Source organism: Urocitellus parryii, chromosome 8 (genome assembly GCF_045843805.1).
Source record: "Urocitellus parryii isolate mUroPar1 chromosome 8, mUroPar1.hap1, whole genome shotgun sequence".
Taxonomy (NCBI): domain Eukaryota; kingdom Metazoa; phylum Chordata; class Mammalia; order Rodentia; family Sciuridae; genus Urocitellus; species Urocitellus parryii.
In genome coordinates, this window is record NC_135538.1 from 23,233,769 (window position 1) to 23,377,947 (window position 144,179).

At 33.6% G+C, this 144,179-nt stretch overlaps 3 protein-coding genes across 3 annotated transcripts; 1 reads left to right on the forward strand and 2 right to left on the reverse strand.

The window, feature by feature from the left end:
* Positions 1-1,341: 1,341 nt before the first annotated feature.
* Positions 1,342-81,652, reverse strand: Vta1 (vesicle trafficking 1). Its single transcript, XM_026397632.2, has 8 exons — positions 81,497-81,652; positions 59,733-59,827; positions 58,279-58,406; positions 57,529-57,604; positions 40,328-40,436; positions 22,264-22,443; positions 15,795-15,875; positions 1,342-5,284 (listed from the first exon to the last, which is right to left on the reverse strand). Exons 1-8 carry the CDS (start codon positions 81,606-81,608, stop codon positions 5,139-5,141), a joined length of 927 nt encoding a protein of 308 aa, XP_026253417.1. The 5' UTR covers positions 81,609-81,652; the 3' UTR covers positions 1,342-5,138.
* Positions 81,653-90,876: 9,224 nt separating this feature from the next.
* On the reverse strand, positions 90,877-92,586 carry Gje1 (gap junction protein epsilon 1). The gene is made up of 3 exons (XM_026397595.1): positions 92,548-92,586; positions 91,750-91,932; positions 90,877-91,272 (listed from the first exon to the last, which is right to left on the reverse strand). Exons 1-3 carry the CDS (start codon positions 92,584-92,586, stop codon positions 90,877-90,879), a joined length of 618 nt encoding a protein of 205 aa, XP_026253380.1.
* Positions 92,587-125,695: 33,109 nt separating this feature from the next.
* On the forward strand, positions 125,696-136,645 carry Nmbr (neuromedin B receptor). Its single transcript, XM_026397633.2, has 3 exons — positions 125,696-126,117; positions 133,077-133,425; positions 136,244-136,645. Exons 1-3 carry the CDS (start codon positions 125,696-125,698, stop codon positions 136,643-136,645), a joined length of 1,173 nt encoding a protein of 390 aa, XP_026253418.2.
* The last annotated feature ends 7,534 nt before the right edge of the window (positions 136,646-144,179 follow it).

Below are 144,179 nucleotides of genomic sequence, written 5' to 3' on the forward strand. Positions count from 1 at the left end.
TTGAACAAAAAAAAATTACAGATGCTATTTGCAATCTTCACAAAATGGAGAAATAACATCTTCAATGAAAAAAGGGTTGATGGGTCGTTTTCATACTATGCTATGAAGGAATCACCCCAAATGAAGAATATGAGAGGGAGTCCATATTTTTTAAATGATTAGTTTTATCCAGGATCTTAAGGACCCCAAGAATCCAGCATACTAGCCATATTTTCTAAATGTTCTATCAACTATTTTTTTTTCTATCAACTATTGAGATAAGTTTTAAAACTTACTTTTCTTTGCAACTGAATACAAGTTGACTATTTTTATCCACAGTGCTTAGGACTAGAAGTGTATCAAATTTTTGATTCTGGAGTATTTGCATAGACTTTACTGGCTGACCATTCTTTACTTAAAAATTAAACTACGACATGCTCCAAAGTCCGAAATGTTTTGGAGGATCATGTCAGTGTTCAAAACTTTTTTGACTTCTAACCATTTTGGATTTTCTACTACTACTGGATTTCTGGCCACTTTTAATTTTACGATTAGGGATGTTAGCTTTCATTTTATATACTTTGATAAGCACATACACCTCTGATTTTTGTCCCCTTAATTATCATTATGAAATTATTCTCCTTAATCCTAGGACATATTCTTTCCTCTAACATCATCTTCTTTATACTAGGTTTGAACTTAATGGTAATTTTGCATTTGCAGAAAATTCCCTGCTCAAAGAAACAGCAAATATTTTGTGTTCCTAGTCCTTGGTTTCCATTTTGTTCAATGGGATTTTCTGAATGAATTCTTGACATATTAACACAAGATGTTCAGGGGACATTAACTCACTGATTAGGAAGAATGTCAGGATTTAATCTTGAAAATATCACATAAGGAGTCTAGTTGAAATGAGAAGTGTTTCAAGGACCACAGACCTAATACCAAATTTTGTGTGCAGATGTCTTGAATATTATTCAGAGAGTTGAAGAATTTTAGATCTTCAAAGGATGTGAGAAATCTAATTCTGCTGACTTTGCTGTATTTGGGAAAACTAACAGAGGAGGATGGGTAGGGCTAATTTTCTTTATTTGATGGACAGTGCAGATTGCAATGATGAGGGAACCAGAACCCCAGTTTCCTAACTCTACATCACCCTGTGCCTCTGGCTTTTACAATCTTCACACCTTTTCAATTGCTTGTCTATGGACTTGCGGGAAGCAGAAAAAAATATAAATTGAGGGAGGAAAATCAAATGAGTTCATCTTCTCCAAACGTTCAGATCTTAATGGCAGTTTCTGTTAATTTTTAATGATTTGCCTATTCACCTGTAAAAGTAATCTTTTGGTTACAATTTCCTTGGACACAGTAATTATTTTCAGTTTCCAATGTGGTATGGATATTTTTTCTTTTATCACACAAAATTGTACTTGTTAAATAATTTTAATGGGTGGGATACATTATTATTTTTTGCCATAATGTTACATTGACTAAGAATATGTAGGCTGTCAGCAGAGGACGTATAGTGTCTAGGATGTTACAAGCACATATTCTAAGAATGTTCTGAGCACATCTGATTCACTATTACAATTCATGATTTCAAAAGATAAAGAACTATGTAAGTTAGACATCATTGAGACTTGTTAGGTGACATGACACTGTAATATTCCAATATTCTGATGGTCGCTATTTTGGATAACAGATTGACAACTGATTTTGATGTTTTTTTCAGTACTGGGGATTAAACCTGGTGCTTGAGTCTGTTAGGCAAGAGCTCTTCCATTAAGCTACATTTTCAGCCCAGATTTTAATTTCAGTACAATTCTTTCATCTATTCACCCATTAACTCCATTAGTTAGGGATACTTATTATGCACCAGGTTTTATATATTTGTATAAAGAGCTCTTACCATTAAAGAGCTTAACATCTTTTGGGGGAGATGAACAAGGAAATAACTAAAAACAAACATCATTGTTAATTTTGTATTGAAGTCCATATTCCAATCAGATCTTTTGAAGGTGAACGCTATCTAATTAGGAAAGGCAGTAATGTTATTTAAAAAACAAGAAGAAAGCACAAAAGCACATCTGAAAAACTTAGGGTTCCCTAGTGATGTGGGACACCCTCTCCAATATTATACATTGATCTACTGCAACAGTTACTTAAGTCCTGATTTTTATCTGCTGAACTCAAGTCCCTTTGATTTCAGGCCATAATCCAGTATGTTCCAAACATCAAGGGTCCAATTATATTGAAGTTCATACTCTGTGTTCCCTATCTAGCATCCACAATTAGAAGTTAGTGCTCAAACAATGGAAAAATCTAGCTGCTCTGCTCCCCACAAATACAAGGAACAGCCAACGATGCTGATAACGTGGGATTCACTCATAACACCTCACTGGTGATTAACTTATATGGATATGAATACTTTTAATAATCTGAACTAGGCAGTCTGAGCTTAGAAATAACTATTAGCAGTGTAACTTCAGGCAGATTGATTATCCTACCTGTGGCTCACTTTATTCACCTGTGAAATAGGGATGTAGGACATACCTTCCAGGTCTATGCTCTAGTTTTCACTGTCCATTAATGAAGTTTCCAAAGTGTCATCCTCAGAACTTTCTAGCAAGTTCCCACATCACTGGGAACTACTTCCTCTGGGGAATCTCTCCTCCCAGCTTCCCAATCTTCTTGATTTGGGAAGAGGTAACCCCCTCAAACATTAGGGACGATCAGACTTTAGGAATTAGCTAAAGTATCTGAAAACTCAAAAAGCTGGGTCCTATCCTGAAAATTTCTGATTGGGTAGGACTAGGCAGGGCCTGAGAATTATATTCCTAACACTCACCCTTTGAGAACCACTGGTCAAATACTATATATGGTATACCTCTATTGAATATGTCCATTTCCTCCCCATTAGAATGTATAAAGTCTATGAAGCAGAGATTGTATTTTTTTGTTTTGTTTTCTGCTATTTTTCTTGCAAGGAACAATACTAGGTAGATAGGAGCTGCTCAGTGCATACATGTTGAATGAACAAATGAAAACTGCTTATTCTAGTATAACATCAGAAAACATATCCTAATTTTATCATCAGATTTTATATGAAGAAAGAAAAATACAAAGTTAGAAAACATCATTACAGTCAGTCTCCTCATGCAAGAAAGCATTTGTAAGCCTTTGGCCACAAAGACAAGTGAAATTTCTAGATATTTAGGAAATAAATTATTATTAATAACTTATATTACATTACTATAGCATTAAAATGAACAATGATAAACACTTATGGAATGCTACCAGGTGCTAAGCACTTCATGTATTATTATTATAAAACTCTGAGGTGGCTAATGGTGTCATTTCCATTTTACAGAAAGGGACTCTGCTGCACCAAAGATCTGGCTACTCAGTGGACTTCATGCTTTCCATGATGTCTCCTCCTCTCCATGTGCTCTCCCCACTGGGAACCAACAAGGGTGTCAAATAGGGGGCAAGTTTGACCTTGTAGAGTGCAGACTTGTTAAGGTTTGAATTAAAATGTGTTTATATCTTTTAAAAAGGTCACCCTGACCAGTTTTTAATTGCAATGGTATCCTACACAACTAATATTAGAGTACTGGATTTCCAGATGCAAATGCTTAAGACTACAAATGTCTACATATCTTATGAAAAATCCGAGAACGTTTTTCCAGAGGTAAGGTTTTTGGGGAACTTTTTTTGGTGATTATTTAGAATAGTTCATTAAGTTTGAATATTTATTCTACCAACCCTGTACAAAGGCAAGCATCACATTTAGGCAGGAAAAAGCCGACAGATAATTATGAGTTAGTGATTTATTTTCTTTCAAATGGGCAGTTAGATTAGATGTTGGCAAACCTTTTCTTAAGGGGCTAGACAGTAAACATTTTAGGTTTGCAGGCTCCAAACTCTGTAGTTGTGGTGAGCAACCACAGATCAAAAAAATGAATAAGGATGGTTTTATTGCAATAAATTCTTAACACAACAATGTGAATAGCCCAGGGGCCACAGCTTGCTGACCCCTAAGTTAAAAGATTACGATCCAAGTAGCATAAATGAAATTGACCAGATAAATTTCTGGTAAATTTGTCAAATTCATTAAAATTTTTTTTTTCTTACTAAAGAAACATCTATATTCCTGTATCTAAATATAAATACTTAAAAAAAAAAACGAATCTACCACACAAATCAAAACAGACATTTGGCTTTGTAATAAGTTGAACTAGTTAAAAGAATCCTTGTATTTATTTTTTTCATAGCACAAATGTAGGAGGTGACATAGTAAGTCCATAATTCCTCACAAAATTATCAACTTAAAACCAAGAACCTAAAGTCCTATAATTTTCTGCATCATTCCATCCATACACTCTGTGGATTCCATCCCACAACAGCAGAGAACCTTAATTTAAAGCACCAAGTTTCCAGGCTACATTTACCCCCCGCCCCATTTTTTAATACATGCAGTCAAACTGCCTAAGAAACAAACACCAATTCACCTTACACTTCAATGCATCAGAGGAAGCATTTGGGAAACCAATTTTATTCTTTAAAAGTCATTCTACTTTTCAAACTTACATTTCCTTCCATGAAGTCTTAAATTTTTAACGTATTTATATCTAACATGAAAATAATTGAGTTTTTAATATAATCTCTTGGACTCATCTAATATTTTTAGATGTTCATATTTGTTTTATTAACCTTGAAGAGAACAAAAACAATCTCTAATCTAGAAATCTTTTTACTTTAAGTTAAATTTAGAATTTTATAGCAAAGAAATATGGTTTGTGTGTCCAAGTATAGACTTAAAAAAATACCCTTAATGTAAGTAAATTAGAAAAACTTATTCCCAATAAAATTTTACAAAGTATGTTTTCATTTTTGGAAGGATGAACCAGTTCAATGGGCATTTTGGGGACATTGATAACACCGACCCTAGGAACTCAAGACTTGTTTACTGGAATAAATGAAAACTGGCAGAGGCTGTTGCTGAGTGCTTCAATAGGAATTAGACACACACAGATTTCACTGTCATTTTAAATGGAATTGAAGTCTTTCTTAAAAGTGTGCTCCTGATAGGCTGAAGATAAAGTAATGGACTGGTAGTTCCTTATGCCAAAAATACACAGATCTGTCGTACAAAGGCTTCATTCTCTGCCTGTAGTCAGTAACTTGAGAGCCTTCTGGAGATTCTGTACAGCAGTGCTTACATCTTCATACTGCAAAGCACTGCCAGCATATTTGCAGTATTTCTGAGCTCTAGCAAAGTCCTCTGGAGTTAGACGGACGTCCCCTAGAAAAAAATAATAATTAAGATATTTATTAGATTATAGAAAGTGCTGTTAGGCATGTGCTTACATTCAAAATTAATGAACATATTTAAGGTTACATAAAAACATAAAGTTGTTTTCTTAAACTCAAGTGCATTTTGATCACTTTACTTCATTCTTTTCAATATTTTATTACTAATACAAACCACAGATATGGCAACATAGTTGTGAAAGATTTTCCTTCATGAGGTATTAAACTAGAATTCTTTATATTTTAGCAAATTAACTGCAAAAGTTACAGTTTGTGCAAAACAAGAAAAGTAGCTTTGGTGTTCATGCTAGAATTGCTGAGCCTTTCTCTTCATGGAACAATACACCCAGACTAAACTAGTCAACCCTCATTTGAACTAGAATATAAATATAACCCTCAATATAGAAAGGTGAATAATGTACTTTATATAAAAATTACATGTCACTTAACTTTTTCTTGCATGAAAATATCTTATGTTTTTGTACCATCTGTGGAAAAATTCTTAAGATTTCCAAAACTTTTTAACATTACTATAAACAATTAAAACATGAAAACAACCATTATAAATTCTTTCTCCAGAATTTATCCCTAGTAAGTTTTCTAGCTCCACATATATGATTAATATGTATAGAGCCCAACTAAATAATTTGGGGAAAATATTAATCTAAGATATGAATATACTTGCATGTATATTTCTAAAGACAGGGTAAATACCTGGCATTGTTTCTTATCATTTGAAATAAGCAACTTGTCATTTGAAATAAGGACTCTAAGGAGTACTGATTAGTTTTCTTAAACTCAAGTGCATTTTGATCACTTTACTTCATTCTTTTCAATATTTTATTACTAATACAAACCACAGATAGATTAGAGAGGGCTGGGGTCATAAGACCATGAAGAGCAGATGACATATTTCAATTCTGTTTATAAGGCTATATTTTTAAAGCAGAATAATTTTTTTAAAGCTGTTTTAAATTTTGCTGTAGATAGACATAAAATGAAACTCTTGACATTTCCTAGGTAAAGAGGTAGCAATGCCAGGTAAACTGATATCAAATTTTGATTAATATAATTATTGCTTTCTAAAATTTTCAAATAGTACTAACACAACGTATCTCAAGCTTTTATCTCAGTGCCAGATACCTGCAGGTACTCAGCTCGATAATTTTATTGAATGAGCACCAACAAGTTGTCTATACTTCTAGTATTTGTTGAATTATTATTAAAGATTGCATAAAATTTGGTCCTTTTATTGTGAATCACATATTACACATTCTAATTATAATGAAAATTATTTTTCTCCATAATTCTTTTAGTATTTTAGTGGACTTGGAATTTGTTTCCCATCAAATCTAAAAAAAAAAAAAAATCTGTCCTTCAGTTCTGTTTACAATTTAGTAAGCACACTTTAGTTTAATTATTTATTTTTCTTGAAAAACACCGATCAGATTCTTAATTATTCTTTTTCAAAATAATTAAGAGACTTTAGTCACTTGCATGTATACACCATGTAGGTAAGGCACTTTTGATAAACAGCTTCCCTTACTTAACACTACCCATTCGTGCTTTAATACTCTATCCTACCATCTTAGGGCAACCTTTAAAATATGCAGGGCCTATGTCCAAAATTTACTGGACCTGCTGGAAGAAAGCCCTAATGCTCAAACTAATGTTACTTTTACAGCATAGCTTTAGCACTGTTTTGCTGACATACTGCTTATTTATTAAAAAGATAAAATGCATAAATGTTACTATTACTATTTTAGTTCTTATAAACTTATCCACTAATAATAAACTATTTCAAAACACAAATATTACATTTTTCATGAAATAATTTAAATATTTTTAAAACATGAAATATTTTAACTGAAAAATATAGATGTATATATAAAGCTTATAAAAGGATAAAAAACTATGTAACTCATATAAAATACAATCATTTCACAATAATTAACTGTAGATATAAAAATGCTTTATAGTCAGAGATGTCAGACTTATTTTCAACAATTTAAAGAAATTAAAAGGCCTTATCAAAAACTTTAACTATTATCTAACACAACAGGCATTCTTTCATTTAAAAATAAATAAGTCATTAATAACAAAATACCTAAATTAAAAGTTTTAAATAGAATAAAAATAAAATCCATTTCCTAATTATGATTCTTATGAATTCTCATTATTTAAAAACTCAACAGAGAAAGCAGAAGGGAAACATATTTCAGGAAGAGAATAACTGTTCACTTTCAGTTTATCTGATTTTATATTCAAAACAAAACATAAACTTAATGTAACCAAATACAAGTTGTTTTTCCTACCATTCAAATTTATTAGAAGTTATAATAAGAACCAGGGAGGAAGGACAGAAAGTATAGGTACAATGAAAATTTAAATGATGTCAGGATTAGAAATATTGTCTAACACTTATATCTCTTTTAAAATGTGTGCTTCTAAGTTCCATTCAGGCCACAACCTCTCTTTACAGAAGATTTCTTCTCCCCTACAGAGGGCAGGACAATGATATGCAGAAGACAGCTATACTATCAAATTCTCTGCTGTAGTGGTGAAGATGGCCTGGGTCAGCACTGGATCAAAGACATTTTTTGGTGTAAAGAGAAACCTCTGTATGCTCAACTGACATAAATATCCATTTCCAAGGTTGATTTGTCTAATGTTAAGACAGAAGACAAAACAATTAATTCTAAAAATTTCCAAAATGGGTCTTTAAAAGCTTTCTAATGTATTTAGATAGTTCTTGAAATTGCTATGTCCAGGGCCTTGGATAATCTCATCCTAGTGTACTCTATTATTCTCTGACAGGGAGGACTGAAAGGGAACAATCTGACCTGCAGTTAATCTTAGAGGATGTAGGGAAAAATATACGTACACTTTTCAGATATAACTATCTACATAAATTGGAAAGTTTTTAAACAATCATTTAAGTAAGATTCAAAAGACTCAGAAGTTGTTATTCTTATCCTAGTGCCATATGGAGATCTACAAATAAAAAATAAAAAAGTAAATACTGTGCTTCATTCCAATTCTGTTCTCTTCTCCAGAATCAGCCACAAATGCATTACAAAAATATTTAATATACTTTGATACTGATATACACAAATATAGTAAAACAACACATTTTTATTAAAAGGTACTAAGCACTAAGGAGACAAATGTAGCAGAAACAGGAAGTACTAGAGTTGGTGGTGATGGTAGTTACCTTGATTATAAAACCTCTATTTTTAAAAAACCTTAGAGAGGAGTTTTAGGCTCACAGTCAAGTTGAGAGGAAGGGAGAGAGATTTCCCATAACACATGCATCACCTCTTCTATTATCATCACCCTGCAACTGTGTAGTGGTACTTTTCTTACAACTAATGAACTTCCACTGACACATCATCACCAAGAGTCTAATTAGGGTTCATTCTTGTTCTGTAATATTCTTTGTGTGAAAACAAATTATACTGACACATATCTATCATTATAGATAGTATTCATTCATTCACCATTATAGCTTTTCTGCTGTAAAATTCCTCTGTTCCCCACTCTGTTCATCCCTCCCTTCTTTCCTCCAACCCCTGACCAACTATTGATATTTTTACTCTCCACAGTTTTGCCTTTTCTAGAATGTCAGAGTGGAAATTACATAGTATAACAGTCTTTTCAGATTGGTTTCCTTCACTTAGTAATATGCATTTAAGTTTCCTCCATGTCTTTCAAAGGTCTGAAATTATTTCTTTTTAACAGTGAACAGAATCCTATCTGGATGGATGTATAGCTGACTACTCTATGTGCTATTCTGTTGCACTGATCTGTCTCTTCTTTTGGTAATACTACACTGTTATGACTACTGTAGATTTATACTATGTCTTGAAGTCAGGAAAGATCAGTCCTCCAACTTTGCTCTTCTCCTTCAATACTGTGTTGATTATTCTGTTTTTTTTTTTTTTGCCTCTCCAGATATATTTTATAGCCAGTTTGTTGATATGCACAAAATAACTTGTGGGATTTTGAGTGGGATAGCATGGAATCAACAAAAAGAACTGATATCTTAGGAACATTGAGTCTTCCTATCCCTGAATAACATGCAATATCTCTCCATTTATTTAGATTTTGATTTCTTTCATTAGTTTTGTAGTTTTCTAGGAATCTTATGTTTTATTAGATCTATACCTTAATATTGTTTTTTAACAGTGTTGATATACATAGTACCTTGTATAACTATTTGTATAAGCATAAATACAACGGTACTATGTTTAAATTTCAAATTACACTTGTTCTTTGCTGGTATATAAAAAGATTGTTGACTTCTGTCCATAAGTCTTATATTCTGCAACCCTGTTTTTTTTTTTTTTTTTTTAAAGAGAGACAGAGAGAGAGAGAGAGAGAGAGAGAGAGAGAGAGAGAATATTTCAATATTTATTTTTTAGTTTTCGGCGGACACAACATCTTTGTTTGTATGTGGTGCTGAGGACCGAACCCGGGCCACATGCACGCCAGGCGAGCGCGCTACCGCTTGAGCCACATCCCCAGCCCTGCAACCCTGTTTTAATAGCTCCATAGTTTTAGCTTCTGCATATAAGAGGAAACAAATGACATAATTTCATTCTTCTTTATGGCTGAATATAATTTCATTGTGTGTATATATATGTGCAGACACACACACACACACACACCATTTTCTTTATCCATTTGTCTACTGATAAACTGATGAGCACTTAGGCTGATTCCATAAATTGCTATTATGGATTGTGCTGCTATAAGCATTGGTATGCATGTATTACTAAAGTATGCTGATTTTAGATCTTTACAACACCAAGGAGTGGGATAGCTGGATCCTATTGCGGTTCCATTCTTATCTGTTGAGGAATCACTATACTGCTTTGCAAAGTAGTTGCACTAATTTGCAGTTTCACCAACAATGAATGTGTATTTTTTCCCCTACATCCTCACCAGAATTACTGCTATTTGTATGCTTGATGATTGCCATTCTGACTGGGTAAGATAAAATCTCAGTGTAGTTTTGATTTGCATCTCCCTGATTGTTAAGGATATTTTTCTTCATATTTGTTGACCATTTATATTTCTTCTTTTGTGAAATGTCTCTTTGGATCTTTTGTGAGTGGGTTATTAAGTTTTTTTGGTGTTAAGTTTTTTGAGTTCTTTATATATTCTGGTTATTAATCTCTTGTAGGCAGAGTATATAGCAAATTTTTTCTTCCATTCTGTATCTTTAATTTCCTTTTTTTCTAATGGTTTTAGCCAGGGCTTCCAGTATGATGTTGAATAGCCATGGTGAGAGGGGATATTCTTTCCTCCTTAGTGACGGTCATAGAGTTTTTAGTTTCTCGTCATTGAGTATGATGTTAACTGTAGGATTTTTGAAAATATTCTTAATCTAGTTGAGGAAAGTCCCCTTTATTCCTAATTTACTCATTTTTCATTCATGAATGGGTATGATATTTTGTCAAATGCTTTTTCTACACTTACTGATATGATCATGCGACTTTTCTTCTTTAGCCTATTAATGTGCTAGAGTATATTGACTGCTCTTCAAATGCTCAATTAGTCTCATATACCCAGAATAAATCCCACTTGGTTGTGGTTTATAACCTTTTTTTGATATTGTTGGATTCAACAAGATGACACACTATTGAGGTTTTCTGCATAGATATTGGTCTACAGTTTCGTTTTCTTGTAATGTCTTTATCTAGATTTGGTATTAGGATAATGTTGGTTTCAGAATGAGTTAGGAAGTATTCCTTTACTTCTCTCCTCTAAAAGAAATCATACCAAATGGTATAGTTTCTTTCTTAAATGTTTTATGGAACTTATTAGTGAGTTCCATCTGTACCTGGTACTTTCTATTTTGGAAGGTTATTAATTATTAATTCAGTTTCTTTATAGGTATAAACCTATTCAGATTATTTCTTCTTATGTAAGCTTGGTCAGACAGTTTATTTCAAAGATTTGGTTCATTTCATGTAGGACATCAAATTTGTGGTCATTGAGTTGTTTGGAGTATTTATTTATTATCCTTTTAATGTCCACAGGATCTGTAATAATGTCTTCTCTTTCTCTTGTGGCATGAATAGTTTGTGTCTTTTCTTTTTGCCTCTCTTTAGAGGCTTATTAATTTTACTGATTTTTCCCTAAAGAATTAGCTCTTGGTTATACATTTTCTTTACTGAGACTCTATTCCCAGTTTCATCAGTTTCTCTAATTTTTGATTACCAAGTACTAACTGTACATATTAATGGAAATCGGTGTGATATTTCAAAACATATGGTAGGTAATGGCCAAATCCAACCTCCCTTTGTCCACCCTACTCCGTCTCTAGTAATCACTATTCTATGTTGAGGTTTTGAATTTAATGTTCACATATGGGAGAGAAGATGCTTCTTTGTGGCCTGGCTTATTCATTTAACATAATACACCCCCATCCCTCCAGGTTTCATTCATTTTGTTACAAATAATAGGATTTCATTTTGGCTGATTTCTGGTTAAATAATTCCCAATTGTGTGTGTGATATAACATTTTCCTTAGCCATTCATCTACTGATGGGCACCTAGGCTGCTTCATATTTTAGCTATTGTAGACAGTGAGGCAATAAACAGTGTTCTATTACACTGAGGTATGTCTTTGGTATGCTGACTTCCTTGCCTTAAACTATATATCACAGAAATGGAAGTTATATCACCTGGTAATATCTATTTTAGTGTTTTAAGGAACCCTTATACTAGGGGTTCTTCATAACAGCTCTACTATTTTACATTCCTATCAACAGTGAGTAAAAGTTCCTTTCTCTCCATATCCTTGACAACATTTATTATTATTATTATTTATTTTTTAATAAAAGTCATTCTATCTGTGGTGAGATGATACCTCATTGTAGTTTTAATGTGCATTTCCCTGATGGCTAATGATACTGAGCATTTTTCCATATATGTTGGCCATTTGTATTTTTTCTTATGAGCAGTGTTTGTTCAGATCCTTTGTTCACTTCTTAATAGAATTACCTTTTTTGAGTTCCTTATATATTTTGTCTATGAGTACATTTTTGGATGAATAATTAAAAAACATTTTCTCCCATTCTCTAGGTTTTTTTCTTGACTCCATCAACCATTTCTTTTGCTGTACAGAAGCTTTTTTAGTTTGATGGGATTTCATTTGTCAATTTTTTCTTTTTTCAGTCCCGAAAAACTCACTGTCTATTAAAATGTCTTGAAGCATGTCTATATTTTCTTCTAGTAGTGTCATCAGAGTTGCACATCTAACACTAAGGTCTTTGATCCATTTTGAGTTATTTTCATACAGGGTGAGAGATGGGGTCAAGTTTCAATCTGTTATGTGGCTATCTAGTTTTCCCTCACCACTTATTAAAGAGGCAGGTTGTCCTTTCTACAATGTAAGTTTTTGGAAACTTTGTTGAGAATCAGTTGGCTGCAGATGCATGAATTTAATTCTGGAATCTCTATTCTGTTCCACTGATCTTTATTTCTGTTTTTTATGCCGGTACCATACTGTTACAGATACTTGGCTTTGGATTGTCTCTTGAAATTGGATAATGTAATGCTTCCAGCTTATTTTTTGTTCAAGATTGCTTGGGCTATATGGGCTCTTTTGTGCTTCCATATAAATTTTAGGATACATTTTTTTCTAGTTCTGTGAAGAATATCATTGCTATTTTGATAAGGATTACAATGAATCTGTAAATCACTTTGAGTAGTTATGGGCATTAAAAACAACACTAATTTTTCAATCCATAAACATAGGAGCTTCTCTATTTTTGGTATGTATTCATCAGTGTTTCATAATTTTCATTGTAGAGGTTTTTCACTCTGTTTAAATCTGAGGGGTATTTGCTTTTTTGGGGGAGGTAGTCATTATAAATGGAAATGCTTTCTTGCTATAGTGTTTATTATTTGTTTTCTTCTGCTTACTTTGGATTTACTCTTTTTCTAATAAACTAAGGTAGAATCTTAGATGACTGATTTTTAGCTTCTTCTTTTCTAGTATATGCATTCCTTCTAAGTACTCTCTTTTCAGGGTTCCCCAAATTTTGATATGTTGTATTTTCAAATTTCTCTTTGCATTTTGCCTTTGACTTGTGTTATTCTGAAGTATGTTTCTGAATCTCAAAGTATTTGAGATTTTTTGTAGCTATCATTCTATTATTGATTTCTAGTTTAATTCCAGTGAAGTCTGAGAGCAGAAACTTTTATGATTTATAATTTAAAAAATTATAAGGTATGTTTAATTTGTCTAGACTCTAATTTATCTGAAATCACCATTCTTTGTATATTCTACAGATTGTATACGTAGGAAGATACCTTTTTGTTTTCTTTTTTTCCTAAACAGGGTCATATTATATATAATGTTCTGCAATTTGCCTTTATTAGTCACTTGGTATATCTGGGCAATCTTTTTTTTCCCCCACAGGACAGTTGCTACTTCCCCAAGCCCTAACCCCCTTTTTAATAAATGTACAGTATTATGCAGTAGAGATAGACCAAAATTAATTTAACTATTTTTCTGTTAATGAGCATTTAGAATCATTTTTATTATTACTACAAACAATGCAGTAATAAATATTTTCATAAATACATGTGCCCATGTCTGAGTATTTCCTAATGAAACATTCCTATAAGTGAAATAGCTGAATAAAAAGGTTTATGCATTTGCAATTTTGATAGTGAAATATGCTACTGAATACCAATTTATACTCCCACCAATATGATGCAGGAGTCATTCCTCATACCTTCATTAACACTGTTGATTATCATTCTTTTAAAGTATCTTTGCATCGATTGATAAAAAAATGAACTCACCTCAAATTAGTAAGGTCCTGCATCTTTCATGAATTTATTGTACATTTGTAGTACGTGTTTATATTTTCACTCATTTTTTTTTTCTATTAAGTTTGACTTACTCATTTGTAGGAATGTTTTACATATGTTCTGGACATTATTTATTATTTAAGAATTATATATTTTCTCCTGGTCTATTAACTGCATTTTAATAATATAATGGTTGAAAGTGGATCTTTTCTTGTATGAAATTTGTTACTTTTCATCTTTCAAACCTGTTAGTCATAACTAAACGAGACACAAGAATTATGAGACAGGTAGCCCATTGTTTAAATGTTGCTTTACAATAGATATTCTTGTCACAATGATAAAACACTATCTTTACCATTAGTTTAATGTCCACACTATGTCACTTGATTTCCATTTTAGCTATTCTCTTTCACTGATCTATTTGTATATTTTTCTTTCTGCTATTTTCATATCACACTTTAGATTTAAAAAGTGGTGGGACTATAGAAAGAAACCTGGACACCAAGACTAACAAGAGGCATATAGTATTAATTGGGTAGGTTATTTTCTGTCTGCTAACAAGTATATATCTTCCACTATGCTCCTGAGTAATGTGCCAGTTTTTGACAGCTTCCTAATCTATTCCTTTTACCCAAACACTGTCATTCTTTTAAGAAACATATAAATGCTCTTAAAACAAGGACTTCCAGGATTTAAATTTACTGTAGCTCTTAATTTTAATTCCCATAATTCATTTGCTTTTGAAAAAAACGGGAACAAGTAGAATACATTTAAAATAACTCATACATTTAAACCTAAGTAAACAATATACTACATCTAAATGTATAGTAAACAAGAAAGTTCGTAGTATTGGACAACAAGATCACCGTATAAACATAGGTATATAGGTCTATAAAAATAGACTCTCCTCCCTCAATGACTGAAAGACATGTAGGCACAATGGCCAGTTCCAACTCATATAGGGAGCACATAAAAATAAAAGTCGCAAAATATATCTACATATATAATGTCAGAGAAAAATGAAACATTTTCTTAAAAAAATCTATCAAGATCTCCATTCTAGATAGAACAAGACTAAATCTCATCAGACACATGAAGAAAATAAACTTAGAATGAGAAAGTCCAACATAAACTCAAAATATGACTTGAGATAAAAATTGGGGAGAGTCAGAAAAGCAGGAAAGATTATAATCAACAAACCAATCACCCAGCCTTCAACCAACCAACCAACCAACCAAAATATCAACCAAAATAGTTAACCTCAAAGATTTCTGTTTTCAACAATAGTAATCTCCATTCTTTTCAGATAATCTAAAAACTCAGTGTAGATAATAAAGAACATAATCACAATACATAGTAATCTTAAACCAAACTAATTTAGCATAAACTTCTATGGTAGCTTTGTCTAGATGTTTCTGCCACTATACCCAGTAGTGTGTGAAAGAAAAAAGAACTTCAATGAAAGGGAACACCTTGGGAGTTGGGTATTTTTAATAATATGAAACAATCTTGGTTCTTGTGAGAAACTGCAAAGATATTTGTTTTGAATTATCTTGATGTTTGAATTTAAATATGAACACTTAAATATACGGTACTCGAAAGGTAATATTACAAAATAACACCCCCAAATGGGAAAGACAACATAGCTCAGAAAACAGCTGACTCACCCTGGGAAATTGTACTAAACAGTGCAGGATCAATGGCTGGAATAGTCTGTGGAGTAGGTTGGATAGTATTACTCGTTACACCTGCAAATCAGAAAATTACAAATAGGTATAAAGTATTACAGCTCTTAATTACATGTTAGAAAAAAAAAACTAGAAGATAATGGAAGAATTATATTACTTCATTTAAATATTTTCTTAAAACCTTTGTGCTTATTTGAGGTTAGAGGCTAGTAGAGAAAATATGCAGGAAAACTCAGTTTATTGGCCATATATTTCCTAATGTATATTTTGTTTGTCATGTGTGATTCTTCAACTTGCTTATCAATTGAAGCTTATCACAGACTCCCTTCCTATCTTTTAATTTCTTAGCCAATTAAATAGTTTGGAGACAAGGTGTGACATAATTATGACTGGTTTAACTTCACATGAGTCCCAATTCATCACTCTACATGAAACTACGAATTATACACTTCAAATTGTCCAGTTAACATTTTTTTTTCAAATATTTATTTTTAGTTGTAGTTGAACACAATACCTTTATTTTACTTATTTATTTTTACGTGGTGCTGAGGATCTAACCCAGGGCCCTGCACATGCTAGGCTAGCACTCTACCACTGAGCCACAACCCTAGGCCCAGTTAACCCGTTTTTAAGATAGTATTTTTATAGATCAAATAATTTTGTCTTCCTTTTAGAACCTGTCAAAATTATCACATTCAATGAATTACTAGTTCTAAGCCTAAAATATGTATTAGAATTGTAGATTATTATTTACCTAAAAAATTAACTCAGTGTTGAAATTCCCAAAAAAGGAAAAAAAAAAAAGACTTAAATGATTCAATCAGCAGAAAAAGCAAACAAAGAAAAGTTCATTCATTACTCCAAATCAATGAAGTCAACTAATCTCTCAAAATAAGATTCATTTGTTTCAAACTGAAATAGGTTACATTTAGATAGATTAAAGTGAAGTGAGAAATTGGTAGTAAGGGTAAAGTGGTAAAAATAGTGGGATAAGGAAGGGGTAACAAAGGAAAAAGCAGGAGATAAAGAGAAAAGTTTCTAGGAATACAAATATATGTTTTCTAGAATGCTGGTTTCATAAAGGCTGGTTCAAATTCTTCCTGGTATGTTTTGACTATGAAGGATCTTCTTATTCTAACCTATTGGGAAAAATAATTTAAATACAGACTATTTTACTTTGCTTGTTTTGTTTTAGGGCAAATTAGCGACATTTCTTAGACTTTGGAAGGATTAAACATCATAAGTCTGACTTTTTAACTGAAAACTGGGCTAATAAAAACTTTTTAAATGCAAAGGGGTATTGACAAAAGGCCAAGTAAAATTTTTAAATAGTACAAAAAATATATGTGTTAAAACCTACCTCTCATTTCTACTCCTAGACACATTAGGGCTATTACTAGTTTTGAGGGCATCTTTTCATATTTAGCCTAACCTATCAATACATATACTTTCGTTATTCTTTATTAAGAAATCTGTGTTCCTGCCTAAATAAAAAACCTCTAAACACACTCCTTTCTCTATGAAGACATTTTGCAAATGGCAGTATGTTGTGCTTACTATATCTATCCTTGAATTTTCTCCTTAATATGGCTTAGTAGTAAGTAAATCTTCCCGGTTCTTTTTTCTTTTTAATATTTTTAGTTGTAGATGAACACAATACCTTTATTTTATTTATTTATTTTTATGTGGTGCTGAGGATGAAACCCAGTGCCTCACACATGCTAGGCAAGTGCTCTACCACTGAGCTATACCCCCAGCCCTCTTCTCTGTTCTTTTTTAATGGCTATATAAGTGCTCCATTCTATGAATGGACCATAATTTATAAAGTAATTCTTTACTGACATTCAACTTGTTTCCAATGTTTGTTACTACAGATAATGCTATGGTGAATATTCTTATAAAACTCAAATATGTGTATGAATATGCAAAGAAAAATTTATAGAAGTGTTATTCTAAAGTCAGAAGACACAAATTTTAAATTGATCAATTCATGTCCCCCTCCTTGATTTTGTTTAGAGCTAACCAAATATATTAAACTATAAACACCAAACCTGCTTAACATTTAAAGGCATGTAAATATATGATATTAAGATAGGTTAGAATGTAGGATCTAAGAATCTTCAAAGATTAGTCAAGTCCAGTGCTCTGATGCAGCTATACTCAAAAAATGTATGTAGATAATAGTATATATTTTTCATATACATCTTTTAAAAAAGACAGTCTATATGTCAATACCATTTTTGGCTAAATAATTTGTATTTGTTCTTAAATTAAAATTCTCCAACTGCTTTTTGGAAAAGGTATATAATTTTGTTGGGCTCCTGCTCTAACCTTTTAACTTATTTGTGTAACTTCTATGTGATCAAGTAAAAAGGCACTATTAAGAACAAAACAGAACTCACAGGGAGAAAATTTTTAGTTATATTGTAAAATTTCATTTGAGCAATATTAAACAGTCTGCATGTTATGAAATAATGTCATTCAAGTAAGATTTCAACTGACAACACAGACCCCTTAACATGCCTCAGACAGCACAAAGATGCTACTTCTTGTTCATCTTGAAGCATAGAGGCCAGGCTTGTCCTCTTGGCAGCAATCATGAGCATGTTACCACTGGGCCTAGAGTAACTGGCTCAACAAAGCTTATAAATACCCGTGTAGTTATTAAAATGCTTTTTTGTTTATGTTGTTTGTTTATTTAATGAGATGCTCAAATCTAGTTATTTCTCCTTCTTTCTTGATTTGGACAGGTCTCATGTGACAATTTGCCACACGGTTGTAGCTCTCTAGATTGCAATATGTTGGAGTGATGTGACCCTAAAGCAGTCCTGGGGAAAGCAGAATTGGGTTGGAGATTTCCTCTATTCAACAATTTAATAAAAAAGAACTGTTGTGAAGTAACTTCTGATTAACTTTTAAGTAGATAGTTACATAGCATATTAGATGGGATCAATACATATTAAATATTGCAAGATTTGTAGGTATGCACTAAATTGCTTTACTGACAAAGCAGTGTGGGGATCTGAAAAGGGAGGCATGGCTGTTGGTTAGAAAATTAGATAAGATGATCCAAAAAATTCTAACTAAATAAAACCCCAAAAAAAGGAATTCAGAGAGGCAGAGAGAGAAAAAAAAAAAGTTAGCCTATGAGGAACAAAAGGTAAGAAAATAGGAAGATCAGATTAAGTTAAACCTCAGTGTAATCATGAAAATAGAACTGAGAGAAATGGGCAGGCTAGAATACCAAAAACACATCAAAGCCTCACAGAAAACAAACTCAGTACTTTTGACACCAGGACTACCACAACATAGTTCAACTTTTCTATGTATAAGGTGAGCTACACTTTCAATGAAAAGCTTAGCATTGATTAAAACATGTTCTATTAATTCATCTAATTACATATTCTACCAAGAGCTTCTATAGTATTTATAGACTGTAAGACGCATATGCTTCAAGTAAGAGGAAAAAAAGGAGTTTACAGTCTCCTACAATGTGATGTTTGTGAGTGGTTAAAGCAAAAAAGGTAAACACTTAGCTTTTTAAACAATCACTATCCATGTCCTCTTTACATCCCCTTTGCTTTTTTGTGGAAGAACTAAATATTGTAAATTAGTACACACTATTCTTTTCAGCTATCTTAAGGATTTCCCTCTGATAAAAGTGCATCCTGGACCTTTATATGAGAGAAAGTAAATCACCCTTAAAGTGAATAAGAGGGGAAACATCTGCTATATTTATAAACTAAAAATGTTATTCTGTTTTTTTTTTATTAGACAACTATAAACTGATTTTTAAAATGTTTCAAGTATAATAGAAAAAAAATATCTGGGGACTAGGAGGAGAGTTCCATATCTCAAACCAGCATTAAAGAAAACTGTAAGTTCACTTTACTATCAGAAAAGTAGGTTTGGATTTGACAGTATTTTAATTCTTTGGAGAAAGGGACACAGAAAGGAGGTCATAAAATCATAAAGTCATAGAGGTTTGGCTTCAAATTTCACTAATGTCACTGGGTATATTTTTTTTATTTTTATTTTTTAATTGTAGTTGAACATACTACCTTTATTTTATTTATTTTTATATGAGGCTGATGATGGAACCCAGGGCCTTGCATGTGCTAGGCGGGGGCTCTACTGCTGAGCCACAACCCCAGACTGTAGATTTGTTTTAAATGCAAAGTTTGCAAGAATTTATAAAGTAAGACAGAACTTTATCCTGTAAAAATTCAAAGGTTTTAAATTTTATTCTGTCCACTGAGGACCAAAAGACAGAGAAAGAAAGAGAGCGGGGTGGGGAGGTCATAAAGACCAATCCAAAATAAAAAACAGCTTATGCTGGAGTTAATCAGATCAGATTGAAGTGTCTACACTAGAAAATTTCCTATTATCACCTCCTAATTTCTATCTTTACAACATGAATATTCTAACAGACATTGTCTATTAGTTTGATCACATGAAACTACCAATATTTTGTCATTTTTGTTGCATAAGACTAGCAATTACATATAAAGCAACTTAATATAGACCTTCTACTAACAGTATGTTCTTTCTTTCACACTGAGTAAATCTGTAAGTACACCATATACATATGTGACTTTACTATAGTTCTGCCCTAAGATATATTGTCTAAAACAATATCCCTTGGATAATCTTTTTGTAAGTTTAATATCCTCCCCCCTAAATATGACACTTCTTTTGATTCATAAAATTATTTCTAATTCTCATTAATTTAGCATTAAATGCCCTGTGTCTTTGGCAAAGAAATAGGAAGGAAAGGGGGAAAAAAAGAAAGAAAGAAAGCCAGTTTGCTGATTGCTGAGTTTTGTGTTAGGCTTAATAGTAGTCAATTTTTTATACTTTTTCCCCTTTTAATAATTAAAATACCCATGAGAAATAAGTATTAATTTCACTGTAGAAAGAAGAAAAACCTAGGTTGAGGGAAGCTGAAAAATTGTTGAGTTGGTGTTTAGGAAGGGGTAGAAATTAATAACAAATACCATTTGACACAAAAATGCACCACATTCCTCTATAAGAAAGCTTGTTTGGGACTCTTAATTAGTGTTTAATTTTGAAGTACCTTTCAAAAGTATTCACAAAAGGCTACACTGAAGTAACTGGTTTTGCTTAATTATCCTACATTGGGAATACTGAATGTTTCTACAAGATAATAAAATATTTAAAACAAAGTTCCATAAAATTTTACTTACAAAATAAATTCAAATGGTTTTATTAATGTCATCATGCAGACCAATTAACACGGAAAAGTCAGGGTAAAATATGCCAAATGCTGACACAAAGAGATCAGGGATGTGATGATCAATTTCATTAATCAATTTAAAGACAAAAAGTCAGCAATATCTGTAGAAAATATAAGGCTGAAAATTTAAAATAGGAAGGAAAATATTTATTGTAATTGCTTCTACAACTGTTAAGATGAAAAACTTTTAAATGTTATTCAATTTGTGCAAAATCACCTGAATGAGCTGGATAAAACGGGGCTGAAAACTAACTCTATGAAGTGAAAATGTGGGACTGTAGATAAGTGGTAGAGCTCTTCCCTAGCATGTGTGAGGCATGGGGTTCGATTCTGAGCACCACATATTAATAAATAAAAACAAAGGTCCATCAACAATAAAAAAATATTAAAAAAGAAGGCTAACTCATTTTATTAAATATCCTGTAAATGTTATATAGTGTCATACCACAGATTATTGAGGCTGAGACAAATGAAAAAAATTAAGGATAATTCTTGGAAAAAAAATCAAAATTGAATGTAAGAATTAAGTAAGAACACACATAGTTTTTAATTTGCGATTAAGAATGGTACTTGTCAACAACACAAGTAAACTGGAATGTATATTCAGTTTTGTGAAAGTGTCTTCACTGACACTGACCCAATGCTGGATATCAGTATTTTCATAAAAACACCCACAGAATACTGATCTATTCAAAGATCATATATAGCTCTCCTGCTCTATTTTAAGGCCACACATTTATAATATTAAAAAAAAAATAGTAACCTGAACTCCCTTCTTTCAGCTATGATTTCACTGCTCCCAATCACTGATAATTTCCATATAGAGGGTAGAAGCAGGGTCCTAATCTTGCCATCACAGTGTGACCCTGACATCTCCTACAAGAATCCCCACTATTTTCAGTGCTATTCTTAAACAATGGTGGAAGAGAAAAAAAAAGGAGTCTAGAAAAACAGCAATACCCACAAAAAGTACAGAAACTACTCTTATTAATAGTAATCCACACATAGAAATATATGTCATTGCTCAAAAAAGTAGATTATAAAACATCAAAATTATGAAAATAATTTTCATGAGATCACACAAAACTTAAGTATCACAGAGTTTATGACTATCAGTATGAGGTTCAAATATGATGAATGCAGTTCTTCTTTCTGAAAGGAGAATTCGAAAGCTGAGTTCTGATTTCCTACCTGTGCTGTGAGGCACTTCTGCTGGAGTATTTGCTGGAGCATGTGCACCTGGAGGAATCTGTATTCCAGTATAGCCGCCTGAAGGCATGCTGGATGATGGGTCATAAGATGATGATGATGATGGCTGAGACGGCTGTGTGGGCAGGGAGGATGATCCAGCATCTTCATTTTCCTCAACATCTATTATGTAACACATATACCGTATTAAAGTAGGCAGTTTGAAATACAAATGCTGAATATTCTTATTTTACTATACACACAAGATAAAAGGAATCTTCATATGCAATTCTATTTAAGGCAATTGATAAGTAGGCTCTTTCTCTTGAAGTAATTACTGGAATTTCTTACAAAAATTAATTATCCCCAACAATATGATTATCACTTTTTTCAGTTTAACACTAATTTCATAAATTTTTACACATAGCATATTTTCTTTTTCTTTTTTAAAAAAAATATTTATTTTTTTAGTTATAGGTGGACACGATAACTTTGTTTTATTTTATGTGGTGCTGAGGATCAAACCCAGTGCCTCATGCATGCCAGGCAAGCGCTCTGCCTCTGAGCCACAACCCCAGTCCACATAATTTTCTTTAAAATAAACTTTCTTTAAAAACTTATGAAAGATCAAGGAAATTTTTGACAAAGAATGAGTTGAATTTATGCTATTCAACGTGAACTCTATTTTCTGAAAATTGCCTTTTACTCAGTACTTTGTATTAACTATTAAATAACTTATGTATGTTGTTCAAATTAAGTTAATAAAAACAAAGGAATATAATTTCACATTTTGTTATGTAGAAAGAAGTATGAGATACCTGGTTTTTAAGTTTTGAAATGTACATTTAAAAAATATATAGTATCATTAGCTGACTCTGAACACTAATCTGAGAAAATTAAATTTTGATAGTATATTTCAAGTGACAATTATATATCCTATCTGAAGAGCAGGTGCAAAGATTTTCTCCCATTCTGTAGGTTCTCTCTTCACACTCTTGATTGTTTCCTTTGTTTTGAGAAAGCTTTTTGGATTGATGCTATCACATTTATTGATTCTTGATTTTATTTCTTGTGCTTCAGGGATCTTCTTGAGGAAGTTGGTTCCTGAACCGACATGATGAAGAATGAGGTCTACTTCATCTTCTAGTAGGCTCAGGATCTCTGGCCTAATGCCTAGCTCCTTGATCCTCTTTGAGTTGAGTTTTGTGTAGGGTGGGAGATAAGGATTAAATGTCATTCTACTATATATGAATTTCCAGTATTCCCAGCACCACTTAAAAAACAAATAACCCAATCAAAAATGGGCAAAGGAACTGAACAGGCACTTCACAGAAGAAATATGAATGGTCAACAAATACATGAAAAAATGTCCAACATCTCTAGCAATTAGAGAAATGCAAATTAAAACTATACTCAGATTTCACTCCAGTCAGAATGGCAAATATCAAGAATACAAATAACAATATATGTTGGTGAGGATGTGGGTAAAAAGGTACACTCATACATTGCTGATGGCACTGCAAATTGGTGCAACAACTGTGGAAAGCAGTGTGGAGATTCCTCAGAAAACTTAGAATGTAACCACCATTTGACCCAGTTATCCCACTCTTCAGTATATATCCAAAAGAGTTAAAATCAGCATATTACAGTGACACAGCCACATCAAAATTTACAGCAGCTCAATTCACAATAGCTAAGCTATGGAATCACTCTGGTGTCCTTCAACAGATGAAGGGATAAAGAAGATGTGGTACATATACCAATGGAATGTTACTCAGTCATAAAAAAGAATGACTATGACTTTTGCTGGATCTGGAGACTGTCATGCTAAGTGAAATAAGTCAATCCCCCAAACCCAAAGCCGGAATGTTCTCTTTGATATGCAGATGCTAACACACAATAAGGAGTGGGGACAGGGAAGAATAGAAGTTCATTGGATTAGACAAAGGGGAATGAAGGGAAGGGAGGAGGGATAGGAATAGGAAAGAAAGAAGAATGAATCGGACTTAAATTTCATATGTTCAGATACGAATACATCACCAGTGAAACTCCACATCATGTACAACCACAAGACTGGGATTCTAATAAGTTATATTCCATGTATGTATAATATACCAAAATACACTCTACTGTCATGTATATCTAAAAAGAACAAATACAAATAAACTTCAAGAAGATACCTGCATACCCCTGAATTGTACATACACACTTAGGGAATACTCAAGGAATCCTTAAGAAAGCAACAACTTAAAGCTGAAAGTGGTAAAAAGTTTGAGTTAAGGCAAGTTAACTGTTAGAACAAGAAACAGGACTTTACAGAGGAAGATAACAAGCTGTAGAGAGGCTATAACATGCTATTAGCAATAGGAATTATTCGTATGTGGGAAGAAAGGACAATGTGAATAGAAATCAGAAGAAAAAATGTTTATAGAAAAAGACTTTGGATATAAAATTAGCATAAAAGAACATTAATAAGTTAACTATTATACATATGATTAAAGCCATAAAGAAAAACATGGCCAAAATGAATGGCAGAGGAATAACTCTCTAAGAGAAAAGAAACCTATAAGATGGGAATAAAAATAGATGAGACTAAGGAGACACATGGCAAAATAGGATGAAATCTAGCTGTAGCACTTACATCCATAGCTTCTCTGTGTGTGTGTTGGAGGAATTAAGTTAAAAAAAAAAAAGGGTGATGGACAGAATATAAATGAAGTCAGAGAATGTCAAGCCTGGATGAAGGGCATATAGGAATCTTTTATTCTGTTCAGACAACGTTTTGGTAAATTTTCATTGTATCAAAAATAAAGTTACCATATAAAAGGAGTTTATTTCAATTTTATATTTTTTATATCATCAATTTTATATAATGTCTATTCAAATGTCATGGCAAAAGGGTATACATTCTGCTGTCAAAAGTAAGTGTATTACTTGGTTTTTACCTAAATTAATTAAGTTACACTGTCTATTATTTTCTATTGGTTTTATTAGAAATTCAATTTTAGGATAACAGATTAGATTTTGGTTAAATATAAATACACTGTTAAGAGCTGAAAAATACAACAGAATATAATACTATACTGAGAAAATGGGAAAAAAAGATTTTTTTCTCATACAAATTGAGATTTAATAACTTACTCTTGTAGAGCCTTAAGCCATTTCTAAGCAGATACTGTAAGATGTTGTGATATTAACACCTGATTATGACACCAAGTCTGTTTTAAGTTAATAAGCTAAAAAAGTATACAGTGAAAAATATTCTCCTCTGTGCCTTTCAGGATTTCTGTAGACACAATTTTCTACTATCCAGAGGCTCCATGAAATTTGTATGACAACAAAGAATAGAAATTAAAACTTTGGGCTGGGGCTGTAGCTCAATGGCAAAGCACTTGCTTAGCATGTGTGAGGCACTGGGTTCAATCCTCAGTACCACATAAAAACTAACAAATAAAGGCATTCTGTCTGTCTACAACTACAAAAAAAAAAAAAAAGTTAAAAAAAGAAATTAAAACTTCTCCTTACACCAAGTTTTGGAAAACAAAACAAAAATTACCTACACTTAATAATCTACTTAGTGTGATAAAAGGACTACAAATAACTGTTTCAGAACAAAGGAGATCAAGACGATAACCAAAATGTAAAGGTTTAAGAAGCCAGTGATATGGGAAGAATACCTAAAAAAAAAAAAAAAAAAACTGATAACTCTGATATGCCTAAAATGACATGTGAAATCATCCTAAAAAAGCAAACAGATGTTTAATATAAGTATTTTCATGGTATATTTAAGAGTATAAGCATAACCATATAAAAAAGCTATCTTCCCAAATCAAATGTGATTACTACACATAAAGACCCAGTCCATCTTTGCTTCCATCTTCTTTTAAAATTTTTCTGTATTTTTTTATTGGTGCATTACAGTTGTACTTAATGGTGGGATCTGTTGTTATATATTTGTACATGCACATAATATAACAAAATAATTTGGCCAATATCATGCTTGGTTCTCCCTGGGAGATTCACATTGCACTTCTGCTTCACTTCTTGCTTTTGAGCTGAGAGCTTCAACTTCTACTTTTATCCCAACTCTTTCTTCAGAAATCTTTGGTAGAATAGCTAATTGCCAGTTGGAGCACTTCAAGTAGTAGTTACCTTAGCATCTCAATGTCTTTTTAAATAAAATCTCTCCAACCAAACCTACTCATCCTGTACTAGCCATTTCTTTGATGGAATTACCATGCCTCCAATCACCTAAGTTGGAAAAATATGAGTCATATGCCAATTTCGAATTAAACTGTCTTGAAGTGCTATTGATTATACTTCTCTATTTGCTCTCTGTATGCCCATGGCTGAGAACTTACACAGGCTGTTATTATCATTTGGATTACCAAAAGCCCTTGAATTTGTCTCATAATTAGAAGACCTCTCCTCCTCCAATTCATATACCCTCACATTCTGAATCTGCCTCCCTGCTTCTGTGGAAGTTCTTTTCAGATATAGCATCCCTCTCCACTTTTTAACCTGACTTTAGTTCAGTTAACTACTAAGACATTGTTCAGGCATAGTCTCTTACCAAATTAAAAATGCTGACTAATCTATCATCACTCCTCATGGGAATAGAAGCTCCTATAAGAAAAGGGTGTGTGGCATATTCATCTCTAGTATTTGGCTAATACAAAAAAAAATGACATTAAAAAGGAAAAAAAATTTCTTGAACAAAAGAAAGAAAAAATACATAAAAATTTTAAAAACAGAAGCACAAGTGTATGTCTTGGTAGGTAGAGGTCTGCATCATGTCTAAAGCACAAAAATCCTCCTCATAATGTTGATACTATCCTCTCAAGGGAAGATTAACAGTTATGCTGAATGACTGGCTGAAATTATTTCTTAAAAGTTCACGGAGAAGATAAATATGTGTAACTCTTCTTATTCTATGTCAAACTAGTTGAAGGAAAAAAAAATGCATGTGCTCATTTGGATTAAAAAAAGATCTGGGTTCCAACGATGGCTATATTAACTAGTTACTAGAACTTGGGCAAGTTATTTATTCTTTTTAAATACTTATTTCCCCAATAATAAGTAGGGATGATCAACCATGTCCCAAATTTAAGACGACTAACTTAGATAGTAAATGTTTAGCATTATGCCTAACATCAAGCAAGTACTCTATAAATCATATTATTGTAAGTTATAAAGATACCTTTTATGTTGAAAATATATTTTATAAAACTTACTACGCAGAAGTTCAGACGAAAGAGGTCATCAGATATCATTAGGATTTGTATAGGCAAAGAAAGAAAGAAAGGAAGGAAGGCGGAATAGTTTTCACTAAGGAGACAATGGTGCTTTCTGCTAACTACTATGGCTGTCATAACAAATTATATGCATGTTATGAAATGAACTGTGCACTTTCACTCAAATGGTGAAGCTCTGACCCCCTTGTGACTATATTTGGATATAGTCTTTAGGAGATAATTAAGATGAAATTAAATCATAAGAGCGAGGCCTTAGTCCCAAGGAACTGAGTCTTCATAAGAGGATACAGAGAATAAGATAGAGACATTTTTCTTTCTTTGCCATAGCAAGAAAATGGCCATCTACAAGTGAGGAAGGGATCAGAAATTTATTCTATTGGATCTTAATCTGGGAATTCTAGTCCCTGGAATCACAAGAAACAAATTATTATTATTTAAGCCAACCAGTCTATGGTATATTATAACAGAAGTTCAAATCAAGACAGTGAAAAGTAGGATGCTATTATAATAAGTAATTATAAATGTGATAGTAGCTTTGGAACTGGGTAATGGATAGTGGCTCTATTAGCTTTGAGGTCCACACTAAAAATAATGGATGTTAAAGGCAATTCCAGCTGGACCAGTGGTGCATACCTATAATCCAGTTACTTGGAAATCTGGCAGGAGAATCACAAGTTTCAGGCCAGCCTGGGCAACTTACTGAGATCATGTCTCAAAAAAAAAAAACAAAAAAAGGGGGGGGGGTTGGGGGGTGGCTGGGAATGTATGATGTAGCTTAGTGGATGTATGTTACCCAGTGGCAAAATAATGGCCCCTTGGAGATTTAAATCCCACGTTCCACACCAAAAAACAAAACAAAAAACCAAAATCACACAATTCTGGTAAGGTTTTAGATGGAAATGAAGAAGTGATCCTTCTTACATAGTGGCAAATATCTTGGCTAAATTGTATTCTAGTGATGAAACTGGATATTTGGCAGGGGAGATTTCTCAGCAAATACTGAAGGTGAAGCTTGGTTCTCCTTAGTACTTATAGTAAAATGTAGAGAGGGGGAAATTAAGAAGGATTTATTAGGCCAAGAGGAACCAGGAAATGGGAGACTTGGGGAAAATTCTTAGTTTATCCATACTGAAAAAATTAGAACGCTTGTTTTACAGAAAACACTATGGGTATGGCTGAAGAACCATTTAATAAAGAAACTAGGGTGCAACTGATGGAATTGATCAGCTGTCTAAGCAGAAGCCAGGAATAAAAATGGAATTTTAGCAGTAAAAACATTGTCAGGACTAAAGTGGATTGAGAGAGACAAAATGAAGGAAGGCTGTCATCCTTCTTAGATCACATAGAACCTAACCATAAACTGCTCAGTTGTAAATATGTGTTCTTCCTCTTTAAGGGTGGAGCTATCACCTCTATTTCAGTGTGCTAGATTGCTTCCATCCAGAGTCATAGGGACAGAGCCACTTGTCCTGGAGTCTTGTGGGCAAAACTTCAGGGATGATATTACCACACCAGTGGGTCCAGAGGGTAAAACACTGAATTAAAGAGGATTATTTCTAAGTTTAAAACCTTAATGGAATTTGCCTTTGCTAGGTTTTAGATTTGCTTAAGACCTGTCCCTTGTTTTTCTTTCTGATTTCTCTTTTTTGGAATGGGGATATCTATTCTATCGATGACTGTCCCACTACTGTCGTTTTTGGAAACATATAACTTGTTTGGATTCATAGGTACAAAGCTGGAGAATAATTCTGTCTTAGTATGAATTGTACCTAAAATCTCTGTCATTTATCTGATTCAGATTAACAGGTGAGACTGAGATGTTGGAATGAGTTAAGACTTGGGGCAAAGTAAAGAATTACTGTATTTTTCATGTGGTAAAGACATTCCAAGGACCAGAATGCTGCAGACTGAAGTGTGTCACCCCAAGTTTCATACAGTAAAGCCTGTCAACCCAATATTACTATCTGGAGAGAGTCTTCAGAACATATTAAAGTCAAAAGGGGACATAGATAGGGCCCTTATCTGACAGGACTGTGGCCTTATGAGAGGAAGAAGAATGCAAGAGGCTCTCTTTTTGGCATGGGGGGACACAGCAAGAACCATATGAAAGCCAAAAGAGAGTTCTTATCAGAAAGCTAATCCTGTTGGACCTTGGTCTTGGACTTTCTTGTCTCCAGAATGGTGAAAGTAAATTCCGTTTGTTTAAGTCATAAAGTCTGCAGGATTTTGTTATGGCAGCCCAAACACATTAATACAACAGAAGGTAGGTTTAGAAAATAAAGAAAGTGAAATATAGTGTTATCAGACAGTGGTGAATCTTGTTGATTAGCTAAGAATCTCAATTTTTTTCTTGTGGTAAACTAGAAGTAATATACATGAGGCCTGGTATGATACATACCTGATTATAGTCAGTATTAACATACAAAAGGAAGTATGTAAAACATTCTAAAATATTAATTGGAAAGTGAGAAAATTAGGACAATATACTTAAAATAATCAATTTCTACTGTAATGATGAATAACCCCAAAACTTAATTCAGAGTGGTCAGGACTCAGAACACTCAAGTTCTGGTTGCCTCCTTATGCTTTTATGATCTCAGGCAGGCCACACATGACGATACCCAATTTCTTCTGTAAAACAGGAATTATATGAATTAGATCTTAGGAATTTTTGAGGACATGAAATAAAATATGTTAAAAAATGATTTGCAAGTTTTATTGCACTGTAAGAATGTGAGGCATTTATTATATAAAATTACTAGAAGCAGCATTTTTTTAAAGGATATTTTTCTAGTTTTTTGGGTTTTTAAAAATTGTTTTAGTTGTTGATAGATGTTTATTTCATTTATTTATATGTGGTGCTGAGAATCAATCACATGCCAGCAAGGGCACTACTGTTGAGCCCCAGCCCCAGTCCCAGTGAAGAAGCATTTTGTATGAAAAATTACTTTAAAAATTAGGCAAAAACAGATGGTAAAATATACTTCATAAATAGACAGGAACAAATTAACTTGAAATGCTGTATGAAAGAGATGAACAGTAAAATAATTCACACTTAGTATTCATATGTAAAAGTATGATGTTTTTCACCATATTAAAATTCTTAATAATCTTTGAATAAACAAAACACAAAGATTTTCCTTAATTCCTATTTTAAAAAAATTCTTATAAGGTAATAATTTATATGTAGTGAAACTCATCCTTTATGGGTAGTCTTAAAAGCTTATACAGTGTATAAATACCACCACAGCTATAATACAGGATATTCCCATCATCCCCTAAGTTTCCCGTGCTCCTTTGTAGTAAATCAATCTCCTTCCCTATTCTCTGACTGCTCACTGATCTGATTCTAATCCTTATAGTATTGCCTTTTTCAGAACATTACATAAATGCAATCATATAATAGGTAGCTTATTGTGTTTGGCTTTTGAGATTTAGTCCACATTGTTGCGTACATATCTGTTCACTACCTTTAACTGTTTAGTATTTGAGTGCAAGGATATGCTACAATTTTTTGACTCATTAAAACTGACGACATCTGGATTACTTCTAGATTTTGATAATTACAGATAAAGTTATTATAAACATTTACATATAGGTCTCTGTGTGAAAATACATTTGAGTTACCCTTGGGCAGATAATTAGGAATGAGAATGCCAGGCCTATATGCTAAATATATGTTTAATTTTTTATGAACGTACCAAACTTTTCCCCTTTTTTAATGAGCAGTATATGGGAAATGCAGCTGTTCAGCATCCTTGTCAGTAATTCTATGAGTCTGTAAAACTTTAGCTCTAGGTTCCAGTAGGTGTGTTGGGAATCTTGTTAAATACTCAAGATAACTCATATTTTGCCAGTGGATACATACAACTCTGTACAAGTATGCACATTGTTATACTAAAGTGTAACTCAGGACTGAAAAATGGTAAGGACTATAAATATGAAGAAATTATTGAGATTGACTAAAAGAAGTAAAATACCACTTATTTTATCAGTGCACATTCATTTAGTGTGAATTGACTGAGGAAAAAAAAATTCCATGGCAACAGATTTGCATGAAAAATTAGTGCCAAAGAGCATCTTCAGGACCAGGGCAAGTTGGTTTCACAAAAGATTTCCAGGAAGCATTTACAGAGTAGAGAATTCAAAAGCTATTTAGTCTGTTCCAAAGCAGAGAAAAAAAACTAGAAATTTTCAAAATTTTATTTGAGAAGCATAATATCGACAACAAAAAGAAAACTGTAGACCAATTTTAGTTATAAATGCATTGCAAAATCCTCAATGATACAAGTGTAGGGAACTGAATCCATCAATAAAATTAAAACATCACAACCAAGTGGGATTTGCTGCATGGTGAAAACTCGTTTAACATTAGGCAATCTTTCAAAAATTCTCTATAATAACATAAAACATAAGGAGATGAATCATATTAGAGGCCAACTAGCCAGTGGCTGGTTGCCTGCTTTTGTAAAAAAGGTTTTAGTGGAACACAACCATACTAAGTTGTTTACATATTGTCTATGGCCGTCTTAATACAGTAGCAGTAGAGTCAAACAACTGTAACTGCTGAGAGCCACAGCCGAGTCTGTATGGCCCCTGACATTTTGCCAACAGTATTGATTGACAGGCAAGGCGTTAATATACGCCTCTGCCGCTACTTTTTGAGTTCTAGCGCTATTTTTGAGTTCTCGAGCTATTTTTAGTTCTCACGGGGATTCCCCGGGAGTTCCCATTGGTTGGTGAAGTGCAGGAGGAGGGATTTTCCGGAGAGATATTTCCGGCGGGGGGGTTCCTGCAGGAGCCTGGTGGCTTTCGGGAGGATTCCCCAGGAGCGTGTGTGAGGTTTTTTTCTTGCAATAAAAAAATAAAGTCTGTTCTTGCTTCAGTGGCTCGTGATTTGTGCCCAGCCAGACTGCGGCATTTGGAGGCCCGCACGGGGAACGTCTGAAGCTTCGGGGTAAGTGAAATTGCTTACCCCTAAGGGAAGGCAAGAGAATGGGTGACCATTTTAAAAAACAATATGTTCTTGCTTTGATTTGTTTTGGTTTTGTTTCAAGCTGCCTATCCCTAGAATTTTCTCAGGCAGACTGGGAAAAATGGTTGGCTCAAGGTTTGAAGTTGTTTGCCCCTGAGGAAGAGATAGAAATAGACCACAAATGCACATGTCCAGAAAATAGGAAAATTGATACAACGATTTTTTGTTCCATTTTTGTTTCATTCTGTTTCAGTTTTGTTTTGTGTTATCTTTTTGGGCTGCGTTATCTTTGTAACAGATTAGAAATTAGTAAAAAACAAACTGAAAGAGTGTTAAATAAATTGTTAGAGGTTCAAACCATGGAGAAAGACAATTTAGATCAAGCAAAAGAGAAGGTCTCTCAAGCTAGTCAGACAGAGGAAGAAAATTTAAAGGAAGAAAGCTTAGAGGAGAAACAGCTATCAGGGGGGAAGCAACAACAGGAGGCTGCTACTAACACCGATCTATCACCAGAGGGCGTAATTCAGCCAACAGCTCCACCTATGGAGATAGCTGAGTGGCCCTCAACCCCCTCAACCCCCGTAGTTGATAGATGGGATCCTGAGACAGGACCTCAAAGATTAGCATGCCCTGTACTTGAGCAGGCAGGAGGGCAGCGAATTCACCGTGTGTTAGAGTTCAAAACAGTGAAGCAATTAAAGGAGGCTGTAACAACCTATGGTCCTCATGCACCCTTCACTGTAAGCATGGTCGAATCCATTACTAACTTGGACATGACTCCAGCAGATTGGGCTAGCATGTGTAGATCTGTGCTAAATGGAGGACAATATTTGTTATGGAAGGTTGCCAATGAGGAATTTTGCAGGGAGACAGCTAGGCGAAATGCAGCAGCTGGTTACCCTCAAAGAAATCTAGATATGTTGTTAGGAAAAGGAACTTATGAGGGTCAACAGCAACAAATTGAATATGATCCTGGCGTATACGAACAAATTGCTGTACATGCAGTTAGGGCATGGAAAACTTTACAGGGGCATGGAGATTTACAAGGTCAATTATCTAAGGTAATACAAGGAACTAATGAACCTTATGCTGAATTTGTAGATAGGCTTATTCAAGCAGCTTCCAGAATTTTTGGGGATACAGAACAAGCAATGCCATTTATAAAACAACTGGCTTATGACCAAGCAAATTGTTGCTGCAGAGAGGTCATTAGACAATGGAGACATGAAGATTTAAACACATATATTAAATTATGTAGAGACATTAATGAACAAGGACAAGTCTTGGCAGCAGTACAACAGGCTTTAGATGCCAGGCCAAAAACATGCTACAATTGTGAACAAACAGGACATTTTAAAAGGAGTTGCCCCATAGGAGGAAGGTTTAACAAAGTTAGGTATCAAAGGAATAGAACACAGGATATTTGCCCACGATGCCGTACAGGGAGACACTGGGCTAATGAATGCCGTTCTCAAACCACCATAGAGGGTACTCCATTATCAAAAAATGGACAAGGACCAGGTGGTTACCCACGATATCGTGGAGAAAGGCATCAGGCTCCATTGCCAAAAAACGGACAGGGGGGCCCAATGCTCCGGGGCCCACGACCACAAATGTACGGGGCACTGGAGGAACCCAGAAAAACCATGGAGGAACCCAGCAACCCCATCAGGGTAGTACCCAGGACACATTATCCATCAGATCTCTCATCAGACGAACCAGAGGGAGCGCAGGGTTGGACATCTGCGCCTCCGCCAGAGCAGTACTAACTCCAGAGATGGGAGTTCAAATCATTCCCACAGGAGTAAAAGGACCTCTTCCCCAAGGAACAGTAGGCTTATTGTTAGGACGCAGTTCTTCTACACTAAAAGGACTTATGATAAGTCCCGGGGTAATTGATCCCGATTATGAAGGTGAAATAAAAATTATAGCTAGTTCTCCAAAGGGTATATCAGTAATTTCACCAGGAGATAGAATAGCACAGTTATTAATAATATCCAGCCTACATGATAAATTTTCCAGTAGTACTATGGAAAGAGGTTCCAGGGGTTTAGGCTCCACAGGTGTAGATTGGGCTATGCTGTCTTTGAATTTAGATTCTTGCCCAATGCTAAAACTAAATATTCAAGGACATGAATTTAATGGGCTACTGGATACAGGTGCAGACCTTAGCATCATATCTCGTCAAGAATGGCCAAAACATTGGCCATTACAACAAGCCACTCAAATGCTTCGAGGCCTAGGAGTGGCAACTAATCCCCATAGAAGTGCAATGGTCTTAGATTGGAAGGATCCTGAAGGATGTGAAGGAACTATATAGCCATATGTATTGGATCATCTTCCCGTAAATTTATGGGGACGAGATGTCTTAGATCAATTAGGTTTGACATTAACAAATAATATCAATCAAAATGCACCCACTATTATGGCTTGACAAGGTTTTAGGAAGGGAAAAAGATTAGAAAAACAAGAACAAGGTATAGCAGCACCAATACAAATAGATCAAAGAATAAATAGACATGGACTGGGTTTTCAGAAGGGGTCACTGAGGCAATAAAAATCACTTGGAAATCAGATAGACCGGTATGGGTTTCTCAGTGGCCCCTGACTAAAGAAAAGATACAAACAGCCCATGACCTGGTCAAACAACAATTAGCGGAGGGACATATACAACCTTCTGTATCTCCCTATAATACTCCCATTTTTGTCATTAAAAAGAAATCTGGTAAATGGAGATTATTACAAGATTTAAGAGCTATTAATAATGAGATGGTTATTATGGGACCTGCTCAATCAGGGATTCCCCAATTGTCTGCTTTACCAAAAACCTGGTATGTTTTAGCTATAGATATTAAAGATTGTTTCTTTTCAATTCCAATTCATCCTGAGGATAGTCCACATTTTGCATTTACTATCCCTGCACTGAATAATGAAGGTCCTGATCAGAGATATGAATGGAAAGTGCTCCCTCAAGGGATGGCTAACAGCCCAACTATGTGTCAAATTTATGTTAATAAAGCAATCCAGCCACTTAGAAATCAAAATCCTGAACTACAAATATTTCACTATATGGATGATGTATTGTTAGCACACAAAGATAAAAACACATTGCTGGAATGTTATGCCACACTTACAAATTTGTTAAAAAATTATAATCTAGAGATAGCAATAGATAAGGTACAATTAAATTTTCCAATTAATTATTTAGGAGTTCTATTATCCTCAACCATGGTCCGTCCACCAAAAATTCAAATACGAGTAGATCAACTCAGATCACTTAAAGACTTTCAAAAGTTATTAGGAGACATAAATTGGATAAGGCCTTATTTAGGCATACAAACAGGAGAGTTGGGACCTTTATTTGATATCCTAAAAGGTCCATCAGATCCAAATTCACCCCGCATATTAACTCCTGAAGCAAGAAAGGCATTAAAAATTATTGAAACATATATGGAAAATATGCATTTGGATAGAATTGATATAAGTTTGCCTTTATTATTTATTGTAATACCAACAAAAAATATTCCTACAGGAGTATTTTGGCAAGATGGTCCGTTATTGTGGATACATTTATCTTATTCTCCTAACACTATTCTTACTAGGTATCCTGAGGCTGTAGGACAATTAATACTCAAAGGAATAAAAGCAGCAAAGTGAGTGTTTGGAATTTCTCCCAATAAAATTATTACTCCATATACTATGGATCAAATTGATGAGTTAGCTAATGAGTTAAATACTTGGGCAATAATCATGTGTAAATCTAATGTTTCATTTGATAATCACTTACCATCTAATCCTTTGTTGTCTTTTTGGTCTAAGCATCCTGTAGTTTTTCCAAAAATGACAAGAAAAACCCCTATCATGAATGCTCCAAATATATTCACTGATGGGTCAAATAATGGTACAGCAGCAGTAGTTACCCCTGATCAAACTTTTACATTTTTAGTACCCAAACAATCAGCTCAAAAGGTAGAGCTTAATGCAGTTTTACAAGCTTTTGTGATGTTTAAAGATTCTGTATTTAATTTATTTTCTGATAGTCAGTATATAGTTAATGCTATAATATCCCTTGAAGAAGCTGGTAGGATTTCCCCTTCCTCTACTGTTTTCTCTTTGTTTTCCACTATACAAAGTCTAATCTGGGATAGAAAAGATCCATTCTTTATAGGACATATCAGGGCACATACAGGATTGCCTGGAGCCCTTAGTTTGGGCAATGATTTAGCAGATAAAACTACACATGATATACATATTTTTTCTACTGTAGAAGAAGCTACAAATTTTCATAAAAGGTTTCATGTTAATGCTAATACTTTACAAAAGCGTTTTAAAATAACTAAGGAACAAGCCAGGCATATAATAAAACAATGTCAAAATTGTGTGACCTTTTTACCACAAGTTAATCTTGGAGTCAATCCTAGAGGACTGATACCTAACCATATTTGGCAGATGGACGTCACACACTTGCCAGAATTTGGAAAATTAAAATATTTACATGTTACAGTTGATACTTCTTCCGGATTCTTGATGGGCTCTCTTCATGCCGGAGAAAAAACTAAAGATGTTATAGCTCATTGCTTACAAAATTTTGCCACTGTGGGTGTTCCTAAACAGTTAAAAACTGATAATGGTCCTGGTTACACTTCTAACTCTTTTAAACAATTTTGCTCATCTTTTGGTATTACTCATATAACAGGAATCCCATACAATCCACAGGGACAAGGCATAGTTGAAAGAGCTCATCAAACTATTAAAACGTACTTATTAAAGCAAAAAGAGGGAATTGGAAAGGGGTATATATCCCCCAAAGATAAACTTAAAATAACCCTTTTTACTCTAAACTTTCTAAATTTGGATTCATCAGGACTTAGTGCTGCGGAAAGACTTATGTATCCGAAAAATGTACATAAGCCTAAGGTACTTTGGAAAGATATTCTAACAGGACAATGGAAAGGTCCCGACCCAGTTATTGTCTGGAGTCGGGGTTCCGTTTGTGTGTTCCCACAGGGAGAACAGCAGCCGATTTGGATTCCAGAGAGGTTAACCAAAACAATTTCTACAGAAAAAGAAGATGATTTGACTGAAATCCATAACAGCTGATATCCAGAGCTCCAGCTTGGCTATTCTTACATCTGCGACAGTGATTAACCACGGTGCCTTTTTTCAATATCTATTTTATTATTGCATTTTTCCCACATCATAAAGTTCTGTTTTATTTTTTGAGCACAAACCTAGGTTAATGTTTTTCTGATCAGTTTTATTTTTTGACTGTTGAGTTTTTAAACATTGCAATGGAGGTTTCACCTAGGTAAAGCTACAAGGCCTTTACTATTGTCTTATATGTTGTATGTTATGTGCGCACACTTCTGTTTTGTGTTGTATGTCTGTATGTGTGTATGTCCATATATCTTATATGAGGAGCGCTCATGAATAAATGGATCCGAATTTTTTTTATTCACGTGATTTTAATGGTTTAATTTAGATTGGGTAAACAGCTGTTGAAAATTGTTTTAATATGTGAACAAATAAGGAGGTTAACAGATCTGTTTGTTTGCTTTCACCTTTCCTTCTCATTATATTTAATAATTCTGTTCAGGATAATGTAAATTGTTCAAAAAATTGTTTTCTTAATGCCTGTTGGAATGTTACATAATCTTTTTCCTAGCATCATTGCCAGAATTCCTATCTTCATCCCAGTGCCGGTGAAGACAAAGATAAAACCAAACTACAGCTTCTTCGGTAGCTATCACAACAAACTGTATAAACTGATGCATCAGTGAATAATAACTCAACAAGTAATGCCCAATCAAGGAGTAGATTTACTTTGGGAGGAAATGGACATATTGACAGATTCCTCTACTTTGAACTGCTTGCAGAACTTGCCTGGACTATGTATCACTTGTATGCATTATGAACTATCTGTTGGTGCAGTGAATTGTGGTAATGCTGGCATCTTTGCTGATGGTGTCACCGGTGGTACAATTTTTCAAAGGAGCCCTCAATTGGCTTGGTGTCATGGCATTTTTCATCCTCCTCCCTTCTACTAGTGATGGTCTAAAATTTGGGGGCCAACAGAGGTGAGGCAAAGAACCTCACCCCCCACACTGGCACCAAGGACAAATTTGGGGGCCAACAGAGGTGAGGAAAAGAACCTCACCCCCCCACTGGTGCAAAGGCCTATCCACAAGTATGGCTGTATGCTGGACCGGTAGTCAGTGACGGGTATGATCCGATTGCAGTGGTACCAACCTAAGACAGGAGGCTGACGCCTAGAGGTCAGTTCATCCGATGACGGGTAAGGACCATATGTTGAATTGGACTACCTAACAGGCACGGTCCCTAAGCCACATTACTTGTTGTTTAATTAAACAGAAGGGGGGAGATGCTGAGAGCCACAGCCGAGTCTGTATGGCCCCTGACATTTTGCCAACAGTATTGATTGACAGGCAAGGCGTTAATATCCGCCTCTGCCGCTACTTTTGAGTTCTAGCGCTATTTTTGAGTTCTCGCGCTATTTTTAGTTCTCACGGGGATTCCCTGGGAGTTCCCATTGGTTGGCGAAGTGCAGGAGGAGGGATTTCCTGGAGAGATATTTCCGGCGGGGGGTTCCTGCAGGAGCCTCGTGGCTTTCGGGAGGATTCCCCAGGAGTGTGTGTGAGGTTTTTTTCTTGCAGTAAAAAAATAAAGTCTGTTCTTGCTTCAGTGGCTCGTGATTTGTGCCCAGCCAGACTGCGGCATGTAACAAATCATAGTCCACAGTTTAAAATATTGTAACTGATCCTTTTTGAAAAATTTACTGACTCCTGCATTAGATCATTGTCACAGATGAAGATGTAACAAAACATAAGGAATCATTTGGAATTTTCTCAGTTTAGAGAACAGGATCGTTCTTTTGGGAATGGTCTATTACCTAGAGGTCTAATCAATTAAAAAAAGTGAAAAATGTTTTTCCTTTCTGTTCCATCATACATTATCTAAAAGGTCAAGTGAAATAAGACCTTCATTTTTTTTTCATAATTAAATTGTGTAAAACCCACTTACAATGTGATAAAATTTTGCTGTCTGTATAAAGTTAAAAAATGACCTCTATAAAGATACACAAAAAACTAAACCTAACGTTTACTTATTTGAATTTTGGTAGGACTTAGGAATATGGGGCATTGTGTGGGTAGAAGAAAGTTTCTTTGTACTTTTCACATACTCTGTAATTATTGAACCATGTATTACTTACCTACCATCCTCCCAAACTCCTGCATAATTCAAACATGTATACAAAAAATAATAATTAATTATTAATAATAATATTCTTTGTTGTCTGGAAACATTTTATAAATTATGAATGCACTGCTTTTCCTACACAGGAATAGAATTTGATTAAGATATAGGAGATAAGCTGGTGTGATGGTGGTACATCTGTAATCCCAGTGGCTCAGGAAGATTGCAAGTTCAAAGCCAAACCTCAGCAACTTAGCAAGGTTCTAAGCAAATAAGTGAGACCCTCTCTCAAAATATAAACAATGAAACAAAACAAAAAGGGTTGGGGTTGTGGCTCAGTAGTTAAGTACCCCTAATTCAATCCCTGGTACCAAAAAAAAAAAAAAAAAAAAAGGTGTAGGAGATACTTAAGTCATTATGTGCACATGTGAATACATATTATAGCAATTTGGCCTTAATCTCTTATTGTCCCCAAGTTTATGATTTTTATACTTGATTTTTAAGGATTTTGGACTTTATAAAAAAAATTAAAACTGTACCATTTCTTCCTAGAAATTTTGAATAATGTTCTGAAAAATATTATCTCACTAAATAATTTCACTTAGACTATATAAATACGTACCATTATCTTCTTCAATTCCAACAGGGCCCGCTTGAGGAGTCTCTCCATTCTTTAAACAATTATGGATATACGTTGCCTTCCACCTTGCATATTTTCTGTGTTTCACATTCTAAAAGAGAGTATTTTTATATTAATATTAGATAATGGCAAAAAAGTAAAAATATTAAGCATTTAAGATAGCCTATATTATATTTCTGAGATAAAACCTATTTTTATGTCGCACAGCTCTGAAGTGTCTGGTGATCACCCCACCCAGATGCTGATTCTATTAACCGTCTAGGGCTTGACAGACTCCATGTAAAGCTATCTTCATCAAAGAACATGCCCAGTTCTTCTATACAGTGTCACATTTCAGAAAAAGTCTGCAGGGAAAATATGAGAGTTTTCTTCTAGCAAAATTTGCAACTCTTATGCACAACAGAGAAAGACACTAAATGGAATTTTTAAGATTAAACATAAAATAGAATAACAAAAAATTAAATTATTTTCACTAAAAATCTGTGCAAATCTATGAAAACTAAGATGACACAGTTGTTAAAACATACATTAGACTGATAGCCAAGTAAACTAAACTTTTAACCTGTCATATGCTACCTAATACCTCTGAATCTCATTAACTCAATTCTAAGGGGAAAATAATGCCTCATTGTAGTATTGTGAGGTGAACTGAAAATTTCACTTGAGAACTTGCTAGCTGCCTCTTTCCTAAATTCCATACATTAATTCCTGTCTTCTTCCAAGTCTGACTGTATTTTGTTTCACTTTACCAACAATCTTACCAAAAGAAACATCCACATTTAAAGTCTTTGCTTTTTTACCTTTCTGTTCACTCAGTGGGAAGGGGTTTGCTTGCTTTCTTTTCTGTTTAGTTCATGTTTCCTTGTCAGAGAATTTTAATGTAATGGTGCATTTTAATGACAGGGAGTCCACGTGTGAGCAGCCTGTATGTCACTAAACTGCTCTTGCTAACGTCACCACCAAAAACCTACTTTACACTGGCAAATCTAATGGACATTTTCCAGGTTATCACCTAACCAAACCTATCAGCAGAATACTAGAATCTGGAACATTCCAATTGTTGAGAAATACTCTCTATTTTTGATTTTTTGACACTCTCTCCTGGGTTTTCTTTCTACTGTCTGTGTCTACTTAATGCTCTATCTAAACACCAAATAATCTGAAGTACCCTGTTGAAGCAGAGATTGCAAACTAGTGGTTCAGTCAATGCTGATTCTCACAGAATTTAAAGTATGAATTGCTTTCCATATACTAGGAAAATTATGGAAATCCACATTTCTCTTTTTTAAAAAATGGGAGTTCTAAAAACACTGAGCCTGCCTTACTTGGTAATAATTACCTGAACTGAACTGTAAGTACAGTTCTCTTCAGTTGATGTATGCTCATTTATACTCATTCATTCTGGTTCTCTCCCTGTTCCCCACCCCCTCCTTCCCTTAGTTCATTGTTGCTTATCATTAGCTGCCACCTATTATTTCATACTGGGCTGCCTTTATTCAGTACCTATCAGGTTTCTACAAGGTAAGAAAAAGGTACCCTCATATAGTCTATTTTCTTATCTCTCCACAATCATTCCCATGGCTTTAAGTACTATGGACATCTTTATCACACTCTTAAATGTCTGTACTTAGCCTGAATTTGCTTCTGGCAAATATCCAACTATGTGACATCTCCAATTGCATGTTCATATACAACTAAATTTAATTTGTCTAAACTTTTCTCTTGATTCTCTCCCAAACTCTCCTACTTGCAGGGAACTTCATTCTCTTAAGTGAGAAATATGTGAGTTATTCTTACCACGTTCATACCCACCCACCTAAACCTATATCCCCAGTTCCCTCACTTAATCCACTAGGGATTCAGTTGTTTTTGCTTTTGGAACATACCCTGAATTGCTCTTATTCCCACTTTCTCTGCATTATTCCCCTAATCTGACTCCTTACTTTCGCCCTACTCCTGCCCCCCATCTTCCTCACTCAGTACTCAGGCTGTGCCTTTATAAAATATAAATCCCTGTCTATCAATCTTCAATGGCTTTCCAATGCACTTAAGATAGAAAACAAACTTGTAACCTGGGCTACAGGAGTCTATTCTACATAGTTCTTAACTGTCCAGTCTACTCTAATGTGTATCCCATTCATTCAGTACCACCAGCCAGGAGGATACATTTTTTATCTGTGTACATGCCAAGGTCTACACCACCTCTTCTCCACCTGATTTCCTTTTTTTTCTCCACATGTCAATTCACTCCTATCACTCCTACTCAACTCACCCCTTATACATAAGATCAAATGTTACTTCTCAAAAATATTTCCCTGACCATCCCAACCTAAAAATACTTAGTAATTCTATATCTTTTCTATGACAATATTTATTACAATTCATAATTATATACTTAACTATATGTTTTTAGAGTATTCTCCCCACAAACACACACTTAACATATTTTAGAAAACAAACTCAAAAAAGGCATAGTTCACGTCTATTATTTATTACAAGCACTTGACCTTGGTTTCAGCACATAGTAGCTGTTAAACAAATATACACATTTCCAACATATAATAGTTTGATTTTAATGGAAGTTATTCTGTTCACTAAACATATTTATTACTTCTGTGTTAATGTAATAGATTATAATTTTTGTAGTACGTAATGGAATATTGGGATTAGAAAGTTCAATTAAGATTATTAATTTAAATGTATGAATTGCCAAGATCACTGTAATGTCATGTGTAGCTAATAAAAAAATAAAATTTAAAAAGAGATTATTATACAGTTAGATAGAATAATTTGAAATTTCTAGTGTTTGTTTTTGACCTACAGAATAGTATTATATGGTTCACATTTTTCTTCCATTTCATTCTTTGGGAGTAAAGAGTAGGTACACTGAAGCACTGAACTTTTTTATTCTTTAATTTTTCAAAATCCTGAACAACTGAATTCAAGTTCCACAAATGTTACATTATTTCAAATTTAAGATACTCCAGGTTTAGTTGTTCACTTGAATTCATTATTTGCAAACTGATTATTTTCCTTCTTTTGAAAGAAAAAATAAGATAGGCATAGTTCACTTCAAAATTTTTGTAGGCTCAATACATGTTTACTATTCTTAAGACCTTCAATTAGCAATATGGGAAATATAAAATAAATCAATATGTTATTTCTGTTTGTAGGGAGCTACCTTTTTTTGGATGCAGAATTAAAACGTTTTATCAAAGATTACTATATGATATAATTAAGTAGGAAATATTAAATTTGTTTCTTGCAGTAAATGCATGTTAAGAGTTGAGTAAAATATTAAAAAATTGGATATAAGTGATAAAGGAAACAATATTTTAGTTTGGCTTCCCAGGGTAAGCACGATGGGACAAAGTAGAAAGTAGTAGTCAGAATTCTCTGGGGAGAAGGAAAACCATGAGCAATGTCAGAAAGACAGAAATAAAGGAAATATTTCATTTGAAGATAAATCAATTTGCCATGGGTAGAAGATACATATTCAGGGCTGGTGGCATAAGTAAGATAAGTCCAAAACAAGACAAAGTTTTGAATTAATACCTTGATAGTACTTTACAGGTTATAAAGCATTTCTGTACATTTTATTCTTATTTGGTCCTCATAATAACCTTGAAATACAGGCTAATCATGTTTTAGTTCCATTAAGGCTTTGAGGCATTATAGGATTAGCTTAATATAAAGATACTTTAGCACCCAAGGCCCTCCATATTGTTGACACTGCTTCAGTCTTGGTTCCTGCTATTTCCATTAATTTCAGAAGGGATTGTTTATCATATGCCATCTTTTCCCACATTACCTTCCCTTATCTAACATGATTTCCTTTTCAACCCACAGTCTCTTTCTCAAGTTTCAACCCAAATATTCATTCCCAATCAACTTCCTGCTTTCCAGTAAGACAACATTTGTCATTTATTAAATCAGGCACTATGCTAAGTGTTGAGGATTACTAGGATCAATGAGTCAGGTATAACCATTAGAGTCCAATATGAAAGCCAGGAACTAACTGCCACGCCTAAATGTGATACCCATCTTATCTAAAGTTTGTTTTAGTCAGTCTTCCATTGCTATAACAAAATAACTAAGGTAATTAACTTATAAACAGAAAACTTTATTTTACTCCTTGGAGGCTCTACTCCATGACTGGTTCACCTGCTTGCTCTGGGCCTGTCTATGGTGAGACAGCACATAAGGATAGGAGTACACAGTAAAGCAAAACTATTCGCCTCACGGCTAGGCAGTGTGGGATAAGGAGGGACCAGGAATTCCACAATTCCCTTCAAGGGCAGGGTTCCAATTATATAAGTATCTCAAAAAGGCCCCACCTCCTAAGGGCTCTACTACCATCCTGAGGATCAAGCAATTAACACATGGACTTTTGGAGGTCTCTTATCCAAAACACAGCAGTCCCATAATAGTTCTTCATCTTTTGTCTCTTAGGGTTTTAAAAATCTCATCACTGTAGAGACAAGGAAATGCCATTAAAAAGTCAAATGATTTGCCCAAGGTTACAATAATTTAGTAGTCAAGCCAGACAATCCGGGACTTCCTTTGTAAGATATGCACTTAGCAATTCAGATGGACATACATGAAATAAGGGAAAAGGGGCTTTAACAGGTGTTTCAGCCAGCTTTTTTTTTTTTTTTTTACTGCCCAGACCAAAAGACCTGACAAGAATAATTAGAAGAGCTAAAGTTTATTTTGGAGCTCAGGGTTTCAGAGGTCTCAGTCCATAAAAGGTTGGTCCCAATCCTTGAGTCTCCAGTGAGGCAGAACATCATGACAGAAAAGTGTGATGGAAGAAAGTGACTCAAGGACATATCACTGAGAAGGGGGGGAGGAGGGATAAGAGAAAGGGAGAAAGAGCACATGTGCAAGTGATGTGCCAGGGACCAAAGGCACATCCCTAATGACCTACCTCCTCTAGCCACACTATCTGCTTTCAGTTATCACTCAGTTAATATCTATCAGGGGATTAATTTGCTGATCCTGTTAAGGCTCTCATAACTCAATCATTTCACTTCTAAATCTTCTTGCATTGTCTCACACATGAGCTTTTCGGGGACATCTCATATCTAAACTAACAAGTACTTAATATGTTAAAGTAGGATATATCTTGAAAGATAAAAAGAGCTTCACTTTGAAAGTATATGAGTACACCGTTTTGGATAAGAGTGGTCCTAAAAATAAGACAAATCTTTCCCAATCTTGAATGCTTTAATCCTTTCTGAAGATCTAAGAGGGAAAATTGTACAATAATGACTTTATAAAGTTGTCTTTTCACCTTAATAGTATATGAAGTTTAATAAAACATTAATAAGCTAGAAAGTGTTCATTTTAGTAAGCATAATTTAAAAAGCGTCCCCAAAGCAGATAAAGCAATAGTTTTATATTACAGTTTACAAAATACCTTCATTTGGACAAACAGGAGTGAATAATATTTAGCAGCAATTTCTGACAGTAGTAACTTCAAATTAATATACTTTAAAATACTGCTTTCTTTTAAAAAAAGAATGCTGGTATTGCAGAATATTTTATGAGAAAATTTTTAAGATGTCAATATTCTTGAAATCTGTTAACTCCTTTTAGTTGATTAGACATCCTTTTTGGGAAACAGAAGTTGCAAAAAAACCTTTTATGTTTGTCCCTGGCCTCTAAGTTTCTGTTTTGTAACTGGATAATGAGAACCACTGACAAATATAAATTTAAGCTACTAAAGTTGGTAGCAATATACAAAGTTTTCATTTAATCCTAATTCATCTGGTTGGACTTGATATTCCTAAGAATGACTGGTAGGAAAACACTAGCCATAGACTAGATCAGATGTTTTAAAACTCAGTACATTTAAGAATGACATGAGGATAAAATTAAGGCACATACATGAATGTACACACATTCACACACACACACACTCTATCCAAAAAATTCCGACCCAATCTATAAAAAAATTTAAGATAAAATAATCTTCAGTAGTATACCAATGAACCATCTTAAAAGAGAATGTTTTGTAAGAGCTACCTCCAATTCTCCTTTTTCGATTTTCTCTTGAATCCAGCCTAGTCAAGTTTTTATCCCTACCACTCAATACAACTGCTTTTGTCAAGGTGAGATTTCTTCTCTACTGCTAATCCAATGCTTAATGCCATGTTCCCCAGTCCTATCAATATGAAAAGCTGATCACTTTTACCTTGAACCTGGGGTTTCCTGGTTATCAAGGTCTTCTGGTTTTCCTTTTACCTTGTTAGAGTTCCTTCTGTCCTTTGTAAGGACCAAAGGCTGGGAGTGCCAGACTTCATTTCTTAGATTCTTAATCTTCTCCTCCTATACTTTATCTTAATGTTCTCTTTCAACTTTATGGATTTAAATACCATCTCACATGTCAACTCCCAAATTTATGTCTTCTGTTCATACCTCTCTTCTGAACCTTAAATCTTATTATATCCAACTTGACATATTACTTCTACATTGGATAGCCTTCTTAAAGTTCCAAGCCAACTACTGATCTTCTGCCCCTAAATCTGCTACTCCACATGTCATAAATGACAACTCCATTCTTATTAGCAGTTCAACACAAACCCTGAGTCACTTTACCACTCAAATCTCTTCTGTCATCTCTATATTTGAAATAATCCTAAATTCAACTCCTTCTTGACATGACCTCTACTGTAAATTCTGGACTGAGCAATCATTATCTCTTACTTGGATTATTTAATAATGTACTAACAGGCTTCTTTTTCCCCCACCCCTGTCCACTATAGTGAAAGGAAAAATAGATTTTTAAAAAAAATTTCAGTATTAGGAATTGAACTCAGGGTCTCATGCATACTAGGCAAGTGCTCTACTACTGAGCTACATCTCCAGCCATTCATTTGGTTTGAATTCCCCCTCCTCATCCTCATCTTCTGCCACTCTTCTTCTCCTTACTCTGGATTCAGTGACACTGTCCTCCTTGCTATTTCTTGAATAAGAACAGGCAGCCTATATTGTCTTAAAAACTTTGCACTTTCTCTTGCCTATTCTCTGAGTACCTGTATCATTTATTCCCTCACTTCTTTCAAGGCATTGCTAAAATGTTGCCTTCTCAGTGAGGCCTTCCTCAGTCAACTTACTTAAAAATTAATTGATCTTTTTATTCCTACCTTGAATTCCTTGATGACACTTACCATATGACACAGTATACATTTAATTATTTATTTATTATTATTATTATTATTATTATTATTTATTCATTGTCTCTCATAGGACTGTGATTCCCATAGGGCAGGCATTTTGCCAATTTCTATATTGCTAGTGCCTAGAACAGTGCTTGGTGCATTGAGCTTAACAAATATTTGGTGAATGAATAAGTGGATAGGTAGGTTTTTAAGTGTCCATATTTTTACTTAGTACACCAAATGATTCTGAAGCTGCTTAGAAACCATACTATGAAAATCACTGAAACGAAACATAACTCTTTTTGCTAATTAATAAACAGGCATATCAAACTTGAGTTCATAGTGTTTAGACTTTTGCTCATAGGGAAGATAATACATGTATATTCTTAAGTCCCTAAATTCTCCCAAGTATATCATACAAACAGATGGTCTATATAGCAATACTACGATGTAATACAATGAGAAATGCTTGAAAAACAAGCATTAAACAAACATTACCATGAGTAATAACTCAATATACGAAGTATTTATAGTTACAAATTACATGTACTTCCTGAGATTCATTAATTTTTATAGTCTGATACTTTTCAAAGTACACAGAATTTCATAAAACAAGTTTTAAAAAAGGGGAACAAAACTGCACCCAAAAAACACATTTAAAATTGAATTCAAATACTTAAATTTAATTAGTCTTTTTATATTTGAATGTACATTCCAATTAGTCAAAAGATTTAGCTATTTAATCCTTTGTTTTCATCAAACTTATAAAAAAGTTTCAATAATAGTACAAGATATTCCCACGTAACTTTTAATTAGATTCTCCAAATGTTTACATCTGTCAATCCATTTATGTAGATGAAAACATAAAATATAAATGTGTATATACATGTTTTTTCCTGTACCATTGAAGAGTTAAGTTGAAGACACTGTATCCCCTTATCCTTTCACTGTACATTACTAAGCTCCAGGACAATCTAATACACAATGGTTATGTCCCCCAAATGTTGTCTGTTATTATTAGCAGTTCAACACAAACCCTGAGTCACTTTACCACTCAAATCTCTTTTGTCATCTCTATATATGAAATAATCCTAAATTCAACTCCTTCTTGACATGACCTCTACGTGGGTTGTGTCCCAAGTCTAGATCTAAGGAGCATGCATTATTTAGTTGTCATGTTCATTTAGACTTCAATCTGGACTACCATTTGTTAGTTTTTCCTTGACCTTGACATTAACCTAGTTGTATAATGTCTGCTGACTTGGATTTGTCTGATATTTCTTCATGATTATATTCTCATTGTGCATTTTGGTCCATTACTATGAAAGTGATGTTTTTCCTTTTCAGTTGATTTTATGAGGCACATGATGTGGTTTGTCCAATACTGGTGGTGGCAGGTTTGATGACCTGGTTAGAGATGTATATGACAAAATTTTTCCTCTTTGATAAGCAAGTTGAAGGAAATATTCATTGGACTCTATGGTAAAGACCCTTGTTTTTGTTCTATCATTTATTCATTGCATTGTATTTGTTAGTATGAACCCACAGACTCTTACTTAATGGGTTATTATTCATTACTATCATTCTTCATGCTAAATTGTTCATGTCATGGACAGTGGGAACTCATTCGAGTAGTTGCTGGGCCCCTGATTATGACCATACTTGCTTACTTTCTGGCACAAGAAAGTTCAGTTGTCTAGTGCTTTCTCTGACCCAACTAGAGATTTAGTCATTTGTATAGGACTCTTGTTTCCTGTTATAGAAGACTGGTATTTAAAGCCATATTCATGTACTAGGAGTAATTATTGCTACTGCTGCAACAATGCTTCTAGGTCTTTTCAGTATAGAGATTTAAAAAAAACTTCTATACAGACTTATTTTTCTAATATATTCAAAAGCATGATTTAATATAATTCTTCCAATTCTAACCAAATGCCACAACACAATTTAGTCATCTCCCATTCTTGTCTGAAAATGAGAAACCTGTCTCCTTCAATATATTAATTTACTCAGTCCTTGAGTACAGAGTAAGTAGGTTTAGAATTCCTTACCTTATCAAGATAAACCAAATTTATGGAGAGTTCTGTTAACTTTATTTTCAGTAAAACTGATATGTCTTGATATGTATAAATCTTAAAGTGTATGAGTTGATGTTTTGTGCCTATGTAAACCATACTGCTATCAATATACAACACTTCTAGTTCCCCAGAAAGTTCCTTTCCAGAATTTCAATTTCCTTTAAATTTCAAGTTCCTTTCCTTTCCTTTCCTTTCAATTTCCTTTGCTGCAAAAAAACTGAAAACTATTTTCTTTTATTATTTTTTTAGTTACAATTTGTAATAGTACTTGATAAGAAGGGAATCACAGAAACTGTATTGACTATTCTTTTACTCAGTATGTCTGCAAGATTCATCCACGTAGACTATACTAGTAGTCAGTTCCTTTTTGTGTCTAAGTAATAGCACAATTTGTTTATCAATTCCCCTGTTGGTAGACATCTGGGTTGTTTCCAGCTTTGGGGTATTATGAATAAATTTCCTATGAGCACTCCTGAACAAGTCTTTTTCTGGACATATGTTTTCATTTCTCTTGGATAAATACCAGAAAAGGAATTGCTGGGTAAAAGGGTGGGAGTATGTTTAACTTTACAAAAATCTGCCAAATCTTTTCCCAAAGTAGTTATAACATCTAATATTTCCACCAAGCAATGTATGAAAGCTCTTATTTTTCCACATTCTGGAAAACATCTGATGTGGCTGGTTGGTATTTATTCATTTTAGTTAATATTACTAATTTTTAAATATATTTAGTCTATCAATGACTGAGGAGCATGTTAAAATCTCCACATATGATTAAGAATTTTTCTATATTTTACTTGTCAATTTTTATTTCATAGAATTTGAAGCTCTCATTATTAGGTGCATAGACATTTGTAACTATAATGTTTTTCTTATGAACTAGCCCTTTTATTATTGTGAAATATCCCATTTCACTTCCAGTAACATCTTAGAATTTACTTTACCTAATATTGTCACTTGTGATTTTGTTTACTTAGTATCTGTATTTGATGTCTTTCCCATGTTCTCATTTTTAAAATGCTTGTCTCTGTACTTGTTTCTTGTAAACAGCATATAGTTAAGGCTTGCTGCTTTCATCCAGACTGAAATTTTCTACTTTTATAATGAAGTGTTAGTTCATTTGCACTTATATCACATATTAACATAGTTGTATTTAGGCCTAAAATTTGCTGGTTGTTTTGTATTGATTCCATTTGTTTTTGTTTCTCTTTCTTTCCCTTCTTCTGGGTTTAACAATACACACACGCGTGCGCTCACACACTCACAGAGACATACACACACATACAAATAAACATATATAAAATGTAGAGTTATAAAATGTTTACATAGTTATATATCTTTTAAAGAAATAAAGAAAGTATATAGTTTTTTACATTTCCACACATCACCATGCCTAGTATTCATTCCTTCCTGTAAACTGAAGTTTTCATTTGGTATAATTTTCCTTCTGCCTGAAAAACTTGTAGCTGTTGTTTATATCTTTAGTACTCATCTGTTATCAATAAATCAATGTTTACTTCAATCTTCATTTTTTGAAGTATATCACTGCTATAGATAGAATCTTGAGTTTATAGGCCTTTATTTTTTCTGTCACCACTTTAAAAAGTTCATTATTATCTTCTGCTCTCTACTTTTTTCAAGACTTTCCTTGGTTTGACTAGGATGCTCATAGGTATAAATTTTTTCTTTAAAAAGTAATTAATTAATTTTCTTTCCCCTCCCTTTTTTTAAAACTCCTCCCTGCTTTTTTAAATCCCTCTGCTTTTATTGGTATAGGTGTGATTTTCTTTATGTTTTTCTTATCGAGTATGTACTGAACTTTTGGAGACTGTAACTGATTTTCCATACAATCTGGAAAATCTATGGTCTTTATTAAAGTATCTTTTCCTTTTCATTTTCCTTATACTGCACCTTTTGTGGAACTCCAAATGTGTATTTTAGATTTCCAAATATAGTGGCAATGTTACATAATGCTTAGGTATTTCTGCATAAGTTCATTTAAATATAGAATAAATACATAAGATTGATTAGGGTAGTTTCTGTTGAAATTCTCATCTATTTGTTGATATCTCTAATTACATTTTACAAGAACATTATTAAACAGGGTTATTATTCTTTATTATATTAATTATTCCTTATTATATAGTAAAAGTATGGTTCAGACTCAGGTTACAAGCCAAAATAATTTTAGATTCTGGAACATTTCAGAATATCATATTAGAATACTCAAATGGTAAAGTTTATGCAGTTATTCCAAAATGCCAAAATCTTGGAATATAAAAAACTTCAGGTCCTAAGCATTTTGAATAATGGATACTTAACCTGTAACAAAGAGACTGTATTTAAAAAATTCACAGCAAATTAGGCTCATATTTTCTTTCTAAATTTTAATTTTTCTAATAATCCATTTATTCTTTACATTTTATAAAAACAATCACTCTGAAAAGGATTGGGAATTAAAAAGTAAAAATTTTAAAAAGTCTTATTTGTATATTTTATCATAGAGTGTTTGAGGAACATTATTCTCGACTATAGTACCTGGGACATGGTACTCATATTTTTATGACCCTCCATTTTCTCAGTATAATTCAAAGATGTGAAAGGTGGAACATGATGTATGTGAAATGTGTAAGTACAGTGCCAGGCAAATGGCAGGTGCTGCACATGGTCCCTTCCTTTCAATTCATTAGTCAACCAAGTAGCATCACAGTTATTTTACTTTTCTACATTAGAATATAAGCTCTGTGAAAGTATGAAAATATATTTCATTAATCTGATCTTCCCAAATTAATAGAAACAACAAATAAGGACAATATTATCTTTTACCTGCAATTTCATATTTTTTCCAAATAAGCAGTATGAAACTTTAACCTAAGATTATGATAGTAAAAAGGTAAAATGTTATCCATTCCTCAAATATTGTTGGTAGTGAAATAAATCTAAAATATAATAAAAGGAAGCCCATGAATAATACTGGATGCAGATTACATAAAATACCATTATAGAAGAAAAATAATTGTATTTTGAAGATCCCTTGCTCTAAGATATAAAATGTTTTTAAAAAAGTAATATATACTCTGGTGTTTCTATTCCTCAAACTGGGACACTGACTCAAAGAGAGCCACAGGAATACTAAAGGTTTATATAGCAAGAAATTTAACTAAAATGCTGAAAAGAAATGATATAAGTTAAATGTATATATTTAAAACAGAGATAAGAGAGTTGAGAAAGAAATAGGGGCAGATCAATTATACTTTAAAAACTAACAACACATGAGTTGAAGACTAAGGAAAATATACACTTATTTAGTTTTGTATGAGTAATAATATGAAGAGGAAAAAAAATACCAGGAAATGGACCAAGAAAAATTTGGTGAGTAAATGAGATTTATTACTTTTGAGGAGAATTAGGAAAGAAATTCTGTGTACAAAAGTCTAAATATTTTGATCTACAGATAGAAAAATAAAAGGCTGACTATAGCAATGTTTGAAACATCAAGTAATCAGTCACTTCTTTAATCTGATATTTTACTCAGTGTATAAATTTATACTTAATGTTTCAGAAGGAAAAGAAGAAAATGAGACATTCTGAATTATAATATAAAAAAAGTCATTAAAGTTACAACGTAACTATAAGTAACTCTAAATAAAGGGTAAAGAATTGAGAAAATGGACAAATTCATACACAGGCTAGAATAAGATAGTTAAGACTTGAAGAGAAGGTAAAACGTAGGCAAAGCAGGCTAAAAATGCATTTTCCAAATGAAAACTGACAGGATGGTGAGCAGACAAGTCCGACAAACAAAAATTAGGACAGGTAAGTAGTATAAGTCAGGTATGGAAAACTATGATAGAAAGCCTGGAAATCTAGCAAGAGAGCCTAGACTTGCAGTGCCAGGAAACAAAAGTCCCTGAACGTTCTTTAATAAAACAATGACAGAAGAGAGCAGTCTGTGAAGAAACGAGCTCAAAATAGGAAGATAAATAAATTAGGTAAATTATACTATTTCAGCTTGTGATCCAGTGACTTTTATGCAAAGTGCTGAAATTTCAAATAAAAACCTAACTGGAAGACTCACAAACATTATGCTATAAATATCCTACAAAAGGCTTCAGGTGTTCAGGTTGCTTCTTCTATGCTTATTACCTTCTATTATTTTTATATTTTGTGTTATATTGGTATTTTGAACCTCCTAGTATTGTTGCTATGAGACCTGACATCCCCCTTCTTCCCAGAACTTTCTTCCTTGCTGCCATATTTTTCAGGTTCTACTTATCACTAGTCAATTTTTTACCCCCCACCCTCCTAGCTCCTAATTAAAAACTTTTAGTTTCTCTCGGCCTTTTCATTTTTTGGTCTGCTTTTTCATCTTCTTTATTTATTCTCCTTTTCCCATTACTTCTCATGTGCCTGCATATATAATCACAGCCTGGTACAGTTGAAATGACTGCAGTGATTGTCTTATCTAAGCTTTCTGCTTTATAGGAGAGTAATTCAATCCAGAGAGGTAAGATGACTTCTTGTTCTGGAGTTCAGTGAAGCCTGGCTCTGACAACCAGAGTCTCTTTTCTTTTTAGCATAATTTGTAGGGCCAATAAGAGACAATTGGAAGACTGAATCCAGGGCCTATTGTTAACTAGGCAAATGCTCTCCCACAGAGTCACAGCCCCAACCCTGGAAATATAATTTAAAAATACAATAACAAAAACAATTATAATGCTCTTCTCCCCATTTTCTGATGCTATTTTAGTGTTTCTCAAACAGCATATTTTGAGGAGCAAGGGAAGGAACAATTTTGAAGAGAGTTTCAACTGTGCTGCAAATCTCTGGAATATGATGCAGTTCAGTACCACCACTGCTTTTCCCTTATAAATGAATACACTAGTTATAGAGTCCTGAAGTACATCTAAAGATTATATATTTAAAATAAAATCTGCCTACCTGAAATCCTCAAACTCATTCTTTTCCCACTTTTCTGTTTCCTGTCTTTGTCTCTGTTAGTTTTTTCAAAGTACAGGATGAAACTAAAGTGGAAGTGGAAAGGAGGGAATGAGTTACAACTGCTAAATGCTTTAAGTAACCAGTTTATACAACTAAGCTTTTTATTAGTTTTTGAAATAAGAAATTTTACAATAGTTTGTGTCTTATTTTAGGTACCTTATACTTATATCACCAGTATATACAAGTCTTACATTTACACAAAGGAACTATGAGAAAGGGCTAATGCCACTGATTGCTCTGTTTATCCATATTTGTAGGATAAAAAAAAAAAATCACAGCTAGAGTGTATTTCTCCCTGTTCTACTGAAACAGAGCATCATATAAAATTAGTGGTATTTTAGGCCATTATTTTTTTTAAAAGTTAATCTCAGTAATCATTATGAAGACTCCATTTCTAGAAACTAAAAACAATGGAACAATAACAACAACAACAAAATGGAATAAAATTAAGAGAAAACAAATTTGAAACAAGGATGATCAAACTAATTGGTTTCAGGATTATGCTGATGGCATATGGCCAGTCTTACTGGCACCCTTTCCTTGTAGGTTGACTTTATACATTTAGTTAATCTTCATTCATAGTAGAAAATCCTTAGTCATGTAAGGATAAGATCACTATAGCATAATGGTTATGAAAACAGCTACATAATTACCTGTTAACTGTGCACTCACATATTTTCTAACTTAAAAATGTGGAATTTACACGAAGGCCTAAGAATAAACCTCAGAACAATCAGGTGACAATAGGGGCTTCCCTTTCAACTTTGGCCTTAAATTGTTTAATTTTCTTTCTTTCTCTCTCCCTTCCTTTCTCTGTTTCTTTCTTTTTTTTCTTTTCCTGTACCATTCCAGACCCCTCCAGGTATCTAGAGTCCCTTATTCAACAATAAAGATGCTATTTCTTATTTTGTTTTAGTGTAAGTGCAGGGCACAGGAAGTGCTTAGGTAGCTGACTGGGTAGTGAGTGAGCTACCTAAGTGGGAAGAGTGTCAACATTTTGGGAAAATGTTTTATGCTATCTTATTGGTAGTATAATGCAAATTCTGCCTCACCATCCTGAACTTCTTGGGAAGCCTTCTCAGTGGCCTCATTTGAAGTCTTTGTCTTAGATACAATATTCAAACAACTAGGGAAACTGTCGTCAAGGGTACATGAAATTAGATGTTTCTTCTGAAATGCAGAAAAATCATAGGCTTTATGTATGTGAAAGTGTTTAGGTATCCTTTAAATGAGAAGAACCCATTACTTGAGATTTCTAGAAATTTTGTTCTCTTTATCTTGTTTTTTTCATATTATCTGAACATTTCTAGTATTTATAACTTTACTTTCTCCTCTTGTATTTTAAATACAGATGTTTACCAAGATATCTAGTTGAACATGTTCTCCTCTCTTTTAAAATAATCCAACCTGACTTTCATAACTTGAACTGTTCTCTCTACTTTGCCATTTCTTGCCTATTTATTTCCAAGAGTGATTTCTTTTTGATGTCACCTATGCTTCAAATTTTGAAATCATAGTCTGAACATATTATTTTCTCCAATCAAAACAATCCAATGTGTATGACTCTCTACTTTGTAATTAAGGTGTACAGAATTCATCAAATCATTCCTCCTTTGCCAAATGGCTTGCAGTTCTCTCCTTCTACAGATTCCTATCATATAAACACCCCCAAAGTACAGTTCTTTACTACAACACTACACGAATCAAAGATTGCAGGCCTTCTATTATCAGTCTAATCTGGCTTATAACTTACTTTTCTTACTATTCTCCTTCACGGTCCTGGTTTTCTTGAAAACCATAAAGGCAGTTAAGTAGGATGTACTTATAAGGCCTTCAGAATACAAAAAGGTAGTACTTGGTTATTTCAATGACTAATGAAAGCTACTGGCATTGTGTGAGAAAGGGCCAGGAATGCTTGATGTTCTTGAATAGAAAGGACAGAAAAACCCAGTCAAATAATTGGTTGTTATCTGTCACAACTCTGAAATGTCCTATACAACTTTTAAGCTGGCAAAGTCCCTACTTCTAATCATCTAAGCTATAGCATAACTACATTTTATGTACAAATAAAAAGAACTTCTGCAGTTTTCATATACAATCTTTTTTTTTTTTTTTTTTAAAATGCATATACCTCACAGATAGACAGTACTTTTTGCTTGGAACTTTACTAAGAGCTGAAAATTATTTTTAAAAAATCCTATCATGGAACTCGATGTTCTTTGTAGTATTTAAACCACCATATATCATGACTGCATCAGTCGAATATGTAGCTCTCTTTATCTCTTTCCAGATAAATATCTTTCCTTTCACAAAACAAAATTTTCATGCCAATTGTAAAGCCTGTTACCGTGAAAACAAAACTGAATTCAAAGCAATGACTTTTGTCACGTAGCCTCTATGTGGGCATGTATAAAATAATTATGTACTATGCTTATCTTAGAATCATTATGAGAAACAAATTAATAAAATGGATATAAAGTAGCTTTTAAAATATCAAGTTCCATATGTACTTCATGAGCAATAATACTTCTGACTAGAAATGAAATGGAAAAAAAGTCCTAAAGACTTACCTCTGTTAATTTTATCAGATAATGGCGTAGAAATTTAATACTATACAGGATTAATAACATATGAACACTTAATAAAATCAAATTCTAAACTTGTAGCTGGCTAATAAAGCTGTATACATATGGTGAAGAGTAAAATACATGCTGGATTTAAAGAACTTAGTACAAAAAATAAAATATACTATTAAAAATAATTTACCCATTTCTTCTCACTTTTAAACAGTGGCTAATAAAAATTTTTTAAATTATGCTTTGTTTCCATTATATTTCTGAAGGATACATTGCTTTAAATAAATCATAAAATAATAAAATTGATAAATTGCAACATTACTCATCTTCAACTAATAAGACAATAAAGAATATACACTCACTTCATCAGTGAGTTCTCCAAATACGGTTATGACATCTATTAAAAGGCTTGCAGTATAGAAGGACTTGATCATGTTTCTAGAAGAAAAAAGAGAGTCTAGTTTAAATGAAAAAAATTACAATGTAAGATTAGTCACCTAGCTTGAAGAAGAAAAATTGCAAGGTTTATAAAATCACTTTGAAACTAATGTTTAAATAAAATCAGATTTCAAGAACACAATGGAACTCCTATACTAATGTTATTAGAAGAAAGTAACAACACTTACAAAAATACTAAAACAAGGTTTTATAGTATGTTTTTGATTTTATAAAATGTAATTAGAGTACTACCTGAATCCATACCATATCATAATGCACTTCTGTACATTTAATTATTAAATTATAATAATGACAAATCATTTGAATTGGGAGGAACACTTTAAAAATCAACATTATCGGGTTAGGCTGTGATTTTGGTGAAAACATACTCTTAGATTTTCCTAAATGTTAAGAATGGCTAATGGCTAATTAGAGTTAATTTACTTGGGGGAAAAAAACAAAAAACAGCAAAGCATGCCCTTTTCAGCCATTTCTCTAAAAAGAAAGCCCCATATTTATAACCCCAAGTCATCCTGAAGGTCTACAATTTAAAACAAAACAAACAAACAAACAAAAAACTAAATCATTAAAGTTTCAAATGAAAACAAGATAATTCATATCAGGCAATAAATAAACTTATAAAGTAAATTTTAGTTTCTTCTTTCTTTACTTACTTGTGAAATCGCCCAGCCCGATCTTCATTGTCTGCATACAAAAACATTTTCAAAGCATAATTCTCCAAATGAGCACAACCAACTATTTCTTGAGTAATAGCTTCATTATCACCCAACTGTTTCTTAAGCTGAAACAAAATCAGATACATAGCTCATAGTTCTGAATTTTTAAGTCTCTGCTTAAGTGCACACAAAACTAATAATCATTTAAATTAAATTATTTTATATTCATTTCAATAAAATGTATCAATGAAATCTTACAGAAAGTGGTTGTCTCTTAGTCCAATGTATTTAAAACAAAATCCAATTTTTATACAACTATGAAGAAATATACTTATGATAACATAATAGTATAATTTAGTTCTAAAGACAAAAAATAATCAAGAACAATCAGATAATATATGCAAGTATTCTTATGAAGCATCAGAAAAATATTTCACCAATATTATCCCATATACTATAAGTTACCCTAATAGTGAAATTAGAAAATTATTCCCCCAAAATATATAATTAAAAATCTTAATTTATTCTCATTTAAATTTCTTCTATCAAATATTAAAAAGAAGACTAGAAGAATCATTATGTCTAAAAACAGTATCTCTTAGAGCACAATGTGTAAAAAAATCTAACTCTAAATAAGATGACCAACTTAGAATTAGATTATGGAAGTTTTAAAAATTTAGACAATAGAAAATAAGCCACAGCTATCAGTGTAATAGCCTAGGAGAAGATGCATCAATATGGACTAGCCCTTAACTTTGTTAAAAGCAAACGCTGGGACAGCTGGCCACAAAAATCACAGGGCAGCCTGATTATGAAGTGAAACTACTATGACTAGCACTGCATGCTTTATGCACTGACATTCAATCCAGCCCATTCGAGTTTTCCTCAATAGCCAACTCTACAGTGACTCGTGAAGTCATAAAATGTTCAAGAATGTGACTTATTAGTCACCCCCACATTCCTGCTAGGAGGGAATGATGCTAAACCCTAAGAGTAGCATGCCCTGACACTCAGAAGGGGAGGAAGAGAAGATAAGTAACTGGTGTCATTTCCTTTTTCATCTTCCACTAAAGAAAATAGCCTACTTCATCATGATAAGAGCTATTTAAGGCCTTCCAAAACAATCATCCACAGGACTATGTGAGGGAAGGTTAGAAAGGGTTTGACACTCAACAGATGATGAGCCAAAAGTGATCTACAAAAATGGGGAAAAAGATATAATCTATATAAGTAAACAGTTCAACCTAATTTATACTCAACAATTCCTCTTAGAGTATGATGTAAATAAAAAAAAGGTGTGTCATTTTTTTCCTCAGGTATAATGATACTGCTGAATGTTGCCAAGGGAAAGAACAAAAATGACCAATACATACACACGAAGTACACAAACACACAAAATAAAATGGCATTTAAAACTCATTCTGATAATAAATTATCCGTGTTTAACTTACGGCTTCTAATTGATCCATTAACTTTGATAAAAATTTACGACATTCAGGAGTTTTACTATCAATCTTCATTCCAGTTTGCATAGCATATAAACGACCTACAAAGGAAAGAACAATAAGTTGATTTTAAATTTCCTTTTAAATGACAGAAAGTTTTGCCTAATAACTAAAATAAAATTCTTATTTACTATGAATTTTATTTATAAATATGAAGGACACAAAAGTATCATCCAAATAATAAAAGGAGGTCCATAATAATAGCATATTTTCACTAAGCAAGAAATTATATTTTGAATTATGCTTCAAAACAAAAAAAACGAAGAAATGACTAGGTAGGTTAACTTGTCAAAACAATCTACAATTTAATTAGCAAGTCAAGACATTCAGAACAACCATATGTACAAGAACACTCAGATTTTCTGAACAGAGAGAGTTATAACTCTTTTAGTTTTTTTTATGTAGTATCTCTTTAAATAAAGCTTCTCTTTAAAAAAGAATAAAAACATTTGAGATAAAACTAAAGACCTTTGTGACAAACATTACAATTTTTTTTTAAACATTACAATTTTAATAGCATTTTCAGTGACAAGAGCTGTGAACAGTTTTGGTATAATTACTCTTATCACTGGTATATACATTCAGGGTCTGTCATTTCCTCTAATATAAATTCAACTATATCCCCTAGCGATCAGTGTCAGCACTAGTTTCCACAGTATACATGTATCATTCAAACTAAAGCATATTTATGTAGTTTTCAAATTTTCATTTTTTATAAATTATGTTTTTCATTGTTACAAATGATGCTGTGATACCATATCTCTTTGTATATACACATGAGAGTTTCCTGAGCTAGGTGCAATTCTCAGGTCCTGGTATGTGTGCCTTTTTTCATTTTGGGATTGTCTTTTAAATGCCTAAATTTTAGACATTCCCAAAATGAAAAAAGGCACACATATCAGGGTGCATATAGATATAAGTGCATTCGTATCTATAATATATGCAAGCACCCATTTTTCTCTCAACTCACAAATTAAACCTAAAAATTCTTGTCAATCAGAAGACTGAAAATAGTAGTTCACTCTATTTTTTTTTTTAAAGAGAGAGAGAGAGAGGAGAGAGAATTTTTAATATTTATTTTTTAGTTCTCGGTGGACACATCTTTGTTGGTATGTGGTGCTGAGGATCGAACCTGGGCCGCACGCATTCCAGGCGAGCGCGCTACCACTTGAGCCACATCCCCAGCCCATGTAGTTCACTCTTTAAGTTTGCATTTTCCTGAATTCTAAAAAGGTATTAGATGTTTATGGGATAGCTCTATATTCTCCTTTGTGGATACAGGAAAAAAAAAAAAAAAACTTTTGCTAAATTGGTTTTCTTTCTTTCTTTTTTTTTTTGGTACCAGGGATTGACCACTTAACCACTGAATCACATCCCCAGATCTTTATTTATTTATTTATTTTTATTTTGAGACTGGGTCTTGATAGGTTGCTTAGGGCCTTGTTAAGTTGCTGAAGCTGACCTTGAATTTGTGATCCTCCTGCCTCAGGCTCCCAAGCCACTGGAATTACAAGTGTGCACCACAGTGCTGACTCAGATTGGTTTTCTTTTTAACAAAATGATTTGTAGCAAAATTCCTTACAGGTTATGAAGTAGAAATATAAATTCCTTCCCCTTCACTGGAATCTTTGTGAAACTATCTTTCCTCCCTGCTTTTCACCTAAGGACAAAATTATCTTATATTTAATAATGCTTAGTATTTATCTAACCACAATTCAAACTTCATGATAATGAGGATTTTATCCTATCTTGTTGCTGATGTATCCCTGGCATCTAGGCTAGCGCTTGGCTCTGAATAAACATTTTCTGAATAGATACAAACATAAATGAAATAAAGTACATTCTGCCCCACTGATAAAAATGTCACTTTTATCATCCATTATGTTTTCATGAAATAGGACCCAATTGTTCATCCTGCTTTTAGTCCATTAGCTTATCACCATTTGCTTTACTATAGCATCATAATGGGATATGTTTGTTACTCCTAGGATTTACAATTCAATTATGTCTACCTGATAAACTCCTCTTTGAAAATGTATTAATACATTCATGATAGTGATTTACTGTACCCACTGTTAATTTTAATGATATTATCTGATTTTGTACTTACACAATTTTTTTTAGTTGTAGATAGACACAATATCTTTATTTTATTTAATTTATGTGGTACTGAGGATCGAATCCATTGTCTCACACATATTAGGTGAGTATTCTACCACTGAACCACAACCCCAGCCCCTAATTTTATATTTTTTAATGTCTAAGACTTTTAGACCTCTCATGTTAGACAGCTTGAAATTTACTAATGTATTTATTTCCTCATACCAAAACTAAGGATTAAATCCAGTTTCAGAAGGAAAAAAATGGAGGTTCAAAATGCCATACATGGGCTGGGGCTGGGGCTCAGCGGTAATACACTTGCATGGCATGTGTGAAGCACCAAGTTTGATTCTCAGCACCACATATAAATAAAAATACTAAAAGGTCTATCAACAACTAAAAAAAAAATTTTTAAATGCCATACACATTTGATACTCCCATAACAGAGTAAAGGCATGGTGCTTTTATTGTATACTAGCCAGCAAAAGTGATCACTTTGATGTACAGATACTAATTTGAAAGGCAAAAAAAAAAAAATGTTGAATAGCTTAAATATCCATTGCTTTGATCACACATCTGACTTAAATTCTCTCTCCTTTTCATTTCTCTTTTTAACCATTCACATTATCAACCAAATATCTAGGCCTTTTTCCCATTTAACTATGCTAGATTTTAATCAGTTGCCTCAATCCCTATTAAAAATGCTTCCAAGGCTGATTCACAGTGGGATAGGGAGTGGGAGCATGGGAGTAATAGACAAACTTTAGATAGGGCAGAGGGGTTGGACGGGAAGAGAGGGGGCATGGGGTAGTTAATGAAGTGGAATGTGATGATCATTATGATCCAAGTACAGGTATGAAGACATGAATTGGTGTGAATATACTATGTATACAACCAGAGATATGAAAAATTGTACTCTTTATATGTAATAAGAATTGTAATGCATTCTTCTGTGATATATAAATAAAAAAATTACATAAAAATACTCAAGGGATGCAAGTAAGAAAAAAAAATAATGTCATGAAAAAAATGCTTCCAAAACCACTCATATTTCTTTTGAGTTATTCAAGTCTTGTGCCTGATTAAAGCATGCTGTTTTACTTAAAACTATCAGAACTCCCTAACCACTTCTTTTCTGCGTGCTGTCCTTGTCCTTTCAGAGTTTGTGCTATATTTCTTTTTTTTAAAGTGCATCATATGGAGATCTTTAAATAATAAAAACATTGGCTGTAAATACTATGCCCAGTCTTTTAATTTTTGAATGTTATTTTTAAATAAAGTACCTTATAATGCTTATGTAGCCCAAACTACTATTTGTGACAATTCTCCAACCCCAACAAATCTAAGTTTGGAAAGTTCTTTTATCTCCAGAGAATTAAATAATCAGTTCTATGACTTTTCTATTTTTTTTCCTATGGTTTAATCTTTTCAATTTAACTCTAGTCTAACTTGTATTTCCCACAATTACTGGTATCTGTTTCAAAATCACTTAATATGCTAATCTTTTTCTACAGTGGTTTATGGTTTCTTCTGCAATGCTTTTTGGCTATTTAATTTTGCTAACATCCCAGATCATGTCATCTTCTTCCATAATAACATCTATAAATGATAATATAATTTTTCTTTCCCTAAATTTAATCTTACTATGCCTTACTGTACTGCCAAAATTCCTGAAGGCTAATAGGGTCCTTGCTCTTATTTTTAAGAAGGCGGTTTCCAGTAGAGAATAGGGATTAGAATGCCAGGTCACATGCACATTGCTCATATTTTCTTAACAGAGCCAGTATCCTCAGTTACACTGAAGCGAAGATCTTTGAGACTCACATATCCCAGGATTCAGAAAACAACTGCCTGGAGTGGACAAAGAAAACATTACCATTTTTGACTGGGTATTTTTATTTCATTCTTCTAAATTTTATATTTTTACATATCTCATGATATATATTAGTACATCAATACATCAATATAATTTACAAATAATATACATAAAAGAGATTTAGGTTCATTTAAAAATATATATATGGGCAGGTGATCAATCAAAAGGTTGAGGATCATGGCCCTACTGCATGACCAATTCTCTTCATTACGATGAGGTATTTTCTTGCCCCAACTAGGACAGTTTCCTCCCTACGCCCTCATTCCCCCTATTTCAGGTCCCTGGATTACTACTGTTTAATCAGCATACCCCTTTACATCTTCTCAGATCTCTTTCTCTGACTTAACTAAAACCTAATGTCACATGAAGAAATCACTTATAATTTCAGTTCTTTTGAGTAGTGAGGGATCTAAAAAAAAATTCTCACATACTTAAATTCTACTGCTACTTAAATTTCAATATTTTCTCAATGTCTTCTCAACATTCCGGTCTTGGGCTCATGCCACCCTCTGCCATCTAAACATGTTACTCTTGTAATCGCCCATGAACCTTGGGGTCTTTTCTTGTCCCTTCATCATCTTGAAAACTTTGTTGTTACATAGATAATCAATACCGTGGTAAAGACAGTAACCATTTCACTTGATTATTCCTATCTTCCTTTCTAAAAGATACCTCTATCATCAAGGATTATAATGTACTTAGCCAAGAGTAGATTCCCTAATATTCTTCAAAGCAAACTAAGGCCATGTAAGTAAGACTAACATCATACAACTTATGGAAAGTCTCCTTAAAAGGAAAAATGACATCAGACAAAAGATCTTACTGATCCTCTCTCTCTTTTCTCCTCCTTACTGCCGAGAATGAATATGTGAGATGACTAGGTTTTAGCATTCATCTTAGTCTACATGCAACCCTAAAAATTACAACTGTGCTAGTTAGTAGCTTTGAAACTAGAATGAGCTTCAGGGAGATGGTACAATGGCACTGCCACTATAAGCCTTTCTTTTAAAAAAGGGATTCAATCCTTATTTTACTTAGCCATTATTAACATTAGTTTTTTTGTAATAAGCAAGCAAATCTAATTCCAATGCAACCCCAGCAACATGTTCTTAATTCTTACTGACCCCAATAATTTTATGTACTCTAAATTACACTCTGTCCATCCCACAATTAAATTAACATTTCAAAACACTGTAGTGCCAAAATAATCACCCACTCTCTGAATGCAATCTCCTTTTCTTCCAACATTTCACTGTGCACATTACTACAGGCTTCCAGTCAGCTGGCTCCTCTCTATTCCCTTCACTATTTTGTGAAACCAGACTTAATTTTATAATATACTTTTCAACAATGTTATTGTCCTATCTCCTCTACCTCTAAAACTTTTTATTACATCCCTCTGGCAAAAGCATACTTGTATATAATCCCATTTATCTTTTTCCTCTATGCCTGCATCTAAATAGCAAAAACTGATAAAAGATAGCATCATTAAAAATATACACATTCCACTGTTCTTCCCACTCCCTTTCCCTTCGTTCCCTTCATCTAGTCCACCAATCTTCTATTTTGATGGAATCCTTCCTTACTTCTCCCCCCATCCCCCTTGTTTTATACTAGCTCTGCATATCAGAGAAACCATTTGATCTTTGGCTTTCTAAGTCTGGCTTATTTCACTTAACATGATTGTCTCCAGTTCCAGCCACTTACCAGAAAATGCCACAATTTCATCATCCTTCTTTATGGTTGAGTAAGACACTATTGCATATATTCACCAAATTATTTTATCCATTCATCTGCTGAAGGGCACCTAGGTTGGTTCCACAGCTTGGCTACTGTGAAGTGTGCTGCTACAAATACTGATGTGACTGAATCCCTGGAGTGCACTGATTTTAGATCTTTTGGATATATGCTGAGGAGTGGGACAGCTGGGTCAGATGGTGGTTCCATTTCTAGTTTTTTGAGAAATCTCCATAATATTTTACATCTGGGTAAAATGTGCATACATATATCTTCTCTGAAAAAAAGATCAAGTTGGTTCCATTTCACCACCCCCACCTTGATCATTGAACTCTTATTCTTTAGAGTTAACCTAATGTACCTGAAATTAAGTGTAAATGATAAGACAGTTTATGGGACCTGCATGTATGTATATATGTATGTGTGTGTGTGTGTGTGTGTGTGTATATATCTTTAGTCTTAGCAAATAATAAGGACATTATTATATAGTAACATTCTTAATTGAAAAACTGGATCCTCTCAGAATGCCTTAGGACAAAAATTGGTTTGGCATAGTTTCATAATAAGTTCAGTGATTTACAATTCTTAAGTACAGAAAATTATCACAAGCTATATTTTCTAATATAAACAAAAGTGAGAAGATCTTAGATCTACTTATTAAAATTCGTAAGTATACTAAAATATTTTTTGCCATAGGGATGGAAAAATGATTACTTTAATACGGAACTCTATTAAAGACAAACAATTCATTTCAGCAACAGCAATATGAAAAATTAATGTTCAACATGGAAAATACCTACCAAAGCCGAACAAATAAATGTGTAGTTAAAATAGTCTATAAGAAAATAATCTGATTTATTTCATAACAGAAATGTTTATTTTTATGAATAAATATCATTCAATGTTAAGTTATGAGGCATGTTTGCAAAAGGATTAAATACTTCTAACCTGATGTTAGTTTAATGTGAGGCATTTAGGAAACAACATTTATTAATCCTAAAGGTATATGTAATTCAAAGTTCCATATGCCTGAACATAAACGTTCTAACAGTTTGCTTATCCTCGACAAAAATAAAACACATGATATAAGCACAAAAAGATATATCAAAGCAATTGTGAAGAGTGAAGCTTCTTAGGTTAAAGAAATGTGGCACTCAAATAGGATATTTATTGATATTTTGAAGCAAAATTTCATTCCCAAAAGTAGAACTGAATATATTATTCTAAGTATATTGAAAATACCTGCTACATGATTAGCATTATTGTTTGTGAAGGGACTTCTAAGTCAAATATTAAATTACAAAATTTTTATGTAGGTATACTTTACTACTTTCCAAAGTAAAATAACAAAAACACCCCCTTGTACACAATTTGACATTTAAAAAAAAAAAAAAGGAAGGAAGCATGAATGGGTATGTACTAAAGGGTATTTCCTTGTCCGTTAAATAAATATTTTTGGAGCACATGTTATAATATAACAATATGAAGTTAACAATTACTTCAGACCTTCTAAAATTAAAAAAAAGTTATGAAAAAGTAATATGCAAGTTTTTTATTTTCTATAAAATAAGCAGACATTCACTTTGATCCTGAATGTTAGCACTGTGCCAATACAGAGCAGGCACTGACTATATTTGATTAAAATGAGACCACAGAGTCTACCTCCGGTAATGATGAAACAACAACTTATCATTCCATTTTATATACCTGCACAAAATATAGGAAACAAGTTTTCAGAAAACAGAAAAAGACAGCAGATCATCAGAGCTGGAGAAAAGAACAGAAGTGGTGACATCATTGACTAGCCCTGCACTGTGCCTGGAGGCACATTCCAAATTAAGGGTCAAAGAGGAGAATTCCAAGAAGACTGTGTCCTCCAGTTGAGTTGAGAAATCTGAGTTCAAGGAGACTGAGGCAGTTATAAGTTGAAAGGTAGCAGAGTTGTGAAGAGTGATTAGCTGAATGCTACTATGTTCATGTGTATGGGAAAACTCCAAAAGGCCAGCAGAACAAACAAGAGCTACAGAACATTCAAGTTCCAATGAGAGTAGAACCAGATGTTTGCCCTGGGTGTTCAGTAGACTCCAACATCCATACCTTAATAGTATGGTTTACCTGTCCGTGGAGCAAAGGCTATTTTATACTTGCCTCAAAGCTAAAAACAAAAACAAAAACAAAAACGAAACAACAACAAAGGCATAAAAGGATTAAAATGAACTGCAAATAACTTGGCCAGATCAAACCCATTTAAAGTAAGACCACAAATGTCAGATATTAATGAACCTAAATTCACCATGTCCTGCATTCAACAACAACAACAACAAATCACTAAGTATGCCAACAGATTAAGAAAATGTGACCCATAACAAAACAATGAACAGATCAAACAATATCAAAATAATGGAAATAGCAGATGTAAGTCAATACTAGGAAATATACTACGAAAAATATTTAAAGAAACTGAGTAAAAAGGAGAAATGAAACATAACACAAAGGAACTCAAATGGAAATTCCTAGGGATGAAAAATATAATACCTGACATGAAAAATTAACTGGCTATGATTAATATTATAGATACCAAAAAGGAAATGATTAGTGAACTTCAGAACATGGCATTAGAAACTAACCTAAAATAAAACAGGGAGAAAAATGATTGTTAAAAACAAAACAAAGCAAAAAAACCCCACAAAATCTACAAGGCTCAAAGACCTTGTTTTTGGATTATCCATGTAACTGAATTCCTAAAGAAGGGAGAAGAGTGGCAAAAAAAACAAAAACAAAAACAAAAAACAGCTGAAAAAATTTTACATTTTTCAAAAATGAAGATGGGAAAGAAAGCTTATTTTTCAAACAACAAAAGCTAAAAGAATTAAATGACAGCAAACCTGCAAAATAAATGATAAAGATCTTCAAGGGAACAAAAAGACATCAGATTTAAAACTTGGATCTACACAAAAGAATAAAAAGAGATGAAAATTGTATTCATGTAGTCAAGTTTAAAAAAATTATTTTCTCATTTTATAAGCATCTTTAATTGGAATGTATACTTAAAAAGAAAAAAAAATCTATTAGGGGCTATATAGCATACGTGTATGTACATTATAAGACAACCACAGAAAATGACAGGAGAGGTGAAAAAAAAGTAATTACCTTATATGTGAGGTTATATATTATACCATGATAATAATAAAGAGGAGCTGGGTGTGGTGGGACATGGCTATGATCCCAGCTACTTGGAAAGGAAGCTGAGGCAGGAAGACTGAAAGTTTAGAGGGAAGCCTGGGCAACTTAGCAAGACCATATTTCAAAATAAAAAATAAGGAGTTGATGATATAGCACTGAAATAAGTAAATAAAATTAAGAGTTATATAAAAAAATTATGAACCTGATCTATTATTTTGAGTTTATTATCAAAGAAAGTAAAGTTCCACAAAGTGAGGTGTATTTGCCCAAGGGCACACATCAAACAAGTATTAGGTTGAGTTTGGCACCAGAGTCATCTTTCTTTATACATGCACATAAAATTATATATAACCACATATTTAAGTTTGTGACCCATAAGAAAATGTGACCCATAACCAAAAGAAATAAACCAACAATCAACATATCAAACAGTATCAAAATAATAGAAATAGCAGATGTAAGTCAATAGTAGAAAATATGTTATGAAAATATTTAAAGAAATTGAATAAATGGAGAAATGGAACATAACACAAAGGAACTCAAATGGAAATTCCTAAAGATGAAAAATATGTTTTCGGCACCATACTTTTGTATACTATGTTGTAGACATCTTCTGTAATAAATATATCTCCAAATCATTTACCTAGTTACATAATATTCTATTATATTAATGTACAATAATGTACCTGAACTTGCCCATACTGGCATTTAGATTTCTCAATTTTATTTATTATAAAAAACAGTCAAGATACCTTTATATGCCTACTTTTTACAGTGTCAACATTGCCTTTAGGTAAAGTCTAATACACTGGACTAACACATTAAAAAGTCTAGTTCTCTTCATATGGTGACTGTTTAATCAACTTGTGATCATTACAGATTAAGAAGATATTAATCTGATAGGAATCTTACTGACCCAATCATTAAGTGGCTGACTTTATTTTTCTTGAAAGAACTGAGGCCTTAGGAGAGTAGGTGGTACCTGAAGTTATAGAACAGATGGTAATGCATATAATTTTAAATTTTAATTCAAGAAAATGATGCTCACTAAAGAAAACTGAATGAAATGTGGCAAAATGCTAATGGTGATGATTTTAAGTATGAAGCCATGTGCTTCCTTTGTTTTTTTCTATGCATTACAAATTTTCTATTATAAGTACATATTATTTAGACCAATGGTTTTCAAGGGAGGCAAAAATAACATTGTGTTTTGGGGAAGCCAGAAAAGTGGCGGCTTACTTATTTTTTAATTTTGTAATCTGTTAATGAAATGTCTGGGGGGACCATTTAAAACAGTGATATACTGAAATGTGCTGGGCAGTCCTGACAAGAATTCGCCCTTCAAGATGCTAACAGTGTTTCCAAAGATAAACAATAATAAATTGAGGTTAAAAAGAAAAAAACACACAAAAAACAAAACTGAGAAGCCCTGTTAAAGCACAGTTGGATGGGAGGGTAAATATGATCCATCTGTGATGAATTTGAGCAAAAGCAGGAACTGAACAAACATGGTAAACCTATTATAGAGAATCCTATGCTGATCAAAAAGGACATAAAGTTACACTTTGAAAAGCAAATGTAATTAGTATTTAAAAAAAATCCTTATCAAAGATGTTTACATTTGCCTGGGTACTAAAGAAAGAAACGAAAGCTCAAGATGTGTTATTTGACTCCATAGACCCCTATTCCTTCAAGCTCATGTTTTTTTTTTTTTTCTTAAGAGATATAAAATGATTTATTTTATTCAAGAAAAGAGTATTAAAATGACTATTGTTACAAAATAAAATTAGTATTTGTATGTATGCCCATAAAAACAAATGATGAACGGAATGCTGATTAAGTTAGTAGTATACTCTTCTGTGAATTTTTGTTATTAACCTGTCATTCCCACAGTATAGTATCCTGAGGTAGTCTATAATAAAAAAAGAAGTACTTAAGCAAAAGAACTATGGTCTCCAATTTATCATTCAGATTCTGAAACCAGCAAAGAAATAAAAGAACTGCTTTTATTTACTAGTTAAGCTTGTCTGACTTTTAAAAATCCAATTTCTGTGTGATCAAAATAACAATAGGAAATAGATTATTAATGGCTAATCTCTATGTGGATTACCATCTAATAACAAAGAAATCCAGTATTATTTAGCTTTTATATATACTAAGTTAAATTTTTCTATATGTCCAATATCATCTCTGAAATAAAATAAGCAGATGAACTAACAACTTCCTAAATATTTAATTTTCCCTTTGATCATATAAGCAAGTGAAATCTCTCAGGAACATTTATATACCTTCACTGAAAGTCTATTGATTTTACAATGTCACCCCCTAGAGGAAACTTCAAAAAAACAAGCATGAAACTTTATACTTTTAGTTATAACAAACTTAAAAAGGGAAAGGAAGATCTTTCTGGCTTTAGATTTACCTACAGGATTAAACTTGGCAGTATCAAAATATTTATCATACAGTGTCTACTGTTACTAGAAATGCAAAAAAAAAAATTTCTGCTTTATTAAAGGGACGGGAGTTGCAATTCAAAGATATAGTGTTAACAGAAAGTCTGTCCTTCATTTCCAGTCTCCACTTTTTCACTGTCTTTTTGTCCTCCCAGTTTAACTATCCCCTTTCCCCTCAATCACTCTGCTGCTTATTCAACAACTTGTCCTCTCATTATAGGCTACTGACAATTTTTTATTCAGCCATTTCTCTTTTGACATCTGACAATAAGTTCCTGAGTCTATCACTTAGTAACAAAAGGACCAGAATCACAGCAAAGACCAAATGAGGTATCTTGAAGGAAATCATTATTGTTACAAATGCCAACAGCTGCATGTCAGTTGCCTGGCTTCTTGTTTTGGTGACAACTATATGGTTATTGTTCCTTCCAGGGACCACTATTGCAATAAAATCCAGGTCCTTTTAGCAAATATTTCTGGAGTTCCTATTCTTTCAAAGCAGCAAGGGAACAAGTTGGTTTCCATAAGTATACAGTTTAGAAGAGAAGACAAATAAAAACACAACTAAGGTATAGCCACATAAGACAGAAAAGACAAATCAAATATGTACCTGAAAACTAGGGGTTTAAATGAAGGCCTCCCAGGAAAAATGACTTCAGGCTAGTAGTACTTTCAAGATAAAAATGGAGTTTGTGTGGTGGGAAAAGGAAGAGGTGTGGAAGTAGAAAAAATAATGTTCAAGTCTTGGAAACAAGAGAAAGTAAGGTACCAAGAGTGGAATGAAATTGATTAAAACTACAAACTATTATTCGAAATTCAAATCATAAGGGGCCACTAAAGACACATTTTTTTTCTGATTGACATATGGAGCTCCTAACAGGTGGCTTTAAAAACATTTTTTGCTTTTCATAAAGCTTTATCTTATTTTTATGGTCTGAAATATGCCTCCTTAAAAGAAAACAGAAAACTTAAAAAAAAAATTACCATCTCTGAACCTAAAAGCCACAACTTTCCCCTAAGCACACACATACAAAAATATATATCAGATCATTGTGTATATAGAATTGTGTACCCTACATTTTCATATAACTTTCCCCTTACAGAAAAAAATGCTTTGTAATTTTTACATGATTAAAGTAATCATTTCCACAATAACATTTTTATATATATTAGCATTTATATAATATAACATTTATATATGTATAACATTTATGTGTATATTTATATATGTGATATCACAAATGTATAAATAACTACTCAGGAAGTCTGCAAAAGTTTCTTAGTATATTTGTGATTAATTCCTAAAGATGAATTTCCTAAAACCAGAATACTTCATTATAGATATTTTTATTTTACCCAAAGGCCTTCAAAAACTTTCTATCAATCAACACTGCTATGTCATTACAGGCTTTACAACATTGATTGGCACTCAGGTAAAACTTCACCATTTTAATTCACACTTATTACTAAGCTGAATGTTAATAGTTATTATTTACTTTCTCATGATTTGTATGTACATGGTTTTTTTTTGTTCAGTAATTAATGGGAATCTCAGTTTTAAAAATATATTTGTGTTTTATATATTAGAGATACTGATCCTTTGTCCTGTTACTGAAAATGTTTTCCTAATGCATTATCTATTACATTAATTTGTAATATGCAGAAGTTGTATCACAGAAGTTCTACATGGTTAGAGCACACTACGTCATTTACTTGAGTTCTTTCATTAAATATTTGAGGCAACAGGAATCACCTGTTTGAAGCAGAAGCTAGGAAGACACAACAGTGCAAGTGTAAGGTGAGGGTATACCAGAAAAACTGAGATGAAAAATTAATGAGTGGTCAGTTGTGAGTGAAGGGAAGTTCAGCTTTTAATTTTCAGCAATTTGAAAATATGGCAGAAATAGAAGATATTCTAGAAAACTTAATATATCAACATTAGCTCAAGCAGATTTTTTTCAATAGAATTTAAGAGATACATTAAACTTCCCAAAGATTACAAGAGTTTTGCTTTATTGATGACTTCTTAACCCATCTCAAGTTGAAAAAGATGTGCTCTTCTCAAGAATATTTAAGAAACCAGCATAACATTGTTACCCAAAATCCCAAAATGGTAACTTAAAAATAATGATAATGAAAGAACTAAATAGTCTCACTTAAAAAACATTCTTGGGAGAACACAGACAAAATAAAATGAACTAAGTAAAAAAAATAATAGTTAAGAGTCTTGATGTCCCAAAGCACAATACAAAAAAGAATAAAAAAAATAGAAAAAGATAGATGTCACCAAAATTACCACCATTTTGTTTGTGCAATACTTTGTTATGAAGACAAAAAGACAAGCTAAAGACTGGGAGAAAATATGTGCAAAACAAATACCTGACAGAGGACTAGTAACACAATGATTTTAAAAAAGGGGGTGGGGGCAGAAACTTAAAAATTTCACCAAAGATGATATGCATGTAGTAAAAAAGCACATGATAAGATGCTCAACTTCATGAGCCATCATGAAAACAAAAATTAAAACTCTGACACACAAATTAATGCTAGGTACAGGAGTGCACATCTATAATCTCAGCAGCTCAGGAGCCTAAGGCAGGAGGATAACAAATTCAAAGTCAGCCTCAGAAATTTAGGGAGGCCCTAATCAACTTAGTGAGACCCTGTCTCAAAAAAAAAAAAAAAAAAAAAAAAAGGTTTGTGTGTGTTGAGGATATGACTCAGTGGTGGTTAAGTGCCCCTGGGTTCAATCCCTAGTATCTAAATAAACAAAAAACCAAATAAATAAATAAATGCTGTGCTGAGGTTTTGGAGAAACAGGTTCACTCATTCATATGTTGTAAGTCGAATGTAATATGATACAGTCACTCTGGAAAATCATACTAATTTCCTTTAAAATTAAATGTACAATTACTAATTTTCTAGATTAATGGTAGAAAACTAAAAGTAATGAATTGCTGTATATATAAGATCCAGAAATTATACTTCTGGTCTTTTATCTCAGAGAAATGATAACTTATGTTCACACAAAAAACTGTATATAAACATTCTAGCATTATTTGTAATATGTATATATTGGAAACAAACATCCTTCAATGGTCAAATTGTTAAGTTTCAGTATAGACACATGATGGAATATGACTAAGCAAACTAACTTGGATCAATTTCCAGAGAATTGTACCAAGTAAATAAAAGCCAATTCCAATAACTTACATAATGTATGATTTCATTTATATAACATTTTTGATGATAAAATTTAAGAACCAGAGAACAGGTTAGAGTTTACCAGGAGACAGAGGTGAGGTGAAGCTAGAATGGAAAGTAATATGGTTATCAGTAGGCAAAATGAATGATTTTTCTCGTGGACTATTCTTTCTTGATTAAGGCTATAGCTACAGAAGTATATACTTGACAAAACTGTTAAGAACTAAGAATGTATACACACAAACAAATGTAAGTAAAACTGGGAAAGTCTGAGTAAGACTTGTGAATTGTATTAATATTAATATTTTGGTTGTGATGATATATTTTAATTTGGTAAGATATTTCCCCTGTGTAAAAGGCACGTAGGGTCCCTCTCTCCGAATTTTTAAAACTGCATATGAATCTCAAATTATCTCAAAATTCAAACAGGGAAACAATATACATGTTATCTCTATAAATAGACAAAAAGTAATCTGACTTACATTGTTTCAGCATTTCTGAAGTGTTCTGAAAATAAAATAAATGAGCAAACAACCTAGAAACAAAATTAAGGCAATTTTCGAATATGGTTAAACACTGGAAAATTACCATTAAGGCCAGAGATAGGTCATTTTTGGAAATTATAATAAATACTAGAAAAGAGAAGGCACAATGTGTATATTCTATCATTATATGACCTATGACTTATTTGAAAACTGATAACAAACACAGTAAGGCACAGGTTGAGAATCCTTTATTTAAAATGCTTGGGACCAGCAATGTTCCAAATTTTGGAATATTTGAATAAACATAATGAGATATCCTGGGGAAGGTACTCAGTCTCAAAGTGAAATTTTTTTATGTTCTGTACACATTTTGAAGGCCATTTTCTATAATAATTTTATTAATTTTGTGTATGAAATAGTTTCATGATGTGGAACCTTCTACTTGTGACATGCAGCACTCAAAATTTCAGATACTTAGAGAGTTTGGATTTTGGATTAAGGATACACAACCTGTAAATAAATTATAAAATATACAGTATTGGGATCCTATTACATTTCCCTTCTAGATTAGTGGTAGAAAACTAAAAGTAATGAATTGCTGTATATTTACTTATTCAATTAAAAAAATAAGAATCATTCACTATGTCTTAGTGAAAGAAAACAAGATATTAATTCTTGTCCTCCAGGAGGACCAAGATTGAAAGGAAAATAGATGTTTATAAACAACACAATGTGTTAAGACAAGGACCATACTAGAATAATTTCTAGACCGTCCTTAAGAGGTCATAAAAAGCAGTCTATAAGAAATAAGATTGTAGTGAACCAGTAAGAATAAGTTAGTCAAATTCAGACGATGTCAGAAGGGGATTCTGGCAAAGAGCAGCTGATATAAAGCTTTTATGAATCAGAATGTAGTTTAGCAATATAATTTTAATCTTTTTCTCACAAAAAATTCTTCCTTACTCTACGAGTTTAGAAAAGTATTATTTGCTATAAAATAGAAGAGTATCCCTTCACACATTTAGAAGCTGACATATAAACCTTTTCTTCAAGAAGTTTAAACAGGTTTTAAAAAAGTGAATTCTATACTATAGGGAATTGACTTAACATCTGAGCAGTCATCTTAAATGTTAACCACCATCTTATGAGTTTCCCTTTCCTGTACTTCCTCTGCGGGAACACTCCCCACCCTCCACAGTGACTTAGCCCATGGTACCATAACCCTATGCCAATCCCAAGGACATGACCCCTTGAAAGCCCCACGGTGCCATCGACCTAAGCCAATCCCATGCTATTCCCCACCCACCTACCTGACACAAGCACCCCCAGCCTAACACCTGAACATCTCAGGGCCTCTCTCTACTCTATAGAGGGATGGCCTTTATTTGTCAGCTCTGACAAATAAATGTTCATGTGGATCTCCACTTGGTCTCCGTCCTTCATTTCTGGCTCCCCTGTCTCTAGCTTCTCAGTTTCCTTTCACAGACTATATCCAATACTGATATCTAAAAAATACATCACTCTTCCAATTTTAAATATTTTAACAATGTGGTAACTATCATAATCTTCTGATTATAAAAAGCTCCTAAGAGTCAAGAAAGTTTAATTGTACCTTTTTCTTTTGAAAATATCTTTTTATGATATTTCTATTACTTAGCCTGTAGAATTTCACAATAAAGGATGCATTTGTATGCTTAAGAGTCCATTCTTGGTTCTCCTTTATACTTCTGCAACAAAAAGTGTTAAAAAATTTACAAAATTTCCATGAAATAAAGTATTTTGAGTCTTTACAAGTATTGTTAATATAATTGACAACCACACAAATACATATTGTACATTTTAGTGTTAAATATAAAAAATAAATTTTTATTGGAAATGTGTCTTATATAATCAGTTAAATCAAATTAATATGATTAATACTTTTTTATGAATTTAACATGGAAGAAACAATTCACATAAAAAGAAGAGAATGAAAAGAGTCTGTCACAAAAAAATCCTTGAATCATTTAAATTCCTTCTGGTTTATATGCTAAAAACCGTATAATTACCTCCCTTCAAACAATATTTTTAATAATATCTTGGTTGACAATTGAATTAGGTGTGTTTCAAAATTTCTTTAAAAACTAGAAATGGATTTGTTAGGCTACCATTCCAGTAACTCATTTTCTCAATTTCTATGACATATACAAAAATGATATTACAAAGATTCATCGTTTCCCTTGAATCAGTCTTCTTGTTTATTGTATGACACAGTTAAAAACATTAATTTCAACATGGTTTTGCAAAAAAAAAAAAAAGGTTTAAGTGTTTTTATCCCATCATCTGTTTCAAATATATTTTTGTTTAAATAAAACAAAGCATAAACAAATAAAAACAAAACTAGACAAGAGAACCTCAGAGCCAAAGATTTAGCTCATTAGTTTAAGGAGAAATGTCTAACATATTAGATAAATGGCAAAGCCAGTTGTTAATGCCAAACTACTTTTTCAGAAAAATATAACTTAATATTCCAACTGGAATATCAACCATCCCTTTTCTAAATTCTAATTCAATAGAGCAAGAAGCCACAGAGCCCCTAGAGGAGCTTGTTGTTTGGATGAAACAGAGAACTTTTGCTTTGGTATTTTTCTTTTGATTGTTATGTGTTGCTCTCAACTTAGGAATTAATGAACAAAGCATGCAGCAATAAGGTCATCTAATGAAAATTCATATCATTTTGAGAATTTGGAACACTGCAACACAGGACAGTGTTTAAAATGAAGCATTACCCCTAAGAGCAGGAGAATTTCCCCCTCTGGCCCTTGCAAGTAATTTTCCCAAAGCTCCCTCCCCAAACCCTCTTATGCATGACCTAGGCCCCAAACCACTCCTGCGAGCCCACTTGATAAAATCGAAAATGTGGGTGCTAATATTCCAGAACAATTTCTCCCTCTTTTGAGATTCATTCTTGTTCAACTGTTCCCCAAAAGAGAAAAACTCAAGGTGACCCCCTGCATCCTGCTAACACAATGTTCCACCCTCTTTCCTCAAACTAGATTTTTTAAAAAAATCTCATGACCAGTATTTTAAAATAAGGGCTTAATCATTGCTCTAGTTAATTTTCTTCCCTACAAGACAGGGAAAGACAAGAAGCTCTACCTATTATCTTAATTAATAGAGGCTTCACTAACACCAGCAATTTGAACTGTCTCATTTTTCTAGACACTTTGGATTTTCTACCTTCTCCCTCAGGGCAATATACCATAACAATAAGAAATCTGACAATATACATTTCTTTGTTAAAATAGAAAGGCAACTAGAAACAGGATGTAGGCAAAGACAGTGGCATACTTTGCTTTCCTGATCAAAAGCACTTGCCAGGAAGAACAATCTTAGAAAAAGAGCTTGGAAGTTGTGAATTGGAAAATTGATTCCTTTAGACTTCGAAGAATATTATAGAATCCCCAGTTTGAAAAGTGCTGGTTATGTATGCTTAATGGACAATTACCAGAAAAGAAATCTTGATTAGTGTTCTGTTGAACAGCAGAGTAAGATCCACAAATACAGCAGCTAAAGCAATCATCAGATGGCAAATACAAACATTTGAATTATTCAAAGTAAAAAGAGTATTTAAAAAATATCAGTGGTAACAAAACTATCTGAAATAGTCTTTTTTTTCCCCTTCCCTATTAACTTAGAATGATATTCTTTACTTATGAACAGTTAAGGTCATTTGATGAGGTTTTTTTTTTTTGTTTGTTTGTTTTTTCCATTTTGGGAATCTGGAACACTGCAGCACAGAACAGTTTTTAACATGAGGCATTATCCTTAAAAGAGAGATGTATATATGATATATATGAATTATAAAATACACATATTGGGATACTATTACATGTCCTTAATAATTAGGGATAATTAATTAGGGATAGCATCTTAAAAAGTAACAAACTGCTGTATAATTTATTCATTCAAAAAACAAAAAATTTACAAGTATTCACTATCTTAGTTACTATATTAGGAGTTGGAATTCAATATGTACCCATACAAAACAATCTGGAAACAAAAAATAAAAGTAAACTCAATAAATGGGATAAACAATAAGGTTCATGGAGATGAAGACAGGCCTCCAAAAAAAATCAACAGAATGTAGAACAAACAAAAATGAAAAATTGTGGAAGAATTAAGAACAAAGAAGTTAAAGAGGGAAAGTGCAACATTAATCAGTTTCACTAGGGAACAGAGAGAAAGTAGAAGTAATATCTGAATAGATTCTAAATATTTTTCTAAAACTGATGAAAGGTATCTATCTACAGACTCAGGAAGCTAAAAGTCCCAAACAAGTAGACAGAAATAAATAAATAAATAGATAAATACAGGCCTAGAAAATTAGAATGTAAACCATAAAGCAAGAGACTGATAATTAATAGTTTAAAACTGAATTTTTGAAAAAGAATTTCATAGAAAAAAAATCAAACTATGAACTGGAGAAGACATCTGCAACACAAATAACAAAGCATTAATGTATATATTATCAAGAAAAGACAGTACAATAGATAAAAGGGCAAAAGTGGTAAATGGGCATTTCAAAGGGGAAATCACATATGGGTAATTAACATATGAAAAGATGTTGAACACCATTAAGACTCAGAGAATTGCAAATATAATTCCAATGAGACACCACTCACCCCCACCAGATTTGTAAGAATTAAAAAGTCTAATAACATCAAACATGATGAGTACATTAACGTTCATTTTATTATTCCTTAAACTCAGTATGCACATTATGCATGTTCTTATATATGAAAAATTTTATTAATAACTGGACTTTGCAATAAAATGTGTGTTCATCACCCTGGGGAGAGCCATTTCAGTGAAATAATGGGGATGAAAACTAGACTGCAATGGGCTGAAAAGGCTCTTTAAGAATATAAAGGCAACTACAGACTATAGACAATTCAAGCTTATGTATGGGGTTGGGTAGATAGAGCTGCAGCTTCAGAGGGAAGTCCTGGTGAAAGTTTCTGTTGTTTTTATTTTTTGAATAAAGAAAATCAGACAGGCTTAGAAAGAAATAACAAAAGGGTAAGGATAATCACATTGGAAATAAAGAGTCTGGGGCGGTCACAAAGGTACAAAATAACTCATGAATAAGGATTAATTTTAGATGAGAACGAGGGTTCCTATTTCACTGTTATGAGAGAGTACTTCTTTGTTGTCTCCTATCATTTTCCTCTAGCTCTATCCACTCCAGTCACAATGGTGTCCTTACTCTTCCTTCAAGCAGGCCTCTGCCTAAGGATTTTTATACTTCAATCCCTCTATAAAGAATACTCCTTCCCAAATGTACATGAAGAGTTGCTTTCCAATCCTTCCTTTCATCAAATGTCAACTCAGGTGTGTTCTCTGACCAATTTGAAACTAAAATCCCCTTCACACTCTCTACCACCACTCTAGTACTCCCTATTTCCTTTCTCTGCCTTATTTTTATTCATTATCTTCTAATATTGTATAGCACATATATTTGATTGTTTAACTTCCTTACTCCCATTGTATGTAAGGTTCGTGAATTTGGACTGCAGTTAAGGTTTTCAGTAATTCTTGGTAAAAGATAAAAGCTCAACAAATACATGCGAAATGAATGATTAATGGTTCCTGCTTAAAGAAGTATAGTGAAAACAATGCTGTAACATTTTAACAAAATGAAGTCAGGCATAGAGTATAATCAATTTACTGCATACAGAAGAGGTGAAAATTGAGTTGCATCTTAAATCAGGAGTCTGCCAAGCAGAGAAAAAAGGGGGCATTCTGGGACATTTGGGAATGGGGTATATGTGGAGTACAGTAGAGATGATCAGATTTTAGCTGACCTTACAATGTCAACAACAGAGGACATATACAGAGCTTCTCCACTCTAAAAAACCTTTTAGAAGATTTATTAGTAGGTCACTTGTTGTATTTGGAGTACCAAATATATAATAAAGTTTATATAAAAATACCCACACTATTCTCTTTAACTAATGTAAAGGAAAAAGTCTAAACAAACTTAACCTGTTTTCCCATAAGCTCTAGATACACAATAGGTAACACAAAGTGGGAATACTGCTAACAAACTTTTCAACTAGAAAAAGAAGCTAGGAGTAAATACTGCCATTGGTGGGAAAGAGCAGTTGGGAGGCGAAACAGGAATTGTCAAATTCAACTGTTTAGTAGGATATACTCTCTAATTACCATTTACGAATTCTGCACTGGACCTGAGTGCTGTCAAAACCAACCTGCACTTACCCCATTTTCAGAGTCTATCTTCCTTTTTATCCAAATCACTACGAGCTTTGAGACACTTTTTTGTTTTAACCTCATCTCAGTTACTCAACTATGCAGACTATTTCCAGGGGGCAGGAAGCTCAGAAAACCTGGGGGTGTGTTCCAGAGTTCATCAACCCCTTTAGTCAGTTCTGGAACGCAGCAGAAAGAAACGGGAGAGGCGGTGGACACTATGGTGCTTTTGGAGTTTGGGCCATTCTGGGGCTTGTGAAAAGGTCTGGCTCCCTGAGAAGGGCGGGGACCCAGGTGTTCCCAGAGGTCAAAGCTCAGGTCGAAAGCCGGGGGGCGGGGCGTGCCCCGAGAACCCTGTGTGGCCTGTGGGCCCCGGGTGTAACTGAGAGGGGAGGGGCGCGGCGACTCGGAAAGACTCACAGTAATAGGCCACCACAGGGTCCCGCTTGTCATGCTCCTGAGCGGTCCTCAGATGATGCTGTATGCTCTTAAATTGGGGGGGGAGCGGGGGCAGGGGTGCAAGAGCAGCCATCTCTACTCCAGGAATCACCTCTTCCTACTCGCGCGTCACCGACACTTCCGCTTCCGTTTGGGCGGTCGCGCGCGCGGGAGCGTCGGGCACATCCCAATCTATCTTTCGTTGCTCAGCGACGTCAAGTCAACTACGGATGCTCAGTAGGGACAAGCAGTGCGCGCCTGGCTCTTGGCGTTTATAGCCCAAAGAGGGCTGAGCGCCTCGGCAGCGATGTTGTACATGACACCGGCGCCCTCTGCTGGTAGAAAGAAGAAGAGTTGTTTTGTTTTGCTTTTTTCGTTTGTTGATTTGGCTAGTGGCAAAAGGAGAGATAACAAAGGGAAAAACAAGAAAGTAATGTTTATTGACTGGGAGAAAGAGTAAAAGCCCAATTGCTTTTGGCACCATTCAGCATTTATCCCTTTCATTTATTTCCTCAAGTAATCTTAATAGTGTCCGTAGTAACCTTTTTTGATTAGAATTTTAATTTACATTATTGCATGAGAAGAGAAATTGTGAGTTTAAATTTTAAATTTGAAAATTCTGTGTTGATACATTGGATAAAATAACCAGATTTTTTCAACATAAATACTAAATGCATGAAGCTAAAAGAAAATCAAACTTCTGTTGTGAACTTGCTAGTGAGTATTTTTAGTGAATGAATGTTCTGTAGACTGCTATTACTGAAGAATGATTAGCAATTTGCAAAGTATTTTCACATTCATTATCTTGTTCTCTATACAGAGTGTTGGGGACTTATTCAATGCTGTTGTCTCACACCGTGGTGCAACAGGCATCAGCCTTTCTTTCTACCATCAGTGATCTCAATTCTCTTTGCTTTCATTTTCATCACATAAAATCATACTTCAAGACTTTACGTTTTATTTACCTCCTTTAACAATCTGCATCTTTGCTTTGTCTCAGTCCCCAGTTTTGAGGATTTTTCTTAAAACTCATTTCCATTGAAATCCTATTATTTTCAAGAACCACACTCTCAAGCTCTAGAATTTCTCTTTGCCTACAATTTTTTAAATTACTCCCCTCTCCCTACCACCAATAACTCATTCCACATCTTTATATTATTACACTCTGCATTCATTGTTTGCAGAATTCATGGTATCACTGTGGGTTTGGTTTTTTACCCAGCATGAACAGATTTCTGTACCCTTCACCAATCTCAGCAATACATTCTCAAATAACATCTTGAGATTGTATTTTTTCTTTGTCTTTCTCTTTTCACCTCTCTTGACTTCTTAAAGTTTCTGGGTCAGTAGAGAAATCAATGAAGAAACACAGACTGGAACCTATATATGTCTTCTTTCCAACCACACAACTTGTCATTTATTATTTACCTATAACTTCTTCATTTTCAACTGTGGCTACCCTTAAAGATCTATTTAGAAGCTTTTAAAAAGGATTGTATCCAGGTACTAACCCCTAGTCATTCATATTCAATTGTTCTGGGTTGTATCCTATATATCAGTATTTTAAAAGGTCCTAATGAAATTTTAATGGTGCATGTACTAGAGTCAAGGACCAGTGCCCTAGTGAGTGTTCATAGATAATATTTCAAGATTTGCCTACTTTTTTCAAGTCAGGACTTCTGCCCTAATTGCTTTGACGAACAATTTACTTCCTACTATGAGGGCACAGATACGAATTCTTTCACCTTCCCTCTGTCACAACTCAAAGTAATTGTAGCTAGCATTTGCTGAGCCTCTACTACATATCATGCATGTTGCTAGTGTCTTTCTATTAATTTATTTAATTTCACCATAACCTGTAAGGCAGATATCATAATTATTTTACAGATGAGAAAATAGGTCACAGAGTTTAGGTAATTTGCACAAGTCACAGTCAGTAAGGATGAGTGTTTAACATTGAAATCTAAGTGTTTTGCTTTCAGAACCTGTGTACCTAACCATTACCACTGGACTGGGTTGTCTCGGTAGAGCAATATATTCTTGTATTTTATCTTTGCTCTGTTCCATTATCCTATCCCATCATCCTCTTTCTTGTGAAGGCTGCACCTTCCGGTTATTTCCTGACCTCTCCCTTTGGGACCCCAATTTTCCAGTCCTTCATTTGCTTATGTGGGCAGGTTGGAAAGGTGTTAGGGGTAAACAAATATGTGAAAGGGATGGAATTGTCTTTTGCCCCGTTGTATCAACACACAACTGTCTTTTTTCTTAACTGTATACCTTCATGAGAGAATAATTGATATGATGGGGTGCCCTGGAAAGAATAGAGGAACTTTGGGCAAAGGGGAGGGAGAGGCGTGGGGGTAGGAAAGATGGTGGAATGAGATGGACATCATTACTCTAGGTACATGTATGACTGCACATATAGTGCAACTCTACATCATGTACAACCAAAGAAATGAAAAGTTGTGCTCCATTTGTGTACATTGAACCAAAATGCTTTAAGCTGCCATGTATAACTAATTAGAACAAATTTTAACAAAAAGGAAAACTAAATGAATAAATAAGAAAAAAAGATAAGTTCAGACTGTGTTAGCACTACAGCACTTTGGAATTATGCGATGAGATGAAACAAATATTAACAACAGTGATGTTTGTTGTTCTTCTTTTACTATATGAAGAACTTACTATGATATTTTGCCTAAATTCCCCTTCTGTCTGGCCAGTTTCGGAGGGATCTGCCCTTACTTTCCAAGACCTTGGTAAGTGAGGGGTTGGTAGAGATGCAGAGTGAGATGGGGGTGAGGGTGACTAGGGGAAGAAGAAAAGGGAGAGAAATTAGAACTGAACCATATTTCAATGGGAAAAGTTAAAAGTTTTGCATGCCCACTGGACTCCTTGTGTATGTATGTTCACCTCACAGTAAAAGTTTCTATTCCATTGTGGTCAGAATTAATTTGATGGTAAAAGACAAATCAATCTATGTAGTAAGAGTTATATCTGTAGCTATATCTTTTGGGTATCCTGCATGTGTTACCCCCATCCAAATATCATGAGACTCACATCCTAATTTGTTGGAATCCCCCCAAATAAAGATGTTTCTTGTTAGAAAAAAATCTATCAGAAAAATAAGGGAAGATCCTGAAAACTGGGATAGGCACATTTACTCTGCTATGGCTGTGACATTTTGAAACCATAAAAGTTACAGTTTACATTTTCAACATGCATAGTTAGTTCTACAGCATCATTGAATTACATGAATACATTTAGAAAGAATTAACGTGTATATGCTGAATTATTTGTGCTCCCTCTGTTGTTCCTATTTAGGATGCTTATCCTCTTTCCAGCTTCAGATTCTGCTTAATATAGCTTTAAAGAAAACTTGAGAATATTTGGTATAAGTCCCCCTTCTTATTTTACTTTTTCACAATTGCATGAGGTATTTTAGGTCTATTGTATTTCCACATAAATTTAGAAACAATTTGTCAATTTCTACAAAAATTTGCTGGATTTTGACTGGAATTATAGTGAATTTATAGATCAATTTGAAGTGATTGAAGTTAAAAATGATTAAGATTTTCAACATTAAATTTTTTTGTTTGAAATATTCTGCAGAAATGTTAACTTTGATAAATTTCATTATTCAAGTAGGGTTTTGTACATTCTTTAGAATTTTTTATGTGCTTTATTATGAGTAAAGATAATTTTCTTTTTTCCAATTTGTGTTTTGCTTTGTTTGCTTTATTTATTGAATAAATGTATGTTCAAGTATATATTTTGCTTTTTTTGATTTCTTTCATTGAATTCTAGTTCAACATGAAATAGAAGTGATAAAAGTGGATATCCTTGCCTTTTTACAGATTATAGGAAAAAATTATTCATTCTGTTCATATTAAATGAGATGTTTACTGAAGATTTCCTAAGATGCTTTTATTAAGTTTAGGTAATTCTTTTTTAGAATGAAAAGCTTGAATCATTTGTTTCCTCATAAGTGGGTGTTAAATTTAATCGAATGCCTTTATATGTATCTATTAAGATATCTGTGGACTTCTTCATTCATTTAATACAGTTCAATTACATTAATTGATTTACAGTGTTAAACTCTCATTCCTGGCATTAAACTGCACTTGAACATAATGTATTATCTGCACATACATAGAGGGATTACATTTGTTAATACACTTTTGCTAAGATTTTTTAAAATCAAAGATATGCTGGTTTCATTAAATGAAATGGGAAATATTCCCTCTTCATTTCCAAAAGAGATCTTGGAGTATGATTTCTTTCTAAACATTTGATAGAATTACAAGCAAGTTCATGTGAACCCGCAGTTTTCTTCTTGAAAAGGGTTTGGATTTAAAATTGATTTCTTTAATAGATTCAGGGATGTTTCTTCTATTTATACTAATTGTTTTCTGTTGAATCAGCTTTTAGGAAAATGTGTTTCAAGGAATTTTTCCATCTTATCCAAGTACAAAACTTATTGTTATACATTATTCAAGAGTCCTTATAATCATTTTAATGTCCTATCATGAAATCCCTTTTTTACCTTCATTGTATGGATAATTTTTTATATATCCTGTATTATCTATAATGGTCTACTTTAAAATCTATTAGTTTTATGAAGATTTCAATGAACCAGCTTTTTGTTTAATGAATTTTCTTTATTATCTTTCAGTTTCTATCTCTATGTTTTATATGCTTTTTCCCCCATTCTTCTATTTAATTTATATTTAAATTATCATATTTCTAATTTCATAATATGAGATGCTTAAACTATTTTATAATTTTTTTTCAAATGTAATATTTAGAACAAACTTTCAGTATTCTGCTAAACACTGTTTTAATGCTTCCTACAATTTTTCTTTTAATAAATTGTGTTTGTATTATCATTTTGTTTTTAATTTCCATTGTAATTTATTCTTTGATCCATGGATTAATAAAAGTGCATCATTACTTTTTCAAACATTTGGGCATATTCTTGTTATTTTTGTTGATTTCTAGTTTAATTCCATTGTTATCAATAAACGTATTCTGTATGATTTCCAACCTTATGACATCTTATGGCCAAGCAATGATCTCTCTGTGAATGTTTTGCATAACACTTGAAGAGAATATATATTCTTCTGGCATTGTAAGGAGTTGTGTATAAGAATCAATAGGTTCAAGTTGGTTATTAGTAATATATATATATATATATATATATATATATATATGAAATGTTTTTTAAATTCCTGTTATTATTTCTTGCCCTGAAATTTGCTTGGGTTTTTTCTTATTAATATAGCCAATTGAGCTCTCTGATGTTTAGTGTTTCATGATATAACATTTTTTTTAACCATCTATATTTAAATGTTTTGAATATTAAATATTTTAAAATGTTTAAAATGGGGTTCCTGTTAATAATTTTGTCTCAATTTAAAAAATACATTAAGATAGATAATCTCTGTTTTTATATAGAATTTCAAAATCTTTTATATTTATTGTAGCTGTTGATGTGTTTGGGTTTAAGTCTACTAACTTCTTGTTGTTTTCTATTTGTCTTATTTTTTTCTTTTTTTGCAAGTGAAAATGAAATGATAATACAAACAAAATTGTGGGAATTCACTTTGATATTAAGTGATATTAAGTGAGTGTTTTATGATTAATGTTTTATGATTCTACTTAATTTCTATTTAATTTTCTTTGTTGGCTTCTTAACCAAAATTTTGTTGATTTGATTTGTTGGTTGTATTATATTTTATATCATATATAATATATCTTTAAAATCATCACAATATCTGCCAATGACAATATATAACTTACATATATATTTATGAATATTATAGTAGTATACTTCTATACTTAAATTGATTTGTCAAAGTCTTATCTATTTTATTGTTATTTTCCACAGCCATTTTGGATTTATTTATTCTATATCATTTGTTTTATAATTTATGACTATCTGCCTACATCATTTAAAAACTATCTTTGTTCTTATTTTTATTTGGAAGATCTTAAGTTTGTTTTTGAATTACCTTTATTGTTTCTGTGTTCATTATTGACTTATTTTCTGCTGTCCATTTTCTAAGCACTACAAATTTAGTTATAGCTCATGCATTTTTATATGTAATATTCTGCCTATTGTTCATATATAAATAGTCTGAAAAACTTTAGTTTAAATTATTTATTTGGTTCAAGAGCTTTTTATATAAATAGTTTAAAATATCTTTTCGAATAGATATAATTTGTTTAGCTTAGTTTTTTTTTTTTTTTGTACTGGAATTTGAACTCAGGTTGAGCCACATTACCAGCCCTGTTTTGTATTTTATTTAGAGATAGGTTCTCACTGAGTTGCTTAGTGCTTCGCCTTTGCTGAGTCTGGCTTTGAACTCACTATCCTCCTGTCTCAGCTTCCCTAGCAACTTGGATTATAGGCATGAGCCACCACACCAGCCAATTTGTTTCGTTTTAGTGAAACTGTTCTTTTTAGGTTTACTATATTTTCATTTTGGTCAGAAAATGAATTTTTATATTTAAATCTCAATTTTTTTACATATAACATTTATTATCCAGGACAATATACTGTTTGCTAACAATCCTGATGTAGGTACTACAAAATGAAATAATAGAACAGTGGTTCAGTAAGAAATTAAAAAGATTGTCCAAATTCTCACCTTATCTCTATCTTTAAACATGACAATTTATATTTGTCTTGTTTCATTTTTTTTCTTGCTATAATAAAATATCACAGACTGGGTAATTCATAAAGAAAAGAAATTTATTTCTTGGAATTCTGCAGGTTGAGAATTCCAAGAACAGAGATCTGGCATCAGGAGATGACCTTTATGGGAAAAGGAGTCAATCACATGGTGAGAGAGCAAAAGACCTAACTTGCTTAAATAACAAGTTCACTCTTCTGATAACAAGCCCTCTCCCTGATAACAACATGGATCCATTCATGTGAGCCAGGCCCTCATGACCTAATAAAGATCTCTCTTTTCAATACTGTTGTATTAAAGAATAAGTATCTACCACATGAACTTTTGGAGACATGTTCCAACTTTTGCAGTGCTGTTTTCTTAAAAGACGTAGAGATAAGCAGGGTTCCTTTGGGGGCTCATAAATCCATCTGTCTACATTGTCAGTAGAGGAGAAACAGTCCAAGAAGGCCACAGAGGATGGAATTCAAAGGCCACACTGTTGTAGTTAGAGGTGAAGCCACAAAGCAAGACACCTGAGATCTGCAAAGGTCTTCAGCTGAGTTTTGGGTAGAGTAACATCTTCAAACATATTTTTCTGGCAAGCACTGCTTAAAAGGATTCAAAGGAACAATACCTGAGATGTACACAGGACTGAAAATCGTTGCTGTTCCCAACAGTGAGAGTGGAAAAATCTCTTATTGAAGGGGCAACTTTGACAATGCCCAACTTTAAAGGATGAATTAAATAAAAAAAATAAATCAAAATATTTGTGTATGAATGGGCATACATTAAGAGAAAATCAGCTGTGCCCTTTTTTTTTTTTTTGAAAACATGATCTTCCCAAAGGATAATAATGAGAGGCAAACCAGGAATAAGTCCTTTTCCCCGTTGTGCATTCATTCTTTTCCTTGGGCACAATGAGGACCTGTCCCTGCAAATGCAACAGTTTATTCGGCAGCCATGGGTCAACCAGTGTGAGGATGCTACTTAGGATTTTAAGTAGTGGAAGGAAAACATTTCCTAACCATTAAAAGGACACCTCATAGGGCACTCAGAAAGGTTTTTGCCTTTGTCACTGGGCAAAATAAGGACTATACTGGTCCCATCTAACAAAATTTAAAAGGAAGCAGAGGCAACTACCATTTTCAAGTAACGTAACTATGTTCCAGAAGAAACATTAGGAATATCTCTCAATAGAAAACTATTTAGCATCCAACAAGGTAGAAGACACTATGACTGACATCCAATTGATGATTAGCAGCCTTGCCAAGTTGTGGGAAAGAAAATATGACTCATAATAATATGTGTATCTTTGTGGGCAGATTGGTGGGAACAGTTCAATTTGGATATAAGCAATAAAGGGGTATGTTATCTTAGATAATTTAAATATAATAATAATAATAATAATTTAATATTTTGGTTTATTGATACCAAAGATCAGATATCTTAAACAAAGACAATAAATAAATATTATTTTTCTTTAGGGTAAGTTATTATTCCAGTCCTCACTATCTTGGCTTGGTACTAGACTGCTCATTAGAATGTGTTCTCATATAGATACTAAATTTCAACTATCTTTTTAAATGAATTCCCAATGCAGTACATGTTAAAACTAGCTATTCAATAGCTACTTATTGAATGAAGGAAAGTTATATTTACTCCTATGCTTTCGTATAGAGAAAGCTTAATGATGTAAAAAAATTAAACCCAGAAATTCATAATAGTAAACATAGGCTCAATAATGCTTAATAAAATACTAAAATCCTCAGTATTTGGTTGATATGGCTATTTCTCTAATAAGACAACAATGTAAGGCAATATTACATAAGGATTTTAAATGATATAAAATGAAGATGACTATTGGTAAGACAGGCAGACAGAAAGGCATAAATCAATATGAAATTATTTTAAATACTTTTATAGCTATGGAGGAAGTCTAACTTAATGTAAACATAATTTTTATTTCAATCAAGTAAAGGTTATTTTTACTTGATACTTACGGGAACAACAAGAAAAGAGGAAACCATGCACAATAATATTCATAAAATTTTAAATTTATTTGGTGGTTATATTTCCAAATCATTTAATATTAAAAATTTCAAGAAAACAATGTAAGTATTAAAAATGTAATTGCTCCATTTCTTCAAGTTAGTGATCAAACTATGGAATTACTCCTTCAATAATTATAACTTTTTTGTTTCAGTAAGTTATATTTTATATGAATGCAAAAATAGTTACATCCTCAAAGTTAAAACTGCATGATTCAGAAGAAAGGGAAATAGGAAGATCTGGATTCTAGTTTCTATGACTTTGAACACCTAAATTACCATCTCTAAACATTAATTTTCAGTATGCTAAAAGATAATGAAAGTTTAGCCACAAAATGATCTGATCAACTAAGATGTTGTTTGTGAGGGAAGAGATAATTAAATAATGTTGATGAGTTGACCTTAGTTTTCTATATATTTTATAATAAAATAAATGCTAAAATTAAAATAGAATGAAACATTTGTTCAACAATCTCTGTCTTAGAACTTAGTATTATACTTTATAGTAGACATAAATTTCAGACACACCAAAGTAAATTTTAAGAACATATATTTATATTTGAAATTGAGGTACTTACTGAATAAGATGAAACTCAATAAAAATGATGCAAAACTATGGCATGATTAACCCTTGTCATTGCCTAATTAGAAAACATAATCTTCTAAATACAATCTCAAAAACCTCAGCGACACATAATACCACTGTGATTACAGTAAATGTATACATTGCAATGAGAAAAATGGTCTTTTCAACATGTTCTGGAACCATGCATTTTATAATAGTCATTTTTTTCCCAAGAGATGCAGCATCACACAAGTAAAGTGGTTTTACTTGGAAACCAAAGAGGCGAATCTGAAGCCAAAATGCTATCACCTCTAGAGTAATTCTTAATAAAACTGAGAAGATGTAGATCACAGTGTAGATGGGCTTTTGAAGAATACATTCTTGATTGATGCTTTTACATGCAGCATAAAGATGGAAAATAGCTCCAGGAACCAGGACAATCACTAGTTGTAATGCCCAGAATACCTAATGTATGTCAGAAATATCTTAGTCAAATCAATGGATCAATATATAACCAAAAATACCCTAAAAAATGCCGATTCTCGACAGAAGCTAAATTAAAAATTCTAAGTTTCATAGAAATCTTACAAACAGTAAATAGAAGATCATAAGCACAGCAATGTTTGACATATCATATTTAATTACTAGGACATTTAAAACCTTAAACACAGTAATTGTTAAAATATGATGATATTTTACCTGTCAACTATGAATTACTTAATTTTAGTAGCTACTTAATTTCTATATTCTAAATACAAATCTGGAGTATAATTTTAGTATCAATAGATAATAGAATTTATGAATACACAGCTAATGAGAGAAAAAGTAATATTAATTCTGGAAACCATGCCTGTTGAAGTACTCCTTTTACTGATATTATTTTACTTTAAAAAAAATTTTGTGTTGTGGAGTCAACGTTAATGTGCTCACAGAAAAACTTACTTGTGGAGTGATCGGCCTGAATTGATTGTAGCAGAAAAGGTTTATGTCTCTTTTGTCTGGATCACAGCTGAAGTGCAGAGCCTCATTCCCATAAACTGCAAAACCTAACACTCCCAGGAAGAACATTCGGACAGATCCAAAGAAAAGTGTGTGGAATTGACCAATCACAGTCGGAGGTTTAACCTTTTATAGTTTCAGGAGGAAAAAGGTCATTGAAAATAAACATTAATAAAGGAATACTCTAAAAGATGTTCTCATGATCACATTTTTAAAACTTCAGGTTCAAGAAGTTTTGAAGCAAGATAGATTTGTAGCAATCATCAGACAAATACAATGCCTGTATTATGAGATTTCTCATGCCTTTTCACCCTCAAAATATGAAATGCAACAGTCAAATAGGGACATATTGTCAATGAAATGTGTAATTTAAAAAAATATTTTAAGCAGCTTTGAGTTCAATTAATATCCTCTTCCCCTCTAATCCCTTTGGAAAATTAGATGACAGATTGAATATTAAACACTATCTTAAATATTGTTTATTTAGTTGTCACTACAAGTTTTTTGACTTCTTAATTATGGAATTCAAAGAATGAATCACTTTAAGACATCAACATCTAAAGGTACATACTGAATTCTTCTATTTATAGATTTAACTTCAGAATATTTTGAAGTATAAGGTTGTTATTTATATTATTCACCATAAACATAGAGGAACTTACCTATCACCACTCATGCAAATCAGGTCAATAAACACAGACAAATATCATAAAAATTGATTATTTTTAGTATAATACTTACACATCCTTCATAGAAGTTTTTGATGTAATTTAGAGACATGTCTCAGGAGATGCTATCCTGGCATCCCTGTGGATTAATTCTTGACCCACGTTGCTGGTTCACTTCTGCCAGAATCAAACTCCTATATTCTCTCATGACTCTTAGAGCAGAAAACAGTTATCATTGCAAATTTCTCTCCCCTCCTCCTTTTCTATCTTTTTTTTTTTTCATAGATCTCTGGGGCCCCAGTCAACTTTCCTATCTCTGTCCCAAAAGAAAACAAAAACAAAGACACAAAAGCGGAGGGCATGTGGTCAATCTAATAATCCCTTGACTTGCACTATCAGCAAAGCCAGCCAGTCAGCCAGGAGTGCCAGCAAAGCAAGAGGCCAGCTGGACAAAGGCTCTGAGCACTCAGTGCCTCTGCAATTACCTGGGAATTGTCTGCATGTAAACCAGTGGACTCTTTAGCTTGGGGTTCCATTAGGTGTGTCCTAAAAGATAAGTATATGGGCAATATCCCAGACCCCTTCTTGTTTACTTCCATGGAGTATAACTAACTTCTAGCAAGTATAAGAAATAGTAACAAGGCTATGATAAATATTATCATTGAATATTACTAGTGTTCCTTTGTCTTTTTGCTGAATACTTGCCACATATATGGAAACACAATTAGGTGTCAATTCTAAGAACACACTTATGGGACTACTAATCAAGGTGAGACTGGGGTCTAGCCCGAACCATCAGAATGATATTTTTTTTCTTTCATCCTTCAGTAGATAAGTTTCTCTGTTCCTCTTGCTGTGGGTGTTCAGGATCTTCACTAACCAAGACAGACAAGTAACTACTTCTAATTGATGCATCTATTTGCTATCTTCCATCCACCTATAATGCCAATGATGGAACATATTTGCTTTCCTTACCTGTCTTTCTCTTCTTTATTTGTCTTGTGATTTGTTGAAGATCGTAACTCCAGACTTCACACTTATTCTAGCAGTGGAGAAGTGACTGCATGGTACCTGCCACTATGGGCAAAGGGCAAAGGTGATAGCAGGGCTGAATAGGATTAATGTGATGGATAGGAAGCAATAAAAACAAGCAACTTGATGATTCCTTAGAATGATTAGATAAAAGTATTGGAGAAAAGATTCTCATCTTTCCAGAATCATAATTCCAGTTTTCCTTTGTGTCAATTCCTATGAAGGGACATTTAAAAGCCCTAAGAGCCATATGCATGGGAGAAATGCTGTTTTGACTTCTAACATTGTGCAGTAATGAATGTTACTGTATAGTTAAATATATATAAGTGTTGGACATGTATGATTCATCAGCAACTTCATTGGTCCTTTAAGGGATGTAGATAAGTGTCTAAAAATTGATGGTATGTGTAGAAGAGGGAAATGCAGAATCATCTTCATTGCTGGGTGATCTATGAGGGGCCAAATGAATAATATCAGTTTTCCCCTTACAGGTTCTGACAAACTGAGTAATAAGACAAAGGAATAAGGTCTAAAGGTGCCAAAATATTATCCTTGTTACACATAAAGATTAGAGGTTGACGAGGGCTGTGGTTTCTCTCTTTAGGAAATTGTGATTCTTAGTAAATTGTTGTGTCATGGTCAATGCTACATCATGGTTGCTTTTCCTGCCTGTGTGGGGTGCCTGCCCACCACTGTAAGAGTCAAGGCATGAAAAGAGCAAGATAGAACTGCTGATCTTTGTAGGGCAACTTGCTCACAGGAAGAAAATGATGGACAATAAATAAGATAGCAGCTTCTGTGAGACAGGCATCACACTCTGACCATTGGCAGGGCTGTTAAGGTAATACTGCTGGCTCTTTTGCATTCTAATAGTTGCAGGTTTTAAAAAGAAGCAAGAGAGGAAGCCCCCCCCCCCAATATACAAACATTGCTTAGGACTTTGCTTGGCACATGTTTGCTAATCCAGATTTGAGAAACAGCTTTCTGCTTCTACATGGATCTGCAAAATCATATCACAGAGGTATAAGTTCAAAGACAGGAAAAAATTTGTGGGCGGTTGTTTTTGTATTCTTTTACAAATATTCTATCATAAGTATTTTTATTTCTTCCAGCCATCTTTAATTGTTATTCCAGGGTGCTGAAACTCTTCTCTAATTATAGCATTAATGTTAAAATGTATGGCTTTATGACTTGCATTATATCTAGATATGGCTCCAATGTGACTTTCTTACTCCAGAACCTGGAGTTACAACAGAAATATTAACACAAAATGGTGATACAGGTATAGGTTGATCACAACAGATAATTCTAAAAACTGGAAGAACCAGAGGCACATAAGTGTCTCTGCTCCATAACAATTCTGAAATCTCGCAGGGAGAATTGTTGTCAGTTTTTCCTACTTCGGACAAAGGGAACATTCCATGACTAGGGCATAGTACTATTCTTTGAAAGCTGCTCTCCACCCTACTGTGCTTTCATGCTTAATAGAAGGGATTCCTTTTTGCTGACAATAGTCTGTAGGTATTCAGTGGTCTGTAGTTCTGCACTCTGTGTTCTTGGCTGAAAGTGTTTTCCCTTTGACATTAGAAAAAAATGATATGTTAGAAGCTGAATAGCTTCTTCAGTTTGCTTTCTGCTTTATTCTGCTAGAAGAAAACTGGAGAACCAGCAATGCCTTTTTATAATTTGACCAATATCTGGCTGTTTTAATCCATCCTAATGATTCTTTTGTTGGTACAACACTCTTAATCACATTTTTGCCTTTCTATAAATTGGATTTAATATACTTAGCTTGACAAAAATCATACACTTATTCTATTATTATTATTATTAACCTGGGAATTTAACCCAGGATCACTTACCTACTGAGCCACATTCGCAGCCCCCTGTCTTTATTTATTTATTTTTTTAAATTTTGAGACAGAGTCTTCCAAGTTGCTTAGTGCCTTGCTGAACTACTAAGGCTGACTTTGAATTTGAGATCCTCCTGCCTCAGCTTCCTGAGCCATGGGGGTTACAGGAATACTGTTATTTTAAGGCCATGTTTCTCTTTCTAAATATATATTTACTATTGTTTTTGTATTAGACTTTCTCTGAGACCATGCTTTGAAGATTTTTAGAAATCTTTTTACCAAACTGAGATACTCACTACTCATGCCTTAAATATTTAAGTAGCATAAGCACATTATACCCACACCATTAATTTAATTTCATCCCAAGACCATTTCTTACATTAGAAATTTCTACCAGCCAGGGAGATTAAGGTGAGCAAAAGATTTGTATTCCCAGGTAGGATGTCCTGACTCCTATCTAGTTTTTCCAAATTTTGCTTGTAAATTTATTTTTAGGCTTCTAGAGAAAGTAATATATGTAGACTGATTGCTAGGACCCAGAAACATGGGAAATTAAGGGGGAAAATAGTTTGCACCCTCTTTATTTTTCTCTTATTTTCTCCTGTGAAAATGTTAGGGGATTATGGGGTGCATAGTAGGTGGATGGTGCTGTGGAGTTTGACCTTATATTACACTCCTGACCATTCTCATTAAGAGAAAAGACCAAGCAGAGGACAATGCATACCAGTGGAGCAGTAAAGAAATCAGTGGCATCACTGTGAATGGGAAGAGCACATAGTACCTAATATCATGGGCTCTCAAACTAAAGATTTGAGATATCAAGCAAATTATTTACCACATCTGAATCTCAGATTCTCTAACTGACAAAAGTATTTGCCTCATATGGTTGTTGTAGGTGGATCATCAAAAAATTCAGGGAACATTTCTCTGGTACTCAATGAGAGTAAGCCACATGTTGTTTTCAATTAATTTTCCTTATTATGTGGACTACAGAATATTAACAAATCTATTATTATTAATATTAATATTATTATTATTATTAATGGTTCTGGGGATTGAACCCAGGGCCTTATTCATACGGGGCAAACATTCTACCAACTGAGCTTTATCCCCAGCACAATGATTATTTTTAAAGAAGGATGTGTCACTATTTTATTCAGGTACAGAACCTTTGTGTTAGCCAGAGTAAAAATATTTTAGAGAAGGATGAATATCAAATGCAAATCCCACATCTGTTTTCAGTTTCTCTTCTGTCTCTGTTTAATCTACTTGGGAAGGAGAATTCTCTTCCTTTAGAGTCTATTTATGTGCCAAGGCATTCATTTCTGCAACCATGTCTAGTGGGGGAAGGCATTAACTAAATGTGATTATTAAAATTTACCTCTGTTCTCCTAGCCCTATGGAGTTGAAAAATGAGCAGGATAACTGCATGAGTTTCCTAAGTAAATGGATTAAAACTTGAGGGAAAATTACCAGCTTACTTGCTCAAACTTAACTTAAAACTTTCACTTTCAGACAAAGGAGGGAAGACAAGTTCAGACCTACTATTATTGGTGTTAGTGCGAAAAATTAGTTGCTGACATTTAATGATCACTGAGGTTTGCCAGTGCAAATCTAAGACCTGGAAATAATGTATAATCTTTTGACAGATCTTGTTGGTATCCTAACATTTCTGTCTGAGATTAAAAATAAAATTAGGACTTATCTGCTCTAACTCAGAAGTGAATAAACCTCTAATTTTGTGCAGAACCCAAGGTAAGGACTGAAAGAAATAAAAATGTGTAAATGCACTATGTATGATGACTAAGACATGAAAACAAATTTGTAAATGCTATATATGATACTATTTACTGTAATTTAGTATTTTAAAAGCATGTAACAAAACATTCATAGAGTTAATAAGTGCCGGAGTCCGGCTGCAGCAAAATAACTGGGGGGTGACGAACAACTCGTGTAGATTGATACAGTAGGAGTGGGAACCATTTATTGTAGGACAGGAGTGGTATATATACATTCCACACAGCTTATCTAATTAACATAAACTAGATACAGCAGTCAACCAATAAGGAATCTCCACACTTAATGGCTCACTGGCGTTACTTCACAAACCACTCCCTCTGGCAAAATGCCAGGCGCCATCCTGACCTGTTTACAGACTCTAACATTTCTCTGGCAAATGCCAGGCACCATTCTGACTTGTTTACAGACTCTAACAAATGGGAATCCTTGTTATACTCTTTTAAAAAAATGAAAGAAAAGCATACACTTCCAAACTAATTTTATAGACCAGTATCACCAATGTGCCAAAGCCAAAGACACCATAAAAATACTGCAGGTTAGATTCCTGATGGTCATAAGAGCCAAACCCTTCATAAAACGTTAGCAAATTAAACTCAATAGAACACTACAAGGATCATACATAATAACAAGAACTTTTCCCTGTGATGCAAAATATTCAGCACATGCAAATCAATGTGATATACCACATTAGCAGAATGAAAGATAAAAGCCACATGATCATTTCAATAAACACAGAGAAGCCATTTGACAAATGTGAATGACTATTCACTATAAAAACTCTCAATGGAATAAGTGTAGAAGGAACAGACCTCAACACAACACAGGCCCTATATAAAAAGCCCACAGCCACCATCATTATCAAAGGGGAAAAATGGAAAGCTGTCCCTCTAAGATCTGATAAAGGCAAGGAGGATTTGTACACTCACCACTTTTAGTGAGCATAATACTGGAAGTCCTACCCAGAGTAATTTGAAAAAATCTAGCTCAGAAAGAAAAAAAAGTGAAAGTATCTGTGTTTGCAAATAGCATAGTCATATGAGAAAAATAATGGAGACTTACTACCACCACCACCTCTCAAAAAAACTCTTAAAACTGACCGATGAATTCAGTGAAATTGAAGGTTATGAAAATCAAACTACAAAAAAGAAGCAGCATTTCTGTAAATAGGTAGCAAGCTATCTGGAAAAAAGTAAGTAAAACAAAACAGAAAGATTAGTATTAGCAAGGATGTCGAGAAAAGGGAAGCTTTGCCTGCTGTTGGGAATGTAAGCCATTATGGAAAAGATAATGAAGTTTCCTCAAAAAACTAGAAATTCCTTAATGATCCAGTAATCCCACTTCTGGTTTGTATGCAAAGAAATGAACCACACCTTAGAGAGCTATCTGCCTGTGCTCCTATGTTCTTTGGAGCATTTTTCAGCATTATTCAACAATAACCAAGATACCCAACAAACTAAATGTCTGTCTGCAGATGCTGAATGTACAAATAAGGAATATTATTCTGACTTAAAAAAAATGAAATCCTGTCTTTTCCAACAATATGGGTAAAAAAGAGGACAAATGCTAAGCAAAATAAGCCAGATTACAGAAAGATAAATCTTATGTGATCTCACTCATGTGGAATCTAAAACAGTCCAACTTATAGAAGTAGAGAGTAAAATGGTGATTGCCAGGGATAGGGAGAAAGGCCAACAGGGAGATGAAGGCAAAATTTTAGTTGTTCAAGATGAATAACTTCTGGAGACCTAACCCACAGCAGTGTGACTAGAGTTAACAACATCGTATTGTGTACTTTAAATTTACTAAAGAATAGATCTGAGTGTTTCTAAGACTCACACACACAGGCACAAGCACACACAAAGGTAACTATGAGAAGGATGGATGTGTTAATTAGCATCACTGTGGTGATTTAATTTCATAATGTATATGAATATTTAAACGTTATACTGTACAATTCAAATATATATAACTTTTTGTCAGAGACCTCAGTAAGCTGAAGATAAAAAAGTAAGTTCAGTTACATGTATTGCTATAGAGCCAGGCTTTTCTATGTTTTTGTACTTATTTGATGATTTTTGCATTTATTCAATAAATACTGAGCATCTACAGTACCAGCTACTGTGAGACCAATGGAGCCCTTGCCTTCAAAAAGCTTACATAAGAGCATGTGTGCATGTGTATGTATGTACATATGTATATGAATATATCTTTGAGATGCATGCTGCTGAGAATTTGCTTAAAATGGAACATGATTTAAATTTAATCATTGGGAGTATGGTCACATACTCTTATTCTTATATCTGGCAAACAAAGGTAAATGATCTCAATATAAATTTCCTCTCTAATATTCTTTGATTCTAAGTATTTTACATATTGTGTCATAGTAATTTACCTTCCTCCTCATGAGATACCCAGTGACTGCTGAATGGGTGGAACTGGGGTCAATTTAGGTACTCACAATAGTAGGTTTCCCAGAAGGACAGCTGAGATAAGGCAATCTGGGTAGCTGCCTAGATTCATAAATCACACCCCTTAATCAATTCACATCTCACTGAAATCTCTGACCTGCCAACATTGGGTTTTTCTTTCTGTATGAATAATTTATATTTTCTGGAATGGAATGGGGGATGGTTTCATAGAAAGGTCAATAACCAATGATGTTATTTTGGGTAAATGGTTTAAACTTCTGGGTTATGTTTCCGATTTTTTTAACAGGAAGTGTCTGTAAGTAATTTCACAATTCTATGGTTTTATGATTCTAAGTATATAACCATACTTGCAGCTCTTGGACTACCTTTGAGATTTATTGTCAGCAATTCAAATGGTGCCAGCAATTGCTTGTCCCAACAGTTAAACTAAAGGCTTTATTTTCCTTCTTTTTCGGTGAGTTTGTATTTCAGATGTTTCTGTATGACTTCTAGCTGGGTAACAGATACAGCAATTTATTTTTTGTATACTCCATCCACGCAGCTAAAGTCAAACATTGCCTGCATATCCAAAAGACCTCAGTTTGTGTCTTTTTTCTACCATTACTAATTATTATTATAGCATTTTGCATTAATTCTTGAGCTTCAGCTTTTTAATCTGTAAAATAGGGGGACATAATTCTTGCTAAAAGAGGTGTTGTGATTTGTTGTGATCAAATGAGAGTATGTAAGGTGATATCTTGCACAATGTCTGAAAATGTACTTGATTTTTCAGTAAATATTATTTTCACTCTTACTATGGACATCAGACTCATTGTAGACAGCATCATGCTCTTGGACTTCAAAACATCTAGAACCATAAGCCCAACATATTTCTTTTATCTATAATTTACCCAGTCTGTGGTATGGTAGTCCACTTTATCTATGGGGGATACAATCCAAGTGCTCACGTAGATGCCTGAAACTAGGTAGTGACGAATTCTCTATATATGTATACTACATATTTTGCTGTTCATAGTACCTTTGAGAAAGTTAATTTATAAATTAGGCAAGTCAGAGATTAACAATAACTAATAATAAAATAGAACAATTCTACCTGTAATAAAAATTATTCGAGGGCAGTCTCTCTCACAACATATCTTATTGTACTGTGCTGAGCCTTCTTGTGATGATGTGAGATGTTCAAAGCCTCAGTAACAATATCAAATGAGGTGAATGACTTAAGCATTGGAACATTGATACTATGTAGGGATTACTTGAACACAAGTCCTGTGATACTGATGCTGCAATAGTTGTTATGATAACTGGGACAGCTGAGTGACCAATGCATGGATCACATATGCAGAGTGGATGCTTAATCAAGGGAAGGTTTTCTTCTCAAGCAGAATGGAGTGAGACCAGAGAGATTTCATCACATCATTTAGAATTGTGCACCCTTTAAAACTTAAGAATTGTTTATTTCTGGAACGTTCTATCTAGTATTTTTGACAGTGGTTCACTGTGTGTAACTGAAGTCATGGGATGTGAAACTGAATGAAGAGAACTTATATTTTGTTATAGCAGCAAAACAAACAAACAAACAAACAAAAAACAAAACAGATGCAGATAGTAACGAATCCTTTCCATCTTCTGCTTTCAAAATATCTTTAGTTTCATTTAGTTAATTAGCTAATTTCACTGATCTTTTCTATTCAGGGCATTTTTCATTTCGGATGCTGTACTTTTATCCTTAGGAAGGGGTCAGTGAACTATAGCCCATGGGTCCTCCATCCTTTTTATGAAACATGCTTTTATTGCAGCATAGTTATGCACAGTCATTTACATATTATCTCTGATTGCTTTTGCCACAGGGTCAGTGTTGAATAATTGCTACAGAAATATGGTCTTATAAAGCTAAAGTATTTACCATCTGGCCCACTAAGAAAAAGCTTGCCTGCCGTTCTAGAGTCAATCTTACTCAAGAGGATGAATTTGAGGATCTCTTCTTAATCTTCTCCTCTAGTAGTCATGCTAATATTTTTCTCTACCTATCTTAAACAGATGGAGCATAATTTAATAGCTTTTTAATATCTTTGTTTTCTAGTTTCATCACATCTGTCATTTTAGGTCTGTTTCTAATCATTTTAGTCAGCCTTTTTGCTGCTATGACTAAGGACCCAACCAGAACAACTGTAGAGGAGGAAAGGTTTATTTAGGGGTTCATGGGATCAGAAGTCTCAGTCCATGAGTGGCTGGCTCCATTCCTCAGGGCTCAAGGTGAGGTAGGATATTAAGGAGGAAGAGTGTGGCAGAGGGAAGCAGCTCACATGGTGATCAGAAAGCAGAGAGAGTTCACACTTCAGATACAAAATATATACCTCATATCCATGCCTCCAGTGAATCACTTCTTCCAGCCACACCCCACCTACCTCCAGTTACCACTCAGTAAATCCTATCAGGGATAAACTCACTGATTATGTTAAGGCTATAACCCAATTGCTTCTCCTCCACCTTCTTGCATTGTGTCACATGTGAGTTTGGGGGGAACACCATATCTAAACCATAACACTAACGATTGATTTTCTCCTCTTAATTAGTTATATTTTCTGGCACTTTATATACCTGATATTTTTTGACTGGTTGCCTGATATTGTAAATTTTACTTTGTTGTTTTTTATTGTCTTCTTTAAACCTTGTTAGAATTTGTTCTGGTGTGCAGTAAGTCTACTGGAATCATTCGGATGTCTTTGAGGCTTGATTTAGACATTTTTAAGATGGGTTTAGAATTGTCTTTTATTATAGGGCAAATTTAAGCTCATAACTAAAGTAATGTTCTTCTGAGTATAGTCATGCACTGCTCAATGATAAGGCTGCCTGTGAGAAATGCATTGTTAGGTGATTCCATTGTTATGTGAATATCATAGCGTGCCCTTACAAACTAAGATGACTGTGTTATCACTAGACGTTGTGGGACTACTGTTGTATAAGTGGTACATCATTACGGAAATGTCATGTGGTGCATGACTGAATTCTCTAGAATTTATCTTGCCTTACAAGGTCTTTCCATTGTGCTGTAGAGACACAAACTACTTTCAGCCCAGGTTGTACTTCAAACCCTTACAGATGGTTCTTTCTCTGGTCTTGAGCAGTTACTTTTCATTCAAAAGCAGCTCAATACTCAGCCAAAGATTCAAGTAAGATCCCTCTGCAAATGTCTGGAGTTCTCTATTTAGGTCCCTTTCTACGATGGTCTTACCAGCAACTTCAAGCCATTTTTACTTCCTCCAATATTGATTTCTGGTTCCTCGATTTAGTGAGATCACTGATTGTGTTAGTATTTCCCCTTCAGGGCTTGCTTGGTTTGTTTCTTTTTTTCTTAGGTTCTATGCTGCTTATTTTTCAATGTCTGTCTCATCTTTTATAATGATCATTGCAGGTTTTTTGGGGGATCTTTTTTCTAACTTTCTAAAGCAGAAGCAAACATGCAATCCTATCACTCCAGTTCTTACTGAGTCTTACACTGGTCTTGTGGTACTCAACAATGTTCTCAAGAGCTAAGGTTATTGGATATGTGATCTCTGAATAAATATAGTGTCAATTTTACAATATTTGCAATATAGAGGATATAACTTAATACTTAAAATCGGGATGTCAACAGAGTTCCATGAAAGTGTCAAGTTATTATGTGGTCAGTAATAAACCAGGCTATGTAGGTTGTGTAGTTGAGTTTTTAAAACAAAAGACACTGACACACTTGAATTTCAAGTTCTGTAAGTTATTGGTTGTATAATATTACATGTATTAGGTATATGCTTTTTTCCAGGTTTCAATTTCCCATTTGCAACTGAAAAACAATAATACTTACCACATAAGATTGTTGTTAGGATCAAATAAGAGAGACTGTGTAAAGCATTTAACATACCTAGATTGTAAGCACCAAATAAACATATTAGTATATTGTTCGAAACTGGTCATTGACATACTTAGATGAGTCTATAAAATTTTAAGTTCCTGCTATGCCTAAGGGTTCTTGACAATCCTTTGCGCTCTAGTTTGGGTGAAAATAGACCAATTTTTCTGGCCACAGCTGTGTGGATCAGCTCCTAGGGCAGCAGCCAGTAGTAGCCATGAATAGTCTTGGTACAGGAGGCCAGGCCTAATGAGATAGTTCTGTTTAGATGGGGAGAGGGCTTGACCCAGAAGTCAGGAATGTTATGATGCTTCACCTACACAACCATTCTCAGGCTGCTGGGAATGTAGATTGCTGACAGTGCACAACTATATCCTTCATTGAGCATAGCTCTGCCTGGCAGGGAAGTTTCTCCCTGAGCTTATGTCCTTTCCCAGAGGGTGACACATGGCTGACCTGTAACTGGCCAATGCAGGCCTACTCCCATTTCAATCTAGAAGAATAGTCCAGTGTTATCCCAGCTGCAGGGCTCCTCTTCGTATTGACCAAAACTTTAGCCTCCACCATAATGCAGGGGTTTCTTCTACTCAGTCCTGTCTTCCTCATTTCCTTGTGGAGGAAACTCTTGAAAGTCCTCTTTGATAAGTGTCTTGTACACCTTAGAATCTGTTCATATGAAACCCAGTCTAACACACTTGAGGGGTTAGTCCATTTTCTAACACTATAACCACTGAGAAAATCAACTTAGAAAGAGAAATGGTTTTTTGGTTTATGATTTTAGAGGTTTCAATCCATGACTGCTTGACCTTGTTGCTCTGGGCCTGTGATGAGGCAGCACATCATGGAAAGAGGTGTGTGGTAGAGCAAAACTGCTCACCTCATGGCCTAAGAGAGAATGGAAAAGAAAGAGGAAGGGGTTGGAGTTCCACTGTCCTCTTCAAAGGCATGTCTCAAATGACCTGAAGATATCCTACTGAGCTCCTCCTCCCCTCCTCCTCCTCCTCCTCCTCCTCCTCCTTCTTCTTCTTCTTTTTTTTTTGGTACTGGGGATTGAACTCAGGAGCACTTGACCACTGAGCCACATCCTCAGCCCTAGTTTGTATTTTATTTAGAGACAGGGTCTCACTGAATTGCGTAGTGCCTCACTTTTGCTGAGGCTGGCTTTGAATTCTCGATCTTCCTGTCTCAGCCTCCCAAGCTGCTGGGATTATAGGCATGCATCACTGTGCCCAGTTGGGGACCACTTCTTAAAGATTCCATCACCTTTCAATACTGCCACACTGAGATCTAAGTCTTTTAATAGCTGGACTTTGGGGGTCTAAACTATAGCACTTGGGGATCAATAATGTAGGAAATATGCAAATGAGAGGATGCTGCATTCTGAATGCAACCAACCCATTCTTCTGGTTCTCCCTGAGATTTGGTAATGGCCAACCTATTGGATCAACAGTTGTACAACTGTTAAGATGATTTCTTTGTCCTCTCTTTCCCTATGTTTCTTAAGCATGACCTATATCACGTTAACAAGTGTGAAAATGTTTTATGTTTTTAAACTAAAAGACCTTTATAATACATGCATTCCTCAGTACTTTTCATGCCTGCTGAGCAAGGATTAAAGAGGAAAAAAGGATATGAAGGAGGCATAGAAAGGATGGCTATAGCTACATGAACTGAAATCATAAAATGACAGCTTTAGGCAACTGTGTTTCCCTTCAGGCATGCCAGAGGATGGACTGTTCCAGTCTCTCAGATTCACGTCAACTTCCTAAAGTATCCATGCCTCCTGTCACTCTTGGAATAGCCCATCTATTCCAAAAGATGTTTGAACATGGGCATTTCTCCAATCAGTGATTCCTATATAATCATTGAGGGGTATAAGAGAACTTTAGTTAATAGAATTCTCTACTATGAGACGATCTGCATTTGGAGGGCTTTAATCTGAAGTCACCACACATTGCCATCAGCAAATGAGGAACTTGGCCATTAAAGTTGGCTGTATGCATATAATGACATTCTTAGTAATAAATTAGGTGGTGATTACAAATCTGCTACAATTGGAGTATTAGATGTATCATTCAACATACTTAGGTTTTTGTGTTATTTCAAATCACATGAATACCAAAAAAGTTAGTAATTATGTAGATTTACTGATAGGAAGATTATATTTATCTTTCTGATAAATATTAAATTTTAAAATTTGTGCATGTCCAGTTTTCTTTCCTTTTTTCTTCTTTTTGTGAACCACATATCTGTAGATGTATGTACAATGGCTAATCAATGGCTTTATGAAATTATTTAATACAAAATCAAACTTAGAATGCCTATGCTTACTGCTACTTCTTTGTCAGTGCTTATTCCTGACTTCATTCCAATTTTCATTAATATAATTCCACAAGTCATCAATTTGTTGTCATTTTTCAATGTTGTACATAATGGGAAATTGTAGATGCTTTTGGTTCATGCTTTAGTTTGGGGAAAATTAATGATTGCTTTATGTTTAACAAAGCACTATACTGTAACTGCTTCTTGATTTCAGTATATACTGAATCATATTTTGTATATTGAAATATAGAGCATTCCTTTAATTTATGAAATGCTTCTGGAAGTGAACTTTTGTGCATATAATCAGTCTTATGTGCATAAACTGCAGGTTACTGAATTAAATCTTGTGCCAAATTGCTGGGCTATCATTAGAACTTCCGTTTCTTATTCCCTTTGTGACATGTTACCAGGGAAAATTCACTGCTTTGAATAATAATGAGCTCCAGACAAATTTAGCTTTTGAAAGCTGATTAATACCTTTTCCTGTTATGAAAACGTAATTTATGAATCACCTTGGCTCTTTTTTATAAGGAAAATGTAATGTCCATTTTTCCCAGGAATTTCTATTTATTAAGTATTGGTATATGTTAATTTATCTTTAAAATGTTAATGTGTATCTTATAATGCAGATATACTGTTGCTGGCAAAATATAAAACCATATGTGAGATGATTCTATTAATATGCTACTTACTATAATTGAGTTTTATGAATCATATAAACCAACACCACTAAAACCATCTCATGTTTTCTGATAATTTTAGAATGAATGGTTTTCCAGCTTGATGTGTTAGGGGTATATACTTTACAACCTGTAGTGAAAGTTCTGTAAATATCTTGGTGACCTTTAATGACCTTATCACTGCAAGTGTTATTGTACATACAAATGAGTGGAAGCCAACCCCAGCATTATGTTACCAAGATTGGAACACAAACAACTGCAGATGAGTTTATGTGTTCCAAGAGGTTTTATCTGTAAACTGTACATACAGAATTTTAAAAATTATTTTTGGTGAGACGACAGGTTTCCAAGGATATCAATAATTATAACATTAGTCGTAGTTAATAACAGTTTTAAAACAATTATGTGACAATAATAATAATAATAATTACAGCTTATTTGGATAATAGCAGCTAAAATTTACAGTATAATAAGCTGAAAGTGATCTTATATCAATCAATATAAAAATATTTAACACTAAATTATTAATGAAACATGAATGTGTAAGAATTAAAAAGAATGTGTCCTAAAAATACTTGGCTACAAATTGCTTATTAATTGTCCAATGACACAAAGAGACATAGACAAAAAGTAAGTCACTGCTGAAATGAATTCCATGGAGTTGATAGGAAGAATTTGGAATTGAATGGCATTTAAATTTCTTTTGATTCCTTACATTTCAGAATTCAAAAGCAGTAACAAACTGTAGAGTTTCAAGACTATCATTTAGTAGATGTATGGTTCAACTAATTTTCCCATGAGTCCTTCCTAAAAGATTCTGAAAATAAAATTTCTTGAAAGCCTATCTATGTCCAAAAATATTTTGATAACTCTTAGAGTCAAATGTTCTACATACAGCTTTCTATTGTAACTGTAAATTTGACAGGTATTTTTCTATTGGTGTGAATATGTATGTTTGGGTAGATGTATCTTTTTGTGAGACTATGAGGATAGATAGGGTTGCCAAAAATATATCTCGGTTTATCTTTATTAAGATCATTATTTAAAGTCTTTGGATAATTTTTCACAAGTCTTATCTCTATGTCAAATTCCAAAAGAATCTGGTTTTTAAATTTGATGATTGTGGGAAAATGTTAGATCTGAAAAAATCTACATCCAATGCCAGAATAATCATTCTCTGTGTGGTTTTGTTGTTTCCCTTCTTAATCCTCATATCTTCTCACAGCTTAATAACCATGGACTTCATCCCTTAATTTAGTGTTCTGAGCATTCCACAAATTGGCCTTTCAGTTATCATCTTGTTAGAAAATCTGTGCTTCAGCCACTTCTAACTATATCCTATATCTAAAATGTGCCTAATATTTTTTCCACATGTGAATTCAAAATGCTCTACTTTACTCCCCCTTCTCTTTATCTTCCCAATTAAAATTGTATTTATTTTTAGGTTGAATTTAAATCTCTTAGCTGAAGAATTCTATCCTTGATCAACTGAGGTAAAACCAAACTTTTCTCTTGAATTTTTAGAACACTTGCAATACCAGGTATATTATAAGGTTGTTTGACATCTTTGTGTAAATTAAGGAAAACGAAACAAAACAAAACAAACTTCATTTGGCCCCAAATCCTGAAGACACATAGCTTGGTGAGCAAATTACTTCTCTGAATTAATTTTTAAAAAGTGCCTTTAAAAATATAATTAAAATAAGTACACACACACACACACACACACACACGGATTTTAATTGGCCCTTGGAAGTTGTACATATTTATTGGGTATAGTGTGATATCTAAATACATGAACACAATGTACAATGATCAAATTGTTAGCCTCTTATCTGTCATCATAAAAATCTGACATAATCAATTAACCATATAAAGAGAAATGGTTCATTTTGGTTTACATTTTTGAGATTCCAGTCCATGACTTATTTGCCCTTATGGCTTTTGGACCTGTGGAGAAGCAACACATTGTGGTGGGAGGATGTGATATAGCAAAACTGCTCACCTCATCACCAGGAAACAAGAGAGAGCAAGGCAGGTTAGTGTCCCACATGCCTCTTTGGGAGCATGGTTCTGATCAACTAAAGACCTATTAAGTCCTGCCTCTTGAAGGTTATTCTACACCTCAATAGCAGCTCAGTTGGGGGACTGGCTTTAACTCATGGGTCTTTGAGAGACATGCAAGATTCAAAGTAGTTTGTCTGGATGAACCCAGCTACTCTGAATAACTATAAAGCTCTGATAAAAAAGATTCAAATTATACTGTAGATCAAGGTAACTGATTTATCTATCTCCTCAAATATTTATCATGTCTTTGTGTTGGGAATATTCAAAATCTCTACTAGCAATTTTGAAATATATAAATACTTTTTGTCAACCATGGTGACTCTATGGTGCTATACGACATTGGAGCTATCCCTCCTATTCAGCTACACCCTTGTGCTCCTTAACTATCCTCCCTCCATTTCCCTCTACTTTCCTCCTTACCAGCTGCAGGCAATCACTATTCTAATCTATTTCTATGGGATCAGCTTTTTAAACCTCCACATGCAAGAGAGACCACATGGTAGATGCCTTTCTGTTCCTCACTTAATTTTTGCAGCCAGTTTGCCTGGCTTAGTGCATGGAATTCATAAAAGTTTGTTTCTCTATTCTATTGCTGTCTAGCTGGGTAACTATATTATTTTACTGCTCTAGATTTCTTTTTGTCGCCTGAAAAGTGGTAATAATAATATGCAATTCATACAGTTGTTATGAATATAGAAAGAAATAATGGGTATAAATCACCTAGTTCAACACCAGGGACATAAACCTTAGTCATTAAATTCTATTGACAGTTGCAATAATTATGTGTTATCCTTATGCTCAGGATCCTTCTGTATTTTCTCCGTGAATTAAAGTTTCTGGTATGTAAGTTAAGTATGTTTGGAGATGCAAATGTGTTTTTTTGATGAAGAGTTTCCTGGTGATCATTATCAATTGAATGCCTTTTAAGGAAATATTAATGGGACTACATTTTTAAAACTATGATATTATTTTCTTCTAATATTGATATCAGCTAGACATATACAGACATTTGAAACCAGAAGGAAAATAAATATGAGAAGGTATTAACAATTAATACCTCGAATTTGATTTAAAGTTATAATGGGTTTTGAGAAAGATAATAGATAGCACAATTCCATCACTCCTGTAATTAATGAGAACAATTTCCACTTTCTGAAAGATAATTTGTGGAAAAATATCAGATTACAAACAATAAAAATGTCAAAATCACCTAGTTTTCTGAAAAAGAAGAAAAGGAAAGGAAAAAGTGATAGAGATAATTCTCCACACAATACCAAAGTAAAAGGTCTCAGCTCTGACCCATGGAGATTGCCTTCAAGCCGACAAGGTAATTTGTTTTCCAACCTAGACTCATTCAAATTCTTGTCTTCTCTGGTAATATCACTGAAGGTTATATTCTGTGGACCAAATTCATATCAGTCTTTTAACCTCTACAGAGCACTTTGTAACTGCCTGTATTGGCTTTGAGTGGAACTTTTCCTATTTTATAATTGGGCTCTTCATGCTGAGAAACCTCTAGGGGATCAGGAAGAATAGCCACAAACATGAGAAGGCTTGGGAAACTGTATGTGAGGATGATTTCCATTAAGGAATAATACATTTGCACATGGACAGTGGGATTGACTTTGATTTTGAGCTATGATTATATTTACAAAATGTCAAAGCCTCCATGTGAGGAGGTAACATTCCAGGCAGTTATGTTCATGACAATCATTTCAATGCTTGTAGATATTTAGATGCCTCCAATTTTGGTAAAGCTACTTTTTACACTTGGATGCTGTAGATAAGAACACATGCAATGTGAGCATTGTTTGATTCCTTAGAACTGATGTTCTGGCCTGCTTTGTGGCTTAGTTAGGGGTAGAGTGCTTGCCCAGCATGCAGGGGCCCCTGGGTTACATCCCCAGCACTGCAAAACAAATAAGCCTGCAAAAAACCCAAAATTTATGTTCTACCTGTGTTAGGTATATAGTAGAAAAAATGAGTATAATAAATGTGTTTAGTCATATATGGAATTACTTCATTTTTATTTTATTATAAATTACATTGTTTTATTATTTCAGACAAGAAAGAGCTTAAGTTTGTGAGTGAAGCTTTTTCTGTATAGAATATTCCCGTTTTATAAATCTTACCAATGGTTAAATGTCATTGAGCTTGATTTTTAACCAGATTAATTTTTTCATGTGCTTTATGAATCTTTCAGTAGTTTCAGAAAAGTCAGAAGTTTGAATCACCAATGTTTATTTTCATAAATGAAGTCTTCATATGTCATGTTTTGTGTAAATGACTCAATCTGTCTTCAAAACTGAAAAATAAATATGACTTTAGATTATAAAAGAAAACCTTTCCACCATAGAAATCAGTGTGGAGGATCCTCAAAAGACTAGGTATGGAACCACTCCATAACCCAGCTATACCACTCCTCAGTATTTATCCTGCAGAATTAAAGTCATCTTAACTACAGTGATACATACTACCCATGTTGTAATAGCCCAATTTACATTAGCCAAACTATGGAATCAACCTAGGTGCACATCAACAGATGAATGGATAAAGAAAATATAGTTTATATACACAATGGAATTTTATTCAGATGTAAAGAAAAATGAAATTATGGCATTTGGAGGAAAATGTGTAGAGCTAGATATCATCATGTTAAGCTAAATCTGTCAAACTCAGGTCAAGGGTAATATGTTTTTTTTCTCATATGTGGAAGCTAGAGAGGAAAAATGAAGAAAAACGTAGGGGTGGATCTCCTAAATATGAAAGGGAGATCAGTAGAGGAAAGGGACCAAGGAGTGAGAGATGAGGAGCTAGGGAAAGTTCTGGGGAATAATATTGGTCAAATTATATTGTTATAGCATGTGCAGGTACAAACAACAAATTCCATCATTATGTACAACCACAATGCACCAGTAAAAATGTGGAGAAAAATAAATTTAGCTTTGTAAAAGAGATGATAGAGGGCAACAATACATTCTTTCAGAGGAGAGTGGGGACTGAGGATTTAACCCAGAAACAATTTACTACTGAGAAAAAAAGTCACCACTCAATTTTTACAGAAATGAGAAGACAATAGAAAAATGAGTTCTAAACCATATAAGATAGAGAATATTTTTCTAGTAAAATTACGTATTCCAGCTTTTCCAAATGCTAAGCTCAGTTGAACCTAAGCGTAGCAGCTAACTTGGATCATGAGTTCAAAGGTGGTATTATAAACCTTTTTGAAAAGGAAAACAAAAAGAAACTAATAATTCCATTGCATTATGGTTAAATTATATAGAATGGTTTGCACTTTTAATGTTTTGCAAAGAATTTTTCTATCAATTAATTTATATAATTTTTGTTATTAGCCTGTAAGATGAGTAAGGCAGATATGTCTTAATAATACTTGCTTTTGTCAAAGTCTCTTTTTATCAAATCGAGTATCATATTTAATAAAATTTAAAACTACTTTTCTGAGTTGCCATTCACTTCTCTGATTACTGTGCTTCAACTTAAGTAGAAAGGATGAAAATAAAATGTAGGAGACATGATCATTCTTTTGTTACTTTGATTCAGTTCATTCTGTGTTTACAGCAGTTGATTTGTTAACTGAGATTTATAGAAAAAGACCAGCGCTCAGTAGGTGGCGCCAATGAGACATACATGAGTGAATTGTTAACTCCTATTGCCAGAGATTTATTATAAAGTTTAGTAACAAGGATGTTGCGGCAAAGACAGACTGGTTGTACTGTCTCTCATTTGGGGAGTGTTTTTGTAATGTCAAATGGTTTTAGAGATTTATTCAATCCTGCTGTATGTAGAATTTTATTATGTTTATTCTTTCTTGTCCACTTTAAAATATTTGAAAAACAATTAAGGATCTTCTGCTGAAAACTAAGCCTGGCTCTTGCTCACATGAAGTACCTAAGTACCTTCCAGTCATATGCTGCAATGGGTCATGTTAGATGATTCCATTAAATATGAAATATGGAGTTCAAATAGGATTTTGGGAACCAAAAAGAAATTATAATTCTGTAGGTTGGTCAGCCATTTCTAGCAGGTTATTTACCCGTTTCCCATTCAAGTCAATTGTTCAAAGTTGGAAAATTACTCTATTACACCTTCAGAACAAAAATTGGATGAACTGTGGCAATTAAGTGAGCTTATTAGAATAAGCAAATACTACTTAATTAGAAAGGATTAAACTATTTACTTTCCTTGTCAATCTAAGAATTAAACTACAAAAACAACATTCAACTGTGTGTTAGAAGGTAACTTGGTGGTTCCTGAGCAAGATGAGAGCTATCCCCTCAAGAAAGAAAGAGTTGCATTTCAAATAGGGATTAAGAGATGTTTACTAAGAACAAACTAGGGCATATTCTCCAAAGTCACAATTCTGCATTAAATCATTGACACAATTTCTGCTATCCTAAGTTTTTCACTTGTTTTTTTTTTTCTGTCCAAGAAAATTCAATCTCTTCTGGTTTAATATTTTAATTTGAATCTGTTTTCCATTTTTATAATACTACTTGAAACAAGTGGCCTGATGAAAGTGTTTCAAAGTTTCCTTTCATATGACTAAATATTTAAGTGACAGTCTAATTAATTTTTCACAAATAATAATAATAATTGGAAAGAAGTCACAGTATCATATAAACAAGTAACTTTTCTCATAAGGGAAATAATTTAATTTAAAATTATGAGTTCTTATGTTCTTTTCCTTTTGCTAACAGAAATGACCATTTCTCAGGTACCAGTTTCTTGTAGACAGCGGTGTAAACTAAAGACCATGTCTCAGTGAATTTAAACTGCAAGTGTTTTTTTTTTTTTTTTTGAGCACAGGAACCAATATTTGACCATTTTATAAGATTAAATTGAAATGTTTTTCCTAATGGAATGAATTTTCTAAGAGAGTCTATCAATTTCTCAGTGGGAGAAATTTTTTTATGTATTTCTTGTGTCTACAAGTTACACAATTGCTAATGTCTTATTTTGATCTATCCATGGATCAAAACTCCCAAGGAGACCAATATAAATTGCATTCCTGCTTAGAAACTTCCATTATTTAAAAGGATTCAATCAATTTTCTATAAATAGATTTGGCAATAAACTTGATAAGCTAGAGTCTGGGAAGCTGCTCTCCTTCTTTCTCCTTTTTAGCACCTTTACTGGTATATAATTCACAAATCATGTCATAGACCCATTAAAGTATACAATTACAAGGTGTTTAGCATATTTACAGAGTTGTACAATCATCACCACAATCAAATTTAAAATATTTCATTGTCTCCAAAGGAAACCCCACATCATTAACACTTCTCCATTTCCTCCCATTTTCCATAATTCCCCTTGTCTTGGGAAACCACTAATTTATTTTCTAGATTAGCATTTTAAATTCCTTTAACATATATGTATATATATATATATATGTGTGTGTGTGTGTGTGTTTATATATATATATATATATATATATATATATATATATATATATATATTACATTTGTTGTTTTATTTTCTTACTAGTCATTCTAGGGCTTATCATATTCATCTTATCAGAATCATTTCAGATTTATACTAACAATTTCAGTGATGTAGGAAAACTCTATTCCTATATAGCTCTATTCCTTCTTAACCCTTTTTATGACAATATTATTATACACATTGCATTTATACATGTTACAAACCCAATTATACATCACTATAATTTTTACCTTATATCACTTATGTTTTTTAACGAAGCTGTGAGAAGAAAGGACAGCTAGTATAAATTTTAGAGTTTTTGGTATTAGCTTTCCTATTTACCATTTTTGCTGTCTTTATTTGTTCTTATGAGTATTCTTCATTTATACTTGCATCCTTGAGGATTTTTCATTTGTTCTGTGGATTCATCTAGTCTCTTTTCCTTACATTCATATAGCTTTGCCTCCATCCACCAACTTTGGACATTCATTGTCAAACACCATTGCACTTCTGCAGTTCATTAACCCAGCAATACGATCATGTACATGTTGTTTTATACAACTGATTTTAAAATTAAGAAAGCAAAGAAGGAACTTGCATCTGTAATATTTTTTTGTAATTATATAACTGTATTTTCTAATGCTCTATGCTTTTGCATGTGAATTTGAATTACTAAAATTTGTCATCTGCCTGAAGAGCTTCTTTTAGTATTTCTTCTAAGGTGAGTGTGTTTATAAAAATTCTCTCATTTTTTTTTTGTCTTCCTTTATGCTTTCGTTTTAAGAGGATAGTTTTGCTGGATATAAGATTCATGGTTGACAACTGTTTTGCAGTCAGTACTATGGTTATGTGATCCCACTGGAGGAAATGTGCCTCCATAGTTTCTGATGAGAAATCAGGTCTTACCCTGAATGTTGTTGATAGGCTAGAGTCTGGGAAGCTGCTCTCCTTCTTTCTCTTTCTTCATTTTAGCACCTTTATTGGTATATAATTCACACGTCATGCCATAGATCCATTAAAATATGCGATTAAATGGTGTTTAGCTTGCATTTGTTGTTCCCTTGCATTTGACAAGTCGTTTTCTCTTGCTGGTTTCAGTATTTTATCTTTGTCCTTATCTTTGAATATTTTTACTTTGAGACACCTGGGTGTAGATCTCTTTGTGTTTGTCCTCCTGGGAATACATGAGTTTCTTAATGTATCTCGAATGTTTTTCAGCAAATGTAGAAAGTTATCAGCCATTATTTCTTTGAATATTTTGTTTGCTCCTTACTATTTGTCCTCCACTTGTGATATTCCTATTGTGCATATTTTAGTAAGACTAATTGTGTCTCACATTTTTGGGAATCTCTGTTATTTTTCCTTTTTCTATTCTTCAGATTGCATAATCTCTAATATCTTATTTTCAATTTTACTGACTTTTATGATAGTTCAAATTTATTCTTCAATACGTCAGTGAATGTTTCATGTCAATTATACTTTTCAACTAGAGAATTTCCACTGAGTTCTTTTTAAAACAATTGTCACCTCTTTATTGATAGTCCATATTTGATGAGACAATATTGTCATACCTTTTTCACTTTTTACACTATAGCGTCTTTTAGTTCTTTGAATTTATTTTTATTAGTTACTTTGAAACCTTCATTGACATTGGAATCCTCTCAAAGGCAATTTATTGTTGTCTTCCTGTATATGCATCATATTTCCCTGTTCCTTTGTAGTCCTCATAGTATTTTATTGAAAATTGTACATTTTAGATAATATATCTTAGCCATATTGTTTACTTGTTTATTTGTTTAATAACTAGTTGGACTATTTCAGTGATGTCTATCCCCCCACTGCTGCCTACAGTGTGTAGTCTTGAGGTCACTCCTTGGGTGTCAAAACTTTGCATATGTGCAGTCACCTGGTATGAAGTAGTTTTAACTTTGTTCTTTTTGATCCTCTCCCTTTATTAACCTGTCTGCCTGTGTAAGTATCACATCCCAGCTGTTAGTCTCCAGTAATTGCTGGTTGATTACTCTATTGTTTTTAATAATACCTTGAGGGCATTAATTGCTTCACAGTTGGATTCAACTAAATTCATGCCCCTTTGCAAAGGTGGTCTTTGAGGTCAGTCTTTAAGGTTCATTCCATCCTTAGGAGGGCTCTTCTTAGTTACCGTTTTCTGTGGTTCTCTCTAGTAAACTTGTAGCAGCTTTACAATTTAGCTTGTTTTTCTTTTGGGGTTACAAGCCTCCTCTTAATTTCTTGTCACCATAATATTCATTGTTTTCAAGAATGTACTTCAGCTTAAACTTTCCCACACTCTGTTCCAAATTAAGTTAGTTCTGTTGGGGAGAATTTTGGAGTTCAGCTTTTGCAGTCTATCTCCTCACCACCATCACTGGCTAACTTCTCTCATAACTCTGAAGGCAGGGACAATGACTTTTTTACTCTGAGTGACACAACTGCTTAACAAGCAGGGCAGTGGGCAAGGATGGTAACTCAATCTCCACAACTTGCTTCTCTCCCAGCATGGAATCTCCCCCCTACAAGTGAGCCAGGTTATGAGTGACCCAGCAGAGCTCATCTGTATTCCTTATTGTGCCTGTGGTAGAAATTGTGCCTTACTTGTGGGGGTTATATATAGTAAGATAGCTACAGAAGTCCCAACTGCTCTTGCCTGGAACAGAGTATGAATCTGGCAAGGATGAGTATTGGTGGTGGTGGCCTACTTCTTTCCTTGGGGGAAGGTATTGTAGCATTTGACTGGGAGCTGTTTCGGGGAGGAGGTCCTGGTGGCACACACGCAGAGAAGCTTCTCTCATGTTGATGTGGAAATGTGGGGGAAAGAGGAAGTGGGTTGAGTTCCAAATGCCAGACTTTGGCTGGTTTTGTATCCTTAGTTGTTGAATGAACTTGGACAATCTGAGAACTATTACTTGGTTATGCATGTTTAAGATGTTCACCAGATATGGTTGTTTCGGTGGGGTTAGTATCTGTGGAGCTTTCATCATTCCGGAAGATGCCTTCTCATCCTCAGTTACTTCTGTTTTAATTCGTACTAGTGTATCTGAAAGACCTGCTTGAGTTAATGCATAAGAGCCTTACTACTGTTTTGCTAAGTCATGTTGTCTTAACATTTCCTTCATTTGGAAAACACCTTTATTAGACCAAGAAGTTTGCCAGGAAATACCTTCTTTCTAGAACGGTGTATTCATGAGATGTCATATTCTTGCAAAAAAAAATGTCTTTACTCTGAATGCATATTTGCAGTAAAAGCAAATTGTTTGTCCTAATTTTCCCATGACTGGTTATATTTCCACAAAGTTTTCTTTGATCTGGTAGTAAAATTTTGTTTAATCTATTATGTGTATTGTATTCAATGTCTGCTAAATTTCCAGTGTAATTAGGAAATATTTTAAAAATATAATAAATATAATCTCTAAGACAAAGTCACATGATGGTAGCTATACTTAAATAAACATTTTTCTATGTGTGCTGTAGGGTTCAACATAGGCTACCTGGATTTCAAGTGCTGTGAACTCTAGTACTAAAGCTCACTTGTGATTCCCATGTATCTGCTTCAACTACCTCCACATTATGTTCTCTAAAGAAAAGTTAATTGCAATGATTTGAATGTTTGTGCCCTCCCCATTCATATGTTGAAACCTAATCCTCAGTGTGACAGTATTAAGAAGTTAGATGATAAAGTTATGAGGGCAGAGGGATTAATGCTTTTATAGAAGAGGATGATGGAATAGTTGGCTTCTTGCACCATATAAGGATGGAGAAAAGTCATGGCCTATGAGGAGTGGATGCCAACTTTGTCAGAGCTTTGATCTTGGACTTCCCAGCCTCCAGAACTGTACGAAATAAATTTATATTGTTAATAAATTATCCTCTCTATGGCATTTTGTTATAATAGCCCATATGGACTAATATATCAAGACACTGTTTGACATGGTAAAACTTATAACGCACAGTGGTTTCCATATGCTCCATGCTCCTATTCATTAATAACACCCTCCTTGATCAATGTCCAATAACTGGAGTGTATGTTTGTTATCACTAAAGATCCTACATTAAAATATTATATTCACCCAAAGGCCATAATTTACCCAAGGATTCACTCTTGGTTTTGTATGTTTTATGCATTTAGAAAAATTTATAATGATATTTATTCATCATTACAGGACTATTAAAAATAATTTCAGTGACAGTGACCTAAAAATATTCTTCTCACTCTCCCACAACCACTGGTGAGCACTGATCTTTTTAGTGTCTACCTTTTCAGATGTCACATATTTGGAATGATACAATATGTATCTTTTTAAGATTGTTGTGGCTCACTTAGTGATATCTGCTTAAGTTTTCTCCATGGCTTTTCATGGATCAATAGCTTACTTCTTTTTAATGCTGAGAAATAGTCTGTTGTCTGATTTGCTTTGGAAAGGCTTCTTGATTGCTTCCAGGTTTTGGCAATTAGGAATAAGGTTGCTATAAACATCCATGCACAGATTTTTAGTGAATATATGTTCTTGAAAACTCTAGTCCTATTATATGGGGACTAGCCCCAAGGTACCAAGAGACAAAATAAAAAGTTAGACAAACCTACAGTTGCACAGAGTGTAATCTATTGGGAGACTTACTGATGGAGATGTGGTCCTGGGCACGAGCAAAACCAGTTGGATCTCCACAATTTGGGCCAGAAAGAGTGATACATAAATGGGTTAGAACAAAAATGACTTCTTAGCTGGAATGCACTTAGTTTATTATAAGCTAATATTAAAGAGTCATGCCCATCCATAAAGCCTGGGTGTGGTTGTAAAGCTCCATATACTACTCTAATGGTTTTGTCTATTTCTAGCGTGCTGGGAAAATATGCATGAAAAACTGGTTAGGATTATTCTGGGTGCAATCACAATGGTTATGATTCAGGAGGTCTGCAGTCATGTCAAGCTGAATCCATTCAATGTATGTTTTTAAATCTTTTGGATATGTACCAAGATTGCAATTACTTGGTCATATGGTGAGAAAAAAAATATATAAAGTATATATATATATATATATATATATATATATATATAAAGAAACTTGAAATGTCTTCTAAATTTTGCATTCCCACCATCAATGAATGGAAGCTCTTGTTGTTCTAGATCCTTCTGTGCATTTTGTGTTGTCAGTGTTTTGAATTTCAGCTATTCTAATAGGTATATGGAGGTAACTCATTGTAGTTTTAATTGGCAAATCCCTGGTCACATATGATACAGCAGATCTTTCCGTGTGATTATTTGCACCCCCACCTTTGTTCATTGGTAAAGTGTCTGTAAGATCATCAATCAATTTTTTCATTGAGTTGTTAATTTTCTTATTGTTGAGTTTTAACCATTCTTCATGTCTTTTAAATATCTTGAATTGTAAAAATTCTTTGTAATATTTGGTATATTTTGGAGCAAATGTTCCAGTCTATTGTCTGCATTTGCATTCTGTTGACAATAGCTTTTGAAGAGTAGATGTTTTACATTTCATTTGAATCAATAAGTATAGCATATCAATTATTTTTTCATAGATTATGCTTTCAGTGTTATATCTAAGTCATTGCCACATCCAAGGTCATCTAAGTTTTCTTCTAAGTGATCTCCTATATAGTTTTATAGTTTATGTTCTACATTTAGATCTATGATTCATCTTGAGTTAATTTTGTGTAGTGTAGAGATCTGTGCATAGATGACAATGATGATGATAGTGATGATGCTGATGCTGCTGGTGGCGGTGGTAGTGGTGGTTTTGTATTTGGATATTCAGTTGTTCTAGCACCATTTATAGAAAAGATTTCCTTTGCTTCATTGCTTTGCTTTTGTTCTTTTGTCAAAGATAAACTGTCTATATTTATGTGGGCACATTTTGGGGGTCTCTAGTCTGCTCCACTGACATACATTTTTAATTCTTTCAGTCATATCACACTATCCTCATTATGTAGCTTTACAGTATGTCTTGAAATCACATAGGGTCAATCCTCTAATTCTGTACTTTTAATTCAATATTGTTTTAACTATTTGGGATCTTCTCCATCTCCACGTAAAACCTTATTATTAGTTTGTTGATATCCACAGTTTTTACCTTGTTGAGATTTTTATTTGAATCTATAAATCAAGGTATTGAGAAGTGACATCTTGAGTTTTTCCATTCATGAATATAGAATATTATCTCCATTTATCTTATCCTTTGATTTCATTCATTCAAGTTTTATAGTTTTCTCATATTGATAGTGTATCTATTTTATTAGATTTATACCTACACATTTCATTTTGGGATCCAATGTAAATGTTTTAGGGTTTTTAATTTCAAATTATGCTTATTCATTGATGATATATAGGAAAGCAATTGACTTTTGTTTATTAACTTTATATCGGCCAACATTGCTTAAATTGCTAATTGGTTACAATGAGTTTTTATGTTTTATTTTTCCTCTTCAGATTTTCTACATAGTTAATTATGTTATCTGTGAAGGAAAGCATTTTCATTTCTTCCTTTTCAGTCAATTTACCTCATTACTTTTTGTATCTTATTGCATCTCTAGGATTTCTAGTACAATGTGGAAAAGGAATGGTGAGAGGGGACATTATTTCCTTGTTTCTGATATTAGAAAGAAAACTTTTAGTTTCACATTTTGGTAAAATTTTCTTTATATTTCTTTTGGTAAAATTTGTTGAGCTTCCATGGGTATTAGGGTTTTTTAGCTTTCCGTCAATATGAGGCCATTATTTCTATAAATACTCTTTCTTCTTTTCCCTTTTTCCAGGGACCTAATTATAATTTTATTGGTCTGCTTAAAATTTCCTACAGTTTACTCACATCTTTTTCTTTGTGTATTTCATTTTCAATTATTTCTATTTCTACTTTTATATTCACTTTTTCCTCTGTAATGTTTATCTGCTCTTAATTATGTGAAGTTCATTTTTGTTCATAAACCTTGTTTTGTCCTCTGTAGAAATTCAATGTATGTATTCTTATATTTTCTATAATGAGTTTCTCTTTTTTCTTAAACACATAGACTACAGTTTTTCAACATTTCTATTTAATGCCTTCATTTACTTATTCTATCATCTATACCATTATTCATTTAACTTCAATTAATTGATTTTTGTCATGATTTTTGAGTGTAGTTTTTTAGAAAAGTATGATCAGAAGAGCCTTTAGTTTGTAATAAATTTTTCCCAACTATGGACACTATACCATTCTGGGGAGTCTACTTGATACCCTGTGTATTAAAGGGGTTTTTATACTCGCTACTAGAAATACAGCATATTGAAGTCATAGATTGACCTGGGGCCTTGTTTTCTTACCCCTTCTGAGTAGTTCCTTTGAAAAACTTGGAAAATTTTCTCACATGGGTATATAATTAATCATTTAGCTAAAAAATAAACATGGAACTATTTCAGAGTTCTCTCTGTATGAAGTGCGTGCTTGCGCTCTCTCTTGCTCTCTCTCTCTCTCTCTTCCTAGGACTCTGCCCTGCAAATTCTAGACATCTGGGTTTCCCTGAAATCCTAAAATCCCACCTCTGAAAGTTGGAGTCTTCCAGGTCAGTCTGAGTTTCTTATGCCTTTCTATGGCTTTGAAACTCTTTCTTTAGACAGTAAGTTTGAGTAGCTGTAGAGTTCACTTCTTTTGTTCACCCTATCTCAGTAAGCACTGTGTTGCTCTGTTTCTTGTTCAAAGTTTAAAACTCTTATTTTCTATATTTTGTCTTTCTTGTTTGATTAATGTTTTCTCTGTTTTTTTTTTTAATCTTGTCTGGAAGTAGCAATCACTCATAGTCCCTTTGGTTTCAAATATATTATTATTATTATTTTCTATTATTATTTTTCAGACAACTTTTTGCACTATCACCTTTCATGCTCTGGAACTCTTAACACTGTATGTAGTTTTGCATAGAGACTCAATTTTTTTCCTCACAATGTGAACTGGTTTTCTCAGTACTCTCTATTGAATAATCTATAGTTTCTGTGTTCATTTGTTGCAACATACTTTAAAATATTATGTTTTTTTTATTTGCATGGAATTATTTTTAAACTTTCTATGCTATTTTATTGATTTTTGTTATTTTGCCAATTTCATTCTGCTTTTAGTATTTTATGGCTTTGTATTGGTGTCTCCTCTTTCTTCTTCTTCTTTTTTAAAAAAAAAAACTTTAGGCTTTTTCTTTTCTTTTCTAATGCTATAGCATTGGTTGGAATATTCTGTACTTTGTTAAATAACAGTGATAATAATGGGCACCCTTGGGTTGTTCATGATCTTAAAGGGGAATCTATATAATGTCTTTCTGAGTATGATATTTAACCTTTCCCTTTTAATACCTTGAAGGAAGATTCATTACGGCAGTTGAAAGTTATAAAATCAGTTTAGATCTTAAATTTTTCACATTCACTTAACAATAGCAATTACTCATGTCAGCAAATTTTAAATATTAAGAATATGGTTCTACATAGCTTTTGTATTAAAGGAATAAAATGTATAATGTATATTAAAAACATTGAATTCCTCTGGATTTAAAGTGTATCATTCAGGCTGGGGTTGTAGCTCAGTGGTCAAGAGCTTGCCTGGTTGGTATGAGACACAGGGTTAGATTCTCACACCATAAATAAATAATGAATGAATGAATGAATGAATGATAAAATAAAGATCCATTGACAACTAAAAACCTTTTCTTAAAAAGTGTATCATTCAATTATACTGAAATTTATGTTTATCCATGAATTTTTCCCTACAGGAACATTAAGATACAACAGACACTTAACTCAAGTAAAATAAGCTTCAAAATATAGTTTTACTGAGGCCTTTTTGAAATTAAGCAGGTTATGTTGTCACTATGAGACCAAATTTTGTCATGTGTAAAATTCAGACTTCAGTATCTATCTCAAAGAATATTTATAAACATTAAATGAGCTATGAAAGTAAAATGGCATATGGTGCATTAAATAGAGTAAAAAGCTTCTTTCTTTAGTAGATATTTATTTCTGCTCTGTATTGAGAAGTGGGACAATATTGTTATGTGTAATTATGTGATGTATCTAAATATATGTTACATAATTATAATAACTTTATAACATATTTTATAAAATATCAATAATATCATCATTATTAAAGTATTTACAATTTTCTATGCTGCAACAAAATTTAACCTTTGAGTAAATACAGATTGATTTACTCAAAATGGATAAAATTAAATACAGATTCTTCATATCTACAATCCATCCAATGATGTATTTGTTAAAGCAGCTTTTGGACTAACCATTTTCTCATCTAAATGGTTAAGATTATATAGAAAAAATAGAGGAGAATATAGAAATTTGTACAGTAATTTAGATTTCAATACATTTTCATACAAATACATTGAAATAAAATAGTGCAATTTGAATGTTTGAGACCTTTTATAATTTAGATTGTTTTATAAATTTACTTTGCATAATGAGATTGGATGTTAAAAAAGAGAAAATTTAAATAACATTCAAGATGAAATTTCTAGTGATACATTTTAATTTACATGTAATATTAATTGGCTTGTTATATTGTTAAGATATATAAATGCAAATAGAATATTCATATATCCAAATAAATGTACATGAAAATTCTATTTAGTTAATCTTAACTTTATAATGGGTTATTTTAAATAATAAAATTCAAGAAGAGTGCAATAAAGATTTGTAATTGAGTGAAAAACAAAAATGTTTGTTAGGACATAAAACATCTACCAACTATGGTAATGAAACACTTTTCATGGTGGGTGAAAGTTTCTTGCTTTGCAAGTGCAAGGCTTTGCACATGTACATATTATATCAACTTACAGCTGATCATTTTATGTGGTGTTTAACTAATTTCCTGGTTATTTTTAAAACTTTATTCTTTAATAACCAAGAATAGTCAGATGTTTTCCCAATGAAAAGAGTGTGATTTAGTTACTCCAGAACTGAGCCATTATTTCTGAGCAGTTTATTTAGACTGAGGTGGTAGTGATTTGGGAGTTATTTTGCTTGTATGGGCATTCTATTTAAAAGAATGTGTCAAATCAGGTGGAGTGATGCATCCTGTATATGGTTCTGCGAAGTCTGGCTGGGCACAAAATAACCAAGCCACCACAAAAGCCTTGTAGATTCAAACAGCAACTCTTTTTTTTTCCCCCGAACTCTCACCAAAACTCTACATACATGTTCTGGGAAAATACACTCCCTCCGCTGGGCTCTGGTACCAATACTCTCAGAATCCTGCTAGAACACAACGGGAACTCTAAAGGAGTGGGTGCCTGAGGCAGCAGGATACGCCCTAATCCTGGAGCCACCCTATTACAGCAGGATCCATCCTAAACCTGGAGCTGCCCTAATCCCTGAGCAGGGTCACCTTTCAAACTAAAATGTCATTCCTACTTGGCTATGGCTCTCAGCATGGTTCCAGTCACTGAAGTGGAAGGATCACTTGAGCTCAGGAGTTTGAGTTCATATGAGACTTTGTATCAAAAGAAAAAAAAAAAAGAAGTATCAGATTTTTACTTAGGAGTGTCAGTACTCAATGTAAAACACACCTTTATTTTGCATTAATAGATTCTAGCAAGTGAGTTTCCAAAATAAAATTTAAAAAAAGGTAGGTAATTCACTTTGGAAAATTGTCAGTTCTCCTACAGGTGCATAAGCACTGTGACTAGCAAGTTCACACCTGGGATTTATTCACATGTGCACCAGAAGGTATGTACAAGAACAAGCAAAGTAAGTTAAGATGAAAACAGGGTCCATAGAGGTTTCTTTGGGGGCTGGTGATCAGATTGCTCGTTCTGAATGGTGGTTAGATTGAGCTTAACATATAAGAAGTGTGCAGGGTGAGGGGCGTAGCTCAGTGATAGATGGTTGCTTATTATGCACAAGTGAGGCCCAGAGTTCTATTCTGCCCCCCCCACCAAAAAAAATATATGTAAGGTAAGAAAAGAATATGATAGAAATAAGAGTAAGAAGAGGGTTCTATTCATTTATTCCACCCTTAGTCACTTGTTTGCTTCCTAAATTCAACACTGAGGACTTGCTGACTCAGCTCCCAAATCATCAGAGATCCGCAAACTTCTTGCCTGGGGCTCCTCCCGCTGGGAGGCGGGTAAGAATGGAAGTATACAGGGACGCAATTTGAGAGAAAGGGCTCAGCTTCCTCCCAGTTCCGTACAACAGGACCTGCGTGCGGAAAGGAGCTGAGTGTGTAAGTGTGGGACGAACACACAGTGGCGGTGGCCCCGCGCGGGCGCTGCTTCTCACAGCTTCAGCGTTGGGCAGGCTGGACAGCGCCAGGGTGACTTCTGCTGCTTGCTCTTGAACAGTGGGACAGGTGCTTCTAACCCTAGAGTGACACAGATCTTTGTTCGCCACAGGGCTTCTCTCCGCTTGCTATCAGCAAGAACAAGCCACTGCGAGACGGAACAGAGACACCACTGCTTTGCTTGATTGATTTAATTCGGAGCTAGCGGTGGCCAATGTAACCCCTGCCAGAGTGCAACTCTGGAGCTGTGGACCGACTTCTCCCCAGTCCCTGTGTGCTAAGGGACACCGCAGCGTGACGGATTGCTCGAGAGCAGAAAACTTGCCAGGGCGAGAGGGGCATCAGTTAAACCCAAGGAGTGTGCATTGCACTTCACGGGGCACCCGGACCCTTGAAAACTCCAGTAGACTCGCCCGGAAAGGACAGCATGCCTCCCAAATCTTTCCCCAACCTCTCCCTGTTCATCGGAGCCAATCAGAGCGACTTCGTTCCCGAAGTGTCAGAAAAAGATTTCCTGCCGGGCTGGGACGGGACCACCGCGGAGTTGGTGGTCCGCTGTGTGATTCCGTCCCTCTACCTGCTCATCATCTCGGTGGGCTTGCTGGGCAACATCATGCTGGTGAAGATCTTCGTCACCAATAGCGCCATGAGGAGCGTCCCCAACATCTTCATCTCTAACTTGGCGGCGGGGGATTTGCTGCTTCTGCTCACCTGCGTCCCGGTGGACGCCTCGCGCTACTTCTTTGATGAGTGGATGTTTGGCAAGGTGGGCTGCAAACTGATCCCGGCCATCCAGCTCACCTCCGTGGGGGTTTCTGTGTTCACGCTCACTGCCCTCAGCGCAGACAGGTAAGACCACAGGTAGCAATGGAGTGTTGCGGGGAGAAGAGGACATGGTGGTTGGGGAGTGGGGAAGGAAAGAGGGTGGGAAGGACACTAGGAAAGGCTGAGAGTGGAGAGGGGAGGTAAGGAGGGAGGGAAGGAGAAAGAGAGAATGGGGGAAGTAGAGTAAGTGGAGTCAAAAAGGACTGAGATATGAAGCTTGAAAAGAATTACAAAAAGTTAAGTAAAATAATTTAAATGGCATTACCTTTAATATTGTCTATCCTAGTTCCTCTACTCCTGTACATACTTTGAGAATCTTTATTATCACTTTCATAGAAAACCTATTGAACAAACACGCAGAAATGCAACTATTTTGTGGGATCCCTTTGTGTGTGCCTAAACCTTAAGAGTGTACTTTCCTTACTCAGTTGGGAAATACTCTGATATGTTAAGAATGTCTGCTTTAGTATTAGGGATATGTTTTAGATTTCTTTTTCCAAATAAGAAGAAGCATCATGTACACACACTAATTATGTACTATTTATCAAAGTGAAAACAGAATAATAAATGTTCTTCAGCCAGATGCTTTTCCCCATTCTTCCTATTTAATATCTGAAGTCAAGTTATATTATTTTTCACAGATAAAACAATGCTGTAAAATATGTCTTTGATATCCAATACGCTTTTTACATTCTAACAATGTGAAATGTCTATTATTATACCTGGCAGATTAATTGGTTCAACCTCCTGGTTTTCCATGTGTAGGTATTGAAGCTAAGGGAATGTAAATCCACTTGAAAGAACTGGGAGGAAAATTCTAGGCCTCCTGTCCCAGAATCCAGGGCTGCTATCCAGAATCATGCCTTTGGGTGTTTTAGCAAGAGGACTAAGTCAGGCAGGGGACAAACTCTATGATTAGGTGTCATTGCGTGGAGCTGTGGTCTAAATTCCCTGAAAAAGGGGGAGGGAGAAGAATTAAGCTATTTAGATAAACATCTTGGATAATTAAGGTGAAATTAACTCTCCTCTTTAATTTACATATTAAATTCTTAATGAAAATGAGTCTGGAACTGAATTTGATGGTATTTGCAATAATACCCCCTTTTTTTTTTAACTTGGGCATTCACCAACACTTTGTTGAAGGAAAGATATTATTCAGTGGAAAGCTGAAAGTCATTATTTTTTTAAAAACTGGAAACGATTTACTTTAGTTCATGTAGTATATTCTCTAAAACTGTACTCCTGGAGAACTGGGTGACTTTTGTGCAAATGATTTACTTTTATCTTTTAAAAAATTTTCTTTGACTTCCAAAACTAAAATGTGACTTTTTAGTTTAGATGCTCCTCTGTATGGGAACCACTTTAATTAAAAAGTAAAAAAATAAAATCTAGTTAATTATTTTAACAAACCAATGATTAGCTGTGATACAATTGGAATTTCTATTATTATACTTTCTTTTTAGAAAAAACAGGGCTTGATTTAATTCCCACAAGTTTTTTCAAACTATTGTCATGGAGGCACACAGGTAAATTTGCTCTGTTTAGGGTTACAAAAATGCAAATCTTCATATAGTTAGTATTTTTTTTAGTTTTATATGCATATAAGTTACTTTGTGCATATAGCACAGATATTTTAATTATAATGCTAAAGAAAGGTGGGCTATCCTCTACTTGGACCACAATCTACCTTTGTCTATTTTCAACTTGTTCCAAGGAATTTAAGGCAACTTAGAAAAAAAAAAAAAAACAATCCACAAACAACACATAACAGAAATAAAAGGGAGGAAACCATAAAAAGGGAAATAAAAATGGGTAGGAAAAATAAGAGTTGAAAAGTATAAGATGACCCATACTTCACAAAATATGAGTTATAAAATTTTCTGAGTGCTATCTAGTTGCTAACTCAGGAAGGAAAATTTGCTTTTAATAGAAAGAACTCAATTGCTTTTATATAACCACAGAAATAGGATGAATCATAATTTCTGCACCTAATTCATTGGTTTGTTATCAAGTGAAGGTTGTTATATTTGATTGCTAGAAATTAGATGTCTTTAACTCATTGAGCTCAATCATATCCAGCTCTTTTCTCTTTCCTTAGGACCATCATTTCCTGACTTAGGAAGCTGCTGTATGATTCTCACAGTATTTATAGTATTGCCATGCTTTATATTGCTCCATAGTTTTTGAAGATTATTCATCCACCTTGATCTGAAACCTGTGGGACTATAAATAAGGAGAGCAGGCACACAGCTGGAGTTTATGGCACCTGGGTACTAACCTTGCATCTGTTATGCCCAAATGTTTTACCTGGAGAAAGATGATAAAACAGCACAATACCTATGTTCACAAGTCAGTGTACTCCTCAGTTGCAAAATAAGAATAACATGTTCAACATGGAGTAACATATGCTAAAGGCAGGCATCTGATTCTTCAAATACTGAGCTTCTGCAGGATTCTAACTGCTCTGTGCAGCTGCTAAATGTGCACCCATTGCACTGATCAATTTGTAGGAAGCCTGTGGCAAAGATACCCATAGCTGTACCCTGTCTTGAAAAATCATCTCTAAACCTGGCTGGTATTCAGAATCACCTGAAAATCTTAATAAATGCAAAATCTCATTTCGTCGACATTGTATTGCTAAATCTGGGGAGAAACTTAATAATACTCTTTATCTTTTTTCCAGTTCTCTAGGTGATTCTGAAGATGGACATATATTAAGCATTGTTAGCCTTCTCTCCATTTCTCACCACCATTTCCACTTCTACCTAATACCTAATGATGCCTACTTCATTCTTCCACAGTTGGTCTTAATAAGAGATCATCTTTTTATTCAGGCAACATTGTCACTTATTGAGGATGTACTGTGGGCCAGGTATTATATTGTGTACTAGAGATACAGCAGAGAGAAAGCCCTCTCTTCTGTTGCATATAGTTCACTCTTAGACTCTTGTTGGTTTTTTTTCCCTGCCTGATAAATTAAACTTTGAATAAGAAAAGGAAAAAAAAGGAGATAATGTAACTAGAAATATTGTGGAAATGTGGAGATGGAAATTTTGAGGTGTTGTAAGAGATAAAACATAATCTAATTTTGTATTATGATTAAATTTAATTACCTCTTTACATTAAATTTAGACTGTACACAAATAGCAAGATTCACAATAGGAATTGACAAAGAAGTCTCTTCATTGATACTTAATACATGAATAGTGATTATGATTTTCTATTTCTGTTTTTTTTTTGATTAATTATTCTCTACTATGCAGTTAGGGATAACATTCTAACACTATTCATAAGGGAAAATGTAAATTTTTACAAACACCTGTTGTGCTAAAGAGTTCAGTGAAACAGTTTTTATAGTGAGAGACATTTTCCCCACATTTTATATGAATATTTCAAGGAAATATGATAAAGCATGCCCATATTTATATGCAATAGATGATTTTAGTTTTTATTTTCTGTGCTTCCAAAGATGCACATGCAACAGTGGTTGGTATATAATACATTCTTTGATGGTTGTATGCTGTGTTGTTTCAGTACTAATAATAACACTGTACTGTGTTATTTTCAACTTCAGTTTCTAGTTTTATAGAATTTGTACTACTGCCCTTTCATTTAAATGTGTGTCCTTTAGAGAGGATTCCTGGGTTTGAGCTCCTTATCTCACAAGAAGTAACTCAACATCTTCCCTTTTGAAAAGATTGTCTTACCCTTGTCCCAATCTTGCTTGAAAGCGCCTTGCTTTTCTTAAGTGACTAATTTTGTATCTGTTGCAAACAATCTTATCAGATTGAATGATTTACAGTTTCAATTCTTATTTGAAGTGTCCCAGCATACATTATTCATACCTGCTATGGTATGAATGTTTATGTCTTCCCCAAATTAATTTGATTAAATCCCAACCCTCAAAGTGATAGTATTGAGTGTGGGGATTTTGGGAGGTGATCAGGTCATGAAAGCAGGGCCCTCAAGAAAAAAAAATAGTGCCCTTATATAAATTACTCTAGAAAGACCCTTGTTCCTTCCATCATGTGAAGAAGAATCAAAAAGTCACTGTGCATGTACTAGGAAGAGCGTGGAATCTGCAAGCATTTTGATCTTAGACTTGCTGGTCTCCAGAATCATGAAAAACGTATCTGTGGTGTTCATGAGCTACTCAGTCTAGGGTATTCTGTTATAGTAGCCCCAATTAACTAAGATAGTGCTTCTGCAATAGCATGTGCTTACATGCTGTGGAGAGAAGTGACATTTTTCTTCTACTTTATAAATACACAGAGAGAGTTCAGAATACCATTTGTGATTTTTGATAGTCTAAAAAGAAGGCTTGATCTAATTGAAGAGATCACCTATCTGCCTTTTTAAAATCTTCCTCCGCATAAAAATAATTTATAATCTTGTTTTGTACTTGTTTCTTGTTTCTTAAATATGATTTATCAATCAATAATTATCTAACTTTTGGGAAGAGATTCCAGCACAAAGAGATAAAACAAACAAAAAGTAGAAATATTCAGGAAGGTGAAGATTAATATTTTTCTGTTTGAATTTCATAAATAATATAAGAAAATACATGTATAACATCGATATGACACTATGAAAAAAAGAATGATTTGAAAACAAGAAAGAACTTTTATAAAACACAAGTATTATAGTAGAAATAAAAACTTTATGATAAAGGATGAAAACTAAAAATAGTAAAGTATCTTAGAAAGTAAAACCATAAAAAGGTAGAAATATGCTTGATGAATTGGAAACTAAGAAAGAAGAAGCACTGAAATGAAAGAACTGTGCTTCCAATTATACAGGAAGATGGTAAAGGAACATATAAAAAAAACTAAATCCAGGTACATGGGAAATTATGCAAATGAAAAAATGAACAAGTATTAACTCTAGGATAATCAGAAATGCAAATAAGAAAGAACATCCTAATATATGATCTTAGTATAGTACTTTATTCTAAAGTGAACAAATGATTTCATAAGAATAATTTTGTATCACCTATATTTAATAAACACCATGCAAATGACTAAATCAGGACATTGGGCTTGGAGTGGAGTAAACATAATATAAGAGGAAAAATCTTGAACTTCCATAAAAGAATGTTGAGAACTAATATTAATACTTAATTCAAGTATTAAGTAAGTATATTGTTTATAAATATATTTATAAATATGTTTATATTGCTTATAAACAAATTTATAAATGTTTATAAATATAAATAAAAACAGTATATTGTTTAGAAATAGGGCAGTAATGATATGGAATTTGTTTTAATCCACTAGTGTGATGAAACCGGCATTTCTATTTTTATTTCTAGGACTCAGTGCTCTCTAATTTAAAAATTAAAACCTCTGAATGTATTCATCTGATCTTAAAAAATAGAGAAAAATAGCTCATTTTAATTCTTTTTTCATTTCCTTGAGAATATGCAATTAAGAATAAGGGAAGGTAACACTTTCTACCATGTTGGAAACCTGGGGAATGTGCACTGTACATGCCACATGTAATTCAGTGTGATTGCTATACTGTTGCTCTCCTTTAATTTCTCTGCATTTTGTTTCATATGGGAAGTTCCTCTAGGTTAAAATATGAATTTCACCCTTCCCCATGGAGGGTCTGGAAAGATCTCTTGGATGAGTCAGGATGTGGGAGGGGCTGCCTGGGGTGATGTTGAAGCTGTGAGCTATTCATCTCTAGTGGAGAGTAGGATCTTAACAGACCAGAGAAGGAGACCTAACTGGTTGTCATGAGTCTTGGAATATGCTGACCTTTATGAGCATCAGAAAAATTCAAGTTTAAATAAGGAGAAGGTACACAGTCTTGACATGGTTAGGATCTGCTACTTGTCTGGCTCTTAACAGGTTTTTAAAATTTTTTCCTAATATCTCCCCCACCACCACACATATACACAAAATGAGCAAAGTGTTCTTATCTCCACTTTACAAATGAAGAAAATTCAGATCTCAAGTGATTTTCCCAAAGGATATCAGAGATGTGATGATAATTCAGATTTGTCTGACTAAAATCATTTTTTACTGCATCTTCTTATCTCCTAGACAGATTGCAACCTAGAATGCTTCTGAATACAAAAATAAATAAATTGAGGCCTGAATACAATTTTGATTTGTTTGCACCATCATTACTTCAATAATGTACGTGAATGACTTTGCTGTAGAAAGTTTTGAACTAAGTTGTGTCCTGGAGTATGAATCCTTTATCACTAGTTATGATTGATGTGTGACCACCAGTAGTACTTAGTACTTTTGGTGGGATGAGAGAGACTTTTAGGAATTGCTGATATGAGCTATAAAGAAAAATTCGAGCTATAAAGAAAATACTATTCCATTTTCAATTCTATTTTTTTTTTTTTTTTTGTGGTGCTATAGATTGAACCCAGGGCCTTGTACATACAAGGCAAGTACTCTATCAACTGAGCTATGTCCTCAGCCCTATTTTCAATTCCTATGATTGGATTATAGAAAGTTCCAATTTGGATTAGTAGCTAAGATTTATTTTGTCTTTAGGAAGAAAGTTGGAGGTCTGAGGCTCAGAAGCTATACAATATCAAGGTAGAATATAATTGTATTATACTATGGACATTTAATGTCTTATGGATGTAGCCTGTCTATAGCAATGACAGTAATAAAATTTTGATAATGAAAGAATTTAAACAAGAAAATTCAATGAATGATGATACTCAATGAAAGGTGAGACATGTAGTAGTATGTATAGATGAAGAAAAAATTGTGAAATAGGTAAACGGAAGATAATTAGAGAAATACCAATTTAAAATATTTTTCTCTTTTCTTCTCTTGCATACTCATTATCAGTGGAAAGACTTGAGACAGAAACATCAGGGAACTTAGTTCTTCCATACTCTACCAAAGAGCCAGGCAGCAAGAGAAGCACTGGTACCTCTTTCCAAGTGATATTTCCTTCTTTATTTTTTTTTTTTTAAGGAAATAATTCGAGATGAATTGTCTTTCTAGGTACAGAGCCATAGTAAACCCCATGGACGTGCAGGCATCGGGGGCTTTGCTGTGGACCTGTGTGAAGGCCGTGGGCATCTGGGTGATCTCCGTGTTGTTGGCAGTTCCTGAAGCTGTATTTTCAGAAGTGGCACGCATTGGCAGCTTGGATAATAGCAGCTTCGCAGCATGTATACCTTACCCTCAGACAGATGAATTACATCCAAAGATTCATTCGGTGCTCATATTTTTGGTCTATTTCCTCATACCACTTACTATAATTAGCATTTATTATTACCACATTGCAAAAACTTTAATTAAAAGTGCACATAATCTTCCTGGAGAGTACAACGAGCATACGAAAAAGCAGGTAAGCTTGGTAGATGTGTGTGCTGGGAATGAATTGGTCGGAATAAGCAACTGCCATTTGTATTGTATTTCGTGGCTCTCTGTTCCATAAATGGGGAGGAGACCATAGGACCTACACTGGCTTTACCTAGAAGGGATGTTGGTTATCTCTAGTGTGTGTTTGTGTCATAGCCCTGCAAAGGTCCACTGGATCCAGTCTACATGTGTCTGTGACTATGACTTGTATTTCCTGCATTAGAAATTAATATCTTTGAAGATTTTTATTTACATACAAATGTTTATGCAGACAGCAACATTATAAAGCCCAAAATTTCACATATTTAATACAAATTTACCTAATTTTTGTCTCTTTTATCATTCTACTAAGGCTGACAGGGGATCTGGGAAGAGGATGAATCAGAAAAGACTATAGGCACTGCCTGGGATATGAGGATAGAGCTTCAGTGGGATGCTGGAATGTGAGGCTCTGATAACATCAGAGCAGCAGAGAGGGAATAAGTATCAATCCAGAGTGGGCTGAAAATAATGGTCTAATGCAAATATATAAACTTCCCTAAAAATTACATACTATTTAAAAAATTATAATATGTGTCTATATGCTTTTCTTTTCTTAAAGAATATGCAGTATTAATTTCAGGTAAAACTGTGTTGACTCACAAAGAGATAGAAATTGTGTTTTTGTGGGAAAGTCTTTAGTAGCACATTTGTATAATTCTGGAAAAGACCTTCTAAATGATATTGTTATTACAGCGAGAGTATGGCTCCCAATCTGAGGGAAACAAAATTTTTTAAAAAATGTTTATTTTTTAGTTGTAGTTGAACACAATGTCTTTATTTTATTTATTTATTTTTATGTGGTGCTGAGGATTGAACCCGGGCCACACACATGCTAGGCGAGTGCTCTACCGCTGAGCCACAACCTCAGCCTGAGGGCAAACAAATTTAATCTGAGATTATTAAAATTACTGGGATGTAGATAGAATAGTAGGCTGGATCCTCTGGAATCTTTTTTAAAATTTAAAAAAAATAGTTATCAATAGATCTTTATTTTATTTATATGTGGTGCTGAGAATCAAACCCAGGGCCTCACATGTACTAAGCAAGCACTCTACCACTGAGCCACAATCTCAGTCCCCTCTGACACCTTTAACAACAGCAAAAACTGGTAAAAATTTCTTGAGTGGAAGGTAACCACTATTAACAGATAACCATTAACACTGAAGAACCACATCTGCTCTAAAAATTTTAAAAAGTCAATCAGTTTTTAAAGATAGTGTTATGCAAATTAACAGATTCTACGTATCTGGCATCACTAAGGCAAAATGTCCAGCTCATAGGCTCATCGAACATTTTACTTCTGTAATGTGATTTCTATCTCAAATTGGACATTTGTGTTTTGGGTTTTGATTTCTAAAGATGAGTTCTTCTCATACAACATCATCCTGTACCTTTTTTGTTGTTGTTAATGTTTTTTTTTTTAACTTTTTTTTTTAGTTGTAGATGGACACAATACCTTTATTTTGTTTATTTATTTTTTTATGTGGTGCTAAGGATCAAACCTAGTGCCTCACACAAGTTAGGCAAGCGCTCTACCACTGAGCCACAACCCCAGCCCCAATGGTTTTTTGTTCTACCTTGTCTTTGTGAATTTGCCTATTGGCGTCTATAAACTCTGGCAGAGGTAACTGGGTCATCTGCCAAGAAGTAATCTCAAGGCCCCCAGCCTACTCTACTCTAAATCTCCTGGGATAGATTGCCATGGAATTCTGGTACCCATATTCCACCTGCTGGGAAGGACACTGCTGGAAAACCTAGATTTAACATTGGACATTGCTGAGTCATCTAAATTAGGCCACAGGGATACATCTGGATCACACATGTTGCTTCCCAAGGTCAGCTCTGTTTTAATCCTAAAACTTTCCAGTCTTCTCTGGAATATTCCAGTTGATGAAGAATAGTTCTACCTAAAAAAACGTGATGTCTACCATCATTGTCTTTTGATAAGTTATGTTTCCCCATTGTACTGATTTTTATATAAATATTCAGGCAAAATGGACAAATATCTGTTCAAACTTGGACTTTTGATGTTAGATATAATCCATGATTATTTAAACAAATCAAAATAGACTCTACTGTCATGTATAACTAAACAGAACAAATAAAAATACTAATGTTTGATATTTGAATTTTGTCTAGTTTCACATCTCTAAAGATATCTTATAAAACAGTATATACATAACATAAATTTGATGAAAAAAAGAAAATGTATTTTCATTTGTAAAAGTGATCTAACAGTAATGTTTATAGTGTTCCAGATGCTTTGATTTAAATTTCAAGTTCCTTTCCTTTTTTTGTGTAGTCAGACTTAAAAAAAATCCTTTTTCATATATCATTTTTTTCTAAAATGCCCAGATTTTAAAAGAATATCTAAATTTGAATATATTCCTTGTATTCTTTAATTTGGTGTACTTAATACAAACAGAAACGACATATTTATACTGAACACAATGAAAATTTAAGAAAAGGAAAGTAGTTGGAAAATAAGAATGTTTTCAGATCACAGTTTTAACATGAATATGTAGCCATTTGGTAATAATTTACCATCTAGTCTTATGTAAACTCAATGAAAATAGTGTAGTGATCAAAATGTACTTTACCAAGCTGTTAAAATAATCATTTTGTTGAAAAAAGAATACATGTTTTATGTTTATGGAGGTATTGTCATGCTATCATAAGCTTCACTCTTCTTGTGTAAAGTTTTAATGTGACAACTCTGTTTTCATTTTAACCAATGGGACTATTTCCTTCTGCTTTTACAGATGGAAACACGGAAACGCTTGGCTAAAATTGTGCTGGTCTTTGTGGGATGCTTTGTCTTCTGTTGGTTTCCAAATCACATTCTCTACCTTTACCGGTCCTTCAACTACAAGGAGATTGACCCATCTCTAGGTCACATGATTGTCACCTTAGTTGCCAGAGTGCTGAGTTTTTGTAATTCCTGTGTCAATCCATTTGCGCTTTATCTCCTCAGTGAAAGCTTCAGGAAACATTTTAATAGCCAGCTGTGTTGTGGGAGGAAGTCCCATCCAGAGAGAAACACCAGCTACCTCCTTAGCTCTTCAGCTGTGCGTATGACATCTCTGAAAAGCAATGCAAAGAACGTGGTGACCAATTCTGCGCTACTAAATGGGCACAGTGTGAAACAGGAAATGGCGATGTGATTATGGCCATTCAACTCACTTCTTCAGAAGAATTTTCTAACTTTCCTATTCCTATTGAGCAGAGAAGAACTCTTAAGTAATTTCTCCATTCTCACTGTTGCTCAGTTAATTCGTTAGACATTTTAATGATTGACTCAGAAAAGGCAAGAAACAGTTTACTCCGAATGAAACTTTAAATTGCATTAGAGACACCCATATGCTATACACGTATCTCATATTAAAAGTGACTCAAAAACCAATTTAATATGTGTATAAATGAAAATTGCTTCAGGATTTAGGCTGTAGCTGGAGCCAACTCTAGCATATTTAACTTAAATTTGTTTTCTCTTGAAGCATAAAATAAATTAGTATATTGAGTCAATGATTCAACAGGGGGAATATTGAATTCCTATTATTAGGAATACAAGTTATATTTTCCTGGTGAGTACATTTTATTCATAACTAGTGCACACACGTGCACACACACACACATACGTATTAGTAAAATAATGGAAAATAAAAAAGTGGAGCTTAATCACAAATCAATGTTTATTGTGATTCCTTGTGTGATAAATCATAGCTTATAAAAGTAGCCTATATCTGTAACTTCTAGGAATGTTATGTGAAGGTATGATGACATTTGCATTATGAATTATAAATAGGTGTCATATCAGTATGGTTTACCTTATGAATGTTAAATTGGTTTCATGTGCCCCAAATTGTAAAATTATGACTCAGAAATTTGCAAGTCTTTGTATACATTGCTAAATTCTTGACAGTTCTGTTGATTCTGTGTAAATGTGATAAGATTTGTGTAATTCTGGTGAGTTCTCATCCTCCTTGGCAATAGCTAGCTGACAAGTATGTGAAATCTCACTTAAGCAATTTTTCTATGCATGATATCACAGTTTTCTCTGAATGAATATCTTGATTTTTTTCAGTAAAATAAAAACATGATCTCAATAAAATCCTAAAAGCTAGCCCCTTCTTAAGCATGTATCAATAAACTTAATATTTGAAACAATGTATTTCATACTATTGCTTTTTCCCAATTTGCTGAGATAACTGTTTAAATATTTATATTTCAGCTCTTCCTTAAATACTGCTAATCCATCCCATTTAACATATGAAATTTTCAATTGCATATAGCAATTGGAAAAATAAACACAAGAAAATTGCCTATGCTATTTGATGCCAATTAGGACAACAAGCACAAATAAAATATTTTCTGTGTAATAAGAATACTCCCAAAGATATACATGTATTATTTAACTCAGTCCTCAATATAATCACTGAGGTGAAAGAGACTAGGATCCAGTTTTGGCAGGGTATAAACTTATCCAATTTGGGGGCATCTTTTTTGTTTTTCAAAAAAGTATACAGTTTTGCAAATTAGATTAAAACATCTGGTGTTGTGAACACTTTATCAGGATCCCATTAGGCTTCATTAACTACATGGTACATTCACCTCTGAAGTAGGTCTTTTTACTATCTTTACTTTATACATTAAGAAATTGAAGCCCAGAGATATTAAATAACTTGAGGAAGATTAATCAGCCATGTGGAAGAGCTGGGCTATTACAGCAGATACCATGGCGTGATGTGTGCATCTCACTATTCCACTGCCAATAACTGGTGGCTTCCCATTACCTTGAAGAGTTGTTCTTCATCTGTAGACAAACTGTAGATCCTCCCATTATAAAGTCACACAAATAGCTTGCACAGGATTTATATTGATTTTTAAATCTTCCAAGGGCCATCCATTGAAACCTAAGGAGTCAGAGCCTCAGAGTAAAAATGTTGCTCAATGCAGAACTTTTCTTCTGGATGGTGTAAGATGATGGTAGATACAGGTGAAAATCTCAAGATACATAAGCATATATCTTGAATAATCCTCCTAGTTTAATATATACATACATATATATTGTGTATACAGATGAAAACACTGCAATATAGATGAACACATATCTTTAAAGATAAATATGCATATGAAACTATATATTTATATATGAAACTAAGGTATATGTGTGCATATTAATAGTAAATTCCTAATAATTTAGTTTAAAAGAATAATGTTGTTATATAACCTAAAAATCAAATTTGTTTCACAAGAATAAAAAAAACAAATTGTTTATAAAATATTTTAGAAAATTTTTACTTAACACCTATTTTATTAAAAATATTTTTCTGTAATGACAAATGATTGAAATGGCACGTTTCTATTTTTCTGTTTTTAGAAAGAATAGTCTTAACAATAGTCACATATCAGAGCATATAATATTATCAATTTTTGTCTGCTTATAAAATTTTCCTTCTGGCTGTTTTAAGTAGATATTGAAAGTCAGAGTTTCTTTTAGTGTTAATCCTGCTTTCTAGAGACTCAGTCAATACTCTTACAACTCTGTTTGCAAATTAAGCAGGTTAAAGATTATCTGTGGAGACTTTTTAAAAAATTTGACTATTGTACCTTACTGTTGGGTTATAATGTTAATTCACTCACTTCCTGTTAGGATTTCTTATTTTCAAAAAGTTCTGTGAATCACATCATCTTCTCAAATATGCCCTTTCTTTGAAATAGAGTCCTGAGAATTACTACATTGCAATATATTTTCTGATGCATAATCACATTTATCTCTCTTTCTCAGCATAAAGTATATTTTATATATTTACAAAATATATTTTATGATGAAAATGAGTCTTTAATGGTTGCAATTATCTTACACTTTCCAAGTCAAACAAAACTTCCACATTCATACCACACACAAGATTGGGATCATAATAAAATTACAGTTTGTACTTTGGCATTTATTGAGTTTCACATGTTTAAATCATACATATCTGTTTTACATATTTACTTGTAGAAATATTTTTATAAGATGATCAGACATATGATTTTGTTTTCCATTCTACAATTGTTCAAAAGTGATATGCATTCAGTAGAAACTGCACTTTAGATTTTTGGTCATGATCCTCTCCTGAGTTGGTTAGTTATGGTACAATACTCTTGTGAAGCTGGGCAGCTGCAGTGGGCCACTAAGTCTTGACTATGAGGGTAAACAGCTGATTCTGTAATCTATAGGGAGTTATACTAAAAAAAGTGTGAGATAGTCAATACTTTATTATAACATAGGCCTTCTATTTAATGATTTTGCCTCATTTTAGGTTAATATAAGTGTTCTGAGGTTAGTGTAGGCATAAAATATGATGTTTGGTTGGTTAGGTGTTTTAAATTCATTAATAACTTGTGATATTTTCAATTTACAATGGGTTTATCAATGTGTTTTTTTGGTGCTAACTGTATTGTAGATTGAGATTATCTATATTTGTTTATGAACATTTGAAGATTTCACTGCTCTTCCTATTGTTTGTTTTTCTTTGTTTTCTTTTTCTTTTTTCTTTTTTTTTGGTACTGAGTGAACCCAGGGGCACTCTACTACTGACCTACATTTCCAACCCTTTTAAAAAAAAAATTTGAGACAGGATCTCACTAAGTTGCTTAGGACCTCACTAAGTTATTGAGGCTGGCCTTGAACTTGCAATTCTCCTGCCTCAGTTGCTGGGGTTACATTACAGACATGTGCTACCACCTCCGGCTACTCTGGTTGAAATGTGTGCCCCAAAGTTTATGTGGTTAAAATTTAATCCCGAATGCAAAAATGTTGAGAGATTGGACTTTCAGGATGTTATTCTTAAGAATAGATTCATGTGCCACAATCAAGGGAATAGATTCAGTATTGCAAGAATAGCAAGCATGTAAAGGATAAGTTTGTCTTCTCTCCCTTTCTCTCATGCACATTCTTTGTGATGTGTTCTGCCATGTTATAATGCAGGAAGAAGGCTCTTGCCAGATGTGGTCTCTTAGACTTGAACTTCCCACCTATTTTAGTTAGCTTTTTTCATTTGAAAGACCTAACCAGAACTGAAGTAGGACAGAAGAAGCTGGATACCTGAGGAATTTTCAGGAAGCAGGGTTATTGACTTCAGGGTTCACAGGTGGTTCTTGCCTAAGATTCTCTGAACAAAGGTTTTGAAAATTCTTTGAATTTCATTCTCAGCAGATGTGGTGGTGGCAGAGGGCACTTGGAGGTTCACATGACAGGTGCTTTCTGTCCCATCTCTCCTCTAGGCCAGACACTGCTTTCACAAGATTTTACCAAGAAAATAGAGATAATATCTTTTTGTACAACAAGCTTTTGGACTAATTCTGTCACACCTTTTGTGTGCAAACCTGGTATTTACAAGAAAGAGGAAACTAACAACCACCACAATAACCTCTACAGACATCCTGCTGATCTGACAAGAGGAGAAGCTTAATTATGGCAAGGGTCTTTTGGGTGGGGGTACCTAGTCTGCTTCAGAATAATTGTAGAGGAGGAAAAGTTTATTTGGGGGCTCATGGTTTCAAAGGCCTCAGTCCTTAGGTAGCCAGCTCCATTCCTCTGGGCTTAAGATGAGGCTGAACATCATGGTGGAAGAGTGTGGTGTTGGGAAGCAGTTCACATGATGATCAGTAAGTAGACACACACACACACACACACACACACATACACACACGAGAGAGAGAGAGAGAGAGAGAGATCTCCACTTGCCAAATACAAATATATGTATTTGTATATACTTGCCCCACCAAAGCCCAACTTCCTCCAGCGACACCCTACTTGCCTTCATTTCCCACTCAATTAATAACATCATGTGATTAGTTCACTGATTGGGTTAAAGCTTTCATAACTCAATCATTTCTTCTCTGAAACTTTTTGCACTGTCTCACATGTGAGCTTTTAGAGGACATCTCACATCCAAACCACAGCACCTGCCTCCAGAACTGTGAGCCAAATAAACCTCTATGGTTTAATCATGTCGTTCCTTACAGCAGTATTCTGTTACAGTAGCAAAAAGGAACCTAAGATGGTTCTTGCTACCAAACACTGATGTCAAAATAAATTAATTCCAAATTTATCTATGAAATGCACACTACAGAAGTAAACTAATTGAGTAATGCATATTAGAAGTAAAATTAAAATGCTAAACTCTAAATCTGTTGAAATGAGCATAGATTAATACATGGCTGGCAATAGACTCATACAAAGGTAATCTATTACTGATTTATGCAATTTCATCTAGTAGTATCATAATTCAAGGAAATATTTCTGAAAAATATGTTCAATGGGGCAATATATGCCATAATGAAGAGAAATTTCATCAAATTCTTATTTTGGTATTCATGTAGACTATATCCTTTTGTGTGAATCTCTTCCTTTGAACCAGGAATTGTTAAAAAAATACAAAAAGAGGATTCTTTGACTACTTGAAACCACAGACTATTCCCCCTCAATTGTGTCATTTGTAAAGTGGGTTAATAACATTGTAAGGATTAAGTTATGTCAGGAGTGTAAACTATTCACACAGTGCTTTGCATAATTTTCAGGGTTTAGTGAAGGTAGCTTCTATCACTATATTTAACATACAGTAGAATAATAATAAAATTTATTGAACATTTACTATGTGCCAGATCCTATATTATACCCTTTATAAGAATCATTATATCAGTCTCTAAGGTAGGTATTTTTCTAATTCTCATCCTATGGATGAAGAAATTTAGGATTAATAAACATATCAGATATAGAAGGAAGAACTTATTGGTAAACTCTTATCTGTCTTTAAATTCTTATATAGTCCTTCATTGCATAATGGCATTTTGGCTATGATACACTGCATATATTAAAGTGTCCAAAGATTATGCTTGTTACTGATGGTGTGGTCATCTAAATTTGTGTAAGTACACTTTGTGATGTTAACACAATGATGAAAACAGCTAACAATACATTTCTGGTAATGTGTAACTGTATTGGCATTTGTAAGCAACACATGAATGTATTTGATCCATCCGGGACTTTTAGGAATCTAGTATTCAGATAATTCATTGAAAGATAGAAGTGTTTATGTCAATAGTTTCCTTCCTTAAATGTAGAGGTTACCCGAGGGTGGAGGATGAAAAAATTTTTTCTTTTAAATTTACCTTTATTGTTCCTAACATAAGAAAAACAGCTGAAATTCTGGGTCACCCATGTGAAAACCTTTACAAAAATAAATTTTATATGAAAAAATGTGGGGTCATAATTTTGCCCTGAATTTCTTTCTAAATATTGTATATGCTATATAAAAAAGGAAGAGAAATAAAAATTAATGGAATTTTTTTACCCAAACATATATTTCATTTGACTATTTGTTAGAACCTACCTTAAATGTTTATACAATACTACAGAGCTGTAAAATGGTTAATAGATTTTAAATAAGTATAATGTTCCACTTACAACATTTTATTACTAGCCTCATTGCTCACTCATGAAATGTTTCTAAGACATAAAATGTTTCAACCACTAGCTCACTCTTAAAATAGTGGAAGAATATATATTTCAACTTCAGATAAATTATCACATTTGTATATTTTCCTCAGAATTTTCTAACCCAAGAGGAAATGTGAGAAAATAATGTCAGTTTTGGTGCAAAAAGCCATTTTTGTAAGATTATAAAAGAATAAAAAGAAGATAGCTAACAATGTCTGGTTAAAGCTGCATTTTAAATGATCATTAAGAGGATGTGTTAATTATATGTTGTGGTTAAAGCATTTTATACCATTTCATTCTCTAAATTATGATGCCAAATTCTTCCAAGTGCTCTATTTTTTCCATATGTTGCATCTCATCACAAAATTTGGAGCAGGAAATTTTATTTGCCCAAGTCTTAATATGTATGGTCAATTTGTTCTTGAAGTGGTATGTAGCAAAACTTAACCAAGATTTCATTTCTGGGAACTAACTCATGGGCAATAAACAGATAATACTTACCCATTATTCCTCATAGTAGAAGAATAATATAAATTTAACCCACTTAGGAACTTAAAAAGAATTTTACAAAATATCGAATGATACTCAGCAGAACTATTTGGAATGGGAAACCTATAATCATTTGAGGTAACTTGGCACTGTGGATAATCAAATCTTGAAATGAAGTATTAGAATGTTCAGATTATTATTTTCATATATTGCAAAAATTTTTATCTGGAACTTAGCTCTATTATGAAAATTTTTAATTTTCTGCTGAATATTAGGAATCTGTTTGCTTTTAGTATGTAATAATCTGCTGCTTCCTTCTAGCCAAAAATTGTAAGCAAGTTCTCAACAGTATAGTCCATTTTTTTACACTTTTGCATGTATATTCATGTGTATGTGTAAAAGAAAGGAGAAATATTTCTTTCCTTCCTCAGGATAATGTTCCTATGAGAGTGAAGAAGTAGGAGGAAAAATATCTCATAGATGATTTTATATGACCCTGTTGTCTTGGTTAGACTGTGTCATCCTTATATATTCATGATTTTAAAAACAATTTTTTAGTTGTAGATAGACACAATACCTTTATTTTATTCATTTATTTTTATGTGGTGCTGAGGTTTGAACCTAGTGCCTCACATGTGCAAGGCAAGTGCCCTACCCTTGAACCACAACCCCAGACCTACGTTTATAATATTTGGCAGACAAAGTCTCCTCATGGAAAAGCA

Bases quoted from the DNA above. Each gene is read 5' to 3' on its own strand.
- Vta1 (XM_026397632.2), bottom strand. From the start codon at position 81,608: ATGGCTGCTCTTGCACCCCTGCCCCCGCTCCCCCCCCAATTTAAGAGC. The intron at 22,444-40,327 runs GTACGTATTTAT...GTTACATAATAG, and splicing joins TGGAATTGAAGAAGATAATG to ATGTTGAGGAAAATGAAGAT. The intron at 5,285-15,794 runs GTGAGTCAGCTG...ATTTTTTTCTAG, and splicing joins GTTTAGTACAATTTCCCAGG to GGGACGTCCGTCTAACTCCA.
- Gje1 (XM_026397595.1), bottom strand. From the start codon at position 92,586: ATGTCTCTAAATTACATCAAAAACTTCTATGAAGGATGT. The intron at 91,933-92,547 runs GTAAGTATTATA...AAACTATAAAAG, and splicing joins AAAACTTCTATGAAGGATGT to GTTAAACCTCCGACTGTGAT. The intron at 91,273-91,749 runs GTAAGTTTTTCT...GACATACATTAG, and splicing joins TCAGGCCGATCACTCCACAA to GTATTCTGGGCATTACAACT.
- Nmbr (XM_026397633.2), top strand. From the start codon at position 125,696: ATGCCTCCCAAATCTTTCCCCAACCTCTCCCTGTTCATCGGAGCCAAT. The intron at 126,118-133,076 runs GTAAGACCACAG...TTGTCTTTCTAG, and splicing joins ACTGCCCTCAGCGCAGACAG to GTACAGAGCCATAGTAAACC. The intron at 133,426-136,243 runs GTAAGCTTGGTA...CTGCTTTTACAG, and splicing joins ACGAGCATACGAAAAAGCAG to ATGGAAACACGGAAACGCTT.